Here is a 144179-nt window from a genome sequence, read left to right as displayed (position 1 = left end):
TAACTGGCTATGTTGCAAAGAGCAATCCATTAAGGCGAAACTGTCTATCTGTCTTTAGAAAACGCTATGTACACAGCAATATATATATCAAAGAATCTTATTAACATAATCATAAATTGGTAGCATTCACTGTGAAACTCTCAGTCATTGTGACTGTCTGTAATATATATACTGAAAGCCCTGTCACATGGTGAAATGCATACTTTATGTGAGTGGTTACCTTACAGACAATGCCACTTGACGATGTCAGCATATCGAATGCCAAAGTTTACAACTGGCCGGGGAGATCTCAGCAAGGTCACAATTCATTTAACAATGTATCATGCTCAATAAACAGAACACAGAGATACCAGCTGGGTCATTTTCTTTAGTCCAAGTAGCCCCTGCTAACCATGTTCCCAAACTAAACTAATCCCACCTGCCTGTGTTTGGCCCATATCCCTCCAAACCTTTCCTATTCATGTACTTATCCAAATATCTTTTATATGAGGCTGTTTAAGGAGCAGTTGTTGCGAGTGATGTACAAATTTGTTCCTCTGAGACAGGTAAGAAGGGGTAAGATTAGGGAGCCTTGGATGACGGGTACAGAGGTGCTTCTCGTCAAAAAGAAAAAGGCAGCTTACGTAAGGTGGAGGAAGCAAGGGTCTCGCACAGCTTTAGAGGATTACAGGCTTGCTCGGAAGGAGCTCAAAAGTGGATTGAGGAGGGCCAGGAGGGGGCACAAAAAAGACTTGGCAGGAAGGATTAGGGAGAACCCAAAGGCATTTTACTCATACGTGAGGAATAAGAGAATGCTCAGAGAGAAGGTAGGGCTAATCAGGGATAGCGTAGGGAACTTGTGTGTGGAGTCTGAGCAGATAGGGGAAGCCCTAAATGAGTTTTTTGCTTCGGTTTTACCTAAGGAAAGGGACCTTGTTGTGAATGAGAACTTTGAGGAGCAGGAAAACAGGCTTGAATAGATCAAGATTGAGGGAGTTGATGTGCTGGAAATTTTGGCAAACATTAAGATTGATAAGTCCCCAGGGCCAGACCAGATTTATCCTAGGTTGCTCCGGGAAGCGAGAAAGGAAGTTGCTAAGCCGCTGGTGAAGATCTATGCTTCCTCACTCTCCACGGGAGTGGGACCGGAAGATTGGAGGGAGGAAAATGTTATTCCTCTTTTCAAGAAAGGGAATAGGGAAATCCCTGGAAATTACAGACCAGCCAGTCTTACGTCTGTGGTCAGCAAGGTTTTGGAAAGACGTCTGAGGGATAGGATTTATGACTATTTGGAAAAGCATAGTGTGATTAAAGGGAGTCAGCATGGCTTTGTGAGGGGCAAGTCATGCCTTACAAATCTTATTGAGTTCTTTGAGGAGGTCACGAGACAGATTGACGAGGTTCGAGCAGTGGATGTGGTGTACATGGACTTCAGCAAGGCATTTGATAAGGTTCCCCATGGTAGGCTCATTCATAAAGTCAGGAGGTATGGGATACAGGGTGATTTGGCTGTCTGGATTCAGAATTGGTTGGCTGACAGGAGGCAGAGAGTGGTTGTAGATGGTAAGTATTCTGCCTGGAGGTCAGTGCTGAGTAGTGTCCTGCTGGGCTCTGTTCTTGGGCCTCTGCTCTTTGTAGTTTTTATAAATGACTTGGATGAGGAGGTTGAGGGGTGGGTTAGTATGTTTGCTGATGACACAAAGGTTGGAGGTGCCGTTGATAGTATCGAGGGCTATTGCAGGCTTCATCGAGACATTGACAGAATGCAGAGCTGGGCTGAGAAATAGCAGATGGAGTTCAACCTGGATAAATGCGAAGTGATGCATTTTGGAAGGTCGAACCTAAACGCTGAATATAGGATTAAAGGCAGGATTCTCGGCAGTGTGGAGGAACAGTGGGATCTTGGTGTTCAAGTGCATAGCTCCCTCAAAGTTGCCACCCAGGTAGATAAGGTTGTTAAGAAAGCAAGATAATAAAATGTGAGGCTGGACGAACACAGCAGGCCAAGCAGCATCTCAGGAGCACAAAAGCTGACGTTTCGGGCCTAGACCCTTCATCAGAGAGGGGGATGGGGGGAGGGAACTGGAATAAATAGGGAGAGAGGGGGAGGCGGACCGAAGATGGAGAGTAAAGAAGATAGGTGGAGAGAGTGTAGGTGGGGAGGTAGGGAGGGGATAGGTCAGTCCAGGTAAGACGGACAGGTCAAGGAGGTGGGATGAGGTTAGTAGGTAGCGGGGGGTGCGGCTTGGGGTGGGAGGAAGGGATGGATGAGAGGAAGAACAGGTTAGGGAGGCAGAGACAGGTTGGACTGGTTTTGGGATGCAGTGGGTGGGGGGGAAGAGCTGGGCTGGTTGTGTGGTGCAGTGGGGGGAGGGGACGAACTGGGCTGGTTGAGGGATGCAGTAGGGGAAGGGGAGATTTTGAAACTGGTGAAGTCCACATTGATACCATATGGCTGCAGGGTTCCCAGGCGGAATATGAGTTGCTGTTCCTGCAACCTTCGGGTGGCATCATTGTGGCAGTGCAGGAGGCCCATGATGGACATGTCATCAAGAGAATGGGAGGGGGAGTGGAAATGGTTTGCGACTGGGAGGTGCAGTTGTTTTTTGCGAACTGAGCGGAGGTGTTCCGCAAAGCGGTCCCCAAGCCTCCGCTTGGTTTCCCCAATGTAGAGGAAGCCGCACCGGGTACAGTGGATGCAGTATACCACATTGGCAGATGTGCAGGTGAACCTCTGCTTGATGTGGAATGTCATCTTGGGGCCTGGGATGGGGGTGAGGGAGGAGGTGTGGGGACAAGTGTAGCATTTCCTGCGGTTGCAGGGGAAGGTGCCGGGTGTGGTGGGGTTGGAGGGCAGTGTGGAGCGAACAAGGGAGTCACGGAGAGAGTAGTCTCTCCGGAAAGCAGACAGGGGAGGGGATGGAAAAATGTCTTGGGTGGTGGGGTCGGATTGTAAATGGTGGAAGTGTCGGAGGATAATGCGTTGTATCCGGAGGTTGGTAGGGTGGTGTGTGAGAACGAGGGGGATCCTCTTGGGGCGGTTGTGGCGGGGGCGGGGTGTGAGGGATGTGGCACGGGAAATGCGGGAGACGCGGTCAAGGGCGTTCTCGATCACCGTGGGGGGAAAGTTGCGGTCCTGAAAGAACTTGGACATCTGGGATGTGCGGGAGTGGAATGTCTTGTCATGGGAGCAGATGCGGCGGAGGCGGAGGAATTGGGAATAGGGGATGGAATTTTTGCAGGAGGGTGGGTGGGAGGAGGTGTATTCTAGGTAGCTGTGGGAGTCGGTGGGCTTGAAATGGACATCAGTTACAAGCTGGTTGCCTGAGATGGAGACTGAGAGGTCCAGGAAGGTGAGGGATGTGCTGGAGATGGCCCAGGTGAACTGAAGGTTGGGGTGGAAGGTGTTGGTGAAGTGGATGAACTGTTCGAGCTCCTCTGGGGAGCAAGAGGCGGCGCCGATACAGTCATCAATGTACCGGAGGAAGAGGTGGGGTTTGGGGCCTGTGTAGGTGCGGAAGAGGGACTGTTCCACGTAACCTACAAAGAAGCAGGCATAGCTGGGGCCCATGCGGGTGCCCATGGCCACCCCTTTAGTCTGTAGGAAGTGGGAGGAGTCAAAAGAGAAGTTGTTGAGTGTGAGGACGAGTTCAGCTAGGCGGATGAGAGTGTCGGTGGAGGGGGACTGGTCGGGCCTGCGGGACAGGAAGAAGCGGAGGGCCTTGAGGCCATCTCCATGCGGAATGCAGGTGTACAGGGACTGGACGTCCATGGTGAATATGAGGTGTTGGGGGCCTGGGAATTGGAAGTCCTGGAGGAGGTGGAGGGCGTGGGTGGTGTCACGGACGTAGGTGGGGAGTTCCTGGACCAAAGGGGAGAAAATGGAGTCCAGATAGGTGGAGATGAGTTCGGTGGGGCAGGAGCAGGCTGAGACGATGGGTCGACCGGGGCAGGCAGGTTTGTGGATTTTGGGAAGGAGATAGAAACGGGCCGTGCGGGGTTGGGCCATCTCCAGCACATCCCTCACCTTCCTGGACCTCTCAGTCTCCATCTCAGGCAACCAGCTTGTAACTGATGTCCATTTCAAGCCCACCGACTCCCACAGCTACCTAGAATACACCTCCTCCCACCCACCCTCCTGCAAAAATTCCATCCCCTATTCGCAATTCCTCCGCCTCCGCCGCATCTGTCCCCACGACAAGACATTCCACTCCCGCACATCCCAGATGTCCAAGTTCTTTAAGGACCGCAACTTTCCCCCCACGGTGATCGAGAACGCCCTTGACCGCGTCTCCCGCATTTCCCGCGCCACATCCCTCACACCCCGCCCCCGCCACAACCGCCCCAAGAGGATCCCCCTCGTTCTCACACACCACCCTACCAACCTCCGGATACAACGCATTATCCTCCGACACTTCCGCCATTTACAATCCGACCCCACCACCCAAGACATTTTTCCATCCCCTCCCCTGTCTGCTTTCCAGAGAGACCACTCTCTCCGTGACTCCCTTGTTCGCTCCACACTGCCCTCCAACCCCACCACACCCGGCACCTTCCCCTGCAACCGCAGGAAATGCTACACTTGTCCTCACACCTCCTCCCTCACCCCCATCCCAGGCCCCAAGATGACATTCCACATCAAGCAGAGGTTCACCTGCACATCTGCCAATGTGGTATACTGCATCCACTGTACCCGGTGCGGCTTCCTCTACATTGGGGAAACCAAGCGGAGGCTTGGGGACCGCTTTGCAGAACACCTCCGCTCAGTTCGCAACAGACAACTGCACCTCCCAGTCACAAACCATTTCCACTCCCCCTCCCATTCTCTTGATGACATGTCCATCATGGGCCTCCTGCACTGCCACAATGATGCCACCCGAGGGTTGCAGGAACAGCAACTCATATTCCGCCTGGGAACCCTGCAGCCATATGGTATCAATGTGGACTTCACCAGTTTCAAAATCTCCCCTTCCCCTACTGCATCCCTCAACCAGCCCAGTTCGTCCCCTCCCCCCACTGCACCACACAACCAGCCCAGCTCTTCCCCCCCACCCACTGCATCCCAAAACCAGCCCAGCCTGTCTCTGCCTCCCTAACCTGTTCTTCCTCTCACCCATCCCTTCCTCCCACCCCAAGCCGCACCTCCATTTCCTACCTACTAACCTCATCCCACCTCCTTGACCTGTCCGTCTTCCCTGGACTGACCTATCCCCTCCCTACCTCCCCACCTATACTCTCCTCTCCACCTATCTTCTTTTCTCTCCATCTTCGGTCCGCCTCCCCCTCTCTCCCTATTTATTCCAGCTCCCTCTCACCATCCCCCTCTCTGATGAAGGGTCTAGGCCCGAAATGTCAGCTTTTGTGCTCCTGAGATGCTGCTGGGCCTGCTGTGTTCATCCAGCTCCACACTTTGTTATCTCGGATTCTCCAGTATCTGCAGTTCCCATTATCTCTCCCTACACTAGCTCACCTGTGGCTAAACTAATGTTATATAGAGCTCCATCATAACTTCTTTGCTCTTGTGTTCAATGTCTTGACAAATAAAGCCAAATGTTCCATATCGTTTCTTCACCACAACATCCAACTGTCCTGCTGTCTTCAAGTATCAATGGGCAAGCACACCGAAGTTCCTCTGATCCTCTGTGTTTCCCAGGATCCTACTATTCATCACGTGTTCCCTTGCCTTGTTAATCCTCCCATCAAGTATCTATGGGGATGCACACCGAGGTTCCTCTGATCCTTTGTACTTCCCAGGGTGCTACCATTCATCATTTACTCCCTTGCCTTGTTAATCCTCCCAAAATTCATCACATCATCCTTTTCAGGATTAAATTCCTCTGTTCAGTGCACCTGAATTGCCCACCTATATTATTCTGTAGGCTAAGCCTGTCTCCATCTCTATTTAAAACACCAGTGTTCGCACCATCTGCAAACTTACTGATCATACTTACATGCTTACATCTAAATCATTGAATCACATATACTTCCATACATTGACCCCTGTGATGGTATTTTGAGCAGTTTTGTTGTATCCCCAAGGGAGCATTCACACTTGCAAACATTTCTTAACCAGAAACCTCGATCAAGTTTCTGAAAAAGGGCAGCACAGTGGTTCAGTGGTTAGCACCTCTGTCTTCTAGCAGCAGGGGCCTAGACTTGATTCTACTCTCAGACAACTGTCTGTGAGGAGTCTGCACATTCTCCCCATGTCTGTGAGGGTTTCCTCCGGGTGCTCCAATTTCATCCCACATTCCAAAATGTGCAAGTTAGGTGGATTGGCCATGCTAAATTACCCAAGATGTCCAGACTTGTGCAAGCTAGCTGCACTAGGCATGGGAAATGCAGGATTATAAGGTTAGGATAAGAGGTAAGTCTGGGTGGGATGCCTTTTGGAGGGTTTGTGTGAATGGGCTGAATTGTCTGCTTCCATGCTGTTGAGGATTCTATTAAAAAAAATGCACATTGGACAAATGAAGAACATATGCCAGCGACGAGAATGGGTTCACCATACTGAATATAGAACTTAAGGCAGTTTTTCATTCACAAAACTTCAGTTATATACAAGAAACAGAAACCCAGTTCAGATCACCCCTTTCTTAAAAAAGGAAGCATGTCACCTGTACTTTTCTTGAAACAGTTTTGATATTTACTATGAGTCTTTCAAATATGTTTCTTTGTTTCCTTTCTCTATTTCAGGCATTTTTTCAAGCAAGTTTTTAAAACCACATTTAAATGTTGTAACTCCTGATTTTCTTGGCCAATCACTTTTTGTCCTCTTTAACTATTTTTTTGTTGCTTGTAGTAGGGATCCCGAAAGCAACAAAAAAAATGGAGTTAGCTTCACCGTATCCGTAAGGATTAAAAGATATATGATCTGGCTCCTGCTGAATCTGCATCTCTCGCTCTCTGTGTTACTGGAAAGTTGAACAGCTTGTTGTAGCCCAGCGTCTGAGGGAACCAAAGAGATATCTAACACTGCCCTCCCATACAGGCTTGAGTTTGTAAATCAGAAAAGTTAACAGAGGAAACTACTGTCTCATTACCAAATCCAAAGTTCCCTTGCCAACTCTTAGAGCTGAGACACTCTCCAAATTCACCACCAGGCTTCAACAATTTCTGTCAACATTAAGCATGCTATTATCACTATTGGTCACGTTTCCATCATTTTCAAAGGACGCAGGCTGCTACATAACCCTCTAACTACTTTATCTGTTCTGGTTTCTGTCACCTTCACATGCTGCAGCTTTGCTATCCCGTACTGTGTTGAAAATTGTACTGTTCTTTCTGCCCACTTGAGGTTGCCATACATACATGTACCAGCAGGGGAGTCTGCTTAGGGGGAGCTAATAAAGGATCAATGACAGAAGTTGCTGGAAAAGCTCAGTAGGTCTGGTAGCGTCTGTGAAGAAAAGAATCAGAGTTAACGTTTCGGGTCCAGTGAACCTTCCTCAGAACTCAGTTAGTCAGAATTCCTCAGAATTCAGAATAATAAAGAATCATGTTTAACATCTCATGCAATTCTGATTCCAAATACCTTCATCTGAATAAAGAACAGTGTTTGTCCCAATTACTTCTTATCCTAAATCATAAACCTTTGTTGTGTTTATCTACAAGTTTGTGATTCAGTGTAAGAGCTCAACATGTCTGAAACCTCCAGTTTCCAATCTCCTTCCCAACTAACACAAGTTGCTCTAAATGTTCAACTACTATTTAATTTTGGCCCTTCTTCTGACATCTGAATTCTTAACATTAGATCCTGTGCTGTCTGCCTCTTTTCAATTGTGAGCATGAAATGTTAATTCTTTTTTCCTTTAATCATGAATGGGATGAGGACGTCACTGACTAGACAGCATTTATTGCCCAGCCCTAACTGCCCAGAGGGCAGCTCAGAGTCAACCACATTACTGTGGGTCTGGAGTCACACATAAGCCATACCAGGTAAGAATAGCAGTTTCCTTCCCTAAAGGACATTAGTGAACCAGATGCGTTTTTCCCAACAATGGACAATAGATTCATGGTCATCCTTAAATTCTTAATTCCAAATATTTTATTGAATTCAAATTCCACCATCTGCCGTGGCGGGATTCAAACCCAGCTCCCCAGAACGTTATCTGGGTCTCTGGATTAATGGTCCAGTAATAATACCACTAGGCCATTGCCTCCCTGTTTACACAGATCCTCTCCATTAAGGAATTCCATGCTTGATGATTTCCATCCTCCTTTCAGTGTTCCTCCCCTCTGTCATTTTTCTTCCTTTCAATTCAACCCATTTATTCCAAAATAACTGGAATCCATCGAGGATGTTGCCTCAGCCTTCCCCTATTAACTAGGGATTCCTTTTAGCTTTCATCCCTAACATGCTTGGGAACCACTTCTTCAACCCAACTCCAACTTGACAAAATTCAAAAATATCACGCTGGACTTAAACTCAGGAAAATCAAATCATATCGAGTCACTCACACATTGGATTGTTTTCATGTTCTATTTTCTTTCAAAACTGCTACACAACCATTAGTTGTACCAACCATAGAATCAGACCTTTGTCTTCACTGAATCTCTGCTGCACAAACTAACCTGACTACACAATCAAATCATAGATTCATCCAATTCTTATTATTGAGTTCACAATTCAGTGCAACAATACAAGCAGCAACAAATTGCACAAGCCTGACTACAGAAATGGTTTCTCTCAATTTATGTGCTATCATTCATTTTTACATTACATGCATACTAACACAATACAGTGAATGAGATACAATGTAGATTTCAGGTAACATAGAGCCAGAAGATGCACTCAGGTTTCATCTGTTGTGTTATATTTCAAAACTAGTATGCAATAAACCTTTAAGAGACATGCTTCTGCTATTATCGCCATATCATGACTTAGCACCCCATAGAGGTTTAGTGTCGTAGAATTGTACAGCATGGAAACAAGCCTTTCGGTCCTAATTTAATTGAATCCCATTTGCCAGCATTTGGCCCATATCCCTCTAAACCCTTCCTATTCACATACCCATTCGGATGTCTTTTAAATGTTGTAATTCTACCAGCCTCCACCACTTCCTCTGGCAGCTCATTCCATACATGCACTGCCCTCTGTGTGGAAAAGCTGCCCCTTTCAAATCTTTCACTTAAACCTGTGCCCTCTAGTTCTGGACTCCCTTACCCTGGGAACAAAAAAAATACTTGGCTATTCACCCTTTCCATGGCCCTCATGAAGCTATAAACTTCAGCCCCTGATATTCCAGTGAAAATAGCCCCAGCCTATTCAGCTTCTCCCTCTAGTTCAGACCCTCCAATCCTGGCAACATCCTTATAAATGATTGTATTGAGATCTCAGACTCCATCTTACTGTGGTAACTTGCAACATGCCATGCTTAGAGAAGATTGCTACAATGGTGATAGACCAAGGGGGCAGGTCAGGCCTGGTTTAACAGTAGTGTCTGCTTGTAAAGAACAGATTCCAGACATCACACTGTCATCACTCTTTCTGAATAATTCCATTGCAAAGTTTGTATAGTTCATGAACCTAATCACATTATTACTATAACAGTGTCCAGGAACTTTTTCCAAACTCTTAAGACAGTGAGCCTTGATCTTTCATCAGCTTTTCCTCCTTTTTATAAAGCACCCGAAATTGCAAGCTGTTTGAACCCAAGATACACTAACCCAACAGACAGTGAGATATGTTGAAACCAAAAGAACTGCAGATGCTGTGAATCAGGAACAAAAACAAAGTTGCTGGAAAAGCTCAGCAGGGCTGGTAGCATCCGTGAAGGAAAAAAAAATCAGAGTTAATGCTTCGGGTCTGGTGACCCTTCCTCCAGACTGGTGAAAACAGCTCCAAGGAAGGGTCACTGGACCCAAAATGTTAACTCTTTTTTTTCCTTCACAGATGCTGCCAGACCTGATGAGATATGTTGAAATATGTTGAAATATGTGAGTAATTAATGTAGAATACCTGAGCAGTATAGGAGGATAGACTATGTAATACTCACTCAAAAGATTGTCTGTAGCAAGAGCCTGCACAGTCTTTTAACAGGGGGAGCCCTTGTGTTGCTGTCACCACATGTTTCAGATTGACCAGGAAGCTCTCTTTCTCTTGTTGCCTGCCGTTGGTTTATGACAGGATTCACAGATTGGTAATAAACCCATCTTCTGTGGCCTATAAATCCTGAGATAGTACTTGAAAGCCCCCTAGGAGTTCTAGCTCTGAGGTCATGACACTACGACACTATGACTGTGCAACATGACATTCCCTACATGAGGTACAGGAAACCATATTTCCATGGAGGCCATGCGCTGAGATTTATGTTGTAAAAGTTTGATTACAAGTTAGATATGGATGTCTACATGGCAGGTGTGCTATATGATATACACCAAACTTCGAATTGATTCAGGTAACACATTATTATATCTGTGCTCGTTGCTGATTGTTGTGGGCTGTCAGCCTTAAAAGCACCTTGGAGAGGGCCATTTTGCTGACACTATTTTGAAAGGCAGTCAGGACCCTGATAAGAGGACCTGCACCGTGCCTGAACATTTATGCACAGAGATATGGCTGCAGCAACCATTGAGCAACCCTTCAGGTTCACCAAAGCTGTCTCAAACGCCATACACCAGGCAGGGACCTCCCTTTCCTTCCTTGCTGCATTACCCACTCCTCTTTACATGGGCCAAAAAACTCTCTAGGCATTGGTTCCTGTGACATTGGGTAGAGCAAGTGCAGGATATGGCTGTACAAACTGGTACAAACAGGCCACTGACGTGACTCAGATTGGCTGGGTAGCCATGCTGCTCTCTCAATTATCGCTCAGACCCCACCATCAGAAGCCTCACAAGCCTCCATTTCTCTGCTCTCCTGTACCCACATATTCTGCTGCCAGGCTCTGACATTTCCAAGGGAAATGTTTAGATGGTAAATTGGAGCTTGTGGAAACATACACACGGCCAAACAATTGTACCCCTTGTCGCTCCCAAATTGCTGGATTGGTTTGATCGAGTAAGTCTTTGCCATTGTCTGGTTGGAATTCAATCCCAGAATCCAAAGTAGAACGTTCAGTAAGTTGGATTGACAAATCGCTGAGTCCTTCTAGGCACAAATATTATCATCATGTGTTAAGGTTGCAGCCAAAATGATATATCTAAGAAAATATCTTTTCTTTTGCCTTGATGATCTATCTATGTATTATTTGCATTTCACTCTTTATTTCATAATCATTCAGTAACATTTGGGAATAATTCTGGTTTCCATGACAGAAGGAGAGCCATTTTGACATGTAAAGCCAATATGGAGAATAACATCGAACCTAATGCCCAGTGTCAGAAGAAGAATTACACAATAAACTCTGGTCATAAAGTCATGCAAATAGGGGCAGATATAGATTATTTATCATGTCAGTCATGCTCTATCATTCAACACATTCATGGCTGATCATTTTGTAGAATCCCTCCAGTGACGAAGCAAGTCATTCAGCCTATCAGAGCTCTTACTGACCCTCTAAAGTCCATCTCACCCAGACTCACCCCTCCCCCCCAACCTTATCCCTGTATTTCCAATGGTAAATCCACCTAGCTTGGATGCCCCTGGACACTGTGGTACTATTTAACATGGCCAACCCAGCTAACCTGCACATCTTTGGACAGCGGGAGGAAACCGGAGCACCCAGGGGAAACCCACGCAGACACTCACCTGAGGCTGGAATTGAACCTGGGTTCCTGGCGCTGTGAGACAGCAGTGCTGACCACCATGTCACCACACTGCCTCAATTTATCTCACTGAGATAGTGCTGCTCTATCCTCGTACTCTTTGACATCTTTAATCTGTAGAAAATATCTATTTCTTTATGAGATATATTCAATGATCTAATAATTTGGGACTTAAAGGAGCAGGATAGCACAGAGAAATCTAAGTAATTGTTCTGGACCCATTGCAAACCTCTTGGTAATAAATGGCAGTGAATTATTTCTCCAGGGTGTGAAAGATCTCACATTTAAATCTTCACTCAATGTTTACTCGTATTCATTTCAGCTGCAATGGGAAAACATTCAAGGGAACAATTCCGAGGTCTCCATTAATTCTGACAACATTTTCTAACCATTCTCAAACAAAAGTAATAACTATTTGCAGAAAGACATTATCTGGCCATTCCAGGTAGCCAATGTAGCAAGCAATCAGCAATGTGATGGAGAATAAGGCCCCAAATGGGGAGAGCGAATCTCTAGTGGCACGCTCTACTCTGAGTGAAGCCAGGCTGGAATGTAAGTGTTTAATGTATGGTACCAGGGACTGCTCACATACTGAAAACAGCGGCTGTTACCTGAGCTCCGAACACTGGCTTATGCTAGGTGGAATCAGTTGGAACTAGTTTGGCTCAGAGGAAAATGACATAAGGTATACATTCTTATTTGGTGGAAGAGTAATGAGTTAATGTTAACCAGAAATTGTAAGAATTACTGATGCTAGAATCAGAGATAACACAGTGTGGAGCTGGAGGGACACAGCAGGTCAGGCAGCATCAGAGGAGCAGGAAAGCTGACGTTTCGGGTTGGGACCCTTCTTCAGAACTGATAATGTTACCATTGAGCTTGGGCTGGTGTCGAAAATGAAAGGACACAGGGTCGACAGTTGAGCCAACAAAAGCAAGGCGCCACATTTCGGGAAGATAAGGGTGAAAGATAAAAATGAAGGATGTTGGGTGTGCAGCCCCCTAAAACTCTAGAGATCAACAATTACCTTCCAGAGATCAACAGTGGAGGATGCTATGCTGTACGTGTGGAGAACACATCGATGTCCAAAGAGATTGCCTGGCCAGTGTGCACTCTCATCCTCAGGTATTAGCTTTTGTATTCGGTGACTATTCAGGGAATGTCAGAGAAACCTGGTGGGTGTGCACATAGATTTTAGTCTTGTATGAATTGCACACCTGCTTTTAACCATTTCTTGACCAAAGGGTGTGAATGGTATGTCTGTTTTAGCTAAACTAGTAAAGTTAATTGTTAGCTGACATAGGTTTGACTATTTTCCAAGCCGATAACTGTTGTCAAGGTTGGTAACCAGGCAACAGAACATAAAGAAGCAAGTCAAATGTTTGCATAAACATGCTTAGGCATCAATTATTGAATTATTGAGTGCAATTCTGAGCAGCAGACATTAGGAAGGATCTTAGGGCCTTAGAGAGCTTGGAAGGGATATTTATGACATGGTAGACAAACAGGAAGCTGGAAGAACACAGCAAGCCAGGCAGCATTTGGAGGAAAGGAGGAGTCAACGTTTTGAGTATTTCCTGTGAGGGCAGGAGGTAGGAGAGTAGGGGGAGCTGCAGATGTGGGTGAGGGGTGGGGGGTTAGTGGAATGGTAGTAATAGGTGGGCACTGGCAGTAGGTATAACCTCGTTGGTTGGTGGAATGGATGAATCCAGTTGGTGGTTTGAGCGGGGAGTCAGAAGGTGGAATGGAATGGAGGAGGCAGGGCTGGAATGGGAGCTGGTGGATGGGTTGGAAGGTTATTTGAAATTGGAGAACTCAATGTTGGGTCCTCCGGGCTATGGAGTGCCCAGGGAGTAGGTACGGTGTAGTTCCTCAAATTTGCCTTCTGATGCAACCAGGCGCAAGGAATTTTATTCATCTAATAAATTTGGATTGTTTCTTATCAGAACGGAAAATATTAGAGGACGATTGAATAAAAATGTTCAAAATTGCAAGACTTTTTGACAGAGCGCATGAAGAGAAATTATTATCAGGAAGATCAGTGACCAATGGCAACTAGCCAAAAAAAAATGGAGGAACATGTGGAGTTTTCTTTTGTGCAGTTAGTTATTATGATTTTATTGTGCTGGTTGAAAATGTGGTGGAAGTAGATTCAATTGTAACTTTCAAAGGGAAATGGATAAATTCCGTACTTGAAAAGCAGTATAAAAATGCATGGTTCTGAGGAAGATCTTCACAGAGAGTCAGACTAATTGAATTGCGCTTTCGAAGAACTCAGGAACAAGGCTGAATAGCCTCATTGCATTTTACAAATTTACAACATACAGCGAGAATCTACTTTGAATCTTCAATGATGTGCAGCAAAAAGATGGTATTAGTCAGAAGATTCTGTATGTGGGTTTTATGCATAGGAGGTGCAACAACAGAAATCCAAACATCAAGGATAATTCCAAAATTAATAAAATTGGTGCAAAGTATGGCCACACAACAGCAAAGCTGTGTTACCTTCTCACATATGTGGACTGGTTTTTGTTTGTGGGGATTTATGTTAGTGCAATGTCACAGGCTTAAAAAAGGAAGTGCGTAAAATTACATAAAATTTCTTAATGTCAAAGATTAGCTCACAGGCACTTCCAGAAGAACTTGGTGCTGATTGGTCAAAGCTGCTGAATATCAAGTGGCCAGATTCTTGTAGCCCATCACACTGTCCCGAGTGTCCGAGGGTTTTCCTGGCAATTGAGCCTACACCTTCACTCAAAGATGCTCATGTGATGGAAGAACTGGGGGTGGGAGGGTGATGGTGGTGAGCATTCTCAATCTTCAAGAAACCTGAGGAGAGACTGAACATTGGGGGACCCCTAGAGACATCTGGATTTTGGAATTTATTCTGGGAATATGTTGGGATGTTTATGAAACCCAAGCCAGGGAAATGATTTCTGAACTGACACAGCGTCTATCCTTTCTCCAATCTTCAGTTTTTGTAGTATGCGATGGTTGAAAAAAGTGAGCACTCTCAATTAATTTGTCACTTGTTTGAGATTGCTTCCAATGAGTTGGGAATGTGCTGTCTGGATTTGAAATAGATTCCATCCCATTGACATTGGTGCCTAAATTAAAAGCAAATATCACGGGCTCTTTGAAAAAGTCACATCAGGCTTGAAACATTATTTCTGTTTCTATCTCCACACTTACTGTAAGACCTACTGAGTTTCTCTAGCCTGTTTGATCTCAATTTTATGATGTTGCCCATGTCAGTGTCCATTCAGAGAAATTAATGCAATGCATCTGTGGATCTCATAACTATTTGGTTCAGCTTACAATTTTGGGTTATGGACATTGGCTTTTTACCCGTATTTTATCTATTAGATTTAAAACAAAAGCAGAATGTGACTACAGGCTCAACTCCCTACAAAGGGAGAAGACTGTTTATTGAAGTAATGCCATTTTCTTTTTGATAAACCTCAATAGCCAATGATTCAACATTGACCAAATTGCCTGCAGTGATTCAACCTTATTTGAGTTAGACCAATCGCATTCCAGATTCTGAGCACAGTTTACAAGGTCTAATTGAGAGTTACATCATCCTGTTTATACCTGAAGGATAAAAGTCCTGTTTTTATTTATTCATTCACAGGATAAATTCATCACGGGCTAGGCAGCATTTATCATCGATAATAAAATGTGAGGCTAGATGAACACCGCAGGCCCAGAAGCATCTCAGGAGCAGAAAAGCTGGCGTTTCGGGCCTAGACCCTTCATCAGAGAGGGAGATGGGGTGAGGGTTTTGGAATAAATAGGGAGAGAGGGGGAGGCGGACTGAAGATGGAGAGAAAAGAAGATAGGTGGAGAGGAGAGTATAGGTGGGGAGGTAGGGAGGGGATAGGTCAGTCCAGGGGCAGGTCAAGGAGGTGGGATGAGATTAGTAGGTAGGAGATAGAGGTGTGGCTTGGGGTGGGAGGAAGGGATGGGTGAGAGGAAGAACAGGTTAGGGAGGCAGAGACAGGCTGGACAGGTTTTGGGATGCAGTGGGTGGAGGGGAAGAGCTGGGCTGGTTGTGTGGTGCAGTGGGGGGAGGGGACAAACTGGGCTGGTTTTGGGATGTGGTGGGGGAAGGGGAGATTTTGAAACTGGTGAAGTCCACATTGATACCATTGGGATGCAGGGTTCCCAAGCGGAATATGAGTTGCTGTTCCTGCAACCTTCGGGTGGCATCATTGTGGCACTGCAGGAGGCCCATGGTGGACCTGTCATCTAAAGAATGGGTGGGGGAGTGGAAATGGTTCGCGACTGGGAGGTGCAGTTGTTTATTGCGAACTGAGTGGAGGTGTTCTGCAAAGTGGTCCCCAAACCTCCACATTTATCATCCATCCCTAATTGTCCAGACGGCAGTTAAGACTCAGCCACATTGCTGTGATTTTGGAGTCGCATGTAGGCCAGACCAGGTAAGGATGGCAGTTTCCTTCCCTAAAGGGCATTAGCGAGCCAGATGGGCATTTCCCAATAATTGATTCATGCTCATCATTAAATTCCTAATTCCAGATATGTATTGAATTCAAATTTCATCATTTGCCATGGTGGAATTTGAACCTCCATCCCCAGAATGTTATCTGGGTGTCTGGTTTAACATTCCAGTAATAATACCTCTAGGCCATCACCTCCCCTTCACAATGCTTGCAACCCATTGTTCTAACCCCTTGGTCATCATCCTTCTCATGTCACTATCTGTTTAGATCTCCCGCTTACACTAACTCAAAGCAACTCAATTCATATGAAGGGAGACCCAAATGTCAGCTTTTGTGCTCCTAATGTGCTGCTTGGCCTGCTGTGTTCATCCAGCTCCACACTTTGTTATCTCAATTCATATGAATCAATCTTTGTTTTGTGCCCGTTACATTATGCCCAATTACGCAAAGGTTGTGCACATGAAGCCCCTGGCTTTACTTGGATTTTAATTTGGTGAGATTGAAGACAACAGGAAAAACAATGAAATCATAGTGAAACAAAATGGCATATTTTGGGTTAGAGGCGCATATAAACTAGCTTCCAACTCCACAAGAATTACATAGAATTATAATTAGGCCCTCAGCATTGTTTATAATCCAATCATGAACAAGACCCACCTCCATGTTACATTCCAATAATGTCTGGTTTTGGTTCCCATGGGAACACAATTACCTTCGCAGCTCTGTTCTTTCTTATTTCTGATGCTTTTTGATGTAATTACCAATATTACCCTATCACTCTTCTAATTTTTCAGCTTCTCCTGCCACTCTGGCTTTGTGGCTGCAAGTACAGTTCTCTCTCAGGTTCATACAAAGGTTCAACAAAACATGATATCTTCTTGAATTGATAGCAATATTCCAATAGTTGCATATTCCAATTGAACACATATTGTAAACAGTGATGTGCATGAGGAGTCCCAGAAGCTTGACCAAAACTGAAAGGTTGTTGATGAAAGCCTCGTGTTGGTAGGAAAATGTGGGAATAAATGAAACCTCAAATGAAGGAGAAAAGAGTGATGGTAGCTCATTGTCTCCTTGCTTCCGGCTGTTGCAATCTGTTAAAACAACAGACTGCAAAGGGATGGTTTTCTGATTCCCTCATCCAAGACCCCGAGCCCATCTGAATTTGGTGGTCAGGGTCGTAATTGCTTCCTTTAAATTTTCTGTGTTCTAACTGCACTCCTTGAAATGGGGCTACACATGGCCAACTACCCACAACCCTCCCTCCCTTACAAAGCCCCCAACCTGCCAGAGCTTTGTTCCTGAGAGGGAGACAGAGAGAGAGAAAGAGATGGCGCGCAGCAAGGCCCATGCGTGCCATACAATCAGGGCTGTTGGGGCTAAAATGGGAAACTAGGTGCTGGCCAAAAACCCATTAAAACAAATTACGCACTGGCCTATCCCATTGGGGAGAGACGGAGGGTGAGCAGGGCAAGGTCTTGAAAGCTTTTCTGACTGGAAGTGCTAGCGAAAACAAAACTGTGCAATTGCAGTGCAAGGTAAAGTGTGGGAGACACACATCCTCGGACCTTGTTTCCTTTCCGTGGAAATATTTAACCTGAGCATATTACAATTGTAGGTCAAAGACTCTCCCTTTGGCAGTGTCATGTCCCGACTGTCTGCACATATTTTAGCTTGATTCGAGGATATAGTCATAGTCATTAGGCCATAGAACATGGAACCTGACCCTTCAGTCCAACCAGTGTCTGCGAACTCTACATAAAAAAGTTGTCGTTCCTGACTTCTTTAAATCTTTCTCCTGTCACCTTAAAATTAAATTCCCTAGTTTTGAAATCCTCCACCTGAGGGGAAAGGTACCTGCTATTCACCTTAACTATACCCCACATGATTTTATAAACCTTGGTAGGGTCACCCCTCAATCTCCTACTCTCCAGTGAAAAAAATCTCAGCCTATCCAGCTTCTCCTTATCACTCAAACTCTCCATTCCCTGCAACATCCTGGTAAATCTTTTCTGAACCCTTTCCACCTTAATAATATCCTTCCTATATGTTGTTTTTTTTTGTGTGTTTTGTAGGATGAGATGCTTTTAGAATCAAACACTGAGTCTGGATGTCTCAGTCTCATTGTGTCATTGCAGTAGACAGTCTGGTTGGCAGCTCGTGATCTCTGCCTAGACTGAAATTAATCCACTATTTGGCATAAATCCAATGCGCTTAACTCCTTGCTATCGTTCTATAACGTAATGGTTCTGAAATAGTTAATGTTAAAGTTGCATTGTCTCCAACCACTCTGACAATGCAATATAGTCTTGGGTGGAGAACCAGTCAGTCTTCATGAGGTATCAATCATGTCCTGGGGAACAAACAAATCATCTCTTCGTCCTCTATGGTAACCATGCCTAAATAGAATTAATTGAATTTATTGCTATAATGCAACCAACTACATCTTATAATGTAAGGCTTTAAAGTGCAAAGCTCCCTTATGCTTTATCATTCATCATTGATAATTAGACAGCATAGCCAGAAGGCGTAAGACTGTTGTGACGCAGTAATAGTGGGTTCAAGTCCTGCTCACTGCAGAGGTGGTTCATAACAGGTTGATTTTTTAAAAAAATCCTTTTCTTTTAGAAAGTAGAATTGGTGGCAACAAAAACTCCTAACCATAATTCACCAGTGGTTGAAACTCAGAGCCCAAAACAACATGGTGATCAGGGTGGGTGTTGTTTCTGAAATACCTGAAGGTAACAATGTTGGAGCAAATCCATTCAATCTAAAGGGAAAAGAAAACACTTCAAGGCCAGTGCATTTACCAATGTCAGAACATTTGCTGCTTTAAAAAGAGAGAAAGTCAGTTACAACAAAAACGTCTATGTGAGTTTGTGAGCAGCACTTGTGAGAGTGCGACAGAGTAAATACAGCATTGCAGAAGATAAATCTTTACCTCAGAGCTCGTACAAGGTGCAGTGTAAACAATGTCGGGTAAGAAAAGTGCAAAGACTAGCAACACAGAAGAGAAGGAGGGATATGCTCTTTAGGAATGATTGGGAGCTCTGGGAATAAAGTTAGAGATCTCTGTGAACAATAAGGGTAGAAAAATTACTATAATGGTGCAAGAGACTAGGCTGGGAAAGGAAAGCCAGGAAAGGGAGTACTCACTGTTCAGAGAAAGAACAACCACCATCGCAAACTAGCTCGAGGAGGCATAGAAACAGGCCACGAGCAAGGGCCAGGAAATTAATCTGTACTGAGACTGTAGTCTCTGAAAATACATGGAGCTTGTTTAAGGGGATAAAAAGGCAAATTTTAACAATTGAAGAAAAGTTCTAACAGAAGAAAAAAATTAAGAACTTTCAAGGGTTGGAATGCTTACAATTGAAAATGCAATTGGACAGGCCTTTAGGCTCAACATAGAACAATGGTGTGCAGAGGGTTTATGTGGTGTCATGGTTACCTTCCTCCCTTGGGTCTAGAAGACCCTGGTTCAAGTTCTACCTGTTCCACAGTTGTTTTAAAACATACATAGAACATAGAACATAGAACATAGAACAGTACAGCACAGAACAGGCCCTTCAGCCCACAATGTTGTGCCGACCATTGATCCTCATATATGCACCCTCAAATTTCTGTGACCATTTGCATGTCCAGCAGTCTCTTAAATGACCCCAATGACCTTGCTTCCACAACTGCTGCTGGCAACGCATTCCATGCTCTCACAACTCTCTCTGTGTAAAGAACCCGCCTCTGACATCCCCTCTATACTTTCCTCCAACCAGCTTAAAACTACGACCCCTCGTGCTAGCCATTTCTGCCCTGGGAAATAGTCTCTGGCTATCAACTCTATCTATGCCTCTCATTATCTTGTATACCTCAATTAGGTCCCCTCTCCTCCTCCTTTTCTCCAATGAAATAAGTCCGAGCTCAGCCAACCTCTCTTCATAAGATAAGCCCTCCAGTCCAGGCAGCATCCTGGTAAACCTCCTCTGAACCCTCTCCAAAGCATCCACATCTTTCCTATAATACGGCGACCAGAACTGGATGCAGTATTCCAAGTGCGGTCTAACCAAAGTTTTATACAGCTGCAACAAGATCTCACGACTCTTAAACTCAATCCCCCTGTTAATGAAAGCCAAAACACCATATGCTTTCTTAACAACCCTGTCCACTTGGGTGGCCATTTTAAGGGATCTATGTATCTGCACACCAAGACCCCTCTGTTCCTCCACACTGCCAAGAATCCTTTCCTTAATCCTGTACTCAGCTTTCAAATTTGACCTTCCAAAATGCATCACCTCGCATTTATCCAGGTTGAACTCCATCTGTCAGCTCTCAGCCCATCTCTGCATCCTGTCAATGTCCCGCTGCAGCCTACAACAGCCCTCTATACTGTCAACGACACCTCCGACCTTTGTGTCATCTGCAAACTTGCTGACCCATCCTTCAATCCCCTCATCCAAGTCATTTATAAAAATTACAAACAGTAGAGGCCCAAGGACAGAGCCCTGTGGAACCCCACTCACCACTGACTTCCAGGCATAATATTTTCCTTCTACTACCACTCGCTGTCTTCTGTTGGCCAGCCAATTCTGCATCCAGGCAGCTAAGTTCCCCTGTATCCCATTCCTCCTGACCTTCTGAATGAGCCTACCATGGGGAACCTTATCAAATGCCTTACTGAAGTCCATATACACCACATCCACAGCTCGACCCTCATCAACTTTTCTAGTCACATCCTCAAAAAACTCGATAAGGTTTGTGAGGCATGATCTACCCCTCACAAAGCCGTGTTGACTGTATTTGATCAAGCCATGCTCTTCCAGACAGTCATAAATCCTATCCCTCAGAATCCTTTCTAACACCTTGCAGACGACAGACGTGAGACTTACTGGTCTGTAATTGCCGGGGATTGCCCTATTTCCTTTCTTGAAGAGAGGAATTACATTTGCCTCTCTCCAGTCCTCAGGTACGACTCCAGTGGAGAGCGAGGATGTAAAGATCTTCGCAAGTGGCGAAGCAATTGCATTTCTCGCTTCCCAAAGCAGCCGAGGACAAATCTGGTCTGGGCCTGGCGACTTGTCAATCTTAATGTTGGACAAAATTTTCAGCACATCAGCTTCCTCTATCTCTATCCATTCCAGCATGCACACCTGCTCTTCAAAGGTTTCATTCACTACAAAGTTTGTTTCTTTCGTAAAGACAGAAGCAAAAAAACTCATTTAGGGCTTCCCCTACCTCCTCAGACTCCACACACAAGTTCCCTATGCTATCCCTGATCGGCCCTACTCTTTCTTTGACCATTCTCTTCTTCCTCACATAAGTGTAAAATGCCTTTGTGTTTTCCCTGATTCCTTCTGCCAAGCCTTTCTCGTGCCCCCTCCTGGTTCTCCTCAGACCATTTTTGAGCTCCTTCCTTGCCTGCGTGTAATCCTCTCTAGCTGAACTTGACCTTAGCTTCTGAGCAGATTCGTTAGAAATATCTGAGACTGAGTGGCTTCATCATAACAACAAGTTCCTGATTGTTTTAACAGGTGATAGAATGTACCCTCACCCCAGTGGAGATGTTTGAAGTTAACTATGATGATTAAACTCTGCAAATTTCCATTGACACTTTAACTTTTGTGTTTCGATACAGTGACCCACCAGGGGCTGTCTAACTTGTCCAACGTTTGTCAAAAACAGTCTAAAGAATTAGTGGCACCCAGACATCAGTTATGGGTTTCCAGAGGCTCGTGTAACAATAAGCTGTTCAATTACAGACTAACAGCATGTGAATCTCCTTACCTGAAATAACCATGTATTAGCTTCTGTGGGAGAGGCACAATGGGTTAAGGATTATCCGGGTTTACTTCCTACCCAGGGTTATTTCCTGTGGGGCTCCTTCCTGTCCTTGAATTTTCTTACAGTGTACTTTTAGAATGGCAAGGCGCTCTTTACAAACAAAAACAGACACACACCTGCATCAGTCAGTGACTGGTAAGGTCACAGGCAGAAGCAAGAGTTCCCTACCCAGAGGCAATGGAAGCAAGTGGAGAGATGAGAAAAAAGGTCTTACCCTTCACAAAGTGGATAAAGGTCGACACAGCAATTACTTGGCACGATGGGACAGATGGTGCTTCAGGCCACTTTCAGTGCAGCAGACAAACCGTTCCTGACATATGCCTATGAACTGCAGGAGGATTTAACGCAGTGCTCACTCCTTTGCCAGCCATCTCAGAGGCACTGAAAGTGAACCTGATTCTCCCACTTTCTGCTGTTTACACATTGCTGCGGCTGGAGGACAATGGTTTCCTTTGTCATTTCGCTGGTCCTCTGTCTAAATCCAGCAGGTCACAGCTGCTCAGGTTAACAGAGCGGATTGATGTGGATAAAGTGATCACAAGTTCAACTCCAGTTCCATCATTAGGTCTGGGACAACAGCTTTGATTCTTCCTTGTCAAAATAATTTTTTACAAGGAAAACTGAGCAAGCTCAAGGGGGATTATATAGAACAAAGAACAGTACAGCATAAGAACAGGCCCTTCAGCCCTTTTAAAATCGTTATAACTTTCTCCTTCATAAGACTTTTTCCTCAATTTTTTTCTAAAAGTAGCATAGTGAATGCTATAGTGATGTAAGTTCAGTCATGAAGTGCAAATCATTTCATCATAAGTAAGCCTAAGACAGCAAGATGGAGGACAGGAGGTGTATGCACATTGGCCACCATTTTGGAAGGTCAGAGGTCACCATGCACCAGTAGTTCTTTTGTTTTTGGCGTTGAGTGGCCTAATGCCTGTTTTGGATGCACACTGTGAGATTAGTTTACTCAATAATAACAAGGTAATGGTGGCAGAAAGAACAGGAATCTTGCCAGCCTCATGGCCGAAAGTCTCACAGATTATGGTGCAAGGTGAAAGCACATGGGAGCGGGGGAGCTGTGTTGAGATGGATAGGAAACTGGTTGGCAGAGAGAAAACAAAAGAAATAAGGAGTCCCTTTCAAATTGGCAGACAGTGAATAGTGGGGTGCCACAGGGATTGGTGCTGTATATACATTATACGTTAATGATTTGGATAAGGGAAGAAGATGAAACATCTCAAAGTTTGCAGATGATACCACATTGGGTAGAATGGTAAACTGCAACGAGGACTCAGAGAACTCAGCATGATCCGGAGAGTTTGGGTGAGTGAGCAAATCAGTGGCAGATGCAGTATAATTTTGATAAATGTGAGGTTATTCATTTTGGAAGCTAAAACAATAAGGCAGATTACTACCTGAATGGCTGTAAATTGGGAGAGGGGAGTTGCAGCGGGACCTGGGCATCTTTGTGCACTAGTCACTGGAGGTAAGCATACAGGTGCAGCAGGCAGTAAAGATGGCAAGTGGTATGTTGGCCTTCATTACAAGAGTTTTAAAGCACAGGAGCGGGGATGTGTTTTTGCTGTTGTACAGGGTTTTGGTGAGACCACACTTAGAATATTGTGTGCAGTTTTGGCCTCCCTTTCTGAAGAAGGATGCTATTGCTTTTAAAGGAGTGCAGCGAAAGCTTACCAGGCTGATTCCAGGGATGGCGGCAATGACATATGAGGAGAGATTGACTAAGTTGGGATTGTTTTTGCTGGAGTTCAGACAATTATTTTTTATTCATTCATGGGATGAGGGCATTGCTGACTAGGCAACATTTATAGCCCAACCCTAATTGTCCAGAGGGCAATTCAGAGTCAACCACATTGCTGTGGGTCTGCAGTCACATGCAGGCCGGACCAGATAGGAACTGCAGTTTCCTTCCCTAAAGGACATTAGTGAACCAGATGGGTTTATCCAACAATTGACAAAGGATTCATGGTCATCACTGGACTCTTAATTCCAGATATGTATTGAATTCAATTTCCACCATCTGCCATGGTGGGATTCGAACCCAGGACCCAGAACATTTTCTGGGTCTCTGGTTTAACAGCCCAGTGATAATACTTCTAGGCCATCGCCTCCTTTTTGGGGTGCTGGGGTGGGGGGACGGGCAATTTCATAAAGACTTATAAAATTCTTACAGGACTAGACAGGGTAGATGCAGGGAGTATGTTCCTGATGGTGGGTGTGTCCAAGACCAGGGGTCACAGTCTGAGGATTCGGGTAGACCAGTTTAGGATGGAGATAAGGAAACAATTCTTCACCTAAAGAGTGGTGAGCCAGTGGAATTCATGACTGCAGGAATTTGTTGATGCTAAAACAAAGATTATGGGAGAAAGCAGGATTAGGCTATTGATTTGGATGATCAGCCATGATCGTGATGAACGGTAGAGCGTGCTCAAAGGGCCGAATGGCCTCCTCCTGCTCCTATCTTCTATGTTTCTATGTCTGTTTCAATGGGAACACAATGGGCATCACAAAACCAGCCCAGCTCATCCCCTTCCCCCACTGCATCCCAAACCCAGCCCAGCTTGTCTCCTTCCCCCACTGCATCCCAAAACCAGCCCAGCTCATCCCCGCCTCGCTAACCTGTTCTTTCACTCACCTATCGCCTCCTCCAACCTCAAGCCGCACCTCCATTTCCCACCTACTAACCACATCCCGCCTCCTTGACCTGTCCGTCCTCCCTGGACTGACCTATCCCCTCCCCACCTCCCCACCTATACTCTCCTCTCCACCTATCTTCTCCTCTATCCTTCTTCGGTCCGCCTCCCCCTCTCTGCCTATTTATTCCAGAACCCTCTCCCCATCCCCCTCTCTGATGAAGGGTCTAGGCCCGAAACATCAGCTTTTGTGCTCCTGAGATGCTGCTTGGCCTGCTGTGTTCATCCAGCTCCACACTTTGTTATCATGGATGGTGAAAGTCGTGTTCAAATGGGCAGTAACCCCAGAGGATTCTGGAGAGGAATTGAAGCTGCCATTGTGTTTTGTGAAAACTGCACATTTTTTAAAAGTTCAGTTCCTGTATAATTTTACTGCAGCCTAAACGTGGCATTGAGAAAATTAGCCAAGCTGTCAGGAAGATACAGTACCCGGCTATAGACACATATACAATGTTCATACATTGGAAACAACCTCACCAACATTTTGCTAGTACAGTTTAAAAGAATCCAGAAGCATATTATCAATTCTGTAGCCTGAAAAGCTATTTTCTTTCCCACCTCCAAATTCTTTAAATGAATCCTGCCTACTCGTCCAGGTTTTCGTTTTGATACATTCACTTTCTTGTCCCAGCCGCCACCACCCTATTGCCCATCTGGTTTGTTTACGTTAAATTTTCCATGGCCTTGAACTCCACCATTCTGTGCATTGGAGTCTGTCAGTTTGCATCAGCTGTTCATGTGTGTTTCATCCCAGCTCAGAATCGGATTCTGAGTTATTCATCCATAGACAGTACAGGTACAGAGTTACAGTCCTACACTGGTGAGTGAACCATCTAATTAATGTGTACCTGTAAGTATCTCATCCTTACGAATTCAGTATTTTCACCTGAGTGACATAGATTATGATTGTGCATTAATATATTTAGAACGTAAGAAATAAGAGCCCCTCAATCCTGTTCCGCCATTCAATAAGATCATAGCCAATCTTTTTGTGGCCTCCGCTCCATTTACCCTGTCTCCTCTACACTGGGGAAATGAAGCATAGACTGGGTGAATCCTTTGCAGAACACTTGCATTCTGTTCACAAAAAAGACCCTGAACTTCCAGTTGCCTGCCGTTTCAACACATCATCTAGTTCTTTGGCCAACATCTCTCTCAAGCTTGCTGCAGTGCTCTCGTGAAGCTCAGAGCAAGCTGGAAGAACAGCAGAGATAATGGGAACTGCAGATGCTGGAGATTCCAAGATAATAAAATGTGAGGCTGGATGAACACAGCAGGCCAAGCAGCATCTCAGGTGCTCCTGAGATGCTGCTTGGCCTGGAAGAACAGCACCTCATTTTCCACTTTGGGACCCAATATCCAGTTCAATAACTGTAGGGCTTGAGCTCTCCCATGTCCTTAACCCAACCCCCACACTCCAGGCCTTGTTACCACACTGCCTGCTATTACACACAACCCATTGTTAGCCACTAACTGTCCCCATTAATAACTATTCCCTCTCCTAGCCAGATTGTTATCCACTCTTTTGTCTGTCCAACTGTTCTTCTCTCTCTCTTTGCGCTCTATCTCCACCTAATGTTTACCCCTCTCCTCCTTCCCCCACCCCATCATCTGTATATAAGCCAACAACTCCACATTTGTTCTCCTTCCTAGATTTAGGCAGCACGGTGGCTCAGTGGTTAGCACTGCAGCCTCACAGCACTAGGGACCCGGGTTCGATTCCATCCTCGGGTGTCTGTCTGTGTGGAGTTTGCACATTCTCCCCGTGCCTACGTGGGTTTCCTCCGGGTGCTCCGGTTTCCTCCCACAGTCCAAAGATGTGCAGGCTAGGTGGATTGGCTATGCTAAATTGCCTGTAGTATTCAGGGATGTGTAGATTAGGGGGATGGATCTGAGTGGGATGCTCTGAGTGTTGGTGTGGACTTGTTGAGCCGAAGGGCCCTTTTCCACCCTGTAGTGGTTCTATCCTTCTAGCTACCATCAATTCTGAGGAAGAGTCACTCAATCCAAAATGCTAACATTGATTTCTCTCATCAGATACCGCCCGGCCTCCTGAGCTTTTCCAGCAATTTCAGCATTTGCCTCCACTTACCTGCTCGCTCACCATAACCCTTAGTTTCATTACTGTTCAAGAATCTATTTTTTGCCCTAAAAACATTCAATGAGGTAATCTCAACTACTTCACTGTGCAGGGAAATCCCCAGCTTCATAACTCATTGGGAGAAGAAGTTCCTTCTCAATTCAGTCCTAAATCTGCTGCCCTTTATTTTGAGGCATTGCCCCCTAGTTCTAGTTTCACCCACCAATGGAAACAACCTCCCTGCTTCTATCTTATCTATTTCCTTCATAATTTTATATGTTTCTATAAGATTGCCCCTCTCATTCTTTTGAGTTCCAATGAGTATAGTCCCAGGCTACTCAATCTCTCTTCATAAGCCAACCTTCTCAACTCTAGAATCAACCTAGTGAACTTCCTCTGCACCCCATCCAGTGCCAGTACACCCTTTCTCAAGTAAGGAGACTAAAAATGCATACAGTATTCCAGCTGTGGCCTCAACAGCACTCTATATAGCTGCAACATAACATCTCTACTTTTAAACTCCGTCCCTCGAGCAATGAAGGACAATATTCCATTTGCCTTTTTAACTACCTGCTGAACCTACAAACCAAACATATCCATCATTACTAGAATCATATGCAGTGCTTAAATAATTTTCTTACTAAGTCGTTCCATGTTGTATTGGTAACAATATATTTTAGCTGAAACTAATTGCTTACAATGCTCCTTACAAATTTTGCATTTTTTAAGCTTTAAATCATTCAGTATTACTTTGTTCAACATTTTCTGGAATATTTCAGTCATAATTTAGTCAGATACTCCAGCTGTTGGAGGCAACTCTTCATTGGTATTAATAAGCAAAAGGACCCATATTTGCTCTATCCTGGGCTCTCAAGCAGGACAGTTAAAGGTTTTGTCTTTGGGATCTACAAAGGTGCACTGTACAAACTCCTGGAAAGCCTCAAGTAAGATCAATGGCTCTGTTAATCAGTATTTACCTCATTTTCAGTTTTTAAGAATACAGCTCTTCATGCCCAGATAACAAAGTGCAGAGCTGGATGAACACAGCAGGCCAAGCAGCATCTCAGGAGCACAAAAGCTGACGTTTTGGGCCTAGACCCTTCATCAGAGAGGGGGATGGGGAGAGGATTCTGGAATAAATAGGGAGAGAGGGGGAGGCGGACCGACGATGGATAGAGGAGAAGATAGGTGGAGAGGAGAGTATAGGTGGGGAGGTGGGGAGGGGATAGATCAGTCCAGGGGCAGGTCAAGGAGGTGGGATGAGATTAGTAGGTAGGAGATGGAGGTGCGGCTTGGGGTAGGAGGAAGGGATGGGTGAGAGGAAGAACAGGTTAGCGAGGCGGGGATGTGCTGGGCTGGTTTTGGGATGCAGTGAGGGGAGAGGATGAACTGGTCTGGTTTTGGGATGCAGTGGGGGTAGGGGAGATTTTGAAGCTTGTGAAGTCCACATTGATACCATTGGGCTTCAGGGCTCCAAAGCGGAATATGAGTTGCTGTTCCTTCAACTTTCGGGTGACATCATTGTGGCACTGCAAGAGGCCCATGATGGACATGTCGTCTAACGAATAGGAGGGGGAGTTAAAATGGTTCGCGACTGGGAGGTGCAGTTGTTTATTGCGAACCGAGCGGAGGTGTTCTGCAAAGCGGTCCTCCGCTTGGTTTCCCCAATGTAGAGGGAGCCACAACGGGTACAGTGGATACAGTACATCACATTGGCAGATGTGCAGGTGAACATCTGCTTAATATGGAAAGTTATCTTGGGGCCTGGGATGGGGGTGAGGGAGGAGGTGTGGGGGCAAGTGTAGCACTTCCTGCGGTTGCAGGGGAAGGTGCCGGGTATGGTGGGGTTGGAGGGGAGTGTGGAGCGGACAGGGGAGTCACGGAGAGAGTGGTCTCTCCGGAAGACAGACAAGGGTGGGGAGGGAAAAATGTCTTGGGTGGTGGGGTCGGATTGTAGATGCCGGAAGTGTTGGAGGATGATGTATTGCATCCGGAGGTTGGTGGGGTGGGGTGCCCATTCCTTTTCTTTGAAAGAGCTACCCAGATAGGTTGACTTTGTTACTCTTAGTGCCCTGCAATTTCTTCTACTTTTTTTCAGTGCATAACCCCTTTCCTATGGAGTCTTACTGTGAATTTGTTGTGACCGTTTTTTTCACACTGTCCATGCAAAATTAAAACATTCACTGCATGAAAAGAAACCCAACTCCCTCTGGCTACGAGATCCAGGAGCAGAAGGAGGCCATTCAGCCCAATGAATCTGCTCTGCCACTCAAGAATATCTCAGATAATCCTCAACTCCACTTTTCTGCCTTATCCGTTCGAGCGAATTAGAAGGCAGTCGAGAGTCATCACAGTGGAATTCTGGGAGATATCGCCACATTCATCATGACAGCCCAGAAGGCCAGAGAGAACATAGGTAGGCAAAGGGATAGGGTCCTGCAAAATGAGTGTACGGAGTTAGGTAATAATTTTAAAAAGCAGGACCTCAAGGGTCATGAACTCCAATTACCCCCAGTTCCATGTGCCAGTGAGGATAGAAATAGAAAGATAGGCCAGATGAATGTGTGGCTGAGGATCTGGTGTAGGGAGCAGGGTTTTCAGTTCTTAAATCATTGGGATCTCTTTTGGGGTCGAGGTGACCTGTACAAGAGGGACGGGTCGCACTTGAACCAGAGAGAGTCCAACATCCGCACGGGGAGTACTACCGTTACTGGGAGAGTTCAAACTAGTTTCGTTGGACTCAATAATACAGGGCCATCGAGAAGTCAGGGGAAAATATATTAGCCATCAAGAATAAATTTACTATTCAGGATAGCCAGGGGCACAGTAAAGGGACAGAACAGAATTCTGGTTTAAAGTGCACTTATTTCAATGCACGAGACCTGACTGGTAAGGCAGATGAGCTCAGAGAATGGATTGGCTGTGGGGACTGGGATATTATAGCCGTAAAGAAACACAGCTGAGGGAAGGGCAGGATTGGCAGCTCAATGTCCAAGATACAGAAGTACAAGTAAGCAAGGAGGGGCAGTTGACATTTTGATAAGGCAGGATATAACAACAGTGCTTAGAGAAGATACTCTGAAGGGATCATCAAATGAGGCCGTATGGTTAGAACCTAGAAACAAGAAGGGAATGGTGACTCTGTTGGGACTGTATTATAGACCCTCAAATAGCCCGCGGGTATTAGAGGAGCTGAGGTATAGAGAGATTGCAGATACTTGTACGAATAATAGAGTAGTGTTGGTTGGAGATTTTAATTTCCCCTTTGTTGAATGGGCCATCCAGAGTATATAAGGCCTGGAATGAGTGGAATTTGTCAAATGTGTCCAAGAAACTTTCCTAAATCAATGTCTGGAGAGCCCTGCTCGGGAAGTGTAATACTGGACCTGCTCTTAGGAAACAAGGTCGGGCAAGTGGCAGAATTGTCAGTCGGAGAGCACTCTGGGCCCAGTGAATGTAACTCTCTGAGATTTAACATAATTATGGAAACAGATAGGGCAGATGCACAGGTTAAGGTGCTGAATGGCAGCAGGGCCAGTTTTGGGGTCATTAGGCAAAATCAAGCAGAAGCTTGGGTGAGTCAGTTTGGAAAAAAAGAACAAATAGCAAATGGGAGGCTTTCAATAGGGTGATATCAAGAGTCCAGGGACCGTATGTCTCTGTGAGGCTGAAGGGAAAAGCTGGCAGGTTTTGGGATCCCTGGCAGACAAGGGGTATTGAGGCTCTGGACAAGAAAGAGAAAAAAACATACATTGGATTTAAGCTATCGGACTCAAGTGAATCCTTAGATGACTATAAACAGTGTAGGTCACTCCGGGGAAATCAGAAGTGTAAAAAGAGGCTATGAGATGGATCTGGCAGATAAGGTTAAAGATAATTCCAAGAGGTTCTATAGCTATGAGTAAAAGGGTGGCTAGGGAGAGATAGGTCCCCTTAAAGATCAGCATGGCTGCCTATGTGTGGAGCCACAAAAAGTGGGGGAGAGTTTTAATGAATATTTCTCCTCAGTGTTTACTGAGGAAATAAGGGAAACAAGTGGAGGTGTTTTGGACAATTTACATATTACCAGAGAGAAGGTATTTGCAGCCTTAAAGCACATTAATGTGGATTAATCCCCAGGGCCCGATCAAGTCCGTTCTTGGACACTGTGGGAGGCTAGGGAAGAAATCGCAGAAGACCTTGTGGAGAATTTTGGCTTCATCTTTAGCCACTGGTGAAGTTTGAAAAAACCAGAAGGTGGCTGGTATTGTTCCCTTGTTTTAAGAAATGTAGCAAAGACAAGCTAGGGAACGACAAGCCATTGAGCCTGACATCAGTGGTAGCCAAGTTACTGGAGAGGATACTGAGGGACAGGATCAATCAACAATTGGATAGTCAAAGTCTGATTAGGCACAGTCAGCTTGGATTTGTGCGTGGGAAGTCATGTCTAACAAAGCCTTTATAGTTTTTTTGAAGAGGTAGCCAAGAGGATAGATGTGGGTAAGGCAGTGGATCTTCTCTGTCTGGACTTTGACAAGATCCCACATGGCAAGTTAGTCATAAAAGTTAGGTTGCATGGAATCCAGGGAGAGCTATCTAACTGGATTCAAAATTAGCTCGACTATAGGAAGCAAAGGGTGATGGCAGAAGGTTGTTTCTCAGACTGGAGGCCTCTGACTAGTGGTGCTCCACATGGGTCGATGTCAGGACCTTTGTTACGTATTATGTGTTATTTACATACATGTTCTGGATGTGAATGTGCAAGGCATGATGAGTAAGTTTGCTGATGCTACAAAATTAGCAGGTATTGTTGATAGACAAGAAGGTTATCAAAAATTATAGAAGGGTCTCAATCAGATGGGGAAGTGGGCTGAGGTTTGGCAAATGCAATTCATTACAGGTGTTGTACTTTGAAAAGTCGCACCAAGGTAGGACATACGCAGTAAATGCTAACATCCTGAGGAGTCTTGTGGAACAGAGGGACCTAGGAGTACAAGTACATAGTTTTGCTGAAAGCGGCATCACAGGTAGACAAGGTGGTGGAGAAGGCATTTAGCATGCTGGCCTTCATCGGTCAAGGCATTGAGTTTAGGAGTTGGGACGTTATGTTACAGTTGTATAAGTTGTTGGTGAGGCCGAACATGGAATATTGTGCACAGTCTTGGTCACTCTGTTAAAGGAAGGGCATCTTTAAACTGGAAAGTGTTCAAAGAAGATTTACAAGAATGTTGCCAGGACTAGTAAGCCTGAATTATAGGGGAAGGTTGGTCAGGATGGGGCTTTATTCCTCGGAACGTAGAAGAATGAGGAGAGATCTTATTGAGGTGTATAAAATCACGAGGGGCATAGATAAGATGAATGCACATAGACGTTTTCCCAAGGATGGGGATTTGAAAACAGAGGGGATAGGTTTAAGGTGAGGAGATAGATTTAAGAAGGACCTGAGGGGCAACTTCTTCATGCAAAGAGTGGTGCCAGAGAAAGTGTTGAGGCAAGTACAATAGCAACATTATAAAAACATTTGGATGGGTGCATGGGCGAGAAGGATTTAGAGGGATATGGACTAAATGCAGGCAATTGGAACTAGCTGAGAGGATACTACGGTCAGCATTGACCAGTTCGGGCTGAAGGGCCTGCTTCCTCACTGTATTACTGCATGACTATCCCCGCAACCCTTGAATCCCTTACTGTCTAAAAATCTGTCTGTCTCAGCCACTCAAGAACCCAGTCTCAACAACACCCTGCAGTAAAGAATTCCACCAATTCACTACCCTCAGAGGAAATCCCACCTCCTCTGTTTTAAATGTACAACCCCTTACTTTGAGACAATGCCGTCTGATCTTAGACTCTCCCAAAATGGGAAACCTGCCAACACAACTCCCCACTCCCCCATTTAAAGGAACTATCCATAAACACCAGCAGAATGTAACAGCTCCAGTTTGAAACATAGTTTAAATCTATCACTGTAATTAGTCTCCCGCAGTCAGATTCATCCCACATTCAGCAGCGCTGTACAGGACTCTGGAAGTCAGCGAGGTCATTAATTATGTAGCTGACTCGCTGACAGCTTTGTATAGCAAATCCATCCAGCTATGTTTAAGATCTCTTTCAGCAGATTGTCATTTGGTTTGATGATCTTTTCCCTGAATTTTAGACACCCTTTCTTTCAATGTCCGGCTGTGTTTCGTGCTTGTATCTGACTCATGTCAGGCCCCATGAGCTAGATATTCATTTCATTCCCACCACCTTCAGCTGCCTGTTTCTCTTCCTGGGTTAATCAATTTTTCGCTCTTACCATGAACATTCACAACTTCAATTTCTGCGTTTCTCTTCTCAAGAGGCTGGATGTTGTGTGAAGGGAGATGGGAGGAGCCTAAGATGAATGACACTTTGGAATACTTTTCTTCACTCCAGCAGGGAATTTCGTAGGAAATCAGGATCTGGCTTCACAACAGGGGATCTCACCCTCATTGACCTATTGATGATAACTGAATGAAGAAGGGGTCAGGGCATGCATGTGAAATATCAGGATTTTCCACAAAAACAGACACCAGCGTGATCAACAGCTCGTCTATCCAGTGAAACAGTACTTGCTAAGTAACAAACTTGCAGTAACAGGGCTGTGCTGTAAATTAAATAGGTGCATTTCTTTAAAATGTTATCCCCCTTGTAAACATAGCCAAGGAGACTGAACTGTTATCTTCCAGAGGTGGAATCTCTTGTCTGCTCCATCAAAACCTTTCCAGCAACTTAAAACTGACACAAAAACAGAGATAATAAAGTGTGAAGCTGGATGAACACAGCAGGCCAAGCAGCATCTCAGGAGCACAAAAGCTGACCTTTCGGCCCTAGACCCTTCAGATGCTGCTTGGCCTGCTGTGTTCATCTAGCTTCACACTTTGTTATCTTGGATTCTCCAGCATCTGCAGTTCCCATTATCTCTGATACAAAAACAGAGATTGCAGGTAAAGCTCAGCAGGTCCGACAGCATCTGTGGACAGAAATCAGAGTTAATGTTGCAGGCCCGGTGGCCCTTCCTCAGAGACAGTAAAAACCGCAGATGCTGGAAGGTAGAGTCAAAAAAATGTGGAGCTGGCAAAGCACAGCAGGTCAGACAGTATCAGAGGAACAGGAAAGCCAACATTTTGGGTTGGGGTCTGACCCGCTGTGCTTTTCCAGCTCCGCAATTTTGAACTATCCTCAGAACCTTCCTCATAATGCATGCAATTACCTAAGAGTATGTTGAACGGCACAGGCACCTCACATCTTTCTCAGAATGGAGGGTTGTTCTCTTGATTCCTGAATTTGGTTCAGCTCCCATCAGAGATGGCAGGCTGGGATACCCTGGCAGTCGGCTCTGCAAATTTTTACAGATGTGTATTTAACACTTCAGCATTTCCAACCAGACCTCTTACCCCCAGCACTCCCCTGCCTTGGAGGTGATGCTTCTCAAACTATTTCAAACTTTGAAAACTATGTCTAAACCCTTCAAAGGTTCATGGACTTGCTTGCAACTTCTCATTTCGATGTTGACAGCAACAAAATTATTAATCCACTGAGCGTCACAAAGCATGACCTTTATTCTCCTATTTTCGATGTCTGGCCACTTATGATGATTCAGTTACTTGCATAGTTTCACCTTTAAATAGAGTTGATCACTTCAAATAGACATGAGGTGAGTGTTCCCAATCAGAAGGTTTTGATAAAATCTTGGCCTCCGTGCAGACTGTCAATTCTTACTCTACCAGCGTCAAAACATCAGAAAGCTGAGAAAATCCCAGATAAAATGACCTTCATTTGAATCTACTCTGGCCTTGCTTATCTTGCCAGACAGCAGAACCTGTGCTCTATCTCGAGGCTATTTGAATTTTACAACTATGCACTGACACCAGCTTTACAGAATCACAGGATCATTATGGTGCAGAGGCCATTCAGCCCTCATGCTTGTGCCGGCTCTTCAGACGAGCAACGTTACTGAGTACCAATCTGTTTCTTTTCCCCCATCCCCTTGCACAATATTTGAATCGAATTAACCATTCAATGCCGTTTTGAGGGCCTCAATTAAATGTGCCACCACCACATTTCCAGGCCATGCATTCAGACCCTAATTACTCGCTGTTTGAAAGAGTTTTGTTTTGCTCACATCACCCTCCCTTCTTTTGCACATCATCTTTAAATTTATGCCCTCTCATTTATGTTCCTTCCATCCAGGGATGTGCAGGCTGGGTGAGTTAGCCATGGGAATGTAGGGTTACAGAGATAGAGTGGGACGCTCTTCAGAGGGTTGGTGTGGACACAATGGGCTGAATGGCCTGCTTCCACACTGTCGGGATCTATGATTCCATGATTTTTTCAGCCAACTTATCTGGCACTGCCTCAATCTAATGAGTCCAAATCAACTCATTGGATTCCCTTTACTTTTCTATGTCTGGGCTGCACTTACACAGCAATTGCTCTCATGTTGTGTTCCGAAATCAACTGGGAGCTCGATATAGAATTAACTGAATAGTTTTAAAAAAGAGTAAAGATTTCTTGGTATATTCTGCCATTGATTACTCTGGTCAATATGTCCCCTTGAATGTTAAGCACCTTTTGCTCTAAATGTATCAATAGCAGTAATGTACGATGCACACACGCTTTGCAATTCCATCGATGAGGGGATACCCATTAGATTGTAAATTCTTTCAGATGCTGTTTAATTTGAATGCACCTACGCAAGTATGAGCAAATATCCTTTAATATTTGCTGTTGAACAATGCAAATAATTCAGCAGCACTGAATGGAGATATCCAGCCCTGACTTGCAATAACAGTTACACAGTTCAAACAGATTGCCAGCGATTTTCGATTCACTTGACTATCAATCTTTTGAATTTTAAGATACATATTAGGTTGTTTAGTTGGCAGCACCTGTTGGGTTACAGGGTTGAGGATTTGAACTGCCCTTTGGAGACCTGAACACTCAGTTCTATCAACTGCTGCAGAAAAGCTGTAATCGGAGTAAGGACAAAGGGATGGGCCAGTAGTGATTTGGCCAACAACTCCAGCAACCAGAAGCAATAACTGCTTATCCAAACTTGCCAAAGTCACAAAGTTCTTCTGACAAGCATCTAGGGACTTGTGCTGAAATTGGGAGAACCAGCTCATAGACCAGGCAGGCAACAACACAAGGCTCAGAATCACTCCATACAATGTTCCAGTTGCCATCATCAGAATCCATGGGCTTACCCTGTCTCACTGGTGGGACTGATCCAAGAGTTGTTGCATCAGCAGGGCAGTATACACTTGTATGCAATATCAGGAGTCACTCAGTTAGAACCATTGTCGATCAAATTTGCCAAGTGCTAAAGTGTGTTGCTGCCAGATGGGGTGATGGAGCCAACAAGGGTTAAAAACCTACTATACTTGATCCTCATCAATCGACCCATTGCAGATGCATCTATCCAAGAATATACAAGGGATCTCGTGGCACAGCAGTAACATTCCAACCTCTGTACCAGGGGACCCAGGGTTCAATTCCCATCTTCTCCAGAGCTGAATAGGTTGATTTGAAAATATCTAAGTAGGAGTGACCACTGCATAGTCCTTGAGAAGATCTGGTCTTGAGGTTGGTTGCCTCGCCAAACTGGTTTGTTGTTCCGCAGACATTTCGTTACCATGCTTGGTAACATCCTCAGTGCAGCCTCTGATAAAGCGTCTTTCCCGCCTGGTTTTTAAACCCTCTGATCCATTGAAATGGATAACCTCAATTCCGGTTTTCCTTTGTGTGGGGTCGAGTTCAATGTGTTTATTAATAGCCTGCTTCGTGGAGTGCCATTCTTCCAGAAATTCTTGTGCCAGTCTCTGCCTAGCCTGTCCCAGGATCTTGGTGTTGTCCCAGTTGAAGTCATGGTTCTCCTTGTCCATGTGGATTGAGATGAGTGATTATTGGTCGTGTCTTTTTGTAGCCATTTGGTGTTCATGTACTCTTGTTATTAGCTTCTTTCCTGTTTGCCCGATGTAGTGTTTCTCGCAGTCTCTGCAGGCGGTCTTGTAGATGACACTGGTCCTGTCTACAGTGGGTCTTTAGTTCATGTGAGCAGTTGTCGTAAGGTTGACGTGGGCTTGTGAGCTACTATGATGACCAGCAGTCGTAGGAGTCCTGTGGTGAATTCCAATGTGTTCCTACGACCTCTAGGCATCAGAGGATGTTAACAAGCACGGTAACGAAATGTCTGCGAAACAACAAACCAGGTCGGCAAGACAATCAACCTCAACACCCATGATCAGAGCTACAGATCTACTCCAAAACCTTAAAGATCGAGTCTCATCTTCACATTATGCACGTGGTATTGCCCTATCATAATGCTACATAAAGTAACATGGATACAGCAGGTCAAAATTCAGCACTGATGAGGGGTTGGGCACCATCAGCATTAGCAGCATTGTATTCATGCACTTTCTGTAACCCGATAAGTCTTCAGCTACAAGTGTCTAGTAGATGATCCATCATAGGTCCCAACATCACAGATCCTAAATCATATCAAGAAACGACAGGAGGTGCCGGATACATCAAATGCTATGGGCCCTGGAATCATGCCAGTAACAGTACTGAAGACCTGCAGCCTCGAGCTCAGCCATATCTGTAGACAAGTTCCAGTAAATCTACAACACTGGCATCTACTTGGCAATCTGGTATTTGCACAGATATGTCTAAAAAGCAGAACAAATTCAACCCAGATAATTACTACCATCAGCATTCCATCAACTACCTACAGTTGTGAAGGTGACACTGAAAGGACTATTGGCCAGCACTTCCATTACCAAGGCACTGCTGCACTGTTTGGATTCCACCAAGGCCACCTGGTTCTTAACTTCAATAGAACCTTGGTCCAAATGTGGGCCAAAGTGCAGAACTCCAGACCTAAAGTGAGACTGACTGCCCTTGACACCAAGGTATATTTTTGACCAGGTGCGGCATCGCAAGAAGCTGTGCAAAACTGGAGTCTGTGGGCATCATGGGGTTAACTGCCTGTGGTAGGGATCAAGCTGGGTACAAAGCAAGATTGTCGTCCTGGGATATTGCCACAGGACCCCCTCAGGGTTGTGTCCTCAGCTCAAATGCCTTAAGCTGATTCATCAAATGACCTTCCCACCATCATAAAGCCAGAAGTAGGGATGTCCACTGATAAATCAACAACGTTCAGTATCATTCCTCAGACAGTGAAGCAACCCTTGCCCAAATGCAGCAAGACTTGGACAGTTTGAGGCTCATGCTGCGAAGGGACAAATGGTTTTCGTAGCACACAAGTGGAAGGCAATTGTCATATTTAAAAAGAGAGAACCTAAACATCTCCTCTAAATGGCATTACCATCTTCTACCATCCAAATCGCCAGAGTTAGCATTGGCCACAAACTGAACTGCACCAGTCATGTAAACCCTGCAGCAATAAAAGTAGGCCAAAAGCTGGGAAGGGGTTTGCCTCGTGGTATTATCACTGGACTGTTAATCCAGTGACCCAGATAATGTTCTGGGGACCTGGCTTCAAATCCTACCACGGCAGATGGTGGAATTTGAATTTAATAAATATCTGGAATTAAGAATCTAATGATGAGCATGAATCTATTGTCGATTGTCGGGAAAAGCCTGTCTGGTTCACTAAGGTCCTTTAGGCAGGGAAACTCCGTCCTCAGCTGATCTGGCCTACATGTGACTCCAAACCCACAGCAATGTGGTTGACTCTTAACCGCCCTCTGGGTAGTTAGGGATGGGCATTAAATGTTGCCTAGCCAGTGATGCTCTCATCCCCATGAATGAATAAAGAATACTGCAGTAAGAAACTCACTTTCTGACTCCCCAGAGCCTTTCTGCCATCTGCAACAAATAACGCAGGAGAGTGATGGAATACTCACTTTTTGCCTGGGTGAGTGCAGTTTCAACACTCAAGAAGCTGGAAACCGTTCAGGTCAAAGGAGTCAACTTGATTACACTCTATTCACTACTTGCAGCATTTGCTCCCATCACCAATATCACACAGTGCAGTGCAGGGCAGTGTGTACTATTTGTAAGATGTAATAACTGACCAAGACTCCTTTAATGGCACATTCCAAATTGATGACTTCTACTGCAAGGACAGCAAACTCCTGGCATCACCACCATCTGCACATTTCCCTTGAAGCTAAACCCCTTCCTGACTTGGAACTATATAGTTGTTCCTTCTCTGTCACTGAATCATATTGCCAAATTTCCCTTGCTAATGACATTGGGATTGTATCGATGCCAGATAGACTGCAGTAGTATAAGAAGGCAGCTCGACACCATCTTCTCAAGGACAATCAGTGGTGGATATTAAATGCTGACCCAGGCAATGATACCCACATCCTCGAGAGAATTTTGAAAATGGATCTTGTTTGATATTGCATGTTGTGCTGAGTGAGTGCTACCCTGTCATTGAGGTTTTTGGCTGCCTGTTTGGCTGGATTTTGAAGATCAGCTTCTGACAAGAAACAGAAGTCCTGACTCACATTTCTCCCTGACCACATCACCACCCCTGCTCCAACCCAAACATCCACCATCCAGCACCACTACAGGCCACCTAACACTCACAGAAAACCTTCCACTCACGCACCTCAAACCACTGATCACTTCTACAGCCCTCTGATCGAATTCCAGCTTCAGTATATGACCTCCTCATCCATACCTTTGATTCCAGCCCCTGAACACCAACCCTCACACTCCACCCATTGACATCCTCCAATATGCGTCTTATATCTCCCTCACGGCTCTCACTTGAACTGTTGGATTGAGAACTTGGCCAGCACCATTAGGACTGATTCTACAGCCCTGTGCCCACCTTCTCCCACTCCTCCACTATCCATTAAACCTTTGAATAAGGATTTGATTATCTTTCTTAACACCTCTATTAAGCTCATTAGTCTGTCGTTAGTCCCTAGATTTATTCTTCATTTTTTAATTGAAGGAATCATGTTATCTTTTGCCTGTCCTCTAGTATTATTCTCTTTCTTAGAATCTTCTATTATGTACAAAATATTTCATCTACTATTTCTCTTTTAACTTCTTTTAATATCAATCTAGGCCAATGGTTTTATCCTCTACAAGTTTGATTATTTTATCAATTGTCTCTCCCTTTCTGACTTTATGTTTCTTTTATAATTTCCTCTTCTAATGTCATGTCCATAATTTATGTCTCACTAGTAAATCCCAAAGCAAAATAATCAGTATTCCTGCCAATTCACTGTCATTGCCTGTGAGTTTAATGTGTGTGTTCCTTCATGGCTTCATCTCTAGCCTGAACTTTAATTTGTTATTGATGTGTCAATAGAATACTGGAATTTAATTTCATAGTTCATCTTTACCTCCTTAATTGCTGTTTTGACTTTTTTGCTCACCCTTTTGTATATCCTATTTGTCAGTGCCTCCTTTATTGTCTTCATATTTAGTGCCTGGCTTTTTCTTCTTCATCGTGATTTGTCACTGTTTGCTAATTTGACCGCACTTTTTGGTGGACTATATCTCCCAGGCTCTCAAACCCAGTCATTTACCCTCATTTCTCCTCTCTGTATAATGCAATTCCTGAACTAGAGGCTGCATTTTCAAGCAGATGAGAGAGTGGGTGCTCAGAGTGGCCTCTGTGTAACTCCTGACCATTCAAAATAGCAGAATAAATGAATGTCATCCACAGCCTGGCTACCATTATCTGAGGGAATCCAGCAACAGAATCCAGGCAAGGAGAAATCCGTAACCCTGCATGGTAAGGTAACTTCCACCCCACCAGTTCTCAGTGTTCACAGTCATTGGGAACAGAAAATTTCAAAGAGGCCTAATGGTACAAGTGAAAAAATTTCTCCCCTTCTCAGTCACAAACGCTGGCCCTTTATTCTGCGACTGTGGCCCTTATTCTAAACTCCTGATCTAGGTGACACATTCTTTCAACATCTGCCAAGTCAAGCTGCTTCAAATGTTATAGGTTTGAATGAATTCATCTGTGATGCTTTTGAATTCCAGGGAATACCGCCCTACATACTCCTGTTAGGAAAACCCACTCCTTTCACGGAACTTGATTACATTCTCTACAAGATTAGTATTTTAATCCTGACACAAAGAGACCAGAACTGCAGGAAGCACATGTGGTGCAGTGCCATGATTGTAAATCTTTCAGCCAAATGCTAATTGATTTTCTACGTGGTGTGTTTTTCCTGTAATTAGTAATAAGTTTTCTTCCTTCAGATGATAATGGACTTCAGTTTCACTGACCATAACACAGGTTCATCTTTTCATCCAATGCCAAACTTTTAATGCGGAAACTATTAACTCAGCAATAATGAAGTTAACAGTACAATTAAGTCCATGAATTATATTTGACGGGCCTTTGGTTCTATCGTTTGTTTATAAAGCACTTTATTAACACCCTGAAGTTTGAGGATTAAATGATGAGTCACTGTTCAGTTCCATATTGTGCAACTATAATATGTTTATAAAAGATAAAAAAAAAATTTCCAATTTTCATTTCAGTGTCCCACCTACAACTGGTTCTGCATGTGAATTTCTGTGAGTTCAGCTGCCCTCATTTTTCCAGTGTTATGTCACTTGAAATCAAGTGGTCAAATGCAATTGGTTTTGAGCCATTTACAATCAATGTAATAACTAACTTTGCTCAATTCCAGCATCTTTACTGTGGAAAAGCTATTGCTAACTTGACTATAGGCTCTAGCTCAATGCAGAGATGAAGCATTAAATCAAGATACAATTTATCATTTCAGCTGGATATAAGTGATCTTGTGCAACTGTTCGAAGCAGAGCAGGAAATCTCTGAACACCGTTCTGGCCACCATTTAACCATTAGCAAATGTAATTTAAAGCAAAAGATCAAATATTGTTGTTTTTCAAGTCCAGTGACCCTTGATCAGAACTGAATAGTAAGTAAAGTTCCTTCAAGTATTTAACCTAGAGTGTATGTCTGAAGCATTAAAAAAGGTCCATTGTGTTTGTGAAAATTGCTTCAGAAAAGTAGGATGCATCTAAACCAATTGTTTAAATTTTAGACTCTCAGCAAAATGGAATTTCTATCCTGAGAATTGTTATATATGAATGTGAGTTTGCTCGCTGGGCTGGAAGGTCAGTTTTCAGACGTTTCGTCACCATTCTAGGTAACATCATCAGTGAGCCTCCAACGAAGCGCTGGTGTTATGTCCTGCTTTCTATTTATCTGGTTAGGTTTCCTTGGGTTGGTGATGTCATTTCCTGTTCTTTTTCTCAGGGGATGGTAGATTGGCTCCAAATCAATGTGTTTGTTGATGGAGTTCCGGTTGGAATGCCATGCTTTTAGGAATTCTCGTGCGTCTCTGTTTGGCTTGTCCTAGGATGGATGTGTTGTCCTCATCAAAGTGGTGTCCTTCCTCATCTGTATGTAAGGATACGAGTGATAGTGGGTCATGTCGTTTTGTGGCTAGTTGATGTTCATGTATCCTGGTGGCTAGCTTTCTGCCAGTTTGTCCAATGTAGTGTGTGTCACAGTTCTTGCAAGGTAGGATGAATTGTGCTGGTGTGACTGAATGATTTACTCACAGACAGAAAACAGCAAGTAGCAATAAATATACTACTCTTGTGTTGGCAGGCTGTGACAAGCTAGACATCATTGTCATCAATACTTGGGCCTGAGCCACTCACAATATCAATCAATGTTTTGAAGGTGGAGACCAAAAGGAATATTTCCAGATTAGTGGCTGGTAAATGTTAATGGGGAATATGCATTGTGAGGGACATTTCCAGGATGATCTGGACAAGATCAGTGAGTAGGTAAGAACATGATTTGGTAGGAGAAGCAGAAGTTAAACAGTAAGAAGTTTGAAATTGGAGATATACAAATTGTAGCTGAGCGAAAGGACCTCGGTGTCTGCGTATATAAATCCCTGAAACTTAACCTGCAGTTACAGAAAGCTATTAGGAAGACTAATGGAATGTTAGCCTTTGTTGCAAGATCATTTGTTTGGAGGAGCAGTGAAGTCTTGTTTCAAATGTACAGGGGCTTGATTAGACCACACCTGGGGTAATCTGTGCAGTTTTGGTCACTTACCTGAGAAAATATGTTATTGCTGTAGAGGAGGTGCAACATAGACTCAAAAGATTTGTTTCTGGGATGATAGATTGCGCCATGAAAAGAGATTGGGCAAATTATATTCTCTAGTCATTTGCAGAAAGAGAACTGATCTCATTGAAACTTACAAAACACATAAAGAGATAAACAGAATAGACGTTTCCCCTGAGTGGGGAGCCTAGAACTAGGAGGCACCATTTAAAAATAAATGGGAAACTATTTAAGTCTAAACTAAGTAGAAAATCTTTTCCTTAGATGTTGCGAATTATCTACAACAACGAGTTGGGAAAGAGCTGCCTTTGAGCTTCTTGAAAGTAGATGTTGATCAATTTCTGATTATCAGTGCCTTATAGAATTATAACGTTGAGATAGGCATTGAAATGCTCAATCAGCCATGAATGTATCGAACAGCAGGGCAAATTCGACAGGCTGAGTGGCCTACTTCTATTCCTGTGTTGCCAGCCTGCAGGGCAGCTAGATTCTGTCCCAATTAAAAATTTCAGAATTCCTTGAAACATTTCGAGGTACAGCATATAACTCACTTAGCCACTGGAGCATCACTAGAAGCAGATATTAGGTTCTGCTTGGAAATGAAACAGCAATATTTTGCATTTGTATGTCACCTACAACATCGCACAATGCCCCAAAAACTTGAAATGAGCCACAGAGAGAGGCATTAGGTCAGTTGATGAAAAGCTTGGTCGAAGAGACAGATTGTAAGGAGCACCATTATGGATGCTGAGGAGATAGAGAGATAAAGAGCTTCAGGGATAGAATTTTAAAACTTAGACCTGAGACAGCAGGTGGCATGGCCATCAGTCGGCCATGGAAATTTGGAACGTGCAAGAGGTCTAGAATTTGAGGGGTGTGATCATCTCAGGCTGACAGTGGTTACAGAGTTAAGTATGACATTACTATGTCTTTAAGAGAGATTAGTTCTGTTCTGCTTGTCTTGCAGAGAGTTGTTGCTACAGTGATGATGACGTCTGCTTCAGAAGCAGTGGGTAAACAGCTTTGAGCTCCCTGAATGTTTTTTAACCACACAAAGGAAGCATGAGTGGGTGACATCAGGCTCACACTTCCCAGTGGTTTAGTTGTGCTTTCAGTAGGGCCTGGGAGTTGGCTGTTGCAACTGATATATACAGCTCTCTCGCTGCTGTGAGATGGTTTATTTTAGATTCCTTTTCCTGGACTGGAGGAGATAATATGGGGACAATCTGTTTTGCTGAATTTGCCTTTGCCAAGGGTGTTTTTTTTTAGGATACTGCTCTATCAGAATAGTTGATGATGAGTAGTTAAATCATATATTGTTTTATACAGTATTTCAATGCTGTTAAAGTTTCTAATTTAACTGTTTTGTAAGAGTAAAGCGTGTTTTGCTTAAAGCCTAGAGGTATCACTTCACGAAGTAATAACCACAAGGTCTCACTGATGAAGTGCGACATTCCCACAGACACCTGGGAATCACTGAACCATTCAAAATGGAGGAAGAGCATCTGGGAAAGTGTCAAACACCTCGAGACTTGTCATTGGGAAAAAGTGGAAGCCAGACGAAAACAGCAAAAGGAGCGCACTGCCTCACCAATGTCCCACCTGCCCCTTCCCCGACCATCTTCTACCCCAAGTGTAACAGAGCTTATGGTCTGTACAGCCACCTACAGGCTCACACTGAGAGTGGAAGAGAGTCATTTTTTTCTGTGAGGGACTGCTGCTGATGTCGAGTGGTAGGCTGATTGAATCCCATCTGGAACACAATGTTGCACACTTGCCTTTAAATACAATAAAAGTAGGGTCTAGGCTATCCCCTTGATATATGCTGAGGCAATTTGGTCTGCTCCATAACATAAGGATGGATGAGGGCATAGTGGAACTTGAACACAAATGAAATCTTTAAAATCTGAGGCACATAGCTCAGTGAGCACGGGGTGATGGATGAATGGAGCCTGGTGCAAATCAGGATATGAAGACAGTAAAAAAATACAACTCCAGAATAATCACAAGGCTAAAACATGTGCAGTAAATGTCTTATTTTCATCTGTCAGGGAACTGCGCCGATTAAAACAATTAAGCAATCCCACTGGAACTAATTTAACAGCAGTGTTATGTATCCTGCAAAGAATTTTAATTGAGTCAGACTTTGTACAGTTTTTGCAGGATGAGACGGCCCATTGTGGCAGAATCCTGTTTGAAGATGTCTGTTGTTTTAATCTCATGATCGTCATTCACAGCTTTAGGATCTAAGAAAGAAAAACGTACAGATGTATAAATTAGCTGGTGCCATAATTAAGTTTCAATTTGTAACTCCACAAGATGCATTGCAACAAATCACCAAGGTTCCCGTCTCTGACAGCACACAACTTTTCACACCCTTTTAACTTTGTTTCTTATTTTCTAACTTGTATTATCAGTCACTGTAATGTAATTGTAGCCTTTTTCCTTATTCCTCTATTCTGTATTTAAGATTTGCATGTGGGTACTTGGTACCTAAAATGGCATCATGAAGGGCAACTTTATAAGCTTTTCACTGTAGTCCTGTACTTGAGATGTGGAGGTGCAGTGATGGACAGCAGTGGACAAGGACAGAAATCGCATGCCGCCAGGTCACCTGACGAAGGGGCTGCTCTCCGAAAGCTTGTGTTTTTAAATAAACCTGTTGCACCATAATCCGGTGTCATGTGATTTCTGTCCTTGTGTACTTGAGAACACATGACAATAAACCTAATTCTAATTCCAATTCTAATCTTTAGGACAAGAAGGCAACAACCCTTTCATGTTGTCCTCCACGTCACACCCCATCCTGACTTGGAATTATGTCACTTTTAAATTAAATTCCTCCACATCTCAGTTTTAGACGAGTGACCCTTTAGTCCATATGTTTGTGCCAACACTTGAGACTCCAGTGGTAGAAATATCTTCTCAACATCTATCCTGTCATGCCCCTCCAAAACCCCCTATGTTCCATATGGAGTTTTAAAGAATGAGGGGTGATCTTAATAAAGAATACAAGACAAGGCAGAATGAAAATGTGTAAAAACCAAAAGAACTGTGGATGCTGTAAATCAGGAACAAAAACAAAGTTGCTGGAAAAGTTCAGCAGGTCTGACAGCATCTGTGGAGGAGAAAACAGAGTTAACGTTTCGGGATCCGGTGACGCTTCAACAGAACAGGGTTGAAAAGGTGTATGTTGAGAAGGTGTTTCGGCATGTGGCTTAATCTTGAACTGGAGGGCATAGTTGGAAATGCAGGGTTACAGGGAAAGGGTAGAAGGTTGGTCTGGATGGGATGCTCGTCAGAGGGTCAGTGTGGACTCAATGGACCAAATGGCCTGCTTCCACACTGTAGGGATTCTATTATTCTATTCAGTGATGTTGTAGAATGAGGGGACTTTCATTTAAAACTGAGGAGTGAAGGAATTTATCCTCCTAAAGAGTAGTGAATGTCTGGAATGCCCTACCCCATAGAGTTATGGAGGGTACTTCACTGAAAGTATCCAAAAAAGAGACAGACAAATCATTGGATTATTGGGGAATTGGGCATTAAAATGAACTGGCATAAAAGAGGAATTGAGGCCTGGGGAAGATCAATATGAGTAATGGAACAGGCTTGAGGGGCAGAATAGCTGACTTCTTCCCCTATTTCCTAGTTCTAGCTTTCAAAAGAAGGAAAAAAAATCAAAGGGCAGAACAGAGAAGCAAGTAAAAGAAAGGAAGATTAAACATGCCAAGGAACAAAGAACAGTACAGCCCTTCAGTCCACAAGGACTGCTGACACACTGTGTGTTTCTAAATTAAAATCCTTTTGGCTCCAGGCTGCCCCTATCCCTCTATTCCCTGTCCGTTCATGTATCTGTCAAGATGCATCTTAAACATTGCTATTGTATCCACCTCTATCACATCCTCTGGCAACACATTCCAGGGACTTACCACTCTCTGTGTAAAGCAAACTGCCTTTCACATCTTCTTTAACCTTACCGCTTTTATCTTAAACCTATTTTTAAAAATTTATTAATTCACAGGATGAGGGCATCGCTGACCAGGCAGCATTTATTGCCCAACCCTAATTACCCAGAGGACAGTTAAGAGTCAACCACATTACTGTGGGTCTGGAGTCGCATGTAGGCCAGACCAGGTAAGGATGGAAGTTTCCTTCCTTCAAGGACACTAGTGAATCAGATGGGTTTTTCCTGATAATTGGTAATGGGTTCATGCTCATCGTTAGATTCATAATTCTCATTATTTATTGAATTCAAATTCCACCATCTGCCATGGTGGGATTTGAGCCCAGGTTCCCTAGAATGTTATCTAGATCCCTGGATTAACAGTCCAGTGATAATATCTCTAGGTCATCACCTCTCCCATTGTGTCCCCTAGTAGCTGATATTTCTAGCCTGGGATAAAGACCTGGTTATCCATTCAATCCATGCCTCTCATAATTTTGTAAACTTCTATGAGGTCACCCCTCATCCTCCAATGTTCAAATGAAAACAAACTAAATTGGTCTAAATTCTCTTCATCCCTAATACCCTCCAAACCAGGCGATATCCTGTTAAGATATTTCTGTTCACTCTCCAAAGCTTCCACACCATCTGGCAGTGTGAGACCAGAGCTATACACAATATTACAAATGTGACCTAACTGAAGTTCAATACAGCTGCAACATGACCTGCCAATTTTTATACTCTATGCTCCGATTGATGAAGGCAAGCATGCTGTATGCCTTCTTGACCCCTTATCCACTTGTGATGCCACTTTCAGGGAACAGTGGATCTGTACACATAGATCTCTCTGTATGTTGATGCTGCTAAGGATTCTGCCATTTCACTCATGCAGCAGATCTTCCAAAATGCATCACCTCATATCTTCTGGATTAAACTCCATATGCCATTTCTCTGCCCAAGCCACTAGCCTATTCATGTTCTGTAAGGATCACCAGCCTGAAATTTTCTGGATTATCACTGTTGCTCTTCTTAAACAAAAAAACAATGTTGGATGCACTTTAGCCTTCTGGGACTTCTTCTGTAAGTAAGGCGAATACACAGATATTGTACAAGGCCAAAGGAATTTCCTCATCTGACTTGGTCAGCATTTTAGGAGAGAACCGATTGAGTCCCGGGGACTTTCCTGTGTTAATGCTTTTTAAAATGCCCAACACCTCATTCTTTTTTATATTGACATGCCTCAGAATATCATCACACCCCTCCTGAGACTCACCATCCACCATGCCCTTCTCCTTTGTAAACACTGATGCAAAGTACTTGTTAAAGACCTCATCCACTTCCTCCAGCTCCAATCATAAATTCCATCCCTAGGCCTTGAGTGGGCCTACCCTTTCCCAGGATTTTCGCCAACCTTGTTTGCCACAGTCATTTATAGCCCCTTTACGCCTCTTAATTCCTTGTTTGAGTTCTTTCCTGTTACTTTTGTAATCTTCAAGGACTCTGTCTGTCTTCACTTTTATTAACCTTACGTAAGCCTCCTCTTTTTGTGTTTCAGGTCTTTCTGAAGATGATAAAGAAAGACCCAGAGAAGGTCTGGATGATGTTTGAGGACAAACTCAAAATACAAGTCAACTTCTGGATTAACAAACTCAGATTCATATTTGGAATGGGGTTGGCTTGGTGGTATTAACGTTGGACTGTTAATCGAGAGACCCGGATAATGTTCTGGGGACTGGGTTTTGAATCCCGCCATGGCAAATGGTAGAATTTGAATTCAATAAAAATCTGGAATTAATAATCTAATGATGGTCATGAATCCATTGTCGATTGTCGGAAAAATCCACCTGGTTCACTGACGTCCTTTAGGGAAGGAAACTGCCATCCTTACCTGGCCTGGCCTGCATGTGACTCCAGACCCACAGCAATGTGGTTGACTCTTAACTAACCTCTGAGCAATTAGGGATGGGCGATAAATGCCAGTGATGCCCTCATCCTCTGAATGAATAAAAAAATTATATAGCCAGAGACCTCAAGAATTTGACACCAAATGCTACAGTAAGGGTGTGAGTGGGACTTCTTTGGAGAACTAATTAAATTGCTAAATACCTTGACTATGGGCAAAACCATCAGGAAATATCTTCTTCACAAGAGAAAGGGCCTTGCCATTGACACATTATTGGAGGCTGAAGCCATAGTGAAAGGCTAAAACCAATCACATGCTTTACATGCACACAACAACATTGCTGGGCTCAGCAAATTGCAGCAAACCAACGAGACCTGACACTGACATAATTTAAGATAATAAAATGTGAGGCTGGATGAACACAGCAGGCCAAGCAGCATCTCAGGAGCACAAAAGCTGACGTTTCGGGCCTAGAACCTTCATCAGAGAGGGGGATGGGGAGAGGGAACTGGACTAAATAGGGAGAGAGGGGGAGGCAGACCGAAGATGGAGAGTAAAGAAGATAGGTGGAGAGAGTATAGGTGGGGAGGTAGGGAGGGGATAGGTCAGTCCAGGGAAGACAGACAGGTCGAGGAGGTGGGATGAGGTTAGTAGGTAGATGGGGGTGCGGCTTGGGGTGGGAGGAAGGGATGGGTGAGAGGGAGAACAGGTTAGGGAGGCAGAGACAGGTTGGACTGGTTTTGGGATGCAGTGGGTGGAGTGGAAGAGCTGGGCTGGTTGTGTGGTGCAGTGGGGGGAGGGGACGAACTGGGCTGGTTTAGGGATGCAGTAGGGGAAGGGGAGATTTTGAAACTGGTGAAGTCCACATTGATACCATATGGCTGCAGGGTTCCCAGGCGGAATATGAGTTGCTGTTTCTGCAACCTTCGGGTGGCATCATTGTGGCAGTGCAGGAGGCCCATGATGGATATGTCATCTAGAGAATGGGAGGGGAAGTGGAAATGGTTTGCGACTGGGAGGTGCAGTTGTTTGTTGCGAACTGAGCGGAGGTGTTCTGCAAAGCGGTCCCCAAGCCTCCGCTTGGTTTCCCCAATGTAGAGGAAGCCGCACTGGGTACAGTAGATGCAGTATACCACATTGGCAGATGTGCAGGTGAACCTCTGCTTAATGTGGAATGTCATCTTGGGGCCTGGAATAGGGGTGAGGGAGGAGGTGTGGGGACAAGTGTAGCATTTCCTGCGGTTGCAGGGGAAGGTGCCGGGTGTGGTGGGGTTGGAGGGCAGTGTGGAGCGAACAAGGGAGTCACGGAGAGAGTGGTCTCTCCGGAAAGCAGACAGGGGTGGGGATGGAAAAATGTCTTGGGTGGTGGGGTCGGATTGTAAATGGCGGAAGTGTCGGACGATGCTGCGTTGTATCCGAAGGTTGGTAGGGTGGTGTGTGAGAATGAGGGGGATCCTCTTAGGGCGGTTGTGGCGGGGGCGGGGTGTGCGGGGTGTGTTGCGGGAAATACGGGAGACGCGGTCAAGGGCGTTCTCGATCACTGTGGGGGGAAAGTTGCGTCCTTAAAGAACTTGGACATCTGGGATGTGCGGGAGTGGAATGTCTTATCGTGGGAGCAGATGCGGCGGAGGCGGAGGAATTGGGAATAGGGGATGGAATTTTTGCAGGAGGATGGGTGGGAGGAGGTGTATTCTAGGTAGCTGTGGGAGTCGGTGGGCTTGAAATGGACATCAGTTACAAGCTGGTTGCCTGAGATGGAGACTGAGAGGTCCAGGAAGGTGAGGGATGTGCTGGAGATGGCCCAGGTGAACTGAAGGTTGGGGTGGAAGGTGTTGGTGAAGTGGATGAAATGTTTGAGCTCCTCTGGGGAGCAAGAGGCGGCGCCGATACCGGAGGAAGATGTGGGGTTTGGGGCCTGTGTAGGTGCGGAAGAGGGACTGCTCCACGTACCCTACAAAGAGGCAGGCATAGCTGGGGCCCATGCGGGTGCCAATGGCCACCCCCTTAGTCTGTAGGAAGTGGGAGGAGTCAAAAGAGAAGTTGTTGAGTGTGAGGACGAGTTCAGCTAGGCGGATGAGAGTGTCGGTGGAGGGGGACTGGTCGGGCCTGTGGGACAGGAAGAAGCGGAGGGCCTTGAGGCCATCTCCATGCGGAATGCAGGTGTATAGGGACTGGACGTCCATGGTGAATATGAGATGTTGGGGGCCAGGGAATTGGAAGTCCTGGAGGAGGTGGAGGGTGTGGGTGATGTCACGGACGTAGGTGGGGAGTTCCTCGACCAAAGGGGAGAAAATGGAGTCCAGATAGGTGGAGATGAGTTCGGTGGGGCAGGAGCAGGCTGAGACGATGGGTCGACCAGGGCAGGCAGGTTTGTGGATTTTGGGAAGGAGATAGAAACGGGCCGTGCGGGGTTAGGGAACAATGTGGTTGGAGGCTGTGGGTGGGAGGTCCCCTCAGTTGATGAGGTCGTGAATGGTGTTGAAGATGATGGTTTGGTGCTCGGGTGTGGGGTCATGATCGAGGGGGCGGTAGGAGGTGGTGTTGGAGAGTTGGCGTCTGGCCTCGGCGATGTAGAGGTCAGTGCGCCATACTACCACTGCGCCACCCTTGTCTGCGGGTTCGATGGTGAGGTTGGGGTTGGAGCGGAGGGCTGCCCGTTCTGCGGGGGAGAGGTTGGAGTGGGTGAGAGGGGTGGAGAGGTTGAGGCGGTTAATGTCTCGACGGCAGTTGGAGATGAAGAGGTCGAGGGAGGGTAGGAGGCCTGGGGGTGGTGTCCAGGAGGAGGACTTGTGTTGGAAGCGGGTGAAGGGGTCAGTGGAAGGAGGGTTAGGTTCCCGGTTGAAGTTTTGACTGACATAATTTAATGTGCCTACCATGAATTATCCGGTGTTTCTTCACGTCTGCAAACCATGTCGTACAAAAGGACATTGGCCTGGTGCGGAAAGCTTGTTTCAAAAGTAAATCCAGATCCGGGAACAACATCCAGTTGAACAGTAAGGTGCTATGACACCACATCACCTTCAGCACTGAATGTCCTCCACATGTACACAAACACAGAAACAAAGTGAATAGTCAACAATAGAAGAACAACAACCCAAAAAGAACTGTGGTTGCTGGAAATCAGAAACAACAACAACACAAATTGATAGAAAAACTCAGCAGGTCTGGAAGCATCTGCAAAGAGAAAGCAGAGTTCACATTTCAGGCCCATCAACCCTTCTTCAGAACTAAGAAGAATTAGAATAAGAATTAGAATTAGAATAAGAAATAGAATTAGAATTAGAATTAGAATTAGAATTAGAATTAGAATTAGAATTAGAATTGGAATTGGAATTGGAATTGGAATCGGAATTAGAAGTAGAATCAGAATTAGAATTAGAATTAGAATTAGAATTAGAATTGGAATTGGAATTGGAATTGGAATTGGAATTGGAATTGGAATTGGAATTGGAATTAGAATAAGAAATAGAATTAGAATTAGAATTAGAATCAGAATCGGAATCGGAATTAGAATTAGAATTAGAATTAGAATTGGAATTGGAATTGGAATTAGAATAAGAAATAGAATTAGAATTAGAACCAGAATTAGAATTAGAATTAGAATAAGAATTAGAATTAGAATTAGAATTGGAATTGGAATTGGAATTGGAATTAGAATTAGAATTAGCTTTGTTGTCACATGTACTCAGATGAGTGCAATGAAAAGTTCACACATTGCCACTGACTGCCATCTTTAGGTATCAAGGTACAAATTCCTAAGTACACATTCTTAGGGGGAAACCAAATAGAAAAATAAACAAATTTAAAAGATGAAATAATATGACCTTTGGAAGATAGGATCCAATCTCCACAATTCTCTGGAGTAGAGAATTTCAGGCATTCAGTCCCCTCTGGGAGAAGAAATCTGTCACTCAGTTTTAAGTGAGTGTCCCCTTATTCTGTATCTATCTCCTCTAATTTGAAGTTAATCCTGCTTAGCAAGGACCACACTCCCCTGCCTGCCTGGCTGAATGGTGTAGCAGGCTCACGGAGCCAAATGGCTTCTCCTTCTCCTAGGCACAGGTTCTTGGTTTCTTGGAGAATAGTAGATCGATGGGCCCAGATGCCCATTTGAAGGGTGAACATTAATTCATTGAATCACTACAAACAAGAGGTGGACTAGCTTCTAATCTCTAGACTAGATGGAGAGCTCTTTATAAAGAGGTTGATATCTCAAAACATTGTTCGGGGCCAATGTGATTTCCTGGACTAGTTTTGATCATCAGAGGGAAATTTTCAGGTTGTTAGCCTTTTAATTTCTCTGGATTTTATCTGGTTTCTAGATTATCCCTGAAAGTAGCATTTCTTTTTGAATGAGCTAGGACAGTGGGTGGATCTGCAGAACCCCTCACCATTATTATTTGTGTTCATAATTTAATTTATAAACAAATAGTAACATTTGGAAGTCCCACTAACTGAATAGGCTGATTGAAACCATCCATGCTGTATCTCAACGACCCACTCCATATGGAAGCTGCTACCTAGAGGCGTTCAGCACAGAAACAGACCTGTCAGTCCAATTAGTCCATGCCGGCCAAGTTTCCCAAATTAAACTAGTCCCACTTGCCTGCTTTTGACCCATATCCCTTTAAACCTTTCCTATTGATTTCCCTGCCCAAACTCCTTTAAATGTTGTACATGTGCCTGCATCTATCACTTCTTCTGGGACATTTCATTCCACATACAAACTACCCTCTGTGTGAGAAATTTGCTCCTTCGGTCCCTTTTAAATCTATCTCCTCTCATGTTAAGAATATGCTTCCCAGCTTTGAACTTCCCTACCCTTAGGAAAAGACTTTTGCTATTCAACTTATCCATACCCTCATGATTTTGTAAACCTCTATAAGGTCACCCCTCAACCTCCTACGCTCCAGTAAAAAAAAACAAGCTTGTTGAGCATTTCCTTATAACTTAAACAATTCTCACACTCTGCAGTACCAATTTCATTGCTTTCCCACTACTTTTCACTTTGATCACAAGAGTGAACATTTAAGTAGAAACACTTTAGTATCTAGAAAACTATTTACATCCTTTTTGATCACGTTCAGTGATTGAGCTTCCTCGAGGGTAGAGAATCTCAAAGATGAACCAACCCCTGAATGAAAACATTCTTTCTCATCTCAGCCCTAATCTTATCTGTGTCCCCTGGCTCTATAGCCCTCCTCAGGATAAACACCTTCCCTGCATCTAACCTGCTGCATTTTCAATGTTTCAATAGGAAAGAGATTTCTTTTGACCCAAAATAAATACTAGAGACTGAGAAACATTATTTGTGGTTCTATTCCAGAACAAAAACAATCTCCTTCTTTCGCTTCTGTGACCAGAACTGTGCAGTTTTGTAAAGGTAACCACACTTTGCAGGTTCCAAACTATAGCATATAACAGCCAAGGACTCTTTTTCTTTGAAACAATGTGGTGTGTAAAACCAAAATGTGTCAATTCAACAGCCAGTCACAGATAATAGCAGATTAACATATTTGACAACGTCCGAGAAAGAACCATTAAGATTATAGGTAGCGCCAGTCCTAAAAAAACATTTGTAACTCACATTTCCTGGTACCGAGAAAGATTGAACCGCAACGAATGCTCCATTTGCTTTTAGTGACATCTGGCAGATAAACTATGTTGTTCAATTAAAAATAGTCAATGCAAATGAGCTTAACTAAAATGTCTTCAGTCAACTCAATATAGCACAAGGTGTTACTTTATGTGTTTTTATAAAATTGTATCTGTTCGAAATAATGTAATCTGACAGTACACTGCTAATACAGAAATATGAAGGCCACACAAGGTCTGCCCACCATCTACAAGGCACAGTCAGGAGTGTGATGGAAGACTCCCCACTTGCCTGGATGAGTACAGCTCCAACAACACTCAAGAAGCTTGACACCATCCAGGACAATGCAGCCTGCTTGATTAGCACCGCATCCACTCCCTCCACTGCCAATGGTCAGCAGCAGCAGTGTCTACTATCTGCAAGATACACTGCAGAAAGATCATCAGAAAGCTCATTCCAAACCCACAACCTCTTCCATCTTGAAGGACAAGGCAGTAGATACACCTCTACCTGCAGGTTCTGCCAGAAACCACTCACCATCCCGACTTGGAAATATATCACCGTTCCTTCACTGTCGTTGGGCCACGATCCTGCAATTCCCTCCCTAACAGCATCGTGGGTCAATCCACAGCACATGGACTGCTGCGATTCAAGAAGGTAGCTCACCAGCACTTTCTCATGAACCTAGCCAGTGAAGTCCACATCCCATAAATGGTCAGACCCGGGGGTGGGGTGGAGAATTAAACTATCAAGTGATTGGAAACTTGGCATCATATCTGAGATCTGAAAAGAGATGTTCAGCAGTGTCACCACACAATTTGTATCTTCTTAATGTGGAAAAGGTTGCATTATGAGCAGTAAATGTAGAATGCTAGCGAACAAATGTCTGCCTCGTGTGGCAGGAATATTTGGGATCTTGGGCAGTGAGCAGGGAGACGGTAAAGGTACCTGACTTGTCACACTTGCCTGTGCAGGAAAATATTTTGGGGTGATTGAGGACTGTGATGAATGGAATTGTTTCTTCAGAGCACTGAATAGGAAGTGGAGACAAAGATATATTTGGTGTTGGCATCATGCTGAAGGTTCCAGACATGGTGGAGGGCAACTGTTGGATGGAGAAGCTGATGGGGCGAAACAGGCAGTCAAGGGGAACAGTATGTAGCACTGAGACAGTTACTGGAATTGGGTTGGAAAATAATCCTAATCTATTCAACGTCTCTTCATAGCTAGCACCCTCCATACCAGGAAACATCCTGGTGAACCTCCTCTGCACCATCTCCAAAGCATCCACATCCTTTTGGTAATGTGGTGACCAGAACTGTACACAGTACTCCAAGTGTGGCCGAACCAAAGTCCTACACAACTGCAACATGACCTTCCAACTGTTGTATTCAATACCCCGCCCGATGAAGGAAAGCATGCTGTATGCCTTCTTGACCACCTATTGACCGACGTTGTCATCTTCAGGGAACAATGGACCTGAACACCCAGATCTCTCTGTTCATCAATTTTCCCTAGGACTTTTCCATTTACTGTATAGTTTGCCCTTGAATTTGATCTTCCAAAATGCATCACCTCGCATTTGCCCGAATTGAACTCCATCTGCCATTTATCTGCCCAACTCTTCAGTCTATCTATATTCTGCTGTAATTTCTGACAGCCCCCTTCACTATCAGCTACTCCACCAATCTTAGGGTCATCAGCAAACTTGCTGATCAGACCACCTACACCTTCCTCCAGATCATTTACACATATCACAAGCAATAGTGGCCCCAGCACAGATCCCTGTGGAACACCACTGGTTACAGATCTCCTGAAAGTTTAAGGGAGAAGTTAAGAATTAATTTGCAAGTATTTCCATAGCCATGGTCATTTCTTTCCAAACAGGTTTTGAGGCCTAACTTAAGTAGAAATGTACTTTTGTGTTTACTTGATACTGTTTTGGAACTCATCAAGGTAAATAATAGGATCTCAAGATTTGCTACAGACTTCTGGAACTTGAGTTTTTAAAAAAAGAGAAACATCCATTGATTAGAGAGGAAAACATTTACATTTCAGTTTTTACTTTGAGTGGGACAGTCTTATGAAGTATAGTATGGTTGTGTAAACTGATGCTCGAGAGAAGGGAAAGATATATCGTGAACTAGGCTACCTTAGAGTGAAGACATAGCATCAGTCCCACACCAGATGTGTTAGGGTAAAACCCTGAAGAGGTTGTTTAAAGCTGAAACAAAAACAGAAATTGCTGGAAAAGCTCAGCATGCCCAGTAGTATCCATGAAGAGAAATCAGAGTTAACATTTCGGACCCAGTGACTCTTCCTCACAATGGATCTTTAGTTAAAGATGACTTCATTTATGTTAGTGTATATTCGTTCTAGAAAGAAGCTATTTGCAGTCTAGTCTAAATGTTGAAGTCGCATGTGAGTTAAATATTCTGGGATGTTAGTTATAGAGACTCTGATGTGAATTTTATTACAACACTCATATAGTCATACAGCATGGAAATACACTTTTTGGTCCATCCAGTCGAAGCCAAACATAATACCAAACTAAACTAGTTCCACGTGCCTGCGCCTGGACCATATCCCGCTAAACCTTTCCTGTTCGTGCACTTATTTAAATGCTGCAACTGGATCCATATCCACCACTTCTTCAGGAAATTTGTTCCTCACACAAACCATCTTCTGTGTAAGAAATTTGCCTCTCATGTGTTATTACTCTTTCACGTTAAAAGTGCAACTCCTAGTCTTGAAATCCCCCATCCTAGGAAAATGTCACCTACCATTAACTCTGTCTAAGCCCCTCATTATTTTATAAACTTCTGTAAGGTTACCTCTCAACCTCCTATGCTCCAGTGTTTTAGCTATTGGGCCCAGACTGTGTTTTGGTTACAAAGCAAGAGCTATTTTGTTTCTTTCTATCTTTAATAGTGTTTGTTTTTATTAATGAGGTTATACTTTTGCCGTGTGTTTAAAAATCTATGAATTTTTAATGTAAATGGATGATTTGGTCGGGTGTTATTTATTTGCATTCCTTTTGTTGATATTCTGCTTTATTGTGAAAACAAAATCTGCAGCATTGTGTGCTTATGTTTCAATGAGAGATCACATTGTCAAAACCAAACAAATCAAAATATGATTAATAAATAAATACACCACCATGAATAAATAGGGGTAGATGTTGGTTCAGTATTTTCATTAGATTATTAATCCAGAGATTCAGGTAATGTTCTAAGGTCCCAGGTTCAAATCCTGCCATGGCAGATGGTGGAATTTGAATTCAATAATAATATAGAAATAAGAGTTCAACGATGACCATGAAATTGCTGCTTGTCAAGAAAACCCATTTGATTTGCAAATGTCCTCTATGGGAGGAAACAGCCTTCCTACCTGGTCTACATGTGACTCCAGACCTACAGCAATATGGTGCACAGCAATATGGTGCACAGTAGCTGCCCTCTGGGCAAGGAGGGATGGACAATGAATGCTGGTGCAGCCAGAGAGACCCACATCCCATGAATGAATTAAATAGAAAATAAGGTGGGTGCCTGCATGGGATCTGACTTGCCCAGTAATTGGATCATAGCGCTGCTTCTATTTGGAAAAAGTTAGAGAAGTCGAGGGAATGAATCAGCCAGTTCGAGGTGGACGGAAGCTGTTAATCGATGAGAACTAGCAGAGTTGAAGTGAGTACAAAAAGGTTCATGGCTCAGAAATCACTTGAATCAATCTGTCCTGAACATAAATCAATCCTCAGTTTCCCCTGGCTTTGATTGAAGTTCAGCTGCTGGAAATTCCAGGTTGTGCCTGGTTCTAATACCGTCTGGTAGATATCAGCTGACTGATTGTACTATCTAAGGAAGATTGTGTTAGGACAGCCTAAGCCAAATCAGGACTGTCTGGTTCAAGACATTTTCCTGGGTATTTGTTCCTGGCTATCTCACTGTGTATTTGTTCCCCATTTAATCAATGGTGTGTTGATTTGTAATTCTAAAGTGTTGTGGAGATGTGTTCATCGTCAGTAAACATCCTTTACAATTATTGGATTTCTTTATCAATCAGACAATTGTTTTACTTTATCTTACCTCTTTGCACCAGCTTGTAGGGAAAAATGCAATGCTGAAACAAAATCAAATACATTTTTAAAAAAGATTTCCTCATCGGTACAAGAACTGTATTGATTAAGCAATCATGAAACAATTTGTTTTTAAGCCAACAGCATGTATCAGCATTTATATGAATAAATCACTCCAGTCTCAAAGGTCAACTTCTCTGCTCTACAGAACAAAAGCAAGCATTTCACAGAAAGCACTGGAGTTTGATAATTATTAAATGTATATCTCACACATTGAGCAACTGCTTTATCATTACGCTTACTGTCATTTTTGTTCAGCGATGTGTTCTGCCAGGAGCCACGCTGGGTCTCCAGCGATTTAATAACACAGGACTCAAAGTGATCTGCAGTGTAGTTGGTAACACAAATCCCACAGCACCGATTAATGCTGGTCTTTTGAACAGGAACTGCTCCAAAACTGCTCAGTTGTTTCTTTAACGATAGCCAGGGGCTCCACTGAAACCTATGTTGGTAAAACTCAATGCCCAGGTAAGGCTGAGACGTGGCACAATATCAGGGACACAAGGTTGGCAGATAGTTCACCTCTTTGCAAACCAAACTGCTGCTTCAAAGAGGTCCATAAACAGAACATCAACTGATTACAGGAAAAGCACTCTTCTGCCCCTAACCAGCAACACCAGTGTTGATATGACCACCCACAGCTCTGTGTTATAATGGCCATCACAAAGTCTACTGACACCATCTGTCCCTTGCTGCAAAAAGAAAAACACATGAAAAGCACATACAGCACCAGTTACAACCTTATGACATCCCAAACCATCTTACAGCTGATGAACTTGTTTTGAGGTGCAGTCACTATTATTATAATGGAACATGACTGACAATTTGTGCGCAGGAAGCTTCCACAAACAGCAGTATGTTCACTCTGTTGCGGTGTGTAGAACCATGGAGTCATACAGCAAGGAAACAGACCCTTTGGTCCAACCAGTCCATGCCAGCCATCATTCCCAAACTAAATAGTCCCATTTGCCTGCGCTTGACCAATGTCCCTCTAAACATTCCTTCTTCATGCACTTATCTAAATGCTTTAAATGTTGCAACTGTATTTGCATCCATCACTTCATCTGGAAGTTCATCCCACACACAAACCACACTTAGTGTAAAAAAAATGCCCCTCATGTCTTTAATAATGTTTTTTTCTGCTCTCACCTTAAAGATATGCCCCCTAGTCTTGAAATGCATCATCCTAAGGAAAAGTATTGGGGAAGTCAGATGCACAATGCTACTACAGAGCAGTTACAGGAGAATAGTCTTTTCAATGCTGCTGTTAATTCACATTTTGATAGTGATGTATACTGAGACTTACCACAAGATTTCTTTTTTCAGAATCTCTCCATCTTCATGTGATTGATGATGTCATCACTGACATAGCTTCCCTGTTCATATAATCAAGTGTAAACCCCTTACCTTGCATTCCACTCCAGAGTCAGAGCCCTCTGTGCCTAAAGGGTGAGGAGCAGAATGTTGGACGGCCCACCATCCATCTCATGCTTTCCCACCCTGTTTTCCTCCTGGAATGAGAGGGAGGTGGATATTAAGGGAGATGAAACTGAGCGGCACAGTTATTAGTGTTGGTGCCTGTGGAGAGATATCTTGAGAGAGTGTGTAGGATTTATGGTATAGGTGCCAGGGTGAGTGAGAGCGCTTGAGGAAGATGTTGCAGGCAACAGCAAGAATGACAGAACATGAGTCTTGTTGTGAGGTGAGGACAGCAGCTAAGATAGTCTGAGTGAGTGATGGTGGCACTTGTGCTGATGGTGTGGAGAATGTCATTGACCTTCTTCCCACAGTGCTGGGCATTCCACCAGATACCTGAGGCTGCTCCATCCTGGGTGCCATTAGACCAGGCTAGAATGGTATAGTATTGTGACCTCTATCACTGGGTCTGGTGGATAGTGATAATCCCGCTTGTGAACCATCCCATCCTACAGGAAATTCAGTTCTCTGCCCACAAAACAGGATACCAGCTTCCTTCTGTCTAAGAGTTCCCATGCAGTCAAGAGCAGCACAGTGGCTCAGTGGTTAGTACTTCTGCCTCTCAGCACCAGGGACTCAGGTTCGAAACTGCCCTCAGGTGACTATCTGTGTGGAGTTTGTATGTTCTCCCCAAGTCTGCATGAGCTTCCTTCAGGTGCTCTAATTTCCTCCCACAGCCCAAGAATGTGTGGCTAGGTGAATTGGCCATGCTAAATAGCCTGTAGTGTTCAGGTTAGGTGTGGTAAATGTAGGATTACGGGGATAGGATGGGATGCTCTTTGGAGGGTTGGTACAGACCCAATGGGCTGAATGGCCTCTGACTTCACTTTTGGGATTCTATTCTAGGATACACAAAGGGGCCTTTAAAGATGGTTTCGAATGTAACTGATACCAGTGAATTCCCACTGGATAAAAAGGCCTTCCATTGATACAGCCATTCCATAGCCTTCCTTGTTATATTGCTCCGCGTCCCAACTGTATGGAATATAATGCTAAAGAGTGATTTGTGAGTTGATGTGACCGCACACATTATAACAACTTGTTCTGTTCCTTACATTTGAACATAGAACATAGAACATAGAACATAGAACAGTACAGCACAGAACAGGCCCTTCAGCCCGCGATGTTGTGCCGACCATTGATCCTCATGTATGCACCCTCAAATTTCTGTGACCATATGCATGTCCAGCAGTCTCTTAAATGTCCCCAATGACCTTGCTTCCACAACTGCTGCTGGCAACGCATTCCATGCTCTCACAACTCTCTGTGTAAAGAACCCACCTCTGACATCCCCTCTATACTTTCCACCAACCAGCTTAAAACTACAACCCCTCATGTTAGCCTTTTCTGCCCTGGGAAATAGTCTCTGGCTATCAACTCTATCTATGCCTCTCATTATCTTGTATACCTCAATTAGGTCCCCTCTCCTCCTCCTTTTCTCCAATGAAAAGAGTCCGAGCTCAGTCAGCCTCTCTTCATAAGATAAGCCCTCCAGTCCAGGCAGCATCTTGGTAAACCTCCTCTGAACCCTCTCCAAAGCATCCACATCTTTCCTATAATAGGGCGACCAGAACTGGACGCAGTATTCCAAGTGCGGTCTAACCAAAGTTTTATAGAGCTGCAACAAGATCTCACGACTCTTAAACTCAATCCCCCTGTTAATGAAAGCCAAAACGCCACATTCACTGCACATTTGGTGTAATTGACGGATATAGCTATAGCAGGAGGATTTGTCGCTGAGGTGAAACAAAGGAGCAGGAAGAGTGAAGGGCGCCCAGATGCATCCAACAAGGTCAGGACCAGCAGCAACATTCAGCAGATACTGAGCTGCTTCCACATGACAAGGTCACATGATCAGCTCTCCTCAGAGATGCATAGGGAAGCCTGAGTCTATTGGCACCCTAGCTATTTCCTTTGGATTGGACAGTATAGTGTCACCACAGACTGGGAAACTGGGATGTCCTGGAACACTGACGTGGAATTGCGCCAGGTTCCAGAGCTATGAAGGAGTGCCCAACCATCCTATCCCGGTAACTGTCAAAGTGACAGCAGCACTAAACTATTGTGCAATTGGCTCATTGGAAGGGAACCTATGTGGGATCTCCCAATCCTCAACCCACAAATGTACCATAGCTTCTCAATTAGTGACATGTCACACTGAATGTTAGTCTCTACACAATTGCCTTTTAGTTGGGGTGGGAGGTGTCCAATGAACTTTGAAAGGTTATGAGGATGACAGTGTTTGTTCAAGGAAGAAGATGATGTCATTGAGCAAGGGGATCATCACTTTCACCATGATAGAGTGTAGCAGTGTCAAACACAAGAAATCAGGTAGGATTGAATGAACACTGATTTCAGTGGATGATAGCTGAGACCAGCAATTACTCCTTCACTGTAAATTTGCTGACGTTCATAAAGCAAAATCAGAAGTCACACAGCACCAGGTTGTATCCAACAGGTGTATTTGAAATCACAAGCTTACAGAGTGCTGCTCCTTCTTCAAGTGAAGGAGACATCACCTGACGAGCGAGCAGCGCTCCAAAACCTTATGATTTCAGGTAAACCTATTGGGCCATAATCTGGTGTTGTGTGGCTACTGACTAATGTAGTGAATTCCCACTGGATAAGGCCTTCCATTGGTACAGCCATTCCATAGCCTTCCTTATTATATTGCTCCATGTCCCACTGTATGGAGCATAATGCTAAAGAGTGATTTGTGAGTTGATGTGACCGCACACATTATAACAACTTGTTCTGTTCCTTACATTCAATAGACTCAGGCCAGCCCCGTCCAACACAGTCACCTCCACATCATGGTTCATTAAACAAACAGACTTGTTTCTGTTTAGAGGCAAATGTAGCTTCTGTTTATTTGTTTTTTGTTTGTTCACTTTGCTTTTAGCTGAATAAAAGTGAATGGTTTGAATCATTTGAAGGTTTTCTTTCGTACATGATGGTCCCACATTCAACAATGATAAGATTCTGGGCTACACCCAATATTAAGGGAGGACGGGCATTGAGTTAGGCAAGGTTGTAAGGCTAAGGATGGCAAGCTGTGTGGCTTGGTGTTTGGAGAGTGGTAGGTGGGAGACTGGGCATTTGTATGTGCATTGGAAGATCAGTCTTGCTACCTGTATTCCCTGAGAACCAATTGGGTAGCAGTCAGTCTCCCACTGTGAGCAGGGTGAAGGGTAACCCAGGACTGCCAACCCTTGATAAGGAGGGCAGCTGGGATTTGAAGTTGGTACCAGCAGTAGGGGTCTGGGAATATCTCAGCAGGCCAGTGAATCTCTGCTTTTGGTGAGTGGGAGAATAGCAAGCGCCACAGGGTCAGGGTACCTAGTAACAAGACTCCATGGGAAAACAAAGTGAGTAAAGCTGCTGAGAGAAACCCTTCTGGTTATTCACCAAAAATAACCGTGAGCTAATTTCTGCTAAGATTTAGCCCATAATCTCTTACACCTTTCCAAGTTGCATCTTTCTAATCACAGCATCCCACTTGGCCAATGATTTCCTCTTCCCAGTTATCTGTATCCTCACTGTCTCAATTTCTCAATCTTACTCCCTTCCTACATCCTGGACACCCTTCTGGATTGATCTTTTGCATTCAGATTGACAGCCAAATCAAATCATCCTCATTCCTCCCAGAGGCTACATCCTTCTCCCAATCAGGGAACTCATTTCTAGTCCAACGTCTTGTGTGTTGGTGCTTTCTGTGTGTTCCTCATTCACCCTCAGCATGTCTGCTTTGTGCTTGCTCCTTTGCTACCTTCATTACCAGACCAGTTATTAGCTACAGTATCTGTTGGAAGGTTAAGTCCGATGCTTCCTTTTCCTGTGTTACGACTAACCATGAGTGTTAAATATATAATAACACTGTTGGCCAAAACAGAAATTGCTGGAAAATCTCAGCAGGCCTGGCAACATCTGTGGAGAGAAATCAGAATCAATGCTTCAGGTCTGGTGACCCTTCCTCAGGACTGATGGTAGTGAGGAAAATATTGGTTTTTATGCCGAAGATAGGGTTGGGGGAGGGGTTCAGGAGTAAGTGATAGTTGAGATAGAGCCCAAAGAGACAGAAGAACAGTTGAACAGACAAAGGCGTGGATAATGATCAGCTTGAGAGAACGGATACATACCAGCGGGGACTGTTAGTGGCTGATAATAGGTTGTATGTAATTGCCAACTCTGTGAGAACAAGGTATGTGGGGGCTGGGCTAAGCACTTAGGAGAAGATGCTTCAAGCCCTAAAACTGTTAAATTTGATGTTGATTCCAAAAAGCTGTACAGTCGCAAAGAGGAAAATGAGATGTTATTCTTCCAGCTTGCATTGAGCTTCACTGGAACACTGCAGCAAGCCTGAGACAGCAACGTTGGCCAGGGAGCACAGTGGTGTGATGAAGTGTAAGGCAACTGGAAGTTCAGGTTTCCTTTTCTTGCGCACAGAATGTAAGCATTCTGCAAAGCATTGTTGACGCTTAATACAGAAATTCCCATTCTCAGTGTCAGCATTTGACATAGTCAGACCATGGAAAGTTGATGCTGGGTTACTTTGAAGCCTGGCATCTACCCTGTTCTGCACCCACATGACAACAGCGCTCGCCTTATCCCAATCTCCATGGCATTGGCCAAAGAAAAACCATGTACTTTCACCCATCATTGAAGACTTTTGTTTCACAGGATAAACATGACGGAAGTGACCTCCAAACAGTGAAGTATGCTTCCCTGGATCCGAATTTCCGACATCCTTCCATGTTTCCCAAAATGCACTCCAAAATATTGGAACAACAGCCTTTCATTTTAGCAGAGGGTGGCAAGGAAGCCAGGCAAAACAGTACTGTCAAATTTAATTACAGATCGAGAGTCTTCAATTCTGGCTGACTCCAACTCAAAACACAATGCCAGTTCAAATTATATGGTGCCTTTGAAGAGTTCAGGGTGTTCCGCGACACTTAGCAGCTGAGTACTTTTGAAGTGTTCTCACAGTTCAACGTAAAACCAGCGAGGTAAGCCTGCTGTAGAACAGATGTTGGCAGAAGCTAATGGCCTGGGATCCTGAAGGAAATGTGAATGAATATGTGGGACTTTCCTATGGGGACCCATGCTACCCGGCCACATGGGTCCGTACAAATGCAACTAGAATATTATTATCCTCTTTCTGGTCAGCAGGGAGCACGGGAGATAATATCAATCTCAGTAAGGGAGAGCTAAGTGAATTAAAGACTGAACACCAAGAAACATTTGAAAAACCCACCAACAATTAAACAAAGATGAAAACAGGTTAGAACATGAAGCCACTGGAGGCTTAAGAATTGAAAAATGTGCATTTTCATATTGTTATACTGTATCATGCAAACAGAGTAAGTGCAGTCCCACATGAGCCGGTAAAGTGCTCATCACTCCTACTTATACAATCTTGCTTATCATACTCACTGCTGGCACTATAAGGGAGCAGATGCCTTCAAGTAGCCCATAATATCTGACAAGGCATCCTCTATATTCCTTTACCACACATCAGGAGGCAAAGTGGATAAAGTGAAACACAGTCAGATATATTTTTTCCAACTTAGGGACAAGGATTTTAAATTTCCACTATAATAGAGCTCAAAGATGTGTATATATTAAATGTGGATCTAACATTTTGCTGGCACATTGGGAAAATTCCTGGTATGAGTGATTTACTCACTAACTGCAAAACATCTGATCCTCCTTGACAGTTTATGATCCATCAACCTAAATAAATCTCAGTTACTCCCAGGTTACAAAATCATTGAATTGTTACTGCATGGAAGAGAGGCCATTCAGCCTGTTATGTGCACACCAGCTCTCTAAACAATTTACTTCATACTACCCCACAACCTTTTAACCGTAATCCTGCATATGTTTCCCTTTCAGATTCGGAGAATGCAAATTTGTATGAATGGTATTTGCTCACAGGCTCCCTTTAGATTATGACCAGACACAGCAGGATACAAAGTACTATTTCTGGCTTTTTGTAGACATTGTTTGAGAGTGTTTTTCAATTACCCACTTCCCATTCTCTTTTCTACATTTCCTTGGTAAAAATTTAAATTGTATCAAAGATTGAAAAGCTTCATTATTCTGGTTTCTTCAACATTTTGTGCCTAAGTATCACGGCTCACTGAGTTGTAATTTAAATTTCCACACTTAAACAGGAATGGATGGTATGTGTTTAGCCCTTTCTCCAATTACTCAACCTGATTTTCACCCATTTTACATTCAAGTAAATTCTAATGAGTCTTACAGAAAACTTGATGGAATGTTGACAGAAAGGAGACAGGAATGACACATCTTTATGTTAACTTGCAGCTTTCACATACAGTGAAAAAAGGGGCCACAAACTATAAATCAATGGTGACGGATGCAAAAGCCTTTAGTTTATGTTGTCTTCGGTAGACTAGAGAGATAGGGGATAATAATAGTGCAATGAGTTGAGTACCACAATAAAGTTGAATGAATGGTCAAAAAATTTGGCAGGTGTGCAACGTGAGAAATTGTGAAGTTGCCCACTTTGACAGGAAGAATAGAAAGGCAGCCTATTGTTTAAATAGAGAGACAGAGAGAGAGATTGAAGAATTCTGAGGTACTGTCTGATGTGCTGGCACATGAATCACATAAAGTTAATAAGCAGCTCCAGCAAACATTTAGGAAGGCATGGAGAATAATGGTATGTATTGCTAGGGGAATGCAATATCAAAGTAGGGATGTTTAGCTACAGATGTACAGGAGCACATCTGGAGAATATATGTGGCTTCAGTCTCCTTACTTACAAAGTATAGAAGCAGTTCAGAGAAGGCGTGATCTACTGATCCTTTGTTTCCCGTGTTAACTAATGAGGAAAGTTTGGACGCATACTCATGGGAATTTCAAAAAATAAAAGATGGTTTTATTGAGACGTATAAGATACAGAGCAGATTTGTGGGTACTGAGAGGATGTTTCCACCTGTGAAAGTATTTAAGAATAAGGGGTCTCTATTTAAAACAATGATGAGACGAAACAGAGATAACAAGGTGTAGAGCTGGATGAACACAACAGGCCAAGCAGCATCAGAGGAGCAGGAAAGCTGATGTTTCGGATCTGGACCCTTCTTCAGAAATTTCTCAGAATATCTCGGAATACTCCAGCATCAAGCAGTTCCTACTGTCGATGAGAAGAAACAGCTTCTCCCAGAGGGTCAGAAGACCCTGGAGCTCCCTTCCCCAGAGAGTGCTGGAGGCAGAATTGTTTTTGAATACTCCCTTCAAACCACACACTATTCTAACTTGGAACCATATCGCCATTCCTTGGCTCTCATTGCTTCAAACTCTAGGAACTCCCAGCAGTGTGGAAATCTAAACAGCCAAGGACCACAAAGATTCAAGAAGGCAGCTCACTGCCACCTTCTGCAGGACTATAAGAAATACTAACAAATATTGGCAAAGCCAGGAATGCCTACATCATTTGAACACATAAAGAAGAGAATGTACCACCTAGATGTTGGTCACTCAGTGTTCCTGCAGCACACATCTCATTTGCTCAGCCTTTGTTACTTACCAGTTGTTAGCTCAAGCCTGGATATTTTCCAGATCTTGATTACTTCAGTAACTGAGGAATTGTGAATGGTGCTGAACATTGTGCAATCCTTGGTGAACATCCCCCCTCCTGACCTTATGGTGGAGGGAAGGTCATTGATGAAGCAGCTAAAGATGGTTGGGCTTAGGACACGAGCCTGAGGAACTCCTACAGAGATGTCCTGGAGCTGAGATGACTAACCTCCAAAAATCAGAACCATCTTCCTACATGCCAACTATGTCTCCAACCATTGGAGAGTTTGGCCCCTGATAACCATTGATTCCAGTTTGCTAGGGCTTCTTGATGCCACACTCAGTCAAATGCAGCCTTGATATCAAGGGCTGTCACTCTCACCTCACCTCTGGAATTCAGCTCTTTTGTCAATGTTTGAACCAAGACTGTAATGAGGTTGGGAGCTGTGTGGCCCTGACAGAACCCAACCTGGGCGTCACTGAGCAGGTTATTGCTGAGCAGGTGCTGCTTGTTAGCACTGTTGATGACACCTTCCATCACTTTATTGATGACAATGACATCAGTAACATTTCTCATATTCTTAAGTATTTCCAACAAATGTTGATGTCCACAGGATGAATAATTTGAGATTGTGCAAAGATTATTAGAAATTAAATGACCACAGACAAACAAACATTACTGATGGAATTGATATTCAGGAGAATAGAATGGTCTCTTCAAGTAGTTGCTTGAGGATCATAAAGGAATTTTCCAGAGTTATGTTTAAAAAATTGGCCAAAGGGCTTTCTTTTTTTTTCCTGTATCTACCAAATGATTGTGTGATTTTGTGGGAGAGGCAGGAAAATGGATTGTAATTTGTAGTTTGTAGAATAAGAAAGTCCTAAAAAGTCCAGCAGATCTTTTCTGACCTGATTACACATTTGCATGAATTAAGGCATAAAGTAATTTAAATGAAAATTATGACTCATTCCAAGTGTAGTGGAAATCTCAACCAACGGGAATAAAATCTAATTCCTAGATGTTGAAATGTGGCTGCTTGATGAAAGTCTGTCTTAGCCTTAGTAATGGTTGATTTAGCAATTAGACAACAATCAAATTAAAGTGTTTGACACTCTGGAGATAGTAGGTCACAACAGTATTGGAATGATAAGTGATCACAACACTACTACCATAAACTGCTTGCAGTGTATCACACACGTACTTCAACGACAAGCAGAAAAGCTTGCATTTATACAACACTTTACCTTAGCAAAATGTCCCAAGATACTTAACAAGAATGTTAAGGAATATGGTTATACGGCAGAAATATGGTCTTGAGATAGACGACTAATAACTAACTTATTTTCAAACCTCACATCAAGGATAGCTAATGTTTTAACGCTCTTTGAAATATCAGTCAAACTGTGAACTTCAAACTCTTGCTGAGGTAATTGTGGCAATTGAAAGTCAGCCAATAACCCTTACTATAAAAAAACTCTTATTGCAACATATAAATGGATCCTACTTATTTATTATTACCTGCTGCAACAGATGGCCTGTCAATCAAAGCAGTCCAGCCGAGTTTGCTTTTTCTTGATCTTTCAGTGACAGCTGCAGCCCGTCTTTCTTTTAAGTTTAAAAAGCAGAGAATTTTAAAACAATAATGATCGTAAATCAAGCTTATCCACACTTCAACAGCCTTCATGTCTACTCCATCAATTCATGGTGCTGACATTACAACTTAAGGGCTGTTTGAATCAGAAACTGTGGTCATGTAACAGAATTTGTGACAACGTCCAATATTTTTCCCAAAGTTTATTTGGATAGATTGTTTTATGCAACTTTGCCTACAAAAATCACCAACCAGAGGCTTTGGAAGGGTCAGGGTAGTTGTTGATAGAAGAGGGAAGAGTTTAAAATTCGCCATTAGTTACCATTGAAGCCAATACAGGGATCAATCCAAAATACTTACCAGATTAAGGGGAAGGCTGGCACCATTGGTTTTGGTCTATGCTTCAAACTCTTTTGCCCAGTTGTTGGCTTTATCCTTTATCCCAGACTGGCAACTTGGGTTCGATTCCACCCTCGCGCGACTGTCTGTGTGGATTTTGCATATTCTGCCTGTGTCTATGTGGGTTTCCTCCCACAGTCTAAAGATGTGTAGGCTAGGCGGATTGGCCATGCTAAATTGCCAAGAGTGTTCAGGGGTGTGTAGACTTTGTGGGGGGGGGGGGGCGGTGGGTTACAGGGGGGATGGGTCTGGGTGGGATACTCTGAGGGTCGGTATGGACTTGTTGGGCTGAAGGTCCTATTTCCACACTATGAAGATTCTATGATTCTATCTGTCCTCATCTGTCCTGGAAGTGTGAAACATGATGTGCTGTTAGATCATGTTTCTGCAGGGTGTCATATAGATTGCAAGCTAGCAGAGACCATAGGTAAAAAATTAGGAGACTTCAGAGGCAGCAGCAAAAATCAGAAAAGAAAGGATTACAGGAGTTCTTTACTTGTGGCTGCTGTAAAAATTAATTTGAGGATTAACTATAGGATTGGGGAAAAGACACTTGCCATTCACCTTTATCTATACCCTTCACAATTTTATAAATCTCTATAAGGCCACCCTTCAACCTTCTGCGCTTCAGGGAAAAATAAGCCCCAGTCTATCCAACCTCTCTTTATATCTCAAAACCTCCATTCCTTGCAGCATCCTGGTAAATCTTTTCTGAACCCTCTCCAATTTAATAACATCCTTCCTATAACAGGGCACAGCACTCCAAAATAGGTCTCACCAACATTCTGTACAAACTCAACATGATGTCCCAACTCCTATACTCAGTGGTCTGAGCAATGAAGATAAGCTTGCTAAATGTCTTCTTGATCTTCTTAACATGTGTGCAGTATGAGACATACATGAAATATGAGTCAAGTAAGCAGCATGAGACATGTGTAATGTGATAAAGGCGTGCAGCATGAGAAATGCAGTATGAGACATTTTCATTATGGGACATGTGCATTGAGACACAAATGCAATACGAGACATATGTGCGTTATGAGATAGGCATGATGGGGCATGTGTGCATTTTGGGACATGTGTGCAGTATGGGTCTCGTGTGCATTATGGGACACAAGTGCCATATGAGACATGTGCAGTCCAAGATGCATGCGCAGTTTGAGACATTTGCACAATGTGGGTTGAATTTGTAGCACACACTTTCTACCACAGGAAGCAAATTTTCTTTTCCTAGATTTTTGTAAATCTGCTGATTATTTAAGATTCGACTCACACTGAGCAAAGATGTGCACAGTAAATTTTCTGTGGAAAGTTTAATTCCTGAAAGTGGCCACCTTCCCATGGTTCAAGTGGGCCTTAACTGTATTTACGGAGGCAACCAGTCAACATGTAAAGGAGAATAATTGAGATAAGATCCAAGGGAGATGAGGAGAAATAGCTTTTGAACAGTGCTATGATTTGGAATGCACTGCATGGAAGAGTGGTGGGAGTAGATTCATCGGTCACTTTCAAAATATGATTGGATAATAACTTAAAAGAGGAAGTAAAATTGCAGGGTTAAATGAAAAGATTAGGCCAAAGGCAGAAATAAGTGGATAGTTTTTCAAACTGCTGACATAGGGCCAGTGGACTGAATAGCCTCTTTCTAGACTGTGTAGCTCTACTCTTTAATTCTGCTGCCCGTCAAACTCCCCTATGGTGTAAGGCAACACCTTTATCCAGTCTTATGTCCTATGACAGTATGAAAAAACACTCATCCAAATTGTTGCTTGACATCTTTGTAGCAAATGTCTTGATCATCATTACAGGCTTACTTGATCTGCTTCCTAGCCAACCTCTTTTGTGCAAAGTGTTTAAGTGCAATAATCTAAAATATTATCTCTCACCCAACCTGGACGTGCTTTCTTTTATTTTATGTGATGTTCTGCACAATATTTGCAATTTGTCATTCGATGCTGACAATTTATATTGACCCTTTTATGGATCTGTGTTGTTTTTCTCCGCGGTGTTGCACTTCAAAAGCCTGAGCTATTTATCAATATACAGGACAAGCCCAACCACTTATTAATGTTCTGGACAAATTCGCCTGTTCTTCCCTAATTTACTGCACCTGCTGACTTACAAGCTTAGACATTCTGTACATGTTTATAACTTCTTTCAGAGTCAGAATCTTTTCCCTTAACAGTCATGGTATGATCTCTTATACCTAAGATGATTCTATCCTTAACTAGCTCACCTTTTAGTTGCATACCTTCACAGGTTTCTGCCAGCTGATCTCATTATGTAAAAATGAAAACACAAAAGAATCAATGAAGGGTCACCAGATCTGAAACATCAATTTTGATTTCTCTCTAGAGGTGCTGCTGGACCTTCAGGGCTTTTTTCCAGCACTTTCTGTTTTTGTTGTTAATTACATTATGCATTGATCAATATTCTCTTCACAGCATCGCAGATCTGTTACAGCTCAGAAAGGGAGCTATCGGCCAATCATACACCTCCAACTTAAATTACTCCCTGACCTTGAACGTTCACACATTAGGATTTCGAAGCATGCCCTCAAAGCTGTTAAAATTTCTGCCAGGGTTTTCTTGCTTTTTAAGGGACACTTGGAGTGGAATAACTGTGAAACTGTCTCCTCCCATCAGTGGTAAAAGTGACTTGTAACTGCTCTGGCTTGCTAAACAAATCTGTTTCATAATATTGCCTATGTGCATGGAAGGAAGTTCAGTTTTGCTTCATGTCCTTTTTTTTAGCCAAGAGCTGGCAGGGAAAATTGTTGCAGTCAATTTCTCTTCATCATTGCTTTAACTGCAGCTTGCTTGCTTGTTTCTTTTTTTTTGAAACTTTTTTTTACAGGCAGCTGATAACTTTACATGGACCTGTGTTTTTACATTTGTGAATACACATCTCAGCTTCACTTCCAGCAGCATGGGGAGGTGATGGCCTAGTGGTTATAATTGCTAGACTATTCATTCAGTGACCCAGATAGTATTCTGAGGAAGGGTCACCAGACCTGAAATGTTAACTCTGTTTTCTCCTTCAGAGATGCTGCCAGACCTGCTGAGCTTTTCCTGCAACTTTGTTTTTGTGTTCGTGTACTGGGAACCCAGATTCGAATTCCGCCATGGCAGATGGTGAAATTTGAAGTCAATAAGAATATCTGGAATTAAGAAACTAATGAGGACCGTGAATCCATTGTCGAAAAAACCCTTCTGGTTCATTAAAGTCCTCTAGGGAAGGAAACTGTCACCCTTGCCTGGTCTGGCCTACATGTGACTCCAGACCCAAAACAATGCGGTTGGCTCTGAACTGCCCTCTGGGCAATTAGGGATGGGCAACAAATGCTGCCTAGCCAGCGACATCCTTATTCCATTCATGAATAAAAGTAAAGGATGTTACGAGTGTACAAGACAGCAGTGTGTTCAATCTGAGAGCTTTACTGAACTAAGTCTATAATTTCTGCCTGCAGTATGTGTCCCTCACAGTTGAGGCTACATAACTATGGCAGAGGAGGAGGGATTATTTTTATATGATCACATTTCAATCCAAGCAGACAGTCCTACCTTGCTGATTGCATCCAGCATTCTGTGCTTCTTTTTTTAAATAAAATTCTGATTGATGTACCCACAGAAGGTACGTGGGATGTCGAATCATAGACTCCTATGAACAAACAGCTCTATACCAGGGAATATGGAGCAGCTATTACAACAATAAATAGGGTCAGAAATCGCACAACACCAGGTTATAACCCAACAGGTTTATGTGAAAATGCTAGCTTTCAGAGACTCACTCCTTGTTTAAGTGCTAGTGAGAGAGGTAGTATCCGACAGAGAATTTATAAGTAAAAGGTCAAAGGGTCACGCCACTGATGAGGATGTATTAAACAAACTGAACATGCTGTTATTAATCAATTAAAACCTTCTAACTGTTTCTTTAACTATCCCCAATTTTTTTTAAGTCACTGTCCTGAGAGAACTAAAGGTTTTATCACTGTTAAGAAGAAGTAACATTTTAGGTCAGCAATGCATGTTAGATGTGAGGCCTTGTTTCAAATATGTACTTTGGTTTGGAGTCAGACTCGTTTTATTACTAAAGTCGGAATTTATACAATGCCGCATTGACTGACTTTCTATTAATTGTGTGTTTTTTGAACAAATTGGAAAATATTTGCACGTACAAATTCACCCCATAGATTTGTGTGTGTGTGTGTGTGTGTGTGTGTGTGTGTGTGTGTGTGTGTGTGTGTGTGTGTGTGTTTGTGTGCGCGCACGTACATGTGCATGTGGGTCAGAGAGAATGAGAGAGTATGTGTGTGAATCTATGGGGTGAATTTGTATTTGCAGGTACATTCTATTTTGTTCAAAAACATACAATTTATTGAAAGCCAGTCAATGCGGCATTTTATAAGTTTCTACTGTAGAAATAAAACTAGTCTGACTCCAAACCAAAACGCAAACAGATTCTAAGCAAGGCTTCACACCTAACTTGCATTGTCTGATCTAAAATGTCACTTCTTTTTTACACTGATAAAACCTTTAGTTCTCTCTGGATTATGACTTGAAAGGAATTTGGGGATTTACATGCACATATTAATCAATTAAAATCTTCTAACTGATTACAGATTTAACAGCATCTCAGGTTTTTGTTAACATATCCTCATCAGTGATCATTGATGTTCTACACAAATTCAGTGTTTGATATTACCTCTCTTGCTAGGATCTGAAGAAGGACTGAGTCTCTGAAAGCATATGGTTTCAGATAAACCTGTTGGAAAATAACCTGGTATCATGTGATATGGTAGGGAGCTGGGTCTAGATGGTTAGCTGTTTGGAGAGCCAGCGTTGACTCTATGGACTGAATGGCCTGTTTCCACAATGTAAGTATTCTATGATTCATTGATTCTGGGTTGTTTACTTCAGTACACCCCTGTGAATATTGTTTACAGAAACATTAGTGTTTCAAACAAATTGGATAGAATGGGGAGTGATTTGGAGTTTTATTTATTCTAAGAATCATATCAAGATTCTATATTTAAGATTTTAATGTCGTGATGTGTGATCTGTTGATCTGCTTGTGGCAAACTGTAATGTTCAGTCAGGGTCTTTCACGCTGAGAGTTGCCATCAGTTTGTTACATGGAGATAGAGACACCATGAACAGTGTCAATACCCAGGAGAAGCAGTGAGGACAATTATTAACAATCATTCATTGCACAGTCAATTGGGCTCGCCAGAGAGCTCTAAATTCAGCTTTCTATTTTTCATCCTGCAGACCAGAGGTCACGTTATATTTTGCACATTGACCTTGTAATAATTTGTGGTGATTGTACTAAATAAGTGCATTAAGGTCAAAAGAGCATTATTGCTCAAGATTTTCAGTTACTGATAATTCTATTATCACCGCAGAAGATTAAATCTGTTTACAGTGGACAGTACATTATAAAGGAAGGTTCCTCAAACTTGGCTTGGTGTTTAAATGATTGAGGAGCGATTGAATCAATCTGTCTAAAATTGCTGAAAAGATCGATCAGTTAGAAATGGAGCTCCCAGCTGGGAGGCCAACAAGGACTAGCTGAATGTTAGAGATAACAAAGTGTGGAGCTGAATGAACACAGCAGGCCAAGCAGCATCAGAGGAGCAGGAAGGTTGATGTTTCGGGCCTAGGCCCTTCTTCAGAAACGTTGGCATCTGCAACATTGTGGCAGGCCCACAAGAAAGGGACAGTGTAGATTTGGTGCTCGGATCTTCAGTGTGGGACATGAACCACAGTACAATGTGAATTAGGAGCAAATTACTGCAGATGCTGGAGTCTGTACTGAAAACAAACAAAACAATTCTGGAGATCACAGCGGGTCAGGCAGCATCCACAGAGAGAGAGCAAACTAGCTTTTTGAGTCCAGATGACTCCTCATGAACATTCTCCAATGAAGAGTCATCTAGACTCAAACCGTTAGCTTGCTCTCTCTCCATGGATGCTGTCTGATCCGTTGTGACCTCCAGCATTTTCTGTTTCCTTGTGATTTAGAATCAAATGCTTGAACCGAACCGTAGCTGACATGAAGCTAACCCAAGCATCAATGAAACATCCTCACCAGCTGCAGATGTATTGCACCTATAATACCATCTGCAAAGGCTAGAGAAACTGAACTTTTGCCAGAAAGTGATAATCATCAAGAACCTTACTCTCTGAGGAATTTAGAATAGCAAGCTTAAAAAGAAAATAATCTTACATTGAATTTAAGCATGACAACTCTCCAATTGCAATGAATCACATTCCCAACAGGCAATGCTGGTAGAAGCAATATTACAAAGGTGATTATATTCATTAGAACATTTTTATGAACTGCAAGCCTTGAAAGTTTTGAACCTTGAGGTAATTCCAATATTCTTCGACCCTATTTTAAATTTTTTTGACATCTGTCTTTATCAAGTCTTCACATTTTATTTTACTGTGACATTCTTTTGGTCAATTCTTTGGGCTTGGATTTGCAATTTGAAAAAAATTAACATTGGAGCTTAGAGCAGAAAATAAATCTTTCCTAAATCAAATTAAAACTGAGTTCACTGCTTCCACTCCACTCCTCCCTTAAGAGCTTGAAATTTTCCTGTTTCTCAGAAAGTTTAATATCGGTGCCTGAAAAATCTCTCAGGGAATTGATGACTGATGGAATTGAATGTCCTGCCGCTGTCTGAACACAAACCATGAAATGTGACGGAATTCTGTTCATACCTGAGTTACAAGCACAGCCACAATCTGTCTAAATCACAAGTTACAAGACGCTAGATTACAGTCCAAAAGGTTTATTAAAATGACGAGCTCTGAAAGCTTATGATTTTAAATAAACCTGTTGGACTATAACCCGGTGTTGCGTGATTTTTGGTTTTGTTCATCCCAGCCCAACACCAACTCCTCCACATCACAATATGCCCAGATCATCCTGATCTTTTGCATCTATCAGTCCCATCCATCAACAGGAGACCGGGTCAAAGCAGAAGGGACTGAACCTTTGCAGAGAGTGCACTTAAGAAATACAGTTGACCTTTTACCTTTATTCCTTTAATATTACAATTTAGGAAGAACTGTAATGTTGTATCAGAGATAATGGGAACTGCAGATGCTGGAGAATCCGAGATTACAAAGTGTGAAGCTGGATGAACACAGCAGGCCAAGCAGCATCTCAGAAGCACAAAAGCTGACGTTTCGGGCCTAGACCATTCATCAGAGGTTGACAGTTGACCTTATTTCTTTATTTTTCTACTGATACTAAGAACAACAGCAATGCTTTACTTTTAACTGTGTTTCTCTATGTAACAATTTGTAACTAAATTTTGTACCTTGGTGTCATGTGGTGACATTGTACACTTCTCACGGTACTCCCGTATTTCAGTACAAGTGACAATAAAGCCCAAATCAAAAAAAAAGTTAAGGTCATTATGTTTTTGGACTATATCTTTAATTTAAAGTAATGGGAAGGGGGGATGGGGGATGGAATTACCTGAGCTACCTGGGAAATGTGAGGGATGAAAGAAGGCACTCATTGTTTGACAGGGCAGCAGGTACAAAGTCGGAGAGAATGGTGGCAGGGGTTATGGCGGCTGGCGGCGAAATAGAGTTGAAACACTGTGAGATGTGCCATGGTCAGCTGATTGGACTACTCCTAATCATAATTCTTGAGTGTCCTTGTGAAAAGTAAGTGATTCACAATCTCGCGTACCACCCTCAGTTCTCTCCTCGTTCTCTTTTACTCCAAGGAAAACAATCCCAACTTCTCCAACCTGCTGTGGTATCTCCAATTCCCCCTTCCTTGGAACGCTGTTCTGCACTCTCACATTCTTCACAAAGTGGTTTCGGATATCAGCATTAATTTTCCCTTTAAGCTTCGCGAATGCTGACCTGCTGCTCTGAGCCGGCCCTTTAAGCATCTGACCATCTCACTCTGCTGCCACTGCCAATGTTCAAGCTCTGGTGTCACTGCACTTTATACCACCAGACTTAAAGATCCCTATCCATTAGTCTCACTCTGTCCCCATCTCACGGCTGTCCTCCCTCTAGGAGATGTGGTCTGCCTTGAGGTGAGTGTTTGGTCTCTGAGCATGGGTGCAGCCAGGGAAACTGATAGGCAGTGCTGGCAGCAGATAGCAATTACCAAAAGCTGTGATCTACTCCAGTGCCAACTTACCGTCTGCTATTAGCTTCATGCTGCTGTTTAGGGCAGTAGCCAGTTTAATCTTCCTAGATGTTGTTTAGCTGGCAAGTTGGCCCAGTGGTTAGCAATGCTGCCATGCTACACCAGGATCCAAGGTTCAATTCCAGCCTGGGGCAAATGTCTGTGTGGAGTTTGCACAGTTGCCCTGTGCCTGTGTGCTATTTCTTTTCACAGTCCAAAGGTGTGCAGGTTGGGCAAATTTCCGAGAGTATTTAAGGATGTGCAGGCTTGGTGGATTGGCCTCAGGAAATTTGGGGTTACAGGGATAGAGTGGGGAATGGGAATGTGTGCGATGGTGTGGGTGGGATGCTCTTCAGAGGGTCTGTGTGGACATAGTGGGCTGAATAGCCCGTTTCCATACTGTAGGGATTCTATGTATAAATATATAAACTCTCTCCACTAGCTCATTTGTTGTTTTGATCCATTACTCTGAAAATTGGGGCAATTTCAGATCAATAATTGAATTTCCTCAGTTTAGCAATCGCACGTTCTTGTTTCTTTACCTGACTCAGAAGTGATGAAGCTCACAGAAACATTAATTGTTTTGCTCTTGAGCAACAAAGCCAAAAGAAATCCTTTGAACTCATTTGACCATAAATGAAAAGCTATTTTAATATTTTATGGATTACAATTTGTTTCTTTCAAGTGATGCTGTCAGAGGAACGTTGATGTCTTGATGGAGCTTCGGTAAATTATTAGCAGTGATGACTCTGAGGTCAACGCTCAGGAAAGGCTCAGAGAGTTGAATTTATTTGATGAGGAGAGAGGTAGGTTAAGAAGATGAATGATCCATTATCTTTTGGAGATAATGTAAATACAGAAAACACATTTAACCTCGCATAATCATCACCACGCGACAAATAGACATGGGTTTATCATTGATAGAATAGATTTTTGAAGAAATGTATTTTTATCAAAAATCTCCTGTACTGAAACACAAATAACTTTCAAAAATAATTTTAAAATACCAGTATTTTTAGTCCATGTGAACCTTCTTTAAACTTACCACCAGATCCCTGTAACACAAAATAAACAGAAATGAAGCAGGTCTGGCAGCATTTGTAGGGAGAAGGTTAACAGTTAACATTTTGAGACCAGTGAACCTTTCTTCATTTCCCTCCATTTCCTTCCATCTGATGTATGAATGAAGCATGCAGTTAGGCTCACACAGCAGAGGGTGGATGGCTGCATGTCAACCACGGAATGGTTTTATTCCAAGTGTCAGAGAGGCCCACTAGCTTGACATTGGCAGATGAATGGAAGATAAGGTTGTCATTGCCTCTGAGTGGGATTGGGTCAGTTTCCCATCTTCAATTCTTGGTTCTTCTCAGTGTCCTCACCAGGATTGATAACATGAGCAAAGAGTTCTCAGTGGTGTCTACTACCAGCGCCTTCCAGCTTCTTATCATTGACACTAGTTAGTGCTTCACTTGTAGAGAGCAACATTTGTTCTCCAAATTCCCCACTGAGGGAGCTAATCCATGTTTTCAGGCTCTGGCTGATGTGTTTCAATATAAAGAACAAAGAAAGAAAGAAAAAAGAAAGAAACAGTACGGCACAGGGACAGGCTCTTCGCCCACCAAGTCCATGCCAACACATGATGCCTTGCTAAATTAAAAATCTTCCACCTCTATTCTCTGCCTATGCATGTATCTGTCAAGATGCCTTGTAAATGTTGCTATTGTGAGTGCATCCACCACCTCCTCGGGCAGCACATTCTTGGCACTTACCACCCTCTACGTAAAAAAAAACTTGCCTCTCACGACTTCTTTAACCTTATCCCCTTTTGCCTTAAACCAATGTCCCCTGGTAATTTCTGAAGAAGGGTCTGGGCCTGAAACATCAGCCTTCCTGCTCTTCTGGTGCTGCTTGGCCTACTGTATTCATCCAACTCTCCACCTTGTTATCTCAGATTCTCCAGCATCTGCAGTTCCTACTATCTCTCCCTGGTAATTGATTTTGGAAACTTCTCATGGGTGGCCCCTCATCCTCTGATGTTTGAGTGAAAACAAACAAAGTTTGTCCAATCTCTTCTCATAACTAACACCCTGCAAAGCAGATAACATCCAGGTATACCGTTCCTGTATTCTTTCCAAATCCTATACATCCTTCCGGTAGAGTGGCTGCTGGAACTGTACACAATATTCCAAATGTGGCCTAACAACTATTTTATACAGCTGCTATATGACTTGCCAATTTTTATACTCTATGCCATATGTCAATACATCCAAACAAAATGTTAGAGCCAGCAACTTTGGTCACTTTATGCTTTTAAAGTGAGTTCTCCTTTGTTTTGACTCCAGCATCCAAATCCTTTGGTGCTGAAGCTGCTGAGCCGATTTTCCTCAGGTTTTTGTGCAAATTAATAAACCCATGTGTTGAATAACACATTTTAACCATCATGGCTTGTATCAATGCAGTTGTATTGATATTCTGGAGTTATGTCTTTGCCTGAGAAACCAATCGTACATATACAGCAAGCCCACCATGTTATCTGCTTGAGCTGCTCTACTCAACTACAATCAACTTATCATCTGTCTTTGGCAAGATGTTAGGAGATATCATTATGGATAGCAAGGCTTCAAGAAAAATTCAAAGTCATCAGGCAGTGTTAACATGGCTTAGTGAGAAGAATTTAAGTAATTTTTTAGAGTTCTTTGAAATGGTTGCAAAGAAATGGAGATGCTGGTGTTGGACTGGGGTGGAAAAAGTCAGAAACCAAATGACACCAGGTTATAGTCTAATATCTGTGCCTGTGAACTTCTCTCCTCCCTACCTGATGAATGCACAGCGGTCCAAAAGCTTTAAATTTTAAATCATCCCGTTGGACTATAGCCTGGCATCATGTGCCTTCAGACTCAATATGAAGAAGTCCCATGCTCTGTTCCGCAAACCTTGAGGTTAAAATGTGCCTGAGTGTCTAAGCTGCTCATAGCTGTTTTAATCTCTAAGAGCAAATTCAGACTGTGGTAAAAGACCTTTGCGACCAAATCATGTACTAAAATGCGATTTCCAAAAAATGATCTTTAGCACTGCCTCCATTAAACACCTGATTCCTTTCGCTGGCTAAAGCAACTCCCAGTTTCTTCAAGGCAATACAGCCATGTATATTTTTCAATGTTTAAAATAGTTTATTCTGATACTATAAACTTTATTCATTCATGGGATGAGGGTGTTGCTGGCTAGGCAGCATTTATTGCCCATCCCTAATTGCCCAGAGGGCAGTTCAGAGTCCACCAGAGTCAAACTCAATACGATGTAGCAAAAACAATTGATTCTACCAACTGTCCTCTTCCCCCTTCACCTCTCTCAATTGCTTCGCTCTTTCCAATCTTTTCCACATTGCTCAAGTCTCTCAGCTTTTGTCTCATTCCAATAAATTTCCCCCCTGAGCCAGGGAGGCCCAGGTTCATATTCCTCCTGTTCCAGAGATGTGCAATAATATTCCTGAGCAGGTTGTTTAGGAAAATATATCCAATAACTGAATATACATCCACTCAGGGGCCTTCACATCCTTTCTAAAGTGTGGTGTAGAGAAAGGAACACAATACATTACCTGAGACCTAGCAAGTGTTTTGTCAAGATTTCAGTGCAACTGTGAGGCTTTTGCACTCCGTCCCTCTATGAATAAAGATCTCAAATGCTGTTGAACAGGCTTTTCAACTTGTGCTAACACCTTCAAAAATGTGTGCACATAGACCACAGGAATGCATCCATTCCAAAGATGAAAGGCTTGTATTATGAGAAGACATTAGGCAGTTTAAGCCTGTATTCACTAGAGTTTGCAAGGAGGAGAGGAGATTTAATTGAGGTCCCTAATGTACTAAAGGTGATTGACAAAGTAAACATAGGGCAGATGTTTTCCCTTGTGGAACCATCCAGAATGAGAGGCCATAGTTTTAGGGTAAGCGGTGGCAGATTTAAAACAGAGATGAGGAGGCATGACTTCTCTCAAAGGGTCATGAATCTGAAATTTACTGCTCCACAGTGTGGTGAATGCTAAGTAAACTTAAGGAGGATATAGGCAGGTTTTTAATGAGTAACGGGTTGAAGGGTTATGGACAGCGGGCAGGGAAATTGAGTCTGAGATAAGCTCGGCCATGATTGTATTGAAAGGTGGAGCAGGCTCGATGGGCCCAATGGCCTACTCCTGCTGCCAGCTGTGATGTTCTTATTTCAAAGTGTATCATTTATCTGACAATGCTTCTTCTCACCTTGCTTCCAAAATGTAACTCATCACAATGATCTGTGTTAAATTGCATCTGTCACACATCTGCCCTTCACAGCAAGCTGTCCTCCTGTCCTACTCTATTTGAAATTCTGAAGAAGAGTCAGATCAGACTCGAAACACTGACCCTCCACCTCTCTCCACAGATGCTGCCAGACTTGCTGAGTTTCTCCACCATACTCTGTGCTCGTTTCAGATTTCCCATCTCCACAGGATTTTGTTTTAAACTGTCACCATCTCCCTGCTCATTACATTACTGAGCATTGCATAATCTGCGAGTTTTGAAATTGTGCCCTGTATACTCAAGTCAAGGTCATTAATGTATATCAAAGTTGGCTCAGAAATTGTTGCCTAATCATTGCAATTAATCTTTATAAATGAACTACAAAAGAGCAATAAACATGTGATGGACAGCTTTGGGACGAGGCACATTGTCACATGGGCATGAAGATGCTATTTCTCTGAATGCAATCTATCTGATTTAAATGTGCATGAATCATTATTAGTTCCTTCTGTTGAGTGCCTCAGGAGGTTTGTTCCATAGTTTAAGCCCTCACGTATTGAAACAGGTCAGAATTTGCTTGCAATATAAGAGCAAGTTTACTGTGCTTACTGTCACTTCTGTCTTTACCCTTTTGTGAACTGCCACCAAAGTTTGGATATTTGTATGCTCCAGTTTCAACTCTGCAACGACAGCATTCCATTATGAGTGCCCCGTGATTTTCCAAAAACTGCGACACTTTCCTTTTCGTAATGAACGAAAGTCACTGCCAAAAGATTCCTGGCACTTAATAATGTAAAGGTCCACTGCATGAATTGAATTATGTCTCTATAATGACTCTCAATGGAGGGAAGATAAACCAAAATCTCAAACCTAAACTCAACCTTGATTGAGCCCATTTATTGAGATAGGGATTGGGGGAGGTGGGGTGGTGTGTACAGGGGCTGGGGGTGGATAACTAAGGGGGCTTGCTCCTGGCCACCAGGCCCATGGCCCATGATGGAGCGCTTAACAAGAAGGGCTGTAAAGTTGGATACTTCCTATGTTTCTTCATATTTCTGCCTTTATATGCTACGTTTTGGTTTCTTTTCTGCATTTTATTATGCTGCTGGAGCATTGCAAAATTATACAACACTTTTTACTGTGCTTGTGACAAGATACATATGACAATAAATGAATCAAATCAAATTAAACTGGAAACTGCTTTAGATATGAAAGTAAAACTTTCATAAGCTTTAGTTGTTGCTGTATGTGCATTACTATTGTCTTGTACCGGCACAACATCAGCTTAGCCCTGATACTTCTCTTTAATAGAGAAATAAAAATTGCAACTAATTTGAACTTGTGCAAATTCACAATATGTGTGGTAATGTTCTGGTTAATTAGAAAATAACAGAAAGTTGATAAAATGTGAGGCTGGATGAACACAGCAGGCCAAGCAGCATCTCAGGAGCACAAAAGCTGACGTTTCGGGCCTAGACCCTTCATCAGAGAGGGAGATGGGGAGAGGGAACTGGAATAAATAAGGAGAGAGGCGGAGGCGGACCGAAGATGGAGAGTAAAGAAGATAGGTGGAGAGAGTATAGGTGGGGAGGTAGGAAGGGGATAGGTCAGTCCAGGGAAGACGGACAGGTCAACGAGTTGGGATGAGGTTAGTAGGTAGATGGAGGTGCGGCTTGGGGTGGGAGGAAGGGATGGGTGAGAGGAAGAACTGGTTAGGGAGGCAGAGACAGTTTGGACTGGTTTTGGGATGCAGTGGGTGGGGGGGGAAGAGCTGGGCTGGTTGTGTGGTGCAGTGGGGGGAGGGGACGAACTGGGCTGGTTTAGGGATGCAGTAGGGGAAGGGGAGATTTTGAAACTGGTGAAGTCCACATTGATACCATATGGCTGCAGGGTTCCCAGGCGGAATATGAGTTGCTGTTCCTGCAACCTTCGGGTGGCATCATTGTAGCAGTGCAGGAGGCCCATGTTGGACATGTCATCTAGAGAATGGGAGGGGGAGTGGAAATGGTTTGCGACTGGGAGGTGCAGTTGTTTGTTGCGAACTGAACGGAGGTGTTCTGCAAAGTGGTCTCCAAGCCTCCGCTTGGTTTCCCCAATGTAGAGGAAGCCACACCGGGTACAGTGGATGCAGTATACCACATTGGCAGATGTGCAGGTGAACCTCTGCTTAATGTGGAATGTCACCTTGGGGCCTGGGATAGGGGTGAGGGAGGAGGTGTGGGGGCAAGTGTAGCATTTCCTGCGGTTTTAGGGGAAGGTGCCTGGTGTGGTGGGGTTGGAGGGCAGTGTGGAGCGAACAAGGGAGTCACGGAGAGAGTGGTCTCTCCGGAAAGCAGACAGGGGTGGGGTTGGAAAAATGTCTTGGGTGGTGGGGTCGGATTGTAAATGGCGAAAGTGTCGGAGGATGATGCGTTGTATCCGGAGGTTGGTGGGGTGGTGTGTGAGAACGAGGGGGATCCTCTTAGGGCGGTTGTGGCGGGGGCGGGGTGTGAGGGATGTGTTGCGGGAAATACGGGAGACGCGGTCAAGGGCGTTCTCGATCACTGTGGGGGGAAAGTTGCAGCCCTTAAAGAACTTGGACATCTGGGATGTGCGGGAGTGGAATGTCTTATCGTGGGAGCAGATGCGGCGGAGGCGGAGGAATTGGGAATAGGGAATGGAATTTTTGCAGGAGGGTGGGTGGGAGGAGGTGTATTCTAGGTAGCTGTGGGAGTCGGTGGGCTTGAAATGGACATCAGTTACAAGCTGGTTGCCTGAGATGGAGACTGAGAGGTCCAGGAAGGTGAGGGATGTGCTGGAGATGGCCCAGGTGAACTGAAGGTTGGGGTGGAAGGTGTTGGTGAAGTGGATGAACTGTTCGAGCTCCTCTGGGGAGCAAGAGGTGGCGCCGATACAGTCATCAATGTACCGGAGGAAGATGTGGGGTTTGGGGCCTGTGTAGGTGCGGAAGAGGGACTGTTCCACGTCCCCTACAAAGAGGCAGGCATAGCTGGGGCCCATGCGGGTGCCCATGGCCACCCCCTTAGTCTGTAGGAAGTGGGAGGAGTCAAAAGAGAAGTTGTTGAGTGTGAGGACGAGTTCAGCTAGGCGGATGAGAGTGTCGGTGGAGGGGGCTGATCGGTCCTGCGGGACAGGAAGAAGCGGAGGGCTTTGAGGCCATCTGCATGCGGAATGCAGGTGTATAGGGACTGGACGTCCATGGTGAATATGAGGTGTTGGGGGTCAGGGAATTGGAAGTCCTGGAGGAGGTGGAGGGCATGGGTGGTGTCACGGACGTAGGTGGGGAGTTCCTCGACCAAAGGGGAGAAAATGGAGTCCAGATAGGTGGAGATGAGTTCGGTGGGGCAGGAGCAGGCTGAGACGATGGGTCAACCAGGGCAGGCAGGTTTGTGGATTTTGGGAAGGAGATAGAAACGGGCCGTGCGGGGTTGGGGAACAATGAGGTTGGAGGCTGTGGGTGGGAGGTCCCCTCAGGTGATGAGGTCGTGAATGGTGTTGGAGATGATGGTTCGGTGCTCGTGTGTGGGGTCATGATCGAGGGGGCGGTAGGAGGTGGTGTTGGAGAGTTGGCGTCTGGCCTCGGCGATGTAGAGGTCAGTGCGCCATACTACCACTGCGCCACCCTTGTCTGCGGGTTTGATGGTGAGGTTGGGGTTGGAGCGGAGGGCTGCCCATTCTGCGGGGGAGAGGTTGGAGTGGGTGAGAGGGGTGGAGAGGTTGAGGCGGTTAATGTCTCGACGGCAGTTGGAGATGAAGAGGTCGAGGGAGGGTAGGAGGCCTGGGGGTGGTGTCCAGGAGGAGGACTTGTGTTGGAAGCGGGTGAGGGGGTCAGTGGAAGGAGGGCTAGATTCCCGGTTGAAGAAGTAGGCATGGAGGCGAAGACGGCGGAAAAGCTGCTCTATGTCCAACCGTGACTGGTATTCGTTGATGTGTGGTTGTAGGGGGACAAAGGTGAGCCCCTTACTAAGGACTGACCGTTCATCCCACCTCCTTGACCTGTCTGTCTTCCCTGGACTGACCTATCCCCTCCCTACCTCCCCACCTATACTCTCTCCACCTATCTTCTTTACTCTCCATCTTCGGTCCGCCTCCCGCTCTCTCCCTATTTATTCCAGTTCCCTCTCCCCTTCCCCCTCTCTGATGAAGGGTCTAGGCCCGAAAAGTCAGCTTTTGTGCTCCTGAGATGCTGCTTGGCCTGCTGTGTTCGTCCAGCCTCACATTTTTTTATCTTGGTATTCTCCAGCATCTGCAGTTCCCATTATCTCAGAAAGTCAAGCTGGCAGCTTATTACCAATTAGACAGAGCCTTGGGTCATGCAGCATCTAAAAGTAGAAGTCCTACAAAATATTAACAATTGCCATGAAGAGGATTCCAGTAGGAAATCCTTGAAGCTCTTGATTGAGGAATTACATATTAAGAAAACCACAGTCTTTTTTTATCTTAAAGTCCTAACGGGTAATACTCCAATGTCTTCTGCAATTAGTGCTTGTAAGCAAATAAAAAAAACAATTGATATACCATGTTACTGTTGAAATCAATTCACCTTTAATTGCAAACTTCAATGATTTCCCTTCCTTGCAAATGGAAAAGAGCCTTTTTTCTTCTCACTGGTGTTGATTGAAAGTTAAACAATTGGTGCAAGGTAGCAAAAACTGTAACACAAAGGTTTGCCAAATTAACAGTTACTAAATAATTAATTTTCTCATGAATAATGCATACACTTTTATTTAATTGCCTCTTCATCTGATCCATGGTTCTTGTAAGCCATCATTAAATTTCGTTTAGTTCCACATGGTCGAGCAAAGCTGACTCCATTTGTATTTTAGGAGATGAATATTTATTAGAAATTCCTTTTTTGTTCCAAGCAAATGGATTGCTTGGCTGTTTATTCCTGCCTTCAAACAATGCTTTAAATTAATACTAATCTTGAGTGATTATGTAACATATGCAATCGTTTCCATGGCATTGGCATATCCTTTACGGTCACCTCTAGCTGAACTATCTGAAGGTTGGACTTAAAAATCAGAGTTGACAACTGTTCACCTTGACTTTGGACATCATTGACTTCCCAGCCTAGATTCTGGTTTCAAGTCCAATGGCTTAATGAATAAGAAATGCTTTCCATCAAATATCAACTGTAAGGGTCACACAACATTAAATCTGAATGGTCGCAAACCAAGAGACTTTGAGACCAGGTGTGAAACTGACGTCTATTCAGCAATAAGTGAGTGCAAGATTTCAGAAGAATGCAATATTCTTTTTCACAAATTAGTACTCCTTACTTGCCTCACTTGAATGATCGTCATCAATGAAAAAGAGCTGGAAGTTTCAGTGTACTGGAGGGAGCAGAGGTGACTTATTTAGGCCCAATTTGAGGGAGAGGATGTGTTGCCAGTCACCACCCCCTCACTCACTCCTTATTGCTATGCAATGAGATGAAAATCAACCCAACTATTCTTCATGTTTCCAAAGGTGAAGCCAGCCAGCAGCTATACTGACTGTCACATTCTTCCAGAGTATTCTGGCATTGATCTTTTCCGAAGCTCATCCTTTGTAAAGTTAATCCCTCCTTCCTTTACTTGTTTGATACACTCTCTGATGTACTGATGAAAGATTTAACACTGTAACAACACAGAATTTACAAACTGTTTGAAGATTTTCCTGGTGTGAGCAGTATTGTTGGGGGAGCGGTGATCATTTCAGTTACTCCAAGTATAATTTACACTGAAAAGAGCAGTTGTCACAGAGCAATAAGCGTTCAGGGGAACTGGTAAACCTCAAAATCTCAAATAGCTTATCTTGTCCTTCATTTGGAAGAATGAATGGAACAAATGAAAAGGATAATTATATACAGTGAAGAAATGGGAATAGCAGCCAAATCAAAAGATCCGCTCTCTTGAAAGCAAACTTTTAACCATGAGAAAGTTACCTTTCTTGTTGTGACCAATCAGAGGTTTCAATGGGCCTTGAATTGCAAGGTTTCCGAGCAAAGGGTAGAAACTTCCTGACTAATTGAACTCCTGAGTAACCTGAAATTATTACACATTGACATTCTTCACATTTCACTTATTTTCCAGAATCGATAGAGGTTTTGTGGAGAGATTGGACAGCGTCAAGTTATCTGTCGCATCAGAGGGAAGGTTGATTTCAGTGGTAACAGAGGGAGTCGAGTTAGGGTCCAGTGCCTGCTATGGGATTCAGCAGCTTCAGAGGTGGCTGCATTGCTGAGACCAGCACAGCACGCCCTCATGGTGACAGCATCGTCGGTCAAGGCAAGATGGCGCTAAAGAATGATGACACGGTTCTGCAGTGGTGGCATGGCGAAGTGACTCAAGGAAGGCCCACTGCTTCGTGCTGATGATGATCTCAGTATCGGGGAGGAAGAGGCTGGACCCAGGCCCATGGCTTGATAAGGACTGTAATAGTGAAGTTCTAACCTTATTTCTATATTTTTCCACTTTACACCTCAGATTTTGGACCTAGGTGCTAAGATGGCACTGGAGGATGGTAACTTTCATACTTGAGTGCACATGACAACAAAACCTAATTCTAATAATAAAGAACACAAACTGATTGAACCTTAGTAGATACCTGGTACCACTTCACTGAGCCTGTGGTTCACACAGTCTGCTGCCCTTAGTTTAAGAAAGTGTTGTACCAGTTACTGGTTTACAGACTCACTCAATATTGTACAACTTGTGGCACAGACTTGTCTTAGGCTTTAACAACACCATAGACCTGAACTTAAAAGGACCTGCAACACCATCAGTCAGAAACCCTCACTATCAACTTCACGGGACGAGTTATCATTAATCAGAAACTGAACCGGGCTCACCATATAAATGCAGCGGCTACAACAGCAACCAGAGACTACGGATTCTGCAGCGGGTAACTCACCTTCTGACTCGCCAAAGCCTGTCCACTACCTCTACGGCATAAGTCAGGAGTGTGATGGAATACTCCCCACTGCCCTGGATGAGTGCATCTCCAACATCACTCAAGAAACTCGACACCAACAAAGACAAATTAGCCCGTTTTGATTGTCATCATATTTGCAAACATTCATTCACACTACCACCAATGGTCAGTAGCAGCAGTGCGTACCACCTACCAATGTACTGCACAAGTTCAACAAGACTTCTTATAAAGCTCTTTCCAAAATCATGCCTGCGAGAATCTAGACGGTCAGGTGCAACAGATACATGGGAATGTCACCACCACTGCAACTTCCTTCCAAAACAACCCTGACTTGGAATTACGTCGCTGTTCTTTCACTGTCGCTGAGTCAAAGTCTTGGAACTCCCTCCCGAATGATGTTGTGGACTTACGATAGCACATGGACTGCAGCAGTTCAAGAAGGCAGCTTGCCATCACCTTCTCAAGCATGGGCAACAAAATGTTAGCTGAGATAGTGATGCCCACATTCCTTGAATGAATTAATAGCCTGAAAAAAAGGGCAGCAAGTTCAGGACTGAATTGGGGAGAAACGTCTTCTCCAAAAGGGTTGTGAATCTATGGAATTCCCTGTCCAGGGAAGCAGCTGAGGCTACCTCATTGAATGTTTTTAGGGTAAAGATAGACTTTTGAATAGTAAAGGAATTAAGGCTTTAATTGAGTGAGCAAGTGGAGCTGAGTCCACAGAAAGGTCTGTCATAATCTTATTAAATGGCAGAGTAGACTTGAGGGGCCAAATATCCCACCCTCCTGCAAAAATTCCATCCCCTATTCCCAATTCCTCCGCCTCCGCCGCATCTGCTCCCACGATAAGACATTCCACTCCCGCACATCCCAGATGTCCAAGTTCTTCAAGGACCGCAACTTTCCCCCCACAGTGATCGAGAACGCCCTTGACCGCGTCTTCCGCATTTCCCGCAACACATCCCTCACACCCCGCCCCCGCCACAACCGCCCAAAGACGATCCCCCTCATTCTCACACACCACCCCACCAACCTCCGGATACAACGCATCATCCTCCGATACTTCCGTCATTTACAATCCGACCCCACCACCCAAGACATTTTTACATCCCCACCCCTGTCTGCTTTCCGGAGAGACCACTCTCTCCGTGACTCCCTTGTTCGCTCCACACTGCCCTCCAACCCCACCACACCTGGCACCTTCCCCTGCAACCGCAGGAAGTGCTACACTTGCCCCCACACCCCCTCCCTCACCCCTATCCCAGGCCCCAAGATGACATTCCACATTAAGCAGAGGTTCACCTGCACATCTGCCAATGTGGTATACTGCATCCACTGTACCCGGTGTGGCTTCCTCTACATTGGGGAAACCAAGCGGATGCTTGGGGACCGCTTTGCAGAACACCTCCGCTCAGTTCGTAACAAACAACTGCACCTCCCAGTCGCAAACCATTTCCACTCCCCCTCCCATTCTCTAGATGACATGTCCAACATGGGCCTCCTGCAGTGCCACAATGATGCCACCCGAAGGTTGCAGGAACAGCAACTCATATTTCGCCTGGGAACCCTGCAGCCCTATGGTATCAATGTGGACTTCACCAGCTTCAAAATCTCCCCTTCCCCCACCGTATCCCTAAACCAGCCCAGTTCGTCCCCTCCCCCTACTGCACCATACAACCAGCCCAGCTCTTCCCCTCCACCCACTGCATCCCAAAACCAGTCCAACCTGTCTCTGCCTCCCTAACCTGTTCTTCCTCTCACCCATCCCTTCCTCCCACCCCAAGCCGCACCCCCATCTCCTAACTACTAACCTCATCCCACCTCCTTGACCTGTCCGTCTTCCCTGGACTGACCTATCCCCTCCCTACCTCCCCACCTATACTCTCTCCACCTATCTTCTTTTCTCTCCGTCTTCGGTCCGCCTCCCCCTCTCTCCCTATTTATTTCAGAACCCTCACCCCATCCCCCTCTCTGATGAAGGGTCCAGGCCTGAAACGTCAGCTTTTGTGCTCCTGAGATGCTGCTTGGCCTGCTGTGTTCATCCAGCCTCACATTTTATTATCCCTCAACAACTTCTCTTTCAATTCTTCCCACTTCCTACAGACAAAGAGGGTGGCCATGGGTACCCGCATGGGCCCCAGCTATGCCTGCCTCTTTGTAGGTTACATGGAACAGTCCCTCTATCACAACTACGCTGGCCATAAACCCCACCTCTTCCTCCGTTACATTGAAGACTGTATCGGCGCCACCTCTTGCTCCCCAGAGGAGCTCGAACAATTCATCCACTTCACCAACACCTTCCACCCCAACCTCAAGTTCACCTGGGCCATCTCCAACACATCCCTCACCTTCCTGGACCTCTCAGTCTCCATTTCAGGTAATCAGCTAGAAACTGATGTCCATTTCAAGTGCACCGACTCCCACAGCTACCTAGAATACGCCTCCTCCCACCCACCCTCCTGCAAAAATTCCATCCCCTATTCCCGACTCCTTCGCCTCCGCTGCATCTGCTCCCAGGATGAGGCCTTCCACTCCGGTACATCCCAGATGTCTTCGTTCTTCGAGGACTGCAACATCCCCCCTGCAGTGGTTGAGAACGCCCTTGACCGAGTCTTCCGCATTTCCCGCAACACATCCCTCTCACCCCGCCCCCGCCACAACCGCCCAAAGAGGATCCCCCTCATTCTCACATACCACCCCACCAACCTCCGGATACAACGCATCATCCTCCGATACTTCCACCGTCTACAATCCGACCCCACCACCCAAGACATATTTCCATCCCCCTGCCTTCCAGAGAGATCACTCTCTCCAGGACACCCCACCACACCCGGCACCTTCCCCTGCAACCGCAGGAAGTGCTACACTTGTCCCCACACCTCCTCCCTCATCCCCATCCCAGGACCCAAGATGGCTAGCAGATGTTCTCCTGCCAATGTGGTATACTGTATCTGCTGTACCCGGTGTGGCTTCCTCTACATTGGAAACCAAGCAGAGGCTTGGGGATTGCTTTGTAGAACACCTATGCTCAGTTTGCAATTAACAACTGCACCTCCCAGTCGTGAGCCATTTTAACTCTCCCTCCCATTCCTTAGACAACATGTCCATCCTGGGCCTCCTGCAGTGCCATAATGATGCCACCTGTAGGTTGCAGGAACAGCAACTCATATTCCACTTGGGAACCCTGCAGCCCAATGGTCTCAATGTGGATTTCGCCAGCTTCAAAATCTCCCCTTCCCCACTGCATCCCAAAACCAGCCCAGCTCGTCCCCGCCTCCCTAACCCGTTCTTCGTCTCACCTATCCCCTCCTCCCACCTCAAGCCGCACCTCCATTTCCCACTTACTAACCTCATCCCGCCCCCTTGACCTGTCCGTCCTCCCCGGACTGACCTATCCCCTCCCTACTTCCCCACCTATACTCTCCTCTCCACCTATCTTCTCCTCTATCCATCTTTGATCTGCCACCCCCTCTCTCCCTATTTATTTCGGAACCATCTCCCCTTCCCCCTTTTCTGATGCAGGGTCCAGGCCCGAAATGTCAGCTTTTGTGCTCCTAAGACCCTGCTTGGCCTGCAGCGTTCATCCAGCTTCACACTTTGTTATCTCAAATATCCAACTCATGCTCTGTTTCATATGTTCCTATGCTCTTAACCCAGAATTGAACACATTCAGGCCAGAGGTAACAGGTGACCTCAGTAACATCCTTCAATGTGTTGTATCACTGGACTCTGGAGAATTGCTTCAGAGACTATCTGCCTCCCTGTTAAGTGTTAGGGTTCACCATTGGAGATTTTCTTAAATAAAACAAATGCAGTGATACATCATTCTATTGCGTAGCTTCAATATTTACTGATTGAATGGGATGTCCTCAAAATCCTTGCCTCGATCACTTTGTTCAACCTTATCTGTTTCATTTAAAATTATAAGTAAATGCAACAATTCCATTTTATCACCAGAATAATACTGAAGCACCGGCTCTGTTGTATTCTACTCAATACCATATGGAGGGATAACCAAGCAATGAAATTATCTGGGAAATGGGATTCCAGAAGTCGTCTTTGGCTAGCTATCTGAATGCTTATCAGAGATAGTAGAAACTGCTGATGCTGGAGCATCTGAGATAGCAAGCTGTAGAGCTGGATGAACACAGCAGGCCAAGCAGCATCAGAGGAGCAGGAAGGCTGACGTTTCGGGTCTAGACGCTTCTTCAGGAAATGTCTGATGCTGCTTGGCCCGCTGTGTTCATCCAGCTCTACAACTTGTTATTTCTGAATGCTTATCAGTGAGCTTTGTCTGGGTACCATTATAATCAGAGCACTGTATACAGTATACTCTGTAACACTGACATAATTAGATTAGATTACATTAGATTCCCTACAGTGTGGAAATAGGCCCATCGGCCCAACAAGTCCACACCGCCCCTTGGAGCATCCCACCCAGATCCATCCCCCTATAACCCACATACCCCTGAACACTACGGGCAACTTAGCATGGCCAATCTACCCTAGCCTGCACATCTTTGGACTGTGGGAGGAAACCGGAGCACCTGGAGGAAACCCACACAGACATGGGGAGAATATGCAAACTCCGCACAGACAGTTACCCGAGGCTGGGATTGAACACGGGCCCCTGGCACTGTGAGGCTGCAGTGCTAACCAATTAGGAGGCTAAAAATTGAAAGTGTGCAAGAAGTAAATGGAAAACATGACAGAGAAGGGGATTAAAAGGATGTTCAAAATGACTAAAAATAGCTGAGAAACTAATAAACATTTCTCCTTTTCCTGTCAGCAATCACATTTAAGTGACACTAGTTCAGGTTCTTTGACATGATAGCTTTACAATTGGTTTTATGGAGCTGTTTCAGGACCTGATACAACTGGATCATTCCTGGAAGCAGGAATAAGGGTCACGATTTGCTATTAATGGATGTTCTTCCCTTCCATTACAAACACTGCAGAAGTTTCACGTTCTTTGCTCATCTAAATTACAACATGTGGGTATTGTTCAGCATGCTGTTGAATGTCTACATTCCTGGGCAAGTGAGCCAGAATCCTGAGGGGCTAACAGTTTAAAACCAGCCACTCTATTTAAAGGAAAGTTGGCCACCATACTTCAGAAATTATGTCTTGTTCCTTGAGTAAATGCAAAGAAACATGACCAGAATGGTTTTAGTAATCAGTAACTTTGACAGTCAAGTTAGGTTTGAGAAACTGTGGTTACTTCTTTGGATCAAAAGAGGTTGAGGGGAGATTTCATAGAATCCCATACAATACAGAAGCAGGCCACTTGGACCATCTAGTCCACACTGAAACTCTGAAGAGCATCTCAACCAGGCCAATCACCCTACACTATCCCTGCATTTCCCATGGCTAACCCCCCTCGCCTGCATGCCCCTGGGCACTATGAGCAATTTAGCATAGCCAAAGCCACCCTAATCTGCACATCATCGGACTGTGATAGAAAACCAAAGCACCTGGAGGACACCCACACAAACACAGGGAGAATGTGCAAACTGCACACAGACAGTTCCCTCACGGTGGAATTGAACCTGGGTCCCCGGTGCTGTGAGGCAGGATGCTAGCCATTGAGACAACAGGACACCCCACAATTTGATGGACATGTACAAGAACATGACAGGTTAACATGAAGATGACAAAGGAAGTTTATCCCCACAAGTTGATGGGATTAGGGGACACAGATTTAAGGTTTTCATGAAGCAGGAAATGTGAAGATGGATCTTTATAACATTGTGAATATTAATTACTTAGAACTTGTTGCCCATTGATGGTAGTGGGATCACAAACAATCAATGATTTCAAAGGGAAATTGATGTATGCTGGAGGAAACTAACCTTGTAGGTAAATAGGGATAGAATAGGGCAATGAGGCCAAGTAGCTTGTTCTAAACAGATGTGATATAGAACTGATGGGCTGAACGGCCATGTTATATACCATAATGACTCTGTGACTTTGTGATTATCAAATTACATTGTGGTTGAAGCAGATGCTGAAAATCATTGCAAAGTGAGATGGATCTAAGATAGACACAACAATGGTACAACAGGTCAGAGGACAGATCAAGGGTTTCCACTCTACATGAGGCAAGTTGGTGCAGATGGTAGAGATCAGGACAGATCCCATCTATGTGCTGGAACACAAAGGGCCATTCAAACAACAGCAACAGAGCCAGAAAGCCATGGCAGTCAATATCAGGATTCTAACTCCAGAGATGTAATGCCATAAGAAGTTCAATGAACTCACACGACTGGCCAATGTTAGCGAATGCAACCTCAAATGCCACATTCCACAAGCTGCATCATTAGTCTCACACACACATCCTTTCAGCACCATTTCATAACTCACCAGCTAACGTCCACCAATCAGCATGACAAGGGTTTTTTTTCTCTCTATTCATTTTTTGTGGGAAGTGGGTGTTGCTGGCTAGCAGCATTTATTGCCCTGTCTATAGTTGCCCTTGAGAAGGTGGGGGTGAGCTGCCTTCTTGAACCACCGCATTTGCCCTGCTGTGGGTTGACCCACAATGCTCTTAGGGAGGGAATTCCAGGATCTTGACCCAGTGACAGTGAAGGAACGACGATATATTTCCAAGTCAGAATGGTGAGTGACTTGGAGGAGAACTTGGAGGTGGTGGTGCTCCCATATATCTGCTGCCTTTGTCTTTCTAGTTGGAAGTGGTCATAGGTTTGGAAAGTTAAAATTGTTTCAGAGATAATGGGAACTGCAGATGTTGGAGAATCTGAGATAACAAAGTGTGGAGCTGTATGAACACAGCAGGCCAAGCAACACCTTAGAAGCACAAAAGCTGACATTTCAGGCCTAGACCCTTCATCAGAAAAGGGGAATGGAGAGAGGGCTCTGAAATAATAGAGTGGGAGGGGAAGGTGGATCAAAGATGGATAGGCGACAAGGTAGGTGAAGAGGAGACAGATCAGTTAAAGGGGCGGGATGGAGCCTGTAGAGGTGAGTACAGGTGGGGAGGTAGGGAGGGGATATGTCAGTCTGGGGAGGACAGACAGGTCCACGGTTAGAAGGTAGGAAATGGAGGCACAGCTTGAGGTGGGAGGAGGGGATAGATGGGAGGAAGAACAGGTTAGGGAGGTGGGGACGAGCTGGGCTGGTTTTGGGATGCAGACTGACCTATCCCCTCCCTACTTCCCCAGCTGTACTCACCTCTACAGGCTCCATCCCCGCCCCTTTAACTTGCCTGTCTCCTCTCCAACTATCTTCTCCTCCATCCATCTTTGAACCACCTTCTCCTCTCTCCCTATTATTTCAGAGCCCTCTCCCTATTCCCCTTTTCTGATAAAAGGTCTAGGTCCGAAACGTCAGCTTTTGTGCTCCTAAGATGCTGCTTGGCCTGCTGTGTTCATCCAGCTCCACATTTCGTTATCATAGGTTTGGAAGGTGTTGTCTGAGGATCTATGGCGAATTTCTGCAGATAGTACATACTGCTACTACTGAGCATTGGCAGTGGAGGGAGTGAATGTTTGTAGGTGCAATGCCAATCAAGTGGGCTGCTTTGTCCTGGATGGTGTCAAGCTTCTTGAGTGTTGTTGGGGTTGCATTCATCCAGGCAAGTGGGAAGTAATCCATCACACTCCTGGCTTTTGCCTTGTAGATGGTGCACAGGCTTTGAGGATTCAGGAGATGTGTTACTTGCCACAGCATTCCCAGCTTCTGGCCTGCTCTTGTAGCCACTCCGTTAATGTAGTGAGTCCAGTTGAGTTTCTGGTCAATGGTAACACTCAGAATGTTGATAGTGGGAGGTTCAGTGGGGGACTGCTGCGATTCAAGGCAGGGTAATCTTTTCTGGGGATGGGCAGCATAAATTGACTGAGCCGAGAACTCCCACAACCCATCAACAAATAAACTGTCCTAATTCCTAATGTTCACATGTTTCACTTCACTCTCCCACAGCTAGCAATCCTACAAGCTTCACAGATATATTCCAGCTGATGGGATCATAGAATCATTGCATCACAGGGGTGGCATGGTTGCTCAGTGGTTAGCACTGTTGCTGCACAGTGTCAGGGACCGAGGTTCAATCCCACTGTCGTGTGACCATCTGTGTGGAGTTTGCACATTCTCCTTGTGCGCCTGTATGGGTTTGCTCTAGGTTCTCTGTTTCCTCCCATAGCCCAAAGATGGGCAGGTTAGGTAAAAGTGGTCATGCTATATTACCCCAGAGGCATGCAGGCCAGATAAATTATACACAGTGAATGCAGCGTTACGGGGGTAAGGTGGAATGCTCTTCAAAGGGTTGGTAAGGACTTGATGGGCTGAATGGCCGGCTTCCACACTGTAGCAATTCCGCTTGCACATGCTGCCAGCTTTTGAATCATCACTCCAAACGCTTTGTAGCACAGTCACAGATATATTTCTTGGCTTCTTGCAGTTAGGTCGAATGTTAGTGGAAACACTGTGACCTAACTGATAGCAGACAAATCCAGCCAGATGTCCTTATACTGATGAAAGGGACTGTGATCACCATTGGTGGGATGGCTTTCACTGCATCCACAGGCCTGTGCTGGCACTCAAAACATTGCAGTTGATGATATATCTCTGCTTCATATAGCTTTTGCTTCATTTCCCAGTACTTAATTATCTCACAACCCATCCTCAGATATAAGCAGTGGGTGTTTTGATCATATATTTAGTTTAGACTGTCCATTTTCGGCTGGAATTTACTTCCATATCCTGACAAGAGGTGGTCAGTAAGAGTCAAGATGTGGGATTGTTATTGAATGGGGATTTTCGGATGTGTTCACTGGCACTGATTAAATGAATTGTTAATCAACAGCCTTCTGGAAAGGACAATGATTAGTTACCTCTTTCTTTCCATGTGGGTGTTTTCTTGCTGTCTTCAGCTCGAGCTGGTGACAGAGCTATGCTGTCAGCTTGATAAAATCCCCGCAGTGTGGAAGCAGGCCATTCAGCCCATCAAGACCGCACTGATCGTCCAAAGAGCATTCCACCAAAACACCCCCATCCTACTCCTGTATTTCCCATGGCTAACAAACCTAGCCTGCACATCTTTGGACACTAGGGGAAATTTAGCATGGCCAATCCACTCTAACATGCACATCTGTGGACTGTGGGAGGAAACTGGAACACCCAGAGGAAACTAACGCAGACACGGGGAGAATGTGCAAACTCCATACAGACAGTCGCCCAAGACTGCAATCGAACCAGCTCCCTGTGAGGCAGCAGTGCTAGCCACTGAGCCACCATGCCACCCCATCATGCAACCCTTCAGCCACCTTCTACATTCACTCCCTTCAACATGAATGCACAACAGCAACAGTGTGTACCATCTACAAGATGTAACTCACTGAGGCTCATTATACAACACCTTCTAAACCCATGAACAGTTCCATCTAGGTGGGCAAGGGCAGCATGTGGGACGCCCACCCCTTGCAAGTTCCCCTCCAAGCCACTCACCACCTTGACTTGAGTTGCCATTCCTTCACTGTCACTGGTTCAAATCCTGGAACTCCGTTCTTGACAGCTGTAGGGATTCAATAAGGCAGCTCACCACCATCTTCTCAAAGGCGATGGACAATGGGTGATGAATGCTGGCCCAACCAGCAACACCTACATCCTACGAGCAAATCAGAAAATTATATCAAAGCTGGCATGCATTGCCTCGAAATTGGCATACATGCAGTCAATTAAACCCTGCACCATGAGAAAGCTTCCAATTCCCACAAACTGCGCACTCACACAGGCCACTTTTCTCCGCTAAAAGAGAGCCGAATGCTGTTAAACTCTCCCAAGTAGGAACTTTCATGAATTGATGGAGGCCGGTCACCATTCGCGGGGGTCTGGTTTCAGTGGATGTGTGACAGGTGCACACTCATATTGGGTGAATTCAAATGCCAAACAGCGACAATGCTATCTGAATCATCCCCCAGTACCCATTGCTTCAAAGGCTCGAACCAGCTGTGTAAGGAGCGATGGTAGACCCCATGCTGGTAGGTGAGGGAGGGAATGGAGAGGTTGGGTCAGGACTGTATCCTGAAAAATCCTGGGTTGACCTGGTAGTGATGGCCATTGCTGTGTCAGAAGGATATCCCGCGGAGGGATTTCCCTTCCCGACAACAGCCTGATATTTGTGGTCAGAGTATCATTTTCTCCATTTACAAGCCTTCAGAGGGAGATTCCAGTTCAACACGCCCTCATCCACCTACTAAAGCAGCACTCATCTCTTCCAACTGAGCGACTAGTCTCCTAAACGAACAAAAGCAGCTTTAAACAAACTCTTCCTCAGGGTCAAGAGAAAACAAGCAGCAGGTAATTCGAGTGGTGCCGATGAGAGTCCTTGGTGTTATTGAATGAGCGTTCAGCTGTCATGTTACTTGAGGCATCGATCTCCAAAACATATAGCAGTGACATCAAACCAAATTTAAAAGCTTATTGGGCATCACAATTCATGTTTCCTGTGAATATTTCTTGTGGAAATGTTAATAGACGCCCCAAAATTGGCTCCTATGTGTTGAGCCCCAGTTGCATTTGACTGCACTGCAGATGTGAACCTGGAGGTAACGTGACAAACAAATAACTTCTACAGAGTCCATGTTGGTGATGCCACTGATTTAAACAATAATCACACTAGGAAACAAATTATATTAATTTTCTTTGGCTCTGATTAGAGAATGCTTAGTTCTTGTTCCTCTTCAGCAGCACTGAAGTAAAGTTCAAGGTCTCCCTTATGACATATAGCCATCTCTTTAACAGGTTTCTAACAGACTGGCAAACTTAGTCCTGTTTGTTTATAATATAGGTTACCCTTTCAGCTCAGAGACCTTATGCATCATTTTTAAATAAAACATTATCCTTGGTGCTGATGCTTTTCTGTTCAATGTTAAATGCAAAGAATTGTGAACGAGCAATTTGACAATTTTATTATTTCCAGCTGCAGATAAATCACCGGAGGGAGGGAGGTCTCGGTTCAATCGCAGATAACAAGGTGTAGAGCTGGATGAATACAGTAGGCCAAGCAGCATCAGAGGAGCAGGAGGTCCGATTGGTTGGCCAGATCACTGGAATATGGTGCTGAACGCTCCAGGTAACTGCCTTTGCCTAACTGATAGCTTGGTTCCCAGATGAGCTGAGGTTTACCATGAAGGTTCCTTTTTCTCATCCTCTACCTTCACCTGATATGTGGTTACTCTCAGATTAAACCACCAGCAGCTGTCTTTCTCTAATGAGAGAGTGGGGCTATGGTGACTTCATCTTTAACAAGTTTACAACCTATTTATAAGTCAAAAGAACTAGCACTTTTAGTGATTAACACAGTTTCCAATCCCACACACTTACGTATGTAAGAATAGGGCATTTTATTTTTCGCTTGTCAACAATAACCTTTCTTTATTCAGTTATCAGTTTTTATATCTATTCACAGTTCTAGGCCTTTGACTCTCGTATTTCACTCTTTTGCCAAAATGTTAAAGCTGTGGAACTTTTTATTTTCTATTTATTTTTCATTCTTGTATACATTTGATATTCCTGACGATTAGTTCGGCCTACCTCATCTCCTTTTCAGTTGATCTTACAGGAGTTCTGAATGAAAAGTTACACCCCTTCACCCCTATTACTTAAATTACAACAAATGTATTTTCTACTTTGAGCCCAGAAAGTTTTGATTTGTTTCTGCAATGTTTATTGTGGGCTCATTTTATTAATTTCTGACCAAGATATGTCAGTGATCCACAATAAAGTGGTTGCTTCAGAAGTGAATTAGGAAAGTTGACCATTTTAATAAGTGTTTTCCAAGCACAAGAAGCAAATAAACTCTGACTGGCAGATTTTAATTAAATGTTGGGTTGACTCCAGAACTGCTTCTCAGACAACGCTGTAATGGTTACAAGAGAAAGCGTGGAAATTATCTTCAGCGTGTTATTGAATAAGTGCTTCACATACATATCTCTTGCTATTACATTGTTAATTCATTTAAAGGTGTTGTATAAGTCTATCTCTATTATCTTGGACATTATTTTCCCTTTTCTCCATTAGTGCTTAGGTCCATCTTAACTCCTCAAGTGAAATATAAAGAGGAGGATTAGTATGCTACAGATGTATGACATTCTGAAGTACTAAGGACACATTGGGCATAATGGTCTACTGCTGTCCCTTTTATTCTTGATACTTTGGGCAGCCTTGCATTCTAGAACAATGATGGGTTGTCATTGAGGGAGTGTATTGAATTCTTCTTCAATAGAAACCCAGCCATACAGAGAGAAAAACAAAACCCTGTAATTAGATAGTGCTGGATCATCCAATAGCAAGACTTTAATTGTGCGACCAGGGCACTAATTCACGAAGCAAAAGAAATCATTTAGTGTATTGAATGCTACTTAATCAAATGGGCAAATGTGCAACGGATGGAACCAAGTCAGACAGGGAACTAAAGCAAATTCCCTATTGCATGCCATCTGGAAAACTCATTATCAAAATGCAATTAGTCCTGGAAGAGGGTGGGATAGTAATCAGCTTTGGCTGGAGTGATCCTTTCCAAATTTTTGAATTCTCCTATGAATTTATCTGGTGAGAATGCCTTCTGCAGTTCTCTGGGAAACAATGATGGAAAGCTGTGCTAATACCTTTCCCTTTGCAATCTAAATCATTTGCTTATCACAAAATTAATAAGAGACCTTCAGAATGAGCTTGTTGGTGGAATCTCTGCTTGTCAAACATTGTTTGATCTGAATGCAGTTCACACAAGAATCAGATGAACCAGCCCATGGGACTTCAACTTCCCAGCCGCCAGTCGACTTTTTATAGGATTTAAATGTTCCTTATATCAATCCCTGTCCAAGACTTCACTTGCCCTTCTCTGCAACCCATTCCAGCCAGTAGTGACTCACCAGAACGGGAAATATATTTTGGCATCTATCCTGAACATATCCGTCATGATGCTTTGTTTTCTTCCAATGTTCAAAGTCTCTGGCCTCTCTAACCTACTAACCTGTAACCAACAATCTGTCATTTTCCACCCATTCTAAGGTCAAAAAAGCACAACAACGCCTCCAATTTCTCAGGAGGCTAAGGGAATTCAGCACATCCATAATGACTTCCCAATTTTTATTGATGCACTATTAAAAGCATCCTATCTGGATGCATCACCATTCAGTATGGCAACTGCTCTCTCCAAGGACGCAAGAACCTACAGAGAGTAGTGAACACAGTCCAGTCCATCACAAAAACCAGCCTTCCATCCATTGATGTCATCTAAACTTCCCGCAGCCTCAGAAAAGCAACCAACATCATCAAAGATCCACCTAAACCTTGTTGCACTCTCATCCACCTTCTTCTGTCAGGCAGAAGATATAAAAGTTTGAAAACACGTATAAGCAGTTTCAAGGATAATGGGAACTGCAGATGCTGGAGAATCTAAGATAATAAAATGTGAGGCTGGATGAACACAGCAGGCCAAGCAGCATCTCAGTAGCACAAAAGCTGACGTTTCGGGCCCAGAAGGGTCTAGGCCCGAAACGTCAGCTTTTGTGCTCCTGAGATGCTGCTTGGCCTGCTGTGTTCATCCAGCCTCACATTTTATTATCTTAAGCAGTTTCAAGAACAGCTTTTTCCTCTCTAATATCAGTTTTTGAATGGACCTCTTTAATATCAATGTTGATGTCTCTCTACACCTTCTCAGCAGCTGTAATACTGAATCCTGCACTCTGTTCTGTTTTCCTGATGCACTTGTATAATGCAAATTGACCCAGCCTATGCTCTTTCTATCCTCATCTAGATTTTCCTCATCCTTCTCCTACTCTCTCTGCCCTTTCCCTGGTCCTCCTTATCCTTCACATGGGCCCTTTCTATCGTCCTTCCTCCCTCTTCAAGGGACTTTCTTCCTCTGCCCTCAAACCCTCTTTGCCAGGTCTTCGCAGTCCAACGTTCTCATTTCTAGCCAGTAAAATGGAGCCAAATGCCACGTCCCTTACTGAGATTCTTTTCTCCAGATGCATCTCACAAGAAGCCAAATAACATTTCAGGAAGAAAAAGTGTACATAAATGTTTATGGATTTAGATGAACAAGTGGCTCATGGGGGATAGAAACACAAGTGTAAAGCTGGTGGGCTGAATGATCTGATCCTGTGCTACTTGCTAGCGGTTCCAATTGAGTGAAAAAGTCCGAAGGAAAGGTTTAATTTACTTTTACTATGCCAACCTCAGGATTTAAACAGAAGTTAGTTCTTTTTAATACACTCACTTTATTATTTATTACTCATGCATTATTCTGCCATACATGTCTTCAACATAGTGACTGAGTTTTAACTTATTTAATAAGGCATCTAATTGACAGAATATTAATTGCACCCCTGAGATTCACTTCCAAGGAAATCAATTGAGGTTAGCCAAATGGAGTCATAAAAATAGCTTTATATGCACTCCATTTCAGTGGCCCTGAAACCGCAGCCAGAATAGCTTCTGTGCCAGTGAGATGGAGATGCACATCAGATAAGGTATAACCATATGGTGCTCTGACATTCTGCTGTACTTTCATCTTTGCAAAAAGCTCATCTACACCATTTTCATGCTTTTATGTCAAGTTTTTATTTCAGATACTATTGTCCGAGGTTAATGTCTTACATGTTTTATGGATTTAGATACTTCACATTCAAATATTTGCACATTTTTGGTTAATATTATTTTCTCAATGGCTCAGTGGCAGCCCAGTATAATTTAGAAATCAGCTTTTTCCAGCCCTTGGCTGGCACAGTGGATAATTGGTTAGCACAGCTGTCTCACAACGTTAGGGACCTGGGTTCGATTCTACCTTTTTTTCTCTCCTTTATTGATTCATGAGATGAGGGCGTCACTGGCTAGGCAGCATTTATTGTCCATCCCTAATTGCCCAGAGGGTAGTTAAGAGTCAACCACATTGCTATGGGTATGGATTCACATGTAGGCCAGATCAGGTAAGGACAGCAGTTCCCTTCCGTAAATGACATTAGTGAACCAGATGGGTTTTTTTCCCAACAATTGATAATGGATTCACTGTCATCATTGGATTCTTAACTAGACATTTTTATTGAATTCAAATTCCACCATTTGTAGTGGCAGAATTCGAAACTGGGTTCCCAGAACACTATCTGGGTCTCTGGATTAATGGTCTAGCGATAATACCACTAGGCCATCGCCTCCCTTTCGGGCAACTATCTGCATGGAGTTTGCGCATTCTTCATGGGTTTCCACCAGGTGCTCTGGTTTCCTCCCAAAGTCAAAAGATGTGCAGGCTGGGGGAATGGTCATGGGAAATGTGGGGTTACAGGAATAGGGCAGTGGATGTGTATCTGGGTGAGATGCTCTTCAGAGGAAAGGAGTTGCCTTGATGGGCAGACTGGCCTTCTTCCATACTGTAGGGATTCTGTGGTGACTAACAAAGACTCATTCAACCCAAGGTTTTTGCAGGCACCTGAGGGAAGAGGTGTTATTCCGTCATGCTTGTCCCAGAGCCCATCCAATAAGTGAATGAACAGTTTGACAACTTGTGAGATTTCTCAATTCCCCGGCTCCAGGCAGTTACATAGCTTTTCCTCAGCCAAATATTCCAGCAAATCAATCATTCACTTCAAATAGCTCTTCGCTGCATGAGAAAGTGAATCAATCCCATCATAAAGTCCTTTCATATTTTGGGGATCCAATATATATTATGTCACTGGCATTAATAATTACTGCTGTTGTATTATGTTGGTAACATTGTAGGTATTTGTGCTGAATAAGAAAGTATTACAACATATAGATTTTTGTCAAGGAGAGCTGAAAATGTCAATCTGTTACACATCACCTTTGCACTGACTGAGTGGTGATTTTAATAGTGCTTCACACTAACTTGAAATGATTATCCTAGAGCTGACTATGACCTGACTCTGAAGCAGTGTGGAGCCCTAAGGAAGTGAGTGATGCTATTGTAGAGTTTGTGATGGTGTCCAGAGCATAGAGTTTAAATTATAGTCAGAGCATCATCTACTATTGCTTTTCTTCACAGCAAAACATCATTATCTCTGTGGTCCCCCAAGGAATATGCTGCTATATCACATCCATGTTCCATCCTTGGTAATCTGAAAAGACAGCTGGCTCCGCATTTTGAAACAGCACTCAGCTCCACCTAATTACTACATTTCATATTGCTTCCATTATTCCTGATTTGTCCCAATATTTGTCAGGCATCCATGGCTTGAGCAGAAATTTCTCTCAACCAAATTCTGGGAAGACTGAATCCGTTCTGTTGAATTTAATGCTAGGGTTTAGGACTGAGTTAAAACCAACGAAACTGACAGTGTGGCTGGGAACTCAACTCCAACGCACTGACTTTCACATTTCACTGCAGTGTGGGTTGACTGTGTGTGAGCAACCTCTGTCTGTGTTAGGACTTCAGGACCCTAGAGCTATGTCGCAATGATATCGCAGAGCTGGCTCCTCACTGTGAATAAATAGCACAGTGTGGATGGAGGTAAGGAAGGCAGGAGCAATTCGTGGAGAGCAATGCAGAAGCCTGATGTCTAGACTGTTAGAAATGTAGAGAAACACATGAAGTAGACCAACTAGCTTTTATTATTAGAACTTATGGAACTTAAACAATAAGCTTGGTATATCTCTGAACACCGTGCATTATTGTATTTGATTTTTAAATTAAAAACTGCTGATATTCTAAATGCTGTAACAAGCAACATTTAGAGAAACCGAAGACTGAAGACTGACCTTGACCCTTCCATCTCTTCAAACAGTCTGTTTGAACACAACATAATGGGTGTGGGTATAAGACTACACAACCAAAAAAAGCACCCTCAGGAGAAACAGATTATCAATTTCAATATGTTGTAATGTAACTTCTGGTTCATAAATTTTCTGGAGCACTGGAATGTACCTGGGAAAGAAAGGCAAGATGACAGTGGTCACTGAGAGAGTTGAAGTGGTGATAGGAAAATGCATCAATGAGCCCTCACAGCTGTTTTCTTACCAGCTGGTGTAAAAACATGGTTCTCGTGCTGAGAGTTTTACAATGTTGGAGGTTACTTTACAGATATTGGAAGTTTGAACTTCAGACCTGTACTTTTGGAGCAGTGATTTATCGAGTTGGTAAGGGTGTTGCTAATGCTGCGTTCCTTTGAATGAATGAGTGATTTTATTGCCGTCAGTATTTTACAGTGAAAAGTGCAGTAAAATACAGTGAAAAGCTTTCAACATTACCACGATTCCACTGTGATTTTGAATAGTTCAAGGGTAATTAAAAACACAAGGATATAGTTTAAAGACTGTCCATGACCCTTCCTGCACCATTTAACTGCTGTCATTGTCAGACCCAAACAACATTGAGGTCGCTGTTTCTCAGGCGCATCTTTCGCTGCTGGGGCTACTTCACCGATGTTGCCTGCACAATATAGTAGCCTACACCAGGTCCTCGTCCATGCCCCTGCATCCTTGGTACTATTTATCATGGTACCAGTCTGGGCTCACTAGCTGTGCCACATTTGGAACGCCAATGAAGACACCTCCCTATTGCCTTCTGCCAAAAACAAGAAAAAGAAGAAAAGAGACAGTGAGAAAAAAAAGTGACTGAGTGGACGAGCCCCACGTCCAAAAGCCAGGAGCTGCCTACCCTGCTGTCACCATTATGGAACTTTGACATTTAACTAAGGGCCAGAGTGACTACCAGCACCATCATCAGGATTGCACCGACAGAAGTAGCGGCATAAGCAGGAATCCTGTTTGCCATCTCCACCAAAAAGTGAGGATAAGCAGAAAGATGAAGCTTATAGGTGACTATAGCTGGCTCCCAGGGTCTATGGGCAGCGGATAAGAATATTGGCCATGGAGAGCCCTCAGCAGATTCAGGATGTTCTGTCAGGCAGTGACAAAAATACTCTCAGAATGTTGCCAAAGCAGTTCAGAAATTCATTCTTTACCTGTGGTTCTCATCGTCACCACCACCCGCAATAGTTTTGTGCCTCTGGAGCCTTCCAGGGCTCAGTTCCAGACATTTTAAGGATCACACAATCAATGGTGCGTAACAGCATCAAATGGGTGACCGTTTTGTCAGGAGCTGAAATGATGTCAAATGTGCCCCCAGTGATGAACGAGCGAGCACTTGGGTTTATGCCTCTGTCTGGGTTCCAACGGGTGAAGATCGTCTCTGATTGGCCCTTAGAGCAAAGATAGTCAGGCAGAGTTCTTTTTTAATATATTCATTCATGGGATGAGGACATTATTGGCTGGATCAGATTTTATTGCCCTTCTTTAAGTGAAGTGAGGGAAGTTAAAAGTCAACTGCATTGCTGTGGGTCTGGAGTCACAAGTAGGCTCGGTAAGGATGGCAGCTTCCTTCCCTAAAGGGCATTAGTGAAACAGATGGGTTTTCCCCTGGCAATCAAAAGTGGGTATATAATCATCATCAGACTCTAAACTTCAAATTCCACCATCTGCCATGTTGAATCTTGGTCTCTCGATTGATAGACTAACAATACTACCACCAGGTGATCACTACCCCATAGAATGAATGTGTTCCAGCAGAGAGAAGTAAATCAGGCAGTTTGAAGCATGTTATCAGGAAATGGGCAGTTTGTTTTCAGATAGCCTGAAAATAATTGCTTCTTAACAGCACAACTGATCTACCTACACTACATGGATTGCAGCAGTTTAAGGAAATAGTTCAAGAAAACACCTTCTTAAAAGTAAAATAGGATGAACAATAAAAGCTGGCTTAAGCTGTGATTTTCTCATGAAAGATTAAAAAGAAAATCAATGTGAGGTTGTATCAGATGATGTGAATATTTTATCACTGCAAAGAGCATTGTCAGACCTTTTGAAGTGTGTGAGCAGACGGTATGGAGATTGTCAGAGGATATGGAGATTATTAGATGTTATACCTTATCCTCTTTTATGTTAACGTAACAATTAGACACAAGATTTCTGAAACAACGATATAGGTTTTCATGCTCCCTCGTGGAGGTTTGTATTAAACTACAATCTGAGCAATCACAGGCATGTTGCTATGTCGAACTCTCCTGACACCTTAACAATTAGTGCCAATTGAAAAGCCCAATTAAAAGACCATCTTTGGGTAGAATTACCCTGGACTCACCTAGATATAGCTGCTTTGTCTGCTCAATATCCCCAAAGATAATCTTGCTTGTATGCATTGATTAGATCAATTAGCTTTTCCAAATCTTCAAACAAATCTGTTGTGGAACTCAGAAGAGTGCACAAAAGATTAACGAGGATGTTGCCAGGGTTGGAGGGTTTGAGGTGAAAGGACAGGCGGAATAGGCTGGGGCTATTTTCCCTGGATCATCAGGCACGAAGGGGTGACGTTAGAGAGATTCATAAAATTATGAGCAGCTTGGAAAGGGCGAATAGTCAATGTTATTTTCCCTGCCATGGGGGAGTCCAAAACTAGAGAGCATGGGTTTAAGGTGAGAGGGGAATGATTTAAAAGGGACTTAAGGGGTAACTTTTCATACAGAGGGTGGCTTGTGTATGGAATGAGCTGCTAGAGGAAGTGATGGAGGCTGGTACAATTACAACATTTAAAAGACATCTGGACGGATACAGGGATAGGAAGCATTTAGATGGATATGAGCAAAATGGTGGCAAATAGGACTAGAATTATTTAGGATATATGGGCGACATGAGTGCGTTGGACCAAAGGGTCTGTTTCCATGCTGTACAGCTGTATGACCCTGCAACTCTAATTCCTTGTATTATCCCTATTTAAAGCAGTGTACACTTTTTCCCATTTTCCGTCCATAGCCTAAAGAGTGTAAAGATGCGATTCTTCATAAGCCGTGCCTCTTAAAATAAATGATGTACCATTGTTAAATTTATTTAAGGGACTTCATTAGAACCTGCACTTTAGCTAATTTTGACTCCCTTGCTTTTGCCCTATGCTAAAACTTAACCAAATAACTCTCACTTCTGTAACTTCACTCTTGGAAAGATTGACTACAACTGTAATTATTTAAACAAGTCTTCTAATTGCTTTGTATGTTCTTCTCATATATTTTGGCACATTACACTATCATCTAAGTGCATAGTTCAGTACCTGAGCTATGACATTGGTATCAGACACTGAGGAATTTCGGACAGTGTGAAGAGTGATGCCAGATACCCTGAAGATTATCAGATTATGGGAAGAGTGACATTGGACAATATAAAGAATATCAGACAGTGTGAAGATTATTACAAAGCATGTAGATTATTATCAAATAGTAGGATGAATGTATACTGTGTTATCACTGGAATAGCAACTGTGGCTCAGTGGTTAACACTGCCACCTCACAGCACCAGGGAGCTGGGTTCAATTTCACCCTCGGGTGACTGACTGTGTAGCGTTTGTGCATTCTCCCTGTGACTGTGTAGGTTTTCTCCTGCAGTCTCAAGGCATGTAGGTTGGGTGGACTGACCACATTAAATTGCCCATTGTATCCAGGGATGTGTAGGTTACGTGGATTAGCAGTGGGAAATGCAGCATTACAGGGGTAGGGTAGGGTAGGGGGCTGAGCCTGGATGGGGTGCTCTTTGCAGGGTCAGTTTGGACTCAATGGGACAAGTGGCCTGCTTGCACACTGCAGGGATTCTGTGATGAGCATAAGTGTTCTGAAATCTATACAATGAGGATAAAGCCACTGAAGGTTATGGTGTTTTGCAATGTTGCAACTGTCTGGCCTCATCCCAGTGATGTTATTTCACCATGAATTAAAATAACTGAAATTTATCAACAGACTCACTATTGCTGCGGGACGTTAATTCACCGAATACTGTTAACCATCCATCACTCTGCGAGATATTAAGTTTACAATGACTTTCTGTTAAAAATACTAGGAGGCTTCCTTTTTAAGATTTACCATTATCCAGAAAGAGGGAATTCACCTTTTATTTCCAGCTTTACAAATTGATGCATTGAGTCACATTGAAACATATCATTTTGTGTGTTACACAGTGGTAATGACAGCCTGGTTGTCTGGCTCATCAATGAGGTCTCTCTGGCAGATATTCGATTGTTCCTCCACCAATACACCTTTATGAAATATATTCACCATAACACATAATTAGCTAATTGCATCATTAACATGTGCACTTTTGAGCGGGTTTAGAATTAATGCAGCTGTTGATAATTACAGTACAAAAACCTCAAATTGAGGCCCATTTGGATGAGAAAAGTGTTAACTAGTGGTTTGTATAATGTGCACAGATTAGTACAATCCTGGCACAAAACTGAGAGATTAACTTATAAAGTTACACTGCCAAGTCAAACCTAACGTTCTGGAAATCTCAAGGCATTCAAACAATTTGTATGTTAACTTAATTACGCAAGTAATTGAACAGTCCATTCCTTTCCATGTTTCCCCATCACCATTGTCTCTGCCTCAATGCTTCTATTCCTCATTATTTCCAGTTTTCTTCTAGTAATGTTGATTAGGTCACTTCCCCTCCCTTCATCTACCTCTTAACTTGTCTTTCCTTTCATACATGACAGAATCTCTCTATGTGCTCAGAGTTTCTCTAGTTATGTTACTTTTTGATATCTTCATCAGATGAATTTCACTTACATGACCAGCAACTCACTTTCCAAATTAAATCACATTCCCTACTGGTTAAATTACATAGTGTAGTAGACAATATTGTGGCACAAAGTCACTATAAAGATATTAGATGGAAAGTAGTAAGAAACAATACAATTCAATAGTTCACAGAATATGAGCTACAAATTCTTGTCACAAAAATGACTTCATTGAGGCATGTTGCTGATGTGTCCCAGCATGGTACATTGAAATTTAACTAATTGAGGCAAATAAATGTATACCACTCACACTCTTTCACTCTAAAGTGGCATTTTCCTCAATGATAACTGTTGGTACCTTATGATTTTCTCCACCACTGTGACTGTGTGGCACTGGGTAAGAGTCATTTTAGGTGGTTCACTACTGCCAATTTTCTTTGCCATTGCTTTGTCCTGTGATTAGTGGTAAAGGATTTCACATAGAAGAGGCGCTGTTCCTAGGTAACAAGGAAATGTACTGTATTACAGCAACATGTACAACTAAATACCATTAGGCCAAATTACTCGGACTTTAGGGAGCAGGTACAGACGTATCTGTTCTCACGGAAAGCTAGATTAAAACTCCTTGCCTCCTTCCACATATTGTGTGTGACTTTAACAGAATAGCTGGAGTCAATGTCAAGTGTAAAATATGTAACACTTACCATACATGGTGTACTAGCTGACTAATCTAAATTTTATAACCTTTCAATGTCAAAGCAGAGGATAAAAGAAAAGTTAGAAATCTAATTCAACAGACAAGTAAGATGAAGACTTTGTGGCCGATAGTAATCAGGTAAATTAAGTGAGACTTGATATCAAAGACTTTCCTTGAAAGTACTGAATCAGAGACAAGTGGTGTAATCAACTGACCAAGGCACTCAGGTAACAGTGGTTAGTTCAGCAAACTAATTTCAGTGTTTTAAAACCTATATTTCTTTCAAGAAGGCTCTGAATCCAAGCTGTAAGAAAAGCTTTTGATTTTTTTTCATGAACCACAAAATCAGAAAGCAGGCGAATCGTCTTTTATTTTCAAATAGCGTGATAAGGCTTCATTGAATATAGATTTTATGCAAAACCAAGAGTAGCTCTAACTTCAGATTGTTCAAGTTACAGCTCTCTATTCATAAAAATAAGTGCTTCAGTTTTCTGAAATCTTCTGACATCCAAGGCTTTTTTTAAGCTGACATTCAAGGAGGTTTCCAATTGTCTGCCACTTAGAACTTGACCTCTTTTATAGATAGACACCATTGCTTACTATGAAATGTCACTGTGGTGTGGGCTTTACATCCAGAAGAGTATTTACACTGGGTGCAAAAATAACTATGGTAGCTTCAGTAACATAAGCACTAGAAGTGCAAGATGGCACTAAAAATTTCAATGTTTTATTAAAACTCTGGATATATGCAGACACAGATATTTCACTGCCTGGATTAATATTACAATGTCCACTTACAGAGAGTAGCACTCTACCATCAGCATGTCAAGCTGCAAGTGACCCTAGTTAAGATGGAGTTTGAGACTTTTATATCATCAGATCACATACCATGATAGAGTAACGGTATTATGAACATTTTTCTTTAAGGCATCCTGCATTCTAACTGTGAGGCAGAACACAGGATCTTTAGACATGTTGAGAAAATCTTTACCAAAACTGTTCTAGGAATGAGGGACTTCAGTTATATCAGATAGATGCTAGATGTGAAGCTTGGTCTGCTTAAACAAGAGAAAGTTGAGGGCAGATTTGATCAAGGGATTCAAAATCAGGAGGATAAAGTAGTTTGAGAGAAATTGGCCCCATTGGCAGAAGAATAGAGAAGCAGAGGGCACTGATTTCATTTGATTGAGCAAAGAACCAAAGGCAACTTGAGGACAAATGTTTTTACACCACAAATACTTAGAAACTATAATTTACTGCCTGAGAGGTTGGGGATTCAATAGTGGCTTTCAAAAGAGAATTGGATTAGCATCCAAAGAGAAAGGATTTACTCTTCTATGGGGATTGGGTCTTGGGACTGGGACCATCTGCAATGTTCTTTCAGAAATAAGTGCCTCAGCATGTCAAATGAACTCTTTCTGTGCTGCTCCTACACTGGAATATAAAAGAGAACTGCTCAGTGCTCAAGCAGAGTTGTGGTGTTCCTGTAATGCAATTGTAGTGTCCCTACCTCTGGATCAGGAGGCTTGGGTTCAGGTCTTGCCTGCTTCAGCAGAATGTCTTGCATTTAAGTACAAATTGATTAGGAAAACATCTACTTGAGGCAGCTGGAAAATTTTATCAATAGGGGATGGTCAAGAAAAAGAATGATGAAGAGAGCCAGGGAAGAGTTTTTTTTTAACAAAATAGATAAATTAATATTCCTAACAGTTTAAAGAAAAAAATGTGTTGAATCTGCAGGTTTTATAGAAAAGCTTGATTTAGTTATTTCAGTCAATCAATAGAATAAACATGAAGCAATTTCTATGAAGGAAGAGCAGGTTGCTAGGTTACCGCCACAAAGCAAAGTTGGAAGTCACCTGTAATTTTGTTTTTATCTGCCTGAGAAGGGAGGCAACACATGTTATTGTGGTATGGAACATTTCCATCTCTTAACCACTTTATTCATGTTCCATAATGCTTTGACTATTAAACCAGTAACAACAGCCGCTGTCACAACCTACTAATGTCAGAGATTACAAAGGGATCTTATGAAAGCAGAGGGCAGCTTGGAGCTAGAAGCAGTCAGACAACTCATCCAATTTCTGTCCACTTAGTGAATTGTTTGGTTTGCTCAGTTGGCTGGACAGCTAGTTTATAATACAGATACCAACATCATAGGTTCAATTTCTATACTGTCTAAGGTTACCATAAACCCCCAGCTACTCAACTTCCCTCCTTCTCTTAGGATGTGCTGAACCTCAGGTTAAGTCTCCACTAGTTGCCTCTCTCAAATGAAAGAGTGTGGGGCCAGGACTATTTACCTAGTCCTGAACACAAGAGGAGGGCAATGACCTAGGATACAAGAGCAGAGACAATGCGGCAGAAAACGTTTATATGTTTCACACAGAGTTGGTTCTGAAGCAAGATGAGTCAAATAGTCAAACTCATCCTTAAGAATCTCTCACCACATGGGTTTATAAATATGAAAGCATACCTGTGTAATGAGGCTTTTATTGAGGCAATGAACAAAGCAAGAGATCAAAATACCAGTAAAAGGCCTTTTGTATCAGGCACCACACACCACACAGTGTGATGATATTTGGCCAAAATCTCAGCTATAAATTGTCTGTCTAATCAGTCTCCCTGTTGAGATAGCTATGTAAAAGGCATCTGGATGGCTACATGATTAGGAAGGGGTTAGAAGAATATGGGTCAAATGCTGGCAAATGGGGCTAGATTAATTTCTGATGTCTGGTCAGCATGTATGGGTCGGACCAAAGGGTCTGTTTCCATGCTGGGCAGCTCTATGACTCTAATGGATGGCCTCTATTTCTAGTCTTGATACTCAGAACATGTCGGGAATTATGATTACCAGCACCGGATGATAATAGCACACCAGCAGGTATTGTTTCCATTCTGGGACCTTTACATTTCTGGTTCTTTGTGTGTAGTTTGCAATTTTGGTGCTCCCAAAGGTGCTCATTAAGGTTTAGTTTGTGATTAGCACTTATGCTACTTTAATGCTGTCATCTGCCTTCTGCAACTTGGTTTCATTAGCAGCAAGGCAAAGAATATTAACCTTTTTTTGCCACACAACCCAAAGATGTGTAGTTGAGAAAGTTACTTGCAGCTGTCAGGCCGTGCTTGAATCCATATCACACGTGTCAGATAAAGGTTTGTTTGTGGATTTAGTGTCTGTCTCACTTTAGATATCAAGCACCAAAACAGTTTGTGATCTCAAAACAAACTCAAATTTTATTTCTCTGCCTTTCATATTCCTTGACAGTTCTTGACTTTCCTTTATTATTACAGAAGTATAATTGACATCCACCCCACCGGTCAGTTAAGCATCATTTAGGTTGCAGTTCAGTTAAGGAAAGGTTAACATTTATCTCTTGTCTGTCATGACCACCAGAAGTCACAAAGTGCTTGAAATATTTTTGAACTGATGCCACTATTGTAATATAGGAAACACAGAAGCTATGTTGCACACAGAAACTGACACCGATTGACAGGTGGCTCTTTTTTGAAACAGTGCCAAAGTGTTTTTTTTTACGTCTTCTGGGAAAAAATAGAAAGTCATATGAAAGCTCTGTTTAAGGCATCGTCTAAAAGATAGCACCTCTGGCTGTGTAGACCTCCCTTAGGAGTGCGTTGAAGAGCCAACCTATATTCTATGCTCAAGTCTTGAAGTGAAACTTGAACACAAAACACTCTGCCTCACAGAGGCTAGTTAGCTTTTAGACTACAGCTGACACATAACAGTAACAGTGGGAAGGCTAGAACTCAGAAGGTTAGTATTTCAAGTCTCACTCATGACCATTATAGATGATGGACAAGCATCTCAGAGAGAGGGGATGAGTCATTCATCACAGCCAACTAAACTTACAATGGGCTGGTGTGTAGGTTCTTCGGCTGATCACTGCTGGATACCAATGGAGTGATGATGAAAAACGACCAGCTTGGCCATTTTCAGAAGGTTTTTGATGAAGCTGCAACAAGGAGTTGGCAGAACTCAGAACAGATCCCCTTGCCTCCCTTGGTTGTGAGTTCACTACAAAGTGAGGCTAGGCCATGACAATCTGGTTCCTGATGGCCCTAATTCCACATTTTCATGCCTGACACAATGGAAGATGGCCATGTTTATTGGAGGTCAGTCATCTCAGCTCCAGGATATCTCTGCGGGAGTTCCTCAGGGTAGTGTCTTAGGTCTAACCGGCCTCAGCTGCTTCATCAATGACCTTCCCTCCACCATGAGGTCAGAAATGGGGATGTTCACTGAAGATTGTATAACATAAAGCACCATTCACGACTCCACATTTACTGAAGAAGTCAATGTTCAAATGCTTCAAGAACTGGACAGCATCTAGGCAGCTCTGATAAGTAGCAAATAATGTGCCATATAAATTCCAGGCAATGATCACATTCAACCAGAGAGAATCTAACCACCTAACCTTGGTGTTCAATGGCATCAGTATCACTGAATTCTCCACTAACCATACCCTGGGGTGACCACTGACCAGAAACTGAGCTGGACTAGCCATTCAAACAGAGTGGCTGTAAGTCCGGGTCAGAGGCTAAGAATACTGCGGTGAGTAACTCACCTCCTGACTCCCCAAAATCTGCACTATCTACAAGGCATAAGTCAGGAGTGTGATGGATTACTCCCCACCTGCCTGGGTGAGTGCAGCCCCAAAAACACTCAAGATGCTTGACAACATCCGGGACAAAGCAGCCTGCTTGATTTGGAGAGATAGTACGAACTGCCAATGCCGGAGAATCTGAGAAAACGCAGTGTGGGGCTAGATGAACACAGCTGGCCAAGCAGCATCTTAGGAGCAGGAAAGCTGATGTTTCGGGTGGAGACCCGTCTTCAGAAAAATTCTCGACACAAAACGTCAGCTTTCCTGCTCCTCTGATGCTGTGTGGCCTGCTGTGTTCATCCAGCTCCACACCTTGTTATCTCAGATTCTCCAGCATCATTTGCATCATTTTTTACAAACATTTGCTCTCCCCATCACCAATGCACAGTAGCAGCAGTGTGCACTATCTACTAGATGCATCGTAATAACTCACCAAGGCCCCTCCAATAGTACGTTTCAAACCTGTCATCTCTACCACTGGATAAGGGAAAAACAGGCACAGGAGTACCAACACTTGCACATTCTTCTCCAAGTTACACAGCAAGCCGATCCGGAATATATATTACCATTTCTTCACTGATGCAGAGTCAGAATCCTGTAATTCCATCCCTTACAGCACTGAGAGAGTCGCTCAATGGCATGGACTGCAATGGTTAAAGAAGGCAGCTCATTACTACCTGTAACATTTAACCTGTGTCAACTTTTTTCCTTGCCTGACAAGAGAGCCTGGTGCTAGCAGAATGCACCTTTAGAGGAAATTGCTGTACCAATGAGTAGGTCAGTGCATCAAACATAAAAGTGATGACACATCATTCCAATTTTGTTTTCATAGAATCCCCACAGTGTGGAAGCAGGCCATTGAGCCTGTTAAGTGTACATCGGCCCTCCAAACGGCACCCTACCCAGAGCCACCTCCCTACCGTTTCCCTGTAACCCTGCAATTGCCATGGCCAATCCACCCAAACTGCACGTCCCCAGGCACTATGGGCAATTTAGTCTTGATAAGAAAGGAAAGAGCAGGAATACACCCTATCCATGCCCCTCACAATTTTATAAACTTCTGTAAAAGTCACCCATCATCCTCTGACGCTCCAGGGAAAATAGTCCCAGGCTATTCAGCCTCTCCCTATAGCTCAAAGTCTCCATCCCTGGCAACATCCTTGTAAATCTTTTCTGAACCCTTTCAAGTTTCACGTCTTTCCTATAGCAGGGAGACCAGACTGGCTCACAATGCTCCAGAAGCGGCCTCACCAATTCCCTGTACAGCCGTAACATAATCTCCCTACTCCTACACCCAAAGCACTAGGCGTGCATACCAAACAACTTGGTAAAAACTGGTCAGTGTAGCATCTTGTGGAGCAACAGCCCATAGTTCTACAGAGCAAACTATGCAAGTTTTCATTTAAAAAAGATTGCTAGATAACCATTAAATTTGCTGACACTCTTTCGCGCCTTTGCAGTATAAATAGGACATTCACTTGGGATCAGTATGAGAGGAAATTTCCTTTCACAGCTGCTGATTTCACATTTGCAGCTTTGCCTATACATCACCCAGTTGAGTCACCATCCTGTTCCACCTGCTGCCTGAATATCTGCTGAAATGTAGAACGCACTAATCTGACGATAAAACTGCAACAAGGCTGTTACAACAGTGTGCCTCATGCGCTACTTCCATCTCACACCTGGACGTTGTTGCTACAATGTAAGATCTCCTCTGGGAATAACTGGGTGATATTCAGCATATTCAGCTTTCTATAAGCAGAACTAATCTTACTTTACATTACTCTTTGAGATATCTTTTAAGAAACTGATTAACAAGTTGGGGTGCAATTGCAGTAATTCAACAATGAATGATTTGATTAATAATTTAGATAACTGATCATTGACCAGAAATTGAACTGGACTTGCCATATAAATACAGTGGGTACAAGAGCAAGTCAGAAGCTAAGAATCCTGCGGCAAAAGACTCTCAAAACCTGTCCATCATCCACAAATGCAACACAGGAATATGTTGGAATACTCCTCTCCAACTTCCACAACAGGTCCAACAACACTTAAGAAACTTGACATCATCCAGGACCAAGTAATCCACTTGATTGGCACCACATTCACAAATATACTCCTTCTACCCACTGACATGCACTAGCAACATCATTTACTATCTACAGGATGCACTGAAGCAGTTCACCAAGACTCCTTAGACACAACTTTCCAAATTCGCAACCACTTCCATCTAGAAGGACAAGGGCAGCAGATACATGGGAACACCATCACCCGAAGGCTCCCCTCCAAGCCACTGACTATCTGACTTGAAAATACATCGCTGTTTCTTCACTGTCACTGGGTCACAACTCCAGAATCCCTTCCCTAATTATATTGTGGTCTACTGAGAGCACAGCGACTCAAGAAGGCAGTTCAACGCCATCTTCTCAAAGGCAACTAGAGACAGACAATCAACGCTGGCCAGCCAGCAACACCCACATCCCAAAGTGAATAAAAAGAATCACAATTTTATGCCTTTTAATGACTTTCTCTGGTCTTAAAATGAATGGGTTTGTCAAAATTGCAATAATGTGGAAGAACAAAAGCAATTTCAAAACTGCTAATCCATAAAGTTTCTCATTGCACACCTAAGCTTTCATTAGTCTGTTACAGTAGATTTGTGGTTGCCTAGCTGTGAATCATATGGAATCATAATCATGGAAAAGAGGTCATTTGGCCCATTTTGCCTACACTGGCTCTTTGAATGGGCTGTCTAATTAGTCCCACTGATCTGTGTGATCCCCATTGCCCAGCAAAAATGTCGCTTTTCAAGAAACCACCTATTCCTTTTAAATTTCCTATTAGACCTGCACAACCCACCATTTCAGGGAGTGGATTCCAGATCACACTAACTCATTGCATGAAAAAATATTCTCCTCCTCTTGCCTCTGGTTCATTTACGAGGCCTGAGGCCACCTGTAATGGTATTGAGTTGACTGTTCCCCTTCAAACTAAATACCAACCTATCGATATTTTTCACTGAAATAGGAGGCACCATTTGCCCAAGCTCACTGGAAGTGGGGAATTTTTTTGGACATGAAATTCGAACACGTTTGATGCAGACAGGAATTCCACCATTGGAGGTTCCTGACCTACTTTCTGCCCAGTTTCATGGTGAGCTTGAAGAACTGTGCACTCTCCCAGTCACAGCCACTCACAAACAACAGAGGCAGTATGGTTGTATGGTTCCTTCATTCCCATCTATCCTGAGACTTTGTGTTGCGATTTATAAGAGGCATTTGACAAATGACTTGTGGCAGCCACCCGGGGTTTTCTTTGTCCTGTTATAATCCTGCTACAGAAGACTGGGACAGGATAGGCAAGGTGGCATTGTGCCCTTCCTTTTCCTCCAGCCCTCCTCCGCCATGACTACCACTGAGATGCTGTCATTTGCTCCACAACATTGTGGCCATCTTGGGATTGGGACCATCTTCTGCCATGGCCTTGAGGGGAACATTAGATAAACCAGGCCCTGGATCCTGGCAGCTCAATGGCAGCTAAATGGGAAGGTGGTGTGGTGCTTACTTTCTGGGAGAGATATTCCCACCAGTCCCAAAGTGAACAAATTGTAAGCATGTTGAATAAATTTTATGGCAGTGAGACCTCTTTGGCTTTCCAGCTTCTTGTAGTTCTAGCTTTTACTTATTTCCATCTCCTGCTGATCTGCTCTTTCTGTATTCTCCTGAAAGGCATCCTTTAAATATATCAGTGCCAAAACTTAATTAAAACACTCTTTGCTGCCATGCAATGACTCAATTGGATGGAAATTCAATGGTTCCTTGTTATTGATGTGTTTAAGAATTTACACCCTCTTAGCTGTGAGTCACTATTGGCACTGCTGGATTGCAAAAGGGTTATTATTCCATTTGGGTGTGCTCACTATTTCCAGAAATGAAAAGATCGTTCTAGTCTCCTGCAGTATGCTTAACCCCAGCAGGAAGATCGAGCTCCCAGCTCACAGGAGAGTATTATTCAAACTGAATGCTTAAACATGAAATGACCCTCGATAACACAGTGTGGAGCTGGAGGAACACAGTAGGCCAGGAGTAGGAAAGTTGACATTTTGGGTTGGGACCCTTCTTCAGAAAGATTTCTTTCTGGACTTTTTAGAAAGATGTGACCTCAAAGGTGTTAAATCGGATAAACTGGGATTCAGTCTCACCGTGCTTCAGCATTGACAAAATATCACACTTTCAGCACATAAAAATATTCCAACATAAACATGATTGATTGTTAACTTGATATATCAAGAAAATTAAGAAGCTGCCCGAATAATATTTTGAGTAAATATGTTGAGTTACCAATTAACGCTGACAAGTGTAAGTGATGAAATGGGGACATTAGAGAATTTTGATCTCCTGGTCAAACTGTAGCCTAAACACTGTGACTCATCACCAACAAGTGAGGGCTACTGCCCTTACACTTTGAGACATGATTTTTTGCTTGCTGACGTATGTTTGCTGTATAAGCTGCTGATGCATGGTGCAAACGGACATGGCACACTGTCATACAAAAAGACATACACAGGACTGTTGTGGAACAGAAGGACCTAGGAGTACAAGTATGTAGTTTGTTGAAAATGACATCACAGGTAGACAGGGCGGTGAAGAAGGCATTAGCACGCTGGCCTTCATTAGTCGAAGCATTGAGTATTGGAGTTAGGATATTATGTTACAGTTGTATAAGTCATTGGTGAGGCTGACTTGGAGCATTGTCTACAGTTTTGGCCACCCGGTTATAAGGAAGACAGAGTTAAACTGGAAAGTGTGCAAAGAAGGTTTACGAGCATATTGCTAGGGCTAGTAGGCCTGAACTATGGGGAGAGGTTGACCAGAATAGGACTTTATTCCTTGGAATGTAGGAGAATGAGGGGTGACCTTATTGAGGTGTATAACATCATGAGGGACATATATAGGTGGACTGCACATTGTCTTTTTTCCCAGGGGTGGGGAATGGAAAACTAGAGGGCATAGGTTTAAGGTGAGAGGCGATAGATTTAAGAAGGATCTGAGGTGCAACTTCTTCATAGGATGAGTGGTGCGTACATGGAATGGGCCGCCAGTCAAAGTGGTTGAGGCAGGGAACAATAGCAACATTATCAGAACATATGGATGTGTACATGGATGAGAAAGGTTTAGAGGGATATGGATTAAATGCAGGCAATTGGAACTAGCTGAGTGGGCACAATGGTCAGCATGGACCAGTTTGGGCTGAAGGACCTGTTTCCATGCTGTATCAATCTATGACTCAATGACTTTATGTCTCTCCCTGATTGAGAACTGCCTGGTATGTGCGGTCACGAGCAAACGAGAGAGAAACGGAATGAGGCTGTTTGGTAATGTCAGGGGTCTGAGTGTTTTGTAAAAGCTGGGGACAGCTGGAGGTCAGAGATCATGTGTTCAAATCCCATTCCAGGTACCTGAACATATGATCTGTGCTCACACTTCATGGCAGCACTGAGGGGACATGTGTCTTTCAGACCAGTTATGATTATCGGAAAGACCCTAGGTACCCTTTTGGTAGATTGCAACTAAACGTCTTTTAACTTTAGGACGAGAGATCTTTCCCATTGTCTTGAGCAATATTCATCCCTCAACAAGTACCATTCAATAAAAAAAAGGAGTGATATATTTTAATTTGTAACTTGTTTAGAAAAAAATAATTTTAGTTATTAAAGTCCTGATGAACATTGGTCTTTTGCGCTCACAACAAGAATTGTTGCACATCAACAACTTGCAGCATGTGATACACTTGCATTCATTATTTTAAGATCGACTCTACACACTGGATGAGAATGGCAAAGCAGGCTCAATGGGCTGAACGGCCTACTCTAGTCCTCCATCTCATGGTTGTATTATCTCAAGATCTGGACAAGAATGTGCAGAAGCCAGTTTCTTTGATATCCTGGGGATAGACAATGAGCCACATCACTTAAGGATTATTCACATTTAGTTTAAACCTGTCAGGACTGGGTTGAATATTTTTGATTTACTTTGATGAATTCTGATCACATTAGGTTTATCTGCTCCTTTTTGATTTAGCACAAAGTCAGTTGGAACATGATGATTGGAGCCTGAATGAATTATACTCTGCCATTCTCGACATTAGAGTGTTTACAATGGATATCATACCCTTTTGTAGGTTATTTAGAAAAATCAAAATCACTGGAGAAACTTAGCAGGCCTGGCAACATTGGTAGGAAGAACAATTTTTTTTCAAGGCTAGGGACTCCTCAACACATTAAAGAATTACAGTTTGTTTAGCATTTTACTTTTGGCGATGATTTAAATCCTAGGCAAGGCTCTCAGTAAAAACAGACACGATTTCATTTTATATTCAAAACTTGTGGCCCACAAAGTTATTGATACTGCAAGCTTACTTCAACAAGAGACTTCTAAATTAATGTTGCTTGGCAACAGAAATAAGGTGTGAGGAAATTTTGAAACTTCACATGTTTTGGAAGGGCTTATGGATGCTGCTCCTCCTCAGCTCCATTACAAGCCAGGTTCTCCCAGGGACAGGAATTCTCAGTGATCTGTCACTAAGGAGTAACCAGAACCTGTCTCTCTCATTATGAGCCAGGAAATCCCCTCCTTCTACAAACTGCTGGGAGATCAACCCAAATGTCCCACATCCTTAAGAACAGCCAGGCCTCAATATTCCTGACCTCAGCGCATTTAATTGGACAATACCAGGATTCCACCAGCCATTTTTTGACCCCTGTGTAAAAGTCGAGGACAATAGATTGGTGGAAGTGTACTAAGACCTCATCGTCAATCATTTGCTAACAAGTATGATTGTCCACCTAGGAAATTCCTCAGCACTGGTCATGGGTTCGATAGGTCCTGTGTGGTCGATGAGCCTAATCCTGAGCCACATCTCCAAGCTCACGTTTGACAGGTGTTTCTGGAAGGTGGAGTTGATCCTTGCTAGCTGGTGGTAACCTCTCTCTGTCTCTCTCCTACATCAGGGCTCGCAGTCATACAGAGATAGTAGGAACTGCAGATGCTCGAGAATCTGAGATAACAAAGTGTACAGCTGGAAGAACACAGCAGGCCAACCAGCATAAGAGGAGCAGGAAAGCTGACGTTTCGAGCCTCAACCCTTCTGAAGACATTTCTGAAGAAGGGTCTAGGCTCGAAACGTCAGCTTTCGTGCTCCTCTGATGCTGCTCGGCCTGCTGTGTTCATCCAGTTCTACACCTTGTTAGATCATAATCATACACTGAAGTTGGAGCATAAACAATAAGTACTGATTTCCTATATTCCTAAGTGCAGCATATAATGATATAGAAAGATATACATACATACATATGTGCATCTTGAAGTTGAATCTTTGATGAAATGAAGGAATGAATTACACCACTAAAGAATGTCGAAGTACCTCGATGTTTATTCATGCTCATTCAAGCATCCTTCCATTTGGGTGAATAAACTAGTGACTTTACAAAATTAATTAAGGAGGCTGAATAGCTCCTATTTAGGTTTCTGAATTTTAATGAAACCTCGCTGAGTGTCGGTCATTTGAGATTTAATGTGTGTTGAATGGAATATCAAGTACCAGCACAAGAGGCAACTTAACAAATGGCGACTTAACAAATAAATGGTGCACATTCTTTTACAAATGGACAAGTTAAACATGGTCTAATATATTAGCATGTATTCAGCATGTATGAGACTGCCTGGGTCAGGTCTCATTCTTGTTGATCTGTTCGTGAACAAAGTCTCTTTTACATTAGTTTCACTTTCTGCTAGGGTTGATATGTGTTCTCTTGCTATTTCTCTCACCTTCATTCTTGGCTCACCCGGAAACAAATGCTTCCTTTTTCTGGTGACATGTCAGTTTTGTCGAGTTTCATGGTGAGTCTTTTTTGCTGTGAGGTCTAGCTGTTTTGCATTAATAAAAGTGAGGATTATTTATTTGAGCTATTAGAATATCTTCTTTTCCAGGGACATGTTGACAGCATCAGTGTTCCCGTCTCTTTTTCTTTATTTATTCATTTTCTGGGATGTGGGCATCATTGTCAGGGCCAGCATTTCTTGCCCATCCCCAGAGAAGGTGGTGGTGAGCTCCTTCTTGAACTACTACAGTCCGTCTGCTGTGGGTTGACCCACAATGTCATTAAAGAGGGAATTCCAGGATTTTGACCCATGATAGTGAAGGAATGGTGATATATTTCCAAGTCAGGATGGTGAGTGTCTTGGAGGGGAACTTGAAGTTGGCGGTGATCCCATATATCTGCTGCCCTTGTCCTTCTAGAAGGAAGTGGTCATGGGTCTGGAAGGTGCTGTCTGAGGATCTTTGGTGATTTTATGCAGTGCATCTTGTGGATAGTACACACTGCTGCGACTGAGCATTGGTGGTGGAGGGATTGAATGCTCGTGGATGTGGTGCCAATTAAGCATGATGCTTTGTCCTGGATGGTGTCAAGCTTCTTGTGTGTTGTTGGAGCTGCACTCTTCCAGGCAAATGGGAAATATTCTATCACACTCCTGACCAGTGCCTTGGAGATGGTGGACTGGCTTTGGGCAGTCAGGAGATGAGTTACTCACCACAGTATTCCTAGCTTCTTGTAGCCACTGTGTTAATGTGGTGAGTTCAATTGAATTTCTGATCAATAATAACTCCCAGGATATCAATTATGGGTTCAGTGATGGTAACACCATTGATTGTCAAGGGGTGATATTTAGATTGTAGATGGTCATAGCCTGGCATTTGCATGGGGCGAATGTTATTTGCAATTTGTCAGCTCAAGTCTGGATATTGTCCAACTCTTGTTTTATTTAGTCACAGATCGCTTCAGTACCTGAGGATGGTGTTGAACATTGTGCAATCATCGGCAACTATCTCCACTTCTGATCTTCTGATGGAGGGAAGATCATGGATGAAGCAGATGAGGATGGTTGGGCCTGGGACACTACCGTGAGGAATTAATTGCTGCAGAAATGCCCTGGAGCTGAGTTGACTGATCTCCAATAACGACAACCATTTTCCTATGTGTTAGGTATGACACTAACCATCAGAGAATTCACTCCCTGATACCCATTGATTCCAGTTTTGCAAGGGCTGCTTGATGCCACGTTGGTCGAATGTAGGTATGATGTCAAGGGCTATCACTCTCAGCTCACCTCTGGAATTCAGCTATGTTGTCCATGTTTGAACCAGGGATGTAATGAGGTCAAGAAATATATGGCCCTGGTAGAACTTAAAGTGGGTGTCACTGGGTGTTGCTGAACAGGTTCTGTTTGATAGCACTGCTGATGACATTTTCCATCACTTTACTGATGATCAACAGTACACTGATGGGGCTGTAATTGGCCTGGTTGGATTTGTTCTGCTTTTTATATATAGGATATACTTTGGGTAACTTTTAACATTGTTGGATAGATGCTAATGTTGTCGCTGCCCTGGAACAGCTTGGCTAGGGGAGGGGTGAGTCTTCAGGACTATTGACAGAATCTTGTCAGGACCCATAGCCTTTGCAGTATCCAGTGTCTCCAACCGTTTCTTGATATCACATGGAGTGAACTGAATTGGCTGAAAGCTGGTATCTGTAAAGCTGGGGGCCACTGGAGGAGGCTGAGATGGATAATCCATTTGGCAATTCTGCTGAAGATTGCTGCAAATGCTTCAGCCTTATTTTTTGCACTTAGTGCTGGGCTCTTCCATCATTGAGGATGGGGATATTTGAGAAGCCTCCTCCTCCAGTGAGTTTTTTAATTGTTCACCACCATTCACGACTCGATGTGTCAGGACTGCAGAGCTTAGATCTTATCTGTTGGTTGTGGGATCACTTAGCTCTGTCTGTCACTTGCTGCTTTCACTGTTTGGTGTGCAAGTAGTCCTGTTTGGTGGCTTCACCAGGTTGATACCTCATCTTCAGGTATGCCTGGTGCTGCTCCTGGCATACCCTCCTGCAGTTTCCATTGAGCCAGGGTTGGTCCCTGGTTTGACGGTAATGGTTGTGTGGGGGATATTTCGGGCATGAGGTTACAGATTGTGCTGGAGTACAATTCTGCTGCAGTTGCTGGTCTACAATGCTGCATGGGGGCCCAGTCTTGAGTCGCGAGATCGGTGCGAAGCCTGTCCCGTTTATCACGGTGATAGCACCGCACAACACGACGGAGGTTGTTCTCAATGTGAAGGTGGGACTTTGTCTCCACAAGGACTGTGCGATGGTCACTCTTACCGATACTGTCATGGACAGATGCACGTGCAGCTGGAAGATTGGTAAGGATGAGGTCAAGTATGTTTTTCCCTCTTGTTGGTTCCCTCACCATCTACCACAGACCCAGTCTAGCAGCTATGTCCTTTAGGACCCAACCAGCTCGATCAGTAGTACTGCTGCTGACCTACTCTTGGTGGAGTATCGATTCATTGGCTGAGGGAGGATGGTTTGTAGTAATCAGCAGGAGCTTTCCTTGCCTGTGTTTAAACTGAAGCCACGTGATTTCACAGTATCCGGGGTCCATGTTGAGGACTTTCAGGGCAACTCCCTCCCTACTGTGTAACACTGTGTTGATACTCCCGTTGGGTGCATGCTGCCAGTGGAACAGGATATATCCAGGGATGGTGTCTCTGAAAGAAATGTGGATGCTGAAATCAGAAACATAAAAATAAAATTGCTGGTAAAGCTCAGCCGGTCTATGGAGAGGAAACAGAATTAACACTATTTGACTGGCATGTGAGACAGCTGTCCGAATTTTGGCACTCACGCCCCCAGTGTTAGTGGGGAGGACTTTGCAGAGTTAACACGGCCGTTTTTGCCATTGCCTTTTCTATTGCCTAGGTTGTTGCCAAGAGATCTGTCTGGTTTTCTTTTAACTTTGAGGTACTTGATACAACTGAATGGCTTACTCAGCCATTTCAGAGGGCAATTGAGAATCAACCACATTGTTGTGGGTCTGGAGTCACATGCAGGCCAGACCAGGTAAGGATCTCCTTCCCTGAAGTGCATTAGCGAACCAGATGGGTTTTCCCCGGCAATGACTTTATGATCATCAGTAGATTCCTAATTCCAGATCTTAGTTTGTTTTAACTGAGTTCAAATTCCACCATCTGCCACCATAGTCTTCAGGAGATCATTTGGGTCTCTGGATTAATAGTCTAGTGATAATGCCACTGGGCTACATCCAGTCTGATCCTATGATGAGTGAAATTCACTATAGTAGGGGTTTTGGTTTTCAGTCAGTTGTACTTCTGATTTTTAAACAGTTTGAATTGCTCCCAATGCCTGGTTCTGGACACTGGACAAAATGAAAAGGCAGCAGACAGATGTTTGAGGACGAAAGAATCGCTGCATGCATTTATGTACCAAAACATAACACAATAGCACAAGAAAAGGTAACAACCATATAGGGCGAGGTAGCAACTATTCACTATTATACAGGATGCACTATTGTTTAAAATACACAATTAATTAGAATGACTATATTAGAATCACCGTTCAGTGATACCACCCACCTCCCACGACTAACGAAGTTGGAACTCTGCGCTCTCAGGATTATGCTCACCACTCTGAATGCAATTTTGAAGTTTGCCTGATGCGGTTGGTCTGGCTTGCCGTATCCTGAGCGTGGCTGAGGACTTCAGGCTGCTTAACTGTTCGGTCTGGGTAGAGTCCGCTGATGGGGTTAGTTGCGTATTGGAGCTGTCAGGCAAGTACTTGGTTTTTCTTTACACGTGTCGGTTTGTCAAACTCAGTCTTTACCTCAGTGTGTGCCCAAGGGCTTTTGGTGTTGGTCAGATTAGTTGGTGCTTTGAATTTTTATTGGTCTTGGTTCTGCTTAGTGTGTGTTGGTTGTGTTGGTCATTAGGTTTTCTATCTCCTGATTCCGAAGCTCTCAGATACCTATTTGGTTCTCTTCGATGTAGTTGTGCTAGTTGTAGGGCCTTCAAACGCCAGGCCTATTGTCTTGTCAATGTCCTCTTTGAGTACTTGATCGAATTAATTGGATTTCCGATGTGTAGAGAAGGTGTTAATAGCCTTGCCTGAAGTTGAATGTGGGTGATTGTCACAGTAACCCTCTTGGCTCCACGCTGTCTGCATGAATTTGTATCTTCTATGAACTGCAAAAACAGAAATTGCTGGAAAAGCTCAGTAGGTCCGGCAGCATCTGTGGAGAGAAATCAGAGGTAACATTTTGGGTCCAGTCACCCTTTCTTGTGTAACTTGAACCAAAACTTTAACTCTGATTTCTCTCCACAGATGCTGCTGGACCTAGTGAGCTTTTCCAGCAATTTCTGTTTTTGTTTCTGATTTACAGCATCCTGTAGTGATTGGAACCAGCTGGATCTTATTGACTGTGAGATCTTTGGTTGGGGCTGTTAACCTCGGTCAATCACAAAAGCCTTGGCTTGACCAATATAACCTGCAGATTATAATCTCTTCAGTTCAGAGGACTGACTAGTTGGCCGCAGCCAATGTACTGTGCAAATTTAAATAAAGGGTGGTTTGGTGAAGGGATACAGGTCTCTGTACAGTTATTCTACATCTGCAGTTCTTTCGGTTTTTATCTTCCATGAGCTGTCTAGCTAGAGGCGTAAAAACCATCTCGGGCTAGATTCTTTTCACATGGGGTTGATAGTCTTGGATGTAAGTTGTAAATTGTATCTGCAATATGCTGGATCGAGACAATGTTCCCCACTGTCAGTCATTCTTGTGTAGTGACCTCCAGGCCCTGTTCATATTTCTGCTGGTGGTTTCTTACTCCTCTGCAGACACTGCACAGATTTTTTTTGAAGTCATAAAAGTCCTGAGCTCTTGTCCATTTATTTCCAATATGGCGGATTTTTGCAAAATATTACAATGTTATTTAGACCCAGCAATGCCTGAGTCCCAATCCTAAAGCAGCCCTTCCTCATTAATGTTTTTCATTAATTATAGCAGAGTTAAAAACATCATTTAAAAAAAGAAAAAGTGAAATTTAAGAGATTAAACTGAGCATATTAATTAATCAAACCTCCTTGGAATCATTTGTTTTGTTGATGTTCAATCTGATCTTCAGATTATTTTGGCAAATGTGTTGAATGATCAATGTGCAGGGCATAATATTACCATTAAAAGTTAATGTGTCCACATTTCATTAGAAACATGTGAATTAAAAAAGTATTAAATTCAAATTAATAGACTTATCAACTGGGCTCATGATTTCTTCGGAACAAGTGCTGCCAGCAGCGTTCTCTGCTTTTAACCCATAGACAGATACAAAATGCAGGTTCCAAATCTGGAAAAAAAATCTATTCTACTTTCAATTTCAAGAGTACTGGTGTTTATTGTTCACTGGCCTTCTTCCATGTGCCAAAAACGATGGGAATGCAGCCTTTGAATTTCGTGAGGGCAGACGCAATCATCCTGTGTGTTTTCGTAGATAGCTGGACAAGCCAGTTCTGGAAAAATGCAAGTGCCATACATGAAGATGTCCCTAATCCCTTGTTCACAGATGCTCACCGACCTGGTGTCTGCTTTGGACCTTTTGAAACCAATGGTTACACAGTCAACATTAGACTCACTTATATTTCCAGATTTAGCTGAGTTCAAACTTCACCATTGGCCATGATGAAAGTCAAATCTATGCATCCAGAACTTTAGAGCATGAGGTACCAGATTACTATCCCATTAAGATTACTACTGCATCACTGAGATGCATCAATGATTGTGAGGTCTATATGAGTTGTATTACAAGACAGAGTTACTGGAGGCTGTTCACAACTAATATAATCTGAAGGAATGACTGAAACCGAATGGAATGAAAGAATAGGTGATGGATATATTAATGAAGAATTTATTTTGATTTAAATTTGTCATATAAATATAGGGAACTCACAATTAGTGGGTGTGGTTAGGGCTAGGATAAGGGTTAGGGTTATGGCTAGTGTTAGGGTGAGGGTGAGGGTTTGTGTTAGGGTTAGCATTAGGGTCAAGGTTAGCTTTAGGGTCAGAGATAGGGTGAGGGTTGGTGTGAGAGTTAACATTAGGGAGAGGATCGGGGTTAGGATTAGAGTTAGGGTTCACATTATGGTGAGGGTTCGGATTAGGGTCAGATTTAGGGTTAGGATTAGGATTGGGTTACAGTTAGGTTTAAGATTAGCATTAAGGTTAGGATTAGCGTGTTAGCGTTAGGGTCAGGATTAGGGTGAGGGTTAGGGTTAGGGTTATGGTTAGAGTTAGAGTTGGGATTAAGGTTATGGTTAGGATCAAAGTTAGTGGAGTGTAGCTAACTGAAATAAAGTGCTTGCACAAAAATATGGACTTGAACTGCGTTAAAGTACACTTATTTATTGGAGGATTACAAAGATTAGTAGCTTTATCAGTTTTGGACAAATTGGAGGACATGCAACAAAGTATTCTGCACAGCCTGATATTACCAAAGGAGAATGACCTTTTCTCCCCACATGGACACATAATGACTCCAAGCAGCATGCAGAACTGAATCCATGATTCTCATTTACCAGGGAATCTTCACTATCTAATCACCTGACACTTCAATCTCACCAGTTGATCTCTCAGCCTTTGATCTCTCTGTTTATAAACTCTGTGCCTGTACACTCTCTCACTGCACCTGACAAAGGGGCTGTTCTGGGGAAGCTTGTGTGATTCCAAATAAACTTGTTCGACTTTGGCCTGGTGTAATTTGACTTCAGACTTTGCCCACCCCAACACTGCACCCCCACATCATTGCTGACGAAGGTGTTAAAAGATTGCGTCACCTCTCCCTGCGACCTCTTTGTATGCGGCTGGAAAACAGATGGATTATCAGTTCATATCATTTTTGGAGAAGAGACTGTTGAATTTTGATTGCTCCTCATCATTCGTGATCTCACTTGGTGAAGTTGATGACAGGATGGTTGCTTTATGCTACACATAGAGGAGCTGGTGTAAATATATGCCAGAAAGCAAATAAGTACATTTTTAGAATGCCTTTTCTGATCTCAGAACATCCTGAAGGTGCTTTATTCAGTTCAGCATTTTAAAAACTCTGATGTAGGACATGGACCAGCCACTATGAACACAGCAAGATCCCAAAAAATCCCAGTGAAGTAAGTGTCCAGAATGTTTGATGGTGTCAGTGTTTGAGAACGACATATTGACCAAGATGGGAAGTGACATTCTCTGCTCCTCTTTGAGTGCTGCTATGGGATCCTTTATATGTACCGAGAGGGCGTACAGGGACTTGACGTAATGTTGCACAAGGAAGATGTCTCCTAACAGTAGTGAAACATTCTGAGGTGGCAGTAAGTGAATTCGTATTGTGAAAAGACAATGTCCTGAAGCATGGATGAGAATGTTATCACCAAGTCCTGGCGTGCCTTGCAGGAAAGTCAAGGTTATGCCCCACAGTGGCTTCCTAAAGTAAATTTTGCACCAGCAAGCATGGAATAGATGATGTCTTCAGAGTGTGATAGTCACTTAATCTCACAATGTATGGCCATGCATAGACTTCTCGAGTCATTAATGCCATAATCATACAACATTGAAACAGGCCCTTCAGTCTCCTCCACAAACACCAAACTACACCATCACATTTACCTGCACCTAATCAATAGCCTATTGTATCCTAGCATTTTAAATACTCATCCAGTTGCTTCTTAAACATCACTAAAGTACTTGTTTTTACTACCCTTTCAGGAAGCACTTTCCATATTTCTACCACCCTCTGAGTGAAAACGATTTCTCAGATCTCCTGTAAACCACTGAATCCTCACTTTAAACTTATGCTTTCTGGTGTTAGGCATGCCACAGAATCATACAGTATGGAAAAAGGCCCTTCGGTCTAAGCCATTCATGCCAAACAGGGCTCCTAAACTGAACTAGTCTCATTAGTGTGTGTTTGGCCCATATCCCTCTCAACATTTCTGTTCATATACCTGTCCAAATGTCTTTTAAATGTAATAACTGTATCAGCCTCTATCACTTATTCTGGTAGCTCATTCCACATACGGACCACCATCTGTGTGAAAAAAATTGCATTTCAAATTCCCTTTTAAATCTTTTCCCTCTCATCTTAAACCTATGCTCTCAAGTTTTGGACTATCCTACTCTGGGGAAAAGACCCTGGCTATTCACCTCATCTAAACCCCTCATAATTTTATAAACCTCTATAAGGTCACCCCTCAGCCCCCTACACTCCAGGGAAAAATGTCCTAGCCTATCCAGCCAGCCTTTGTAACACTCTTGTAAACCTTTCTGGCACCCCTTCCAATGTAAACACCCCACCAGAATTGTATGCAGTGCTCCAATGTGGCCTTACAATGTGGTCTTGTACAGCCACAACTTGATGCCCCAACTCCTGTACTCAGTGCTCTGACCAATGAAAGCAAGCATACCGTAGGTCTTCTTCATCACCTTGTCTATCAGTCATGACACTTTCAAGGAACTATGTACCCACACCCTTAAGTCTCTATGTTCCACAACACTCCCTAGGACCCTACCATTAACTGTAAAAATCCTGCCCTGGTTTATCTTACCAAAATGCAAAATCTCACATTTATCTAAATTAAACTCCGTCTGTGATTCTTTGACACACTGGCCCAATTGTATTCCGAAATAAAAATCTTCGCTGTCTTCTATACCACCAATTTTGGTGTCACCCGCAAGCCTACTAACCATGTCTCATCATTCTCATCTAAACCCTTTATGTAAATGACAAATAAAAGTGGATCCAGCATCAATGCTCCCTAATTACTCTATTGTCATTAGGCACACCATTGGTCACAGGTCTCTATTTTGAACAACGAATGTCTACCACTACACTTTGTCTCCTACCATCAAGCCAATTTTGTATCCAATTGGCTAGCTCTCCCTGGATTCCATGTGACCTAACCTAACTAACTGATATAACATGTAGAACCTTGTCAAAGGCATTGCTAAAGTCCATGCGGACAATGCCTACTGCCCTGACTTCACTTATCTTCTTTGTCACCTCTTCAAAAAGCTGAATTAAGTTTGTGAGACATAATTTCCAGTGCACAAAGCCATGCTAACTATCCATAATTGATTCTTGCCCTTCCAAATGCATGTAGATCTGGTCTCCATCATGAACTTACCCACCAGTAAAGTTGGGCTCACTGTCCATAGATCTCTGGCTCTTAAATAATGACACAACATTCGCCACTCTCCAGACTTCCAGTTTCTCATTTGCAGATGTTGATGATACAAAGATCTCTGATAGGGGCTCCTTTAATTTCTTCCTTAGCTTCCCACAATGTCCTGGAACACACTTGATCAGGTCCCAAAGATTTAGCTACCTTTATGTGCTTTAACATCTCCAGCACATCCTCTTATGTAATGTGGACTCTTTTCAAGATATTGTTATTTATTTCACAGACCTTCCTAGGTTCTATGTCTTTCTCCACAGTAAATACTGACATGAAACGTTCACTTAGGATCTCGCCTAACTCCTCCTCTACATAGATTGCCTTGTTGATCTTTAAGGAGCCCTATTCTCTCCCTAGTTACTCTATTGGCGTTAATATACATGTTGAATCTCTTTGGATTGTCCTTAACTTTATCTGCCAAAGCTATCTCATGTCTCCTTTTTGCCCTCCTGATTTCTCTCTTAAGTGTACACCTACGCCCTTATACTCCTCAAGAGATCTATTTGATCCCAGCTATCTATATCTGGCATATGCCCCCTTCATTTTCTTGACCAGAGCCTCAATATCTCGACTCATTCCAGTGTTCCCTTCTCCTGCCAGTCTTGCTCTTCATTCTGACAGGAATGAACTGGCCCTCAACTCTTATTAAATCACTTTTAAAAGACTTCTATTTCAAGATCTCCCTTTACCTGTAAACTGCTTCTTCCCAAACAACTTTTGAAAGTTCCTGTCTAATACCATCAAAATTTGCCTTGCCCCAGTTTACAATGTTAACTTGCAGACCAGGATTATCTTTTTCCAAAAGTATTTTAAAATGAATACAATTATGGTCACTGGTCCCAAATTGTTCCCTCACCAGCTTCCTCAGTCACTTGTCCTGCCTTATTTCTAACATTTTCTTATTTCCCAAAACAAGGTCAAGTTTTACTCTTCTCTAGTCAGACCATTCACAGATTGATTGACAAAGTTTTCTGGAATACACTCAACATATAACTCCCATCCAAGCCTTTAACACTATGACAGTTCCAGTCTATGTTTAGAAAGTTAAAATCTCCTACTACTACAACCCTATTATTCTTACAGCTATCTGTGATCTCCCAACATATTTGATTGTCGATTTCCTACTTACTGCTGGGGGGGGGGCCTATCATACAATCCCATCAAATTGATCTTATTTTTCAGTTCCGCTCAAGCAGCTTTACTGGACAATCCCCCAGGAATACCTTCTGTAAGCACTGCCCTGATGTTTTCCCTCATCAAAAACACCATTCCCCCATCTCTCATGCCTCCCTTTTGTTCCTTCTTGTTGCATCTATACCCTGGAGCATTGAACTGCCAATCCTGTCCATCTGTCAGCCATCTTTCTGTAAATGTATGATATCCCAGTCCCATGTTCCCATTTATGCCCTGAGTTCACCTGCCTTACCTATAAGACCTCTGATATTGAAATAAATGCAGTTTAATACATCAGTTTTCCCTCGTTCTTTGCTATGCTCTTGCCTACCTTGTCAAGTTACCTTGCTCACTTTAACTTCTGTACCAGCCACAATCTTCTCTCTTGCCTCAATATTGCTTAGGGATCCACTCCTCTGCCAAATTAGTTTAATCCTTTCTGTACAGTTCTAGCAAATCTCTCCTTCAGGAATTTGGTTCTTCCCCCAGTTCAGGAGAAACCCATCTCTCTTGTACAGGTTACTTCTGCCCCAGAAGAGATTCCAATGATCAAAAATCTGAATTCCTGCCCCCCCTGCACCTCAGTGATGCATTCATCTGTCCTATTCTCCTATCCTAATCTCAGTAACATGTACCACATCGGCCATGAGGAAGAAATTCCCTTGATCTACTCTGTCTGTGCCTGCCATAATTTTGTATACCTCACTCAGAGAGCCCCCAAACCCCCACCCCCACCCATCTTCTTCTTTCCCAGGGCAAAACAAAGCCATTCTATCACTCCCTCCTCATAACTGAGACCTCTCAGCCCCGGCAGCATCCTGGTGAATCTCCTTTGCACCAGCTCCAGTGCAGTCATGTCCCCCTGATAGTGTGGCAACCAGAACTGCACACATTATTTCATCTGTGGCCTAACCAATGTTCCATGAAGTTGCAACAAGAGACCCCTGCTTCTATATTCTACGTTCTGGTTAATGAAGGCAAACATCCTGTTTCCCCTTTTCACCACCTTATCAGTCTGTGTTGACACCTTCTGAGATCCATGGGCTTGTGCACCAAGATCCCTTGGTTTCTCAGTTCTCCCGAAAGGCCTACTGTTCATTGTGTACATACTTCCCTTATCAGACCTTGCACTTATTGGAATTAAATTCCATCTGCCATTCCTCTGCCCAATTTACCAGCTGATCAATATCAAACTGTAGCCTGAGAATGACCTCCTCAATGTCAACAAAACCCCAATTTTTGTATCATCGATGAGCTTAATAATCATATTTTATACATTCGAATTCAAGTTGTTAATATATATATAACGAACAGCAAGGGCTCCAGCACCAATCCCTGTTGTACAACCCTGGTCAGATGCTTCCAATTACAAACAAAACCTTCCACTATTATCCTTTACTCCCTGTTTGGAAGTCAGTTTTGGATCCAGTTTGCCAACTTGCCTTAGATCCCATGGGGTCTGACCATTTGGATTAGCCTTCCATGTGGGACCTTCTCAAAGACCTTATTGGAGACCATGTGAACCACAACAACTACATTCCCCTCATCGAGGTATTTATCATCTTTTCAAACAACTTAATTCGTCAGATAGGATCTCCATCTAAGAAATTCATGCTGACTATCCCTGCCTTTCCACATATTGATTAAGCATATCCTTCAGAATTTCTTCCAATAATTTCTGACCCACTGGAATCAGACTAATAGGTCTGCAATTACCTGGCCTTTCTTTGCTGTCTTTCTCGAACAAAGGAACAACATTAGCTATCATCCAGTCATCTGGCAGCATCCTCATCATTGGCATTCCTTCACAGATGAGGTTGACTTTTCCACTCTCAGGGTGGGGCTGTACAGTACAGATCAACACAGCTACCGCAGGCTCTATTACGCTCGGGGCTGTTGGTGGTCATGGGAAGGGGCGAGTGGGGCGTTGGTGTGGCAGCATGCTCCTTTCGCTGTTCTCGCCCGGCCTCCACTTTTTCCCGACGGTAAGTCTCGAGGTGTTTGATGCCTTCCCAGATGCACCTCCTCCACTTTAGACAGTCTTGGGCCAGTGATTCCCAATCATTTGGTAATTTGTCTGTGGCCAGTGAGGTTTTAACTATCTCTGCCATTGCTCCAGCAATCTTCTCCCATGTTTATATTCAAAACTGTAAGCCCTTGTCTTCATTGGAGACCACTTTATCTCTCCCTATTTCAGACTATTGAGCATGTAAGGGAAGGTGGAGGCATTGCATTACCCATAAACTCTTGACTAATCCGTTGCTGATGTGTCTTGTCACTTGTTCACTCATTGCCATGCAAACAAACATAAATGTTGAGAAGTATTGCCAAAAACATACAATGCAAGTTTTACTTGAGGGTATCAATTGGAATTAATTCTGTAAAAATGTCACTTATGCAAGGGCAACTACCAGGCATTCTCATCATGTTATCACTGCATGTCGTTCTCATTAATATTTGTAAGCTCCCACATCTAAACACATTGAGGAAGATGTTGGTGATGTGTTTGAACCGGTAATCCCAAGGGACTATCGGAACGGGAGTGACGGGGAAGCAGTTCACTGGCAATGGGGAACTGAGTGTTTTGACTGAGCAGCCAACTCGATGCCAGGAGTGACTGTCTTAATGGGAGGATTGTCACTGAGCAGCAATGTTGGGCAGCCGCGTCAAAATGTACTGTGCAAAGAACAAAACATTTCAGTTCTCTTTATTAATTACAGGCACACAGTGCTACATTGGCAGACAAAGTAATTCCATGTTGCTGCACTGAATGTCAATGCAAGACCAGAGCTGAACAGAGCATGAATGCACAGAAGATATGGGTATTTATTGCCACTTATTGTGCCATCTCACTGCTGAAGATTGATTGGCAATTTGGCTGGACAACTAGCCATCGAACTAACTAATTGGTGAACTGGAAATAGAGAGAGTGTGGTCACTGATCATAACTCTCCAAACTGATACCGCAGAACCTAACATAAATAGATTTGATTTGCAAGTAAAATTAAGAACTGGCTAATTATTTCCGTTAATTAGGTTTTACTGAATGATTACAGCTGGCAATCCAATTCAAGGGGTCATGTTGCCAGATAGCACTTGTCTTAACCCTTTTATTGGATTGTTGCTCTGTAATCACCACAAGGAATACATTATTAACAATCTATTATTTATTTTCTCTTTCTTATTTAATTTGTGCCTGAACTATGTTCATTATCTTACAACTTTTAAAAACATTTTTGTGCATAGTACCGTCAAAACTTGTGCCGGGCTGAAATGAGACATGGATTAAGCACAGAAGAATCTCGCTCAAACTCAAGTGCCCCCTCAGATGCCAATTTCTCTTCCATCGTGAGAAGTCACTTCCTTATTGCCTGTGGATATTTCACTAATCAGCCACAAGGTGAATGGAGCTGTTGTGTAGCTCAGCAGTTAATTGAAGGCATTCACTGGAGATGCTGTTGAAGAAGGTGCAAAAGCAGAGAAAGCTGGGGCTTCAAGCGACCCCTTTTATCCCCCTCTTCATGCCTTTCTTGAAGATTCTTGCATTCGCATCCAACACGAGCGTTGCTCAGGGCCAGGAAAGTTCAATGAGCTGACTACTTTCCCTATTTGGAGGCTGCAGAATGTGGTTTGAACCTTGAATCGTCAACTGCTATCCTTGTCACGCTATGCCTCTGACCTCCTACCCGAAGTGTCCCGAAGTTCAGTGATAATGGGAACTGCAGATGCTGGAGAATGCAAGAAAATAAATTGTGAGGCTGGATGAACACAGCAGGCCCAGCAGCATCTCAGGAGCACAAAAGCTGACATTTTGGGCCTAGACCATTCTGACTGTGATGACCATGATGAGAGAGCTCTGATGAAGGGTCTAGGCCCGAAACATCAGCTTTTGTGCTCCTGAAATGCTGCTGGGCCTGCTGTGTTCATCCAGCCTCACATTTTATTGTCCCAAAATTCATGTGGCATTCTCCTAACAAAGTAGGTTCACTGGAGGTGGAAACAGCAGCTCATTCTGGAACCATGTTTCAGTTCTGTCTGGTTACAACAGGGAGATAATTGCCCAAGAGCTGGCTGCGTGAACACTGTCTGGTCCAGCTCTGCCGCTTACAAATTGCAGGGAGTGGTTAGGTTTAAACTCAGTGTCCACATTTTGAGTTTTTGTTCACCTTCATGAAAATATGTCAGTATTTCTGTGACAATCCTGAAGATCATGTGTCACCTGACCAGAGATGGTTGGATCAATTAGTGCTAGTTATGACTCAGTTTGTACTGTGGACTTACATCCACTAAGATTGGAATTGATTCTTCCCAATATATTATCACTCGAGTTGAAGCAGTCTTAAATTTAAATTCTTTGAGTGAAAAGCCTTTTGATCTTACCTGATTGCTCAACCCTTTTATTCCAATCCTCTCCAAAAGGTTTGAATAAATTCTGAATGATTAATGGCAGTTGCCAGTTCTGCATTATTTTTATCTAAAAATCCATTGTTCGTGAGAGGAGATAGTGAGGTAGAATACACAATTTAATCATACAGGCATGATATCCCAAGCTGCTTCTACTTTCATTTGGTGCATACATATCCTACGAACTATTACTGAACAATAATTAACATTTGTTAAACATTAATTGATGATGCTAGCTCTCAATTAATTGGACTGCTGTTTAGCTGAATTGGAGGGCTACTGAAGCTCAATGATAATGTCACTATCTCAAGAAGATCAACATTTGAATCCCAGCTGCTCCAGAGATAACAAGGTGTAGAGCTGAACGAATACAGCAGGCCAGGCAGCATCAGAGGAACAGGAAAGCTGACCTTTCAGGCCCAGACACTTCTTCAGAAATGGGGGAGGGGAAGGGTGTTCTGAAATAAATAGGGAGAAAGTGGGAGGCAGATAAAAGATGGATAAAGGAGAAGATAAGTGGAGAGGAGACAGACAGGTCAAAGAGGTGGGGATGGAGCCAGTAAGGTGAGTGTAGGTGGGGAGTTAGGGACGGGATAGGTCAGCCCAGGGAGGATGGAAAGGTCAAGGGGGCGGGATGAGGCTAGTAGGTAGGAGATAGGGTTGGAGCTTGAGATGGGAGGAGGGGATGGCTCGGAGGAAGGATAGCTTAGGGAGGTGGGGACAAGCTGGGCTGGTTTTGGGATGCCAGATAACAAGATGTAGAGCTGGATGAACACAGCAGGCCAAGCAGCATCAGAAGAGCAGGAAAGCTGATGTTTCAGGCCCGAAATGTCAGCTTTTCTGCTCCTCTGATGCTGCTGGGCCTGTTGTGTTCATCCAGCTCTATGCCTTGTTATCTCAGATTATCCAGCATCTGCAGTTCCTACTATCTCTGGTTTTGGGTTGCGGTAGGGGGAGGGGAGATTTTGAAGCTTTTGAAGTCCACATTGATAACATTGGGCTACAGGATTCCTACTATCTCTGCTCCAGAGATATGTAGTAAGATCACTGAGCAGGATCATATTTAAAGAAAAAAATGTATATGGTAAAGAGAAATGATTGAGGGGAATGCATTCTCAGGTGGTGATGCAAGGTACAAAGAATTTGGAGGATGAAGTCTTAGATTTAGAACCCCTACTGTCTTGGAGCAGGTCACTCAGCCCTTCTAGTTGACAGCAGCCCTCCAAAGAGCATCCCACTCAGACCTATCCCTATAACCCTGCATTTCCCATGGTGCATCCACTTAACCCACACAGAGACTATTTCCCAGGGCAGAAATGGCTAGCACGAGGGGTCATAGTTTTAAGCTGGTTGGTGGAAAGTATAGAGGGGATGTCAGAGGCGCGTTCTTTACACAGAGAGTTGTGAGAGCATGGAATGCGTTGCCAGCAGCAGTTGTGGAAGCAAGGTCATTGGGGTCATTTAAGAGACTGCTGGACATGCATATGGTCACAGAAATTTGAGGGTGCATACATGAGGATCAATGGTCGGCACAACATTGTGGGCTGAAGGGCCTGTTCTGTGCTGTACTGTTCTATGTTCTATGTTCTACATCTTTGGACTGAGAGAGGATACCAGAGCACCCAGAGGAAAGCCACAAAGACAATGTGCAAATTCCATACAGTCACCCAAAGCTGTGAGGCAGCAGTGCTAACCATTGCGCCACCATGCCACTCCATTTACTGAGAATAATAGATTTTTACCCCTGTAGTAAGTCTCTTACTCCATTGTACCCAGCACATTTACTGAGCTTGACACAGGGCACATTACATGGTTAATCACTGTTAAAATATTGTCAGGCACCGAAGTACTTCATTGAGCACAGGCACTACCTGGGGTGAAGTATATACTGCCTCCTCAAACTGTATCGTGTACTAAAATGAGCTTAAGTAAAGTCACCATGGTCCACCAGAGACAGACAACTGTGGTGAATTTAATCTGAGCACCATTACACCTCAGGAAAATTTGAGAATTCTGTACCTTCACGGTAGCCTCAGCCTTACAGAAATTAAACCCACATTGCCAGTATTCTTTTACATCACAGACCAGTCATTCAGTCAACTTAGCTAGCCAACCCTTCATACCTTCACTGCTTGAATTTTAACATCATGTTCATTCCATTATCATTGGGAATGGACTGTCTAAATCAGGGCCTGAAGCATCCACTTTTGGAAAAAAAAGCCTTTGTCAAGCTCTTCCATTGACCTATGGACAGAAAGTGCTGGCATTGCACTATATCATGGGAAGCTGATGTTGCCTAGTCTGTTCCATGTTGATTCAGCAGTCTCAGTGCTAGAACCAGGTGTAGGTGCAGAGGGGCTTGTGGAGTATAGCCAAAATGACATTAGGAGTTGAGTTTAGTATTTCAATACGTATAAGAAAAATTAGCACCTGGTTTATCTCTGAATGCAATGTATTGTAATATTCAGTCTTTAATATGCAACTAACAGTGTTACAGAGAACATACACAAGAACATAAGAATGAGGAGCAGGAGTAGGCAGTCCGGCCCTTCGAGCCTGCTCCGCCATTCAATAAGATCATCGCTGATATTTTCAAGTAAGGAGACCAAAACTGCACACAATGCTCCAGGTGTGGCCTCACCAGCACCTTGTACAGCTGCAACATAACCTGTCTACTTTTAAACTCAATCCTTTTAGCAATGAAGGACAAAATTCCGTTTGCGTTCCGAATTACTTGTTGTACCTGCAGACCAACCTTCTGTGATTCGTGGACAAGGACATCCAGGTCCCTCAGCAGAGCAGCATGCTGCAACTTTTTACAATTCAAGTAATAACCCCTTTTACTAACAAAATGTATGACTTCACATTTACTTACATTGTATTCCATCTGCCAGACCTTTGCCCACTCACTCAATGTATCTAAGTTCCTCTGCAAAGTTTTACAGTTCTCTGCACACTTTTCTCTGCCACTCCTTTTGGTGTCATCTGCAAATTTTGACACCCTACACGTGGTCCCCAACTTGAAATCGTCTATATAACTTGTAAATAATTGCAGTCCCAACACCGATCCCTGAGGTCCACCACTAGTCACTGATTGCCAGCCAGAATAGCACTCATTTATCCCCACTCTTTGCTTCCTGTTAGTCAACGAATCCTTTATCAATGCTCATCCAAAAGATGTACAAGGTAGTTGGATTGGCCATGCTAAATTACCCATAGTGTTCAGGGAGGTGTAGATTAAGTAGGTTATAGGGGGATGGGCCTGGGTGGGATGTTCTGAGGTTTAGTGTGGACTTGTTGGGCCAAAGGGCCTGTTTTCACACTGCAGGAATTCTAATTCTGATACTTCACCCCCAATGCCATGCATCCTTATCTTATGCAGCAGCCTCTTGTGCGGCACCTTGTCGAAGGCTTTTTGGAAATCTAGGTACACCACATCCACTGGGTCCCCATTGTCCACCTTGCTCGTAATGTCTTCATAGAATTCCAAAAGATTTGCCAAGCATGACCTGCCCTTCATGAGCACATGCTGTGTCTGCCCAATGGGACAATTTCTATCGAGATAGAACCCCAAGCCCGAAGACATTGCCTGAGCTTGCCTGGTCTTGCCCAGTCTATCTTGAAAATGAGCTCAAGGACAGAAAAGCACAAAACAAGGGACAGTCTTGTTCACGTTTTATTGAGACCAGTCTGTGCTAATATTTTCCCTGGGCTATATTTTTTTACACCCATGATGCATTATGAAAGATGTGATAAAAACACATAAAAATTAAAATAATTGAATGAAAGTACAGATTGATAAATGTTAAAAAGTGTCAAGCAGAGTAGGTTTTCTTGTTTTCTTTTCTTTAAAATTGCCTTCTTTATTGTATATGTACATGCAGAATGAAAAAAAAATCAGATGAAGGTGTCGATTTGGCAATTATCATTGGTGTGAGCAAACATTTTGTTTTCCCAATGTGTCTCCCAGCTGGGAGATATTATCACTCAGGTTGAACCATCTGTTTCTCTCTTCATTTTCCTTTAATTATTCTTCCCCCAATGTGCTATTTATGCCCAGTGAGGATCAGTTCCAAGGCATCATCATAAAGTTGCTCCAGTGTCCTAAAGCCCTTATATAACAGGCTGAGCAACAATTGATCTCACGCAACATATTCATATTGTCATTTCATGGTGACTTGGGTAAAGTATCAGCTAACTACTGATTACCATGGGATCAAGTCTCAGGAATCCCTACAACCGTCAGGAGAGAAGGGCAAAAAGGAAACAAGCGAAATAAGAAAACTAGCATATCACCTTCAGCATTTCCAAGTAACTGGAGTTGATGTAGCTTTACAGTTCTGGGCCCTAATTATTGTGCAAAATTTAGAATGTCAATGAACTATTGTCTCAGGTGCTGTGGAGCTACCTCTGGCAATCCTGTTCTCGGAAATCAGGACATGTGAGTTGATATTTGTTCATGTACCTTTACCATATTATTCTGGCTCGGTGGGAGTTATTAAGTGTTATGGCATGGTCTCCTGGAAGCAACAGTACTTCCTCTAATTAATACTCTCAGCTTTTGACAACAGCAGCTTCTTGTCACTGGATATAAAGAAGCCAAGTCAAACGTTGTTACAAATGTTCAGGAGGACTTTTCGAGGTGAAGCTTTGAGATATTGCAGGCCCACGTTTCCCCTTTTAACCTACTGAAGAAACAAAGATTAGAGGTGTTGGAAGAGACATCCACAGCTCCAAAAAGTTTTGCTCTTTGGATAGATATGTCATCATCAAGACTTATTATATAGTCTATGAGGCTTCCTACTAATAAATGGTGAAGCATTAACTATAGATCATTCTTTTGCAGCATGAGCGCATATCTGAGAAACACGAAGCAGTTTATTCCATAATAGGAAGATAACAGGTTACATTAACTTAAGACTGGTTAACTATATCAATGCTAGGTGAAAGGTTGGGGTTAGGATGGTCATTGAGTCTGTGTTACATGGCTGTAGACTGTAAATCCCCAGTCTACCTTACAGCCAACTGTACCATAAGATGTAGGAGCGGAAATTAGGCCATTCTGCCCATCAAGTCTGCTCTGTCATTCAATCATGGCTGATAAGTTTCTCAATCCCACTCTCCCACTTCCTCCCTGTAACCTCTGATCCCCTTGACAATCAAGAACCTATCTATTTCTGTCTTAAATATACTCAATTGGTTGTCCTCAATAGTCTTCTGTGGCAATGAATTCCATAGATTTACCACCCTTTGGCTGAAGAAATTTCTTTTCATTTCTTCCCTTTACTCTAAAGCTGTGCCCTTGGGTGCTAGTCTCTCCTGCTAATGCAAACAACTTCCCAACCAGTCCTACTCAGGGATAGCCGCTCATAAACTGAACATTTATAAATCTGAGTGAACTCCTTCAGGGCCAAGTGTTGACTTATTTGGTTTGATTTATTATTGTCACATGTACTGAGATAAAGTTTTGCATGCTAATCAGACAAACCACACCTTATATAAGTATCAGAGATAATGGGAACTGCAGATGCTGGAGAATTCCAAGATAATAAAATGTGAGGCTGGATGAACACAGCAGGCCAAGCAGCATCTCAGGAGCACAAAAGCTGACGTTTCGGGCCGAGACCCTTCATCAGAGAGGGGGATGGGGGGAGGGAACTGGAATAAATAGGGAGAGAGGGGGAGGCGGACTGAAGATGGAGAGTAAAGAAGATAGGTGGAGAGGGTGTAGGTGGGGAGGTAGGGAGGGGATAGGTCAGTCCAGGGAAGACGGACAGGTCAAGGAGGTGGGATGAGGTTAGTAGGTAGCTGGGGGTGCGGCTTGGGGT

Source organism: Stegostoma tigrinum, chromosome 28 (genome assembly GCF_030684315.1).
Source record: "Stegostoma tigrinum isolate sSteTig4 chromosome 28, sSteTig4.hap1, whole genome shotgun sequence".
NCBI lineage: Eukaryota > Metazoa > Chordata > Chondrichthyes > Orectolobiformes > Stegostomatidae > Stegostoma > Stegostoma tigrinum.
Note: the sequence above shows the minus strand (reverse complement) of the source record.